The sequence below is a fragment of the Malaclemys terrapin genome, chromosome 5, assembly GCF_027887155.1.
Source record: "Malaclemys terrapin pileata isolate rMalTer1 chromosome 5, rMalTer1.hap1, whole genome shotgun sequence".
NCBI lineage: Eukaryota > Metazoa > Chordata > Testudines > Emydidae > Malaclemys > Malaclemys terrapin.
Window position 1 is genome coordinate 43,275,393 of NC_071509.1, and position 106,958 is coordinate 43,382,350.

The 106,958-nt window shown below is 43.0% G+C and overlaps 2 protein-coding genes across 2 annotated transcripts; one reads left to right on the top strand and one right to left on the bottom strand.

Annotated features, from left to right (window-relative positions):
* Positions 1 to 392: 392 nt before the first annotated feature.
* On the bottom strand, positions 393 to 40,070 carry RELL1 (RELT like 1). The gene is made up of 8 exons (XM_054030814.1): positions 39,920 to 40,070; positions 18,016 to 18,258; positions 15,125 to 15,196; positions 12,306 to 12,363; positions 9,554 to 9,793; positions 7,553 to 7,700; positions 1,333 to 1,366; positions 393 to 595 (listed from the first exon to the last, which is right to left on the bottom strand). The coding sequence occupies exons 1-6, from the start codon at positions 40,011 to 40,013 to the stop codon at positions 7,556 to 7,558; spliced, it is 852 nt and encodes a 283-aa protein (XP_053886789.1). The 5' UTR covers positions 40,014 to 40,070; the 3' UTR covers positions 393 to 595; positions 1,333 to 1,366; positions 7,553 to 7,555.
* Positions 40,071 to 88,185: 48,115 nt separating this feature from the next.
* Positions 88,186 to 100,308, top strand: LOC128838003 (uncharacterized). Its single transcript, XM_054029726.1, has 3 exons — positions 88,186 to 88,546; positions 94,893 to 95,120; positions 99,336 to 100,308. Exon 3 carries the CDS (start codon positions 99,448 to 99,450, stop codon positions 100,306 to 100,308), a length of 861 nt encoding a protein of 286 aa, XP_053885701.1. The 5' UTR covers positions 88,186 to 88,546; positions 94,893 to 95,120; positions 99,336 to 99,447.
* The last annotated feature ends 6,650 nt before the right edge of the window (positions 100,309 to 106,958 follow it).

A 106,958-nucleotide genomic window follows, 5' to 3' on the forward strand; every position in this document is an offset into this window, starting at 1 on the left:
ATGTTCCTTTATTTGGCAAAATCCTGGCTACTGTAAGGGCCCAGAGGGTCACTGGCAACAGACAGATTAAAGCAGTTTACAGGCTACTCTAACACACACCAGTGTCTGGACAACCCAGAATTTGGGAGGAGAGTCCTCAGACTGGAGAAGATAGCACAAGATATTAGTTTAATATAGTGAACAGTATGTGTGCAGGCTTTTTTCTGCATGCTCAAATGTAAGTAATTGCCATGTATTTAGATTAACAGAACTGTAAATAAATAGCAGATGCCTTACAATTAACTGGAAAAAAAAAAAAACACCCTGTATGCATACCTTTCAATTATACCGGGTTTAACAACCTGATTGTGAATGACTAAACTAGGCGCAGGAACGAACCATGAGCCCTGTCACAGAATTCAGATCTGCTTTATCCATAGTACAATGAGTAAGAATACAGATCAATATTTTGAACAGACTTTATGAAGTCAACCAGTAGAGAAGAGTTGCTTGAGTTTTAGTGCTTATTTACATTCCTTACTCTGTGTCTTTTCTTCTTGTCCTCTTCTCAGTGTGTTTTCTCTTCCTCCTTGTTGCCTTAGCGTAAATAGGTCACCTGATGATGGCAAAGACACTGGAGTCAGAAAATGGCAGTAGAGCACACACCCTAGTACAGGTTTCAGAGGGGTAGCCGTGTTAGTCTGTATCAGCCAACGAGGAGTCCTTGTGGCACCTTAGAGTAACAAATTACTTGGGCATAAGCTTTCGTGGGCTATAACCCACTTCATCTGATGCATGGAGTGAAAATACAGTAGGCAGGTATAAATATACAGCACATGAAAAGATGGGAGATGTCTTACCAAGTGGGGGGTCAGTGCTAATGAGGCCTACTGTATTTTCACTCCATGCATCTGATGAAGTGGGTTATAGCCCACAAAAGCTTATGCCCAAGTAATTTGTTAGTCTGTAAGGTGCCACAAGGAGTCCTCGTTGTTTTACAGTACAGAATCTGACAGTGCTGGTGCTAGTTAGAGTGCATTTTATTTATTATGAACATTTTCATTTATGAGTTATACTAAAAAAAGGGAAAGAGATGGATGTGGGGGTTTTCTTAAGTGAACTTGGTAGATTTACCTGTGCTAAAATTTTAATGCATATCACAGTAACTTAAGAGCTCTCAGAAAACCCAAGGCAAACAATATGTCCAAAATTTGAAAATGCCTTTTTTAATATTAATATAAAATGACATTCCTAAAATTTATCCGTGTCCTGTGCAGAGATGAGAATTTTACCAAGTGGGTAATCTATTATAAAAGACATTCAAAGAGCATATATATATATATACACACCTACCTTAATTATATCACTTCTCCATGGCGCTCTGGTGCTGGAAGTTTAAGATGACACTCATTAATGGGTGTGACAATGATTATACCTACTTATCTTTTGGATTTCTATAAATCCTGTTACAGTTGTATCTAGTTTATTTGTACTGTGATTTACAGATTTTTTTTCCCCCCCTAGTAAAAATTATTAACATTATTTGCTTGCAGCACATGGACTATTTGATCTGAATTGCACTTGTTATTCATTTAGTAAGGTTAGTACTGTCTCTAAAGTACTGTGTTATCTGTCAAACTTAAACCTGTAAACAAAGGTTATCTGAGGGTAAAAAAGTAATTTTAACTTGCTAAAGACACTTCTAAGAAAATGTCAAAGATAACAGATTCCATCATTAGTTTTAGGATGAAGCAGGCATGTATTCAATTTAAATGGCTAAACTTCAAAGGGACACTTTGAAATGGGAAGGTGCCTTTTTTGTATTCATAGAGATTGGGAAGAAGTTATACAAGGTTTGTAGGATTTTAATTAACTATGGTGTAATAGAGACTATATGGTTATGTGTTTATATTTAAGGTAACAGATGAGAATGTCCAAACATGCTAACCACAGATTTTAAACTTCTTAGAAAAAACTCCACAAGGCAACTGGAATTCAGTTGGAGGGGGAGAAGAAAAAAAGAGGACACTGACTACAGATACTGAACTGTCTATCATGTGAAGTTTTTATCTTATTTAGCTAATAGATTACAATCCAAATGCGAGGTCTGAGCTTGCTAAACTATCTGCAATATTTAGACTAGTTATGTTTGTATTCTGCTTAAAACTTTTTATTATTTTCTCTTTTCTATGCTAAGTAAACTTATACTTTCAAAATAAGTGAAGTTGGTGGAACAGACTGCTATGCTGGGGATAAACTCTGGGAAAGAGGCTGATCTCTGACTTCCAAGAAAGCAGTCAGCATTGACACTCAAGCCTAAACTGGGCAACTGCAGGGCTAACTTCAAAAAAGTGCTGAGACTACGCTGGCTACAGGCAGTTTGAGCAGAGGGAAAACTTCAAGGATATTAGGGCAACTGTTGGCATTATTGTGCAAAACTGCCCTAAAGCAAGAATGCCCCCAGCATATGGGAATCCTCAAGTGGCACAGCAATGCTGTAACAGCTCCTACACCAGCCCAAACCCTGCAGCTGATGTCAGGGCACAGGGCTGCCTCTGCCATATCCCAGTGATCTTCGGCAGCCAGAAATGTCCCCTTCATGCTGTGTGGGCAGCTGGTGCATAGCTTTTAAGATGCCTTTGCACCTCCCTGTCCTGCAACTGCATGAAGTCCTCTTTTACTGTAGCAGAGGATCAGGGTCAAAATTCTCTAGATGTGAATGTATTTCATCAACATATGTTTACTGACTGCAGTCACAAAAACTCTGAACTGGTACCAATCTCTGTTCAGTTTCAGTAAGTCAGGATATTTTCTTAGGAGATAGTAAAAGGAATATGTGGGTTACATTCCTGAAATGACTATTGCTTCAATTTTCTGAAACACAACTGTGAAATAGGATTTTGATTCAATTTATATTAGAACAGCTTTTTGCCAATATGAACAGAAAAAAAACAGGAGTCTATAACTATGTTATGGAAAAGTGTTTTAGCCATCAGTCAAGACCTGATTATGGCCTAACACGGTATTAGGCTTTTTCCCAGATGATTTGCAAAACAGTTATGTCAGACTGGCATGAACTTTACAAAAGTTTTCACTGAGTCCCTCCTCCACTACTCATATTATTTCTGTTTTCAATAGAGAGCAACCACTTAAATCCTATGGGAGATTCTACAATACAAACAGGGTTGCCTTAGATGGACATTCAAAGTTTCTAGCAAAAACTGTAACAGTATCATGCATTCCTAGAATACAGTCTATTTTTAAATTTAAAAGATACAGTACATTTTAGAGAGCAGCTTTTAGGTAATATGCAGCAATACTGTTTTATTTAACAAATGGAGTCTTAAAACTATCAAGTTGTATGCTATCAAAAAAATTAAAGAAATACAAAACATGTTTGATGTATAGTTTTGTATAGGTTTGAAATAAGACTTTTTTACGGTAACCCTCCAAATGTACTGGAACTCAATTTTTACTTAAACGTTGTGTGTCATTTTTTTGCTGCTTCATGATATATATTACAAAGCCTGGATTTCTTCTTTATTTTTTATTTAAACAAAAACTTAAAAACCCTGCATGGAGGTTAGTGTGCCCAACCTTGTCTTATCCTGGAAGACTTTATGGAGACAGGAGGACCAGTGAAACAAGAGTCAGAGTCAAGAAACAAAGATGAGAACTGAGGGTTTGGTTAGACTAGGAAAAGGAGTTAAGGTTAGTCCCTAGTGTAGTATTAAGTTATCACTGTGACGTTGTGCAGTCTATATGGTTTTATAAAAACATGATAATAAGTTAATATAATGTAACTGGGATAGTTTTATAAAGATTTGATGATAAGTGAATATAATGCAACTGGGATATGCTTCGTGCAAAAGGTCTCTTGTAAGGTATCATTACAAAGCTCATAATCTACTGAGTGTGATCATCCTATCTGTAGAAATGTACCACTCTTGTATTTAAAACTAGAAATATAAAACATAACTCTGAGGGCCTATTGTAATTATGTAAAGTGTGGGCCATTAATGATGGTTTGGAATCTTGATGACTCCCATTAACAAGGACCTGTATATGTGTGTGCTGGCAAGTGGGCAATGAAGTCTTGCAGTGACATGTGATCATGTCACCTGAACTGGAATCCATCTTTAACCTGGTGCTTTTCCAGTGAGGGGGGGTGGAAACCCAGAGGGACAAAGGGTTCCCGCCTTATGCAAAAGATATATAAGGGGGTGGAACAGAACAAAGTGGGGAAACCATCATGAGAAATCCCCTAGCTACCACCTGAGTTGGAACAAGGGCTGTACCAGGGGAAAGGATTGTGCCCAGACTAGGAAGGTGTCCAGTCTGTGAAAGAAACTTATTGAAACATCTCTGAGCGTGAGATTTTATCTGTATTCAGTTTTATTACTGTATTAGGCTTAGATTTGCGTGTTTTATTTTATTTTACTTGGTAATTCACTTTGTTCTGTCTGTTACTACTTGGAACCACTTAAATCCTATTTTCTGTATTTAATAAAATCACTTTTTACTTATTAATTAACCCAGACTATGTATTAATACCGGGGGGGGGGGGGAGGGGGGAGTATAAGCTTTATACAGGGTAAAATGGATTTATTTGGGGTTTAGACCCCATTGGGAGTTGGGCATCGGAGTGTTAAAGACAGGAACACTTCTGTAAGCGGCTTTCAGTCAAGTCTGCAGCTTTGGGGCATGTGGTTCAGACCCTGGGTCTGTGTTGGAGCAGACTGGCATGTCTAGCTCAACAAGACAGGGTGCTGGAGTCTCAAGCTGGCAGGGAAAGCAGGGACAGAAGTATTCTTGGCACATCAGCTGGCAGTTCCCAGGGGGTTTCTGTGATCCAACCCGTCACAGTCCCCTTCAGCTACCACCAGCAGGCATCTCAACAGCTGACTAATGTTACACTAGAGACCAAAGTCCTTAAATCAGGAGGAGTCCCCCATTGTGCTAAGCACCATACAAACCATTAAGAATGCCCAGTTCCTATCCCCCAGATCTCAATCTAATCCTTATAATTCCATATGGCAGGCAGGCATGTATTATTATTCCCATTTTACAGCAATGAGAACTGAGGCACAGCGTCTAAACACAGACTGGAATTTTAAAAAGATATCTACAAACTCTAAATAATAAACAAAACTCCATTTTTTCTCAACCTTAAAATATGGAGTTTTCTTGGTGTTTGGTTTTAAATATTCTCCTGTGAGAATCATAGAATATCAGGGTTGGAAGGGACCTCAGGAGGTCATCTAGTCCAAACCCCTGCTCAAAGCAGGACCAATTCCCAACTAAATCATCCCAGCCAGGGCTTTGGCAAGCCTGACCTTAAAAACCTCCAAGGAAGGAGATTCCATCACCTCCCTAGGTAACCCATTCCAGTGCTTCACCACCGTCCTAGTGAAAAAGTTTTTCCTAATATCCAACCTAAACCGCCCCAACTGCAACTTGAGACCATTACTCCTTGTTCTGTCATCAGGTACCACTGAGAACAGTCTAGATCCATCCTCTTTGTAACTCCCTTTCAGCTAGTTGAAAGCAGCTATCAAATCTCCCCTCATTCTTCTCTTCTGCAGACTAAACAATCCCAGTTCCCTCAGCCTCTCCTCATAAGTCATGTGCTCCAACCCCCTAATCATTTTTGTTGCCCTCCGCTGGACTCTTTCCAATTTTTCCAGATCCTTCTTGTAGTGTGGGGCCCAAAACTGGACACAGTACTCCAGATGAGGCCTCACCAATGTAGAATAGAGGGGAATGATCACGTCCCTCGATCTGCTGGCAATGCCCCTACTTACACAGCCCAAAATGCCGTTAGCCTTCTTGGCAACAAGGGCACACTGTTGACTCATATCCAGCTTCTCATCCACTGTAACCCCGAGGTGCTTTTCTGCAGAACTGCTTCCTAGCCATTCGGTCCCTAGTCTGTAACAGTGAATGGGATTCTTCCATCCTAAGTGCAGGACTCTGCACTTGTCCTTGTTGAACCTCCTCAGGTTTCTTTTGGCCCAATCCTCTAATTTGTCTAGGTCCCTCTGTATCCTATCCCTACCCTCCAGCATATCTACCACTCCTCCCAGTTTAGTGTCGTCTGCAAACTTGCTGAAAGTGCAGTCCACGCCATCCTCAAGATCATTAATGAAGATATTGAACAAAACCGGCCCCAGGACCGACCCTTGGGGCACTCCGCTTGAAACCGGCTGCCAACTAGACATTGAGCCGTTGATCAATACCCGTTGAGTCCGATGATCTAGCCAGCTTTCTATCCATCTTATAGTCCATTCATCCAACCTATACTACTTTAACTTGCTGGCAAGAATACTGTGGGAGACCATATCAAAAGCTTTGCTAAAGTCAAGGAATATAACACATCCACTGCTTTCCCCTTATCCACAGACCCAACTTCAACTCAATCACTGTAGTGTGTTTAAGAGCCTTCTGGAAAGTAAATAGCCTTTAAACAGAAGAGAAAGTAACTTGAAAATGTCAGTTTCACTCCCATTTAAACTCAGTTTCTAGTCCATTATTATTTGTACTACCGTAATACCCCTAGAATCCCAGATAGCTGCAGTATAAACTCACGGGGACTTGCCCTAGTAGGGTGTTTCCAAAAGTTAAATGATCTATTCCAATTTTGGGATTGGGAATATCTTGCTATATTAACTCATCATTGTTCTAAATTTAAATATAAACTTAAATGTGGCTTTAATTGGTGTTTGTATGTATTTTTTCTTTCTTTATATAGGAATTAGATACAGGGCTCCTGTCAGCTAATTTCTAAGTTATTAACTGGGGGGGGAGAGGGGAAGGGGGAGTTTTCAGGTGCCTAAGTAGCCCCTGGGATCATAGTTAAAGTTGCCTTTCCACCCCGAACAAAATCGGAAATGGTGCTCCTAACATGGTATGTGCACCATATAGAGATATCAAAGATTCCACAGTTATGGCACCATCTGATACAAGAAGCAATAACCGCAGCACTTAAACTAGAGGAAATAACAGGCATCTCAGATATTCCTGTGAGGCTGTGATCTGCAAGTCTTTTAACAACCACCATTATAAATAAGTTTGGTTCCATGCCCACTCAGTGCTTTGAGCCTCTGCTGACTGCCCAAGTATTTTCCAGTTGGTGCCAGTTGTGATATTGTTTTTTGTACTGAGGACATATTCCTCACCAACACCTGGAATGAAATCAAGTAATTTACAGAAAAAATGAGTAAATACAGATGTTCTTTTACACCTCTTCATTCTTTGGATTGTGGAAGCCACCATAAGAGATAAATGGATTTTATTTCAATTTAAACCTTAAATATAGAATATAAATAAATTATTGGGTAAGAGTCTGGTTGGTTAAGAATCTGGCGGGGTACTGTTAATCTTGACAAATTAACTAAAAGGTGGTAATAAATCTTTATAGATGTATTTTCTCTTTGTGACATTTTTAACCAATGTGTGTTTAAATATGTGGCTATTCATATTCTACCTCTCAACAAAAGAAATCAGTGAGAATATATCTGACCCTCTTACCGGATCCTACTTTCCATGTCAGTCTATAATCTTTAATACCCACCTGTTATTCTGTGCTAGTTCTCCCTCTTGCTCCTTGTCTGACAGGTGTGGCAGGCACTTCTCCATTGACACCTTCAACACCATTAACAGACATCAAGCTTTTCCGCTCTTTGGATGTAGATTTGTGCTCTACTTTTGTGACTCTAAATCTGAAACAAGCAATACAAGAACCCACTTAGGATAGGTTGGTTGGTTGGTTGTTTTTTCTCCAGAAATCAGATAATCAATCTTCAAAATCCCAATGAGGCAAGTATTATCCCAACTACATAGATGGAAAACAAGATATTTTAAAGCGGCATTCCAAGAATACAGCAGGAAGGAAGTCTAAAGTTGGGAATTCCTATCTCAGACTCTAGTGTTTGGACCATACCTACCTCTCTTGAAAAAAAGAAGATCTCTAATTTTAAGAAAAGACTACACTATTGGTTGAGCAATCATGAATAGTCCAAAAGCCAAAAAAACCAAACTAGAGGGAAAATTGCATCTTCTGTATTTGATACTTACTGTAAAGAAAGTCAAGAGAAGGAGGAAGATCTATCTGTAATTCTTGCTCTCTTTTTAGGCAATTGTGTTACTGGATCCACAGCTTTGGATTTCTACTCACACTATGAAGGGATTTTAAAAAATTCCACAGCACAAAATTCTAAAGCCACATGGCTCTGAGGCAAAGTATAATTTATTAGTGTACTTGACTAGATTAAAAAGAAACATATTAACCATATTAGCCCACACTGAAGTGAAATTCACTTAATTTTGCTCCTTAAGCATCTTCCATTTCCATCCCCTCAAAGAAAGCGTAAACACTCAGAGACATACAACGTCACAGATATCAGGGTCCACATGCAATCCAAGCACTAAACTGCAAATACTCATGTCAACATGCTATGCACATGAGTCCAGGTCTTCTGTGGTTCCTATGATGGTGGAGGAATTCATCCATAAAAAAGATCCTATATGAGGGAAAATTGGAGCTTGTAGACTTCCCCACCTAAGAGTTATCTCTATCAGGGTGTGTGTGGGAGGTGTGGGGGGTGGGGGGAGAGAGTAATATGCACACACGTGTGCTGGAACCCTAAAGCTCTAAAGACCTGAATGTTATTGAAGTATGGGGACCCATCAAGAATTTCATGACAACAGCAGGTAAGTTCAAGACGCAGGTCTTCAGGCCTCATTTCATGCCTTCTGGGAGGTGGTACAGGGGGCGGATAGGGATAGCTCAGTGGTTTGAGCATTGGCCTGCCAAACCCAGGGTTGACAGTTCAGTCCTTGATCTGGGACAAAATCAGTACCTGGTCCTGCTAGCGAAGGCAGGGGGCTGGACTCTATGACCTTTCGGGGTTCCTTCCAGCTCTATGAAATAGGTAACCTCTAACCTGAGCAAGGAGACTGACTAGGATGGGAAGCCAGAGGAGTCGTGACATGGCTAGATGAAGAAAATGGAAGAATTCTTCCATCTTGCATCTACAGATGGGTTAGATCAACCTAACAACATCACAAAGGGAATGAAAATTTTCATTGCGCAGAGCAATGTAGTTAGAATGACCTAAGTTTTAGGTGTAGACCAGGCCTTAGACTGCAAGTTCCTTTGGGCGGGGGCCATCTTTTTATTCTGCATTTGTACAGCATCTAGGATAATGGGGTCCTGGTCCATCACTAAGGCTCCAGACACTAATGGTAATACAAATTAATAATTAATCATTAAAATTCTTTAGTTTGCCAGTATGCTCATCCGAATCCCAATAAAAAAAAATTTGATCAAAAAAGAGAACTAGTGAACTGACAAAGTTTGGATTTACAGGTCAGACATCTGATGTCTAGGGAAACAACACAATGCCTCAAAAGTTAATTACAGTCTTGCAATTCCGAAAAATCCATGTGCTGGGCTGTGACAAGAATCATTACAGAAGTAGGTGATAGCAGCATGTAACTAATCCAACAGTGAGAGTCAGATGAGATAACATGTAAATAAAGCATGAAGCAAAACAAAACAGAACAGTCTTACCTTCCCACAGAAAGTACTGTAACTTCTCCTTGTCGGCTTTTTTTAGGTTCTTTAGTTTTGTTGGTTGGCTTTAAAAGGTGCCATCTTTTGTGACTACAGCGACTACAAACATCCTTCTCTACTACTCCCCCAACTGTATGCAAGTGATGGCCACGACAGTTATGTTTTGATGGAGTATCACCTGGTGACAAAGGAGAGCCTGGACTTGTAGGACTGCCTGGAGTGGTAGGAGAGACAGGGCTATTTTTAAAAACAAAAAAAATAATTAACAATGTTTAACTTTAGTTGCATATATTTGTTCTTCTTAGAAATAGAGTTTCTTTAAATTTAAATAATTGTCCCACTTTATTCTCTGATCACATACCCTAGGGTTGTATTCAGCTAGTGTTAAATTTAGATTGTTTTTTCCCCTCACAGAAGGTAGTTTTAGCTAACAAAAAGATACTTTTCCACAGCAGACTAATGTCAATGATTTATTCCAGCCTTCCCCCGCCCACTTTTACTAGAGAAGAGCACCAGCAGACACCCCCCTCCAGCAAAAGGGCAGTTTTGCAAATTCACATACACATCTTCATTTTCTCTTGTGAAAAGTCAAAGAGAAGCCAAAACCATTTAGTTGTTCAAATTTTAAGTCAACCACACACTCCTGCATCATCAGCAAAGATTATTTTGAAATTGGCCCATATTTGAAAACGGACATCTCTCAAGATTGTAAAGATATTTTCCTCAAAAAATTGCTCCAAGTAAAATAAGAGGTAAAACGAAGGAGAAGGAACAAAGTGTGTAAATAATGCATCCAGAGGGCTGATTTACACACAGTCTTTGTACTACTATAATTATATTTGTTTAGAAAATGGTATAATTAAAAGTGGAATCACCCTCTTCAGCATGGCTGCAGTTGTACCAGCCTAAAGGTGTTTATATCGGTGTTGATATAGCTAAACATATTTTATCAATACAGACACAAGCACCTTTAGAGACTGGTACAACTGCATTCACACTAAGCGTATGTCTACACTGGCAAGTTTCTGCACAATAAGTTATACCACTTTTATTAATGCATTGGAATTAAACCGCTGTTGCGTGTCCACACTGTGCTCCTTGTGACTGTGGAGCGCATCCACATTAGCAGCTCTTGCAATGGCAAAGAGAGCCGTCAGTGCATTGTGGTAGTTATTCCACTGTGCAACTGGCCACAGGATGCTTTGGGAGGGGTTTGCAATGCCTCAGGGGGCAGGCACAGCATCACATGATGTAGGTTTCCCAGTCCCATTGTTCCATGGGCATCCTATTACATTGCCAACTGCTTTTCAACTGAAAGGGGGGGGAGGGCAGAGGGTGTGACAGGGAGAGTATGTGTGTATGGAGGTGGGGAGAAGAGACACTGTGTTTTGGTGGACAGAGAGTGTGTCAGCATGCTGTTTTGTAAGTTCAGACAGCGGCAGGAAGCAACCAGGACTCAGACAGGGTGAGGGGGAAACCCCCAACATCAGCATCTGCCTTCCTCCCTGGCTGGCTCTCACACACACACACACACCCTTCTGTGTTCAACAGCACAAGCATTCCACATTAATGGCTTGCTTTGTGTCCCGGAGCAGATCAGCACAGCATACAAGGGCTGTCGGAAACGGAGCTTTAAAATGGGACGGGCGCATGTCTCCAGGGCAGCCAAGTTCAAAACAATGAGCAGAGCAGCCACTTGAGGGATTATGGGACACTTCCGGAGGCTAAATGATTGCCTTCTACGCTGTAATGTGTTTACGCTGCCAATACAGCACTGGACCCTCTGTGCTGTAAGGCTTACGACTCTTGTTGCGGTGTTTTTTTGGCAACACTGCAACTGAGGAGTTTCTGCACACCAAGTGACTTGGTGGTGTGTACACCTCGGTAGTTACACCACAGAAAGCTGCTTTACTGCGCAGAAACTTGCCAGTGGAGACAAGGCTTAAGGAGGGTTGTTCCACTTTAACTATCAAACTACAAATCAAGCCTCTAGAAAGCTACTCTCTCTTCCCCTCTCATCTTTCAGATCAGCCTCTAGCAATCTGGGTTAGTCCTCTAGCTGTTAAGTGTTGGGTTAGTTTTTCAAGCCCTAGCCTTGTTTTAAATAATTAAACAAGTGTGCAAAGGCACTATGAGTTACTGTCAATTTTCAGTCCCCAGTATGATAGATTTCTACTGTAAATCTCAATGCATACACACAGAATTGAAAGTTCCTCAGAAAAGTTTCTCTCAGAAGAGAAAGGAAATCTTAGTGAATCAGAGAAAAATAAGACAATGAAATCAAAATATTTTCTTTTCAATCAATGACTCGGGCATGTGGGAGCAAAAGAATAGAAAAAACTTGATTAGCAAGTAAAGTAATTTGTGGCAATCTGTACTTTTTCTAATAAGAGATATAGATACCTTGTTTTTATGAAATCAAATGTACATTTCCAGTTTTGATAAAAATGGACACTACATAAACTTACAGGAGTAGTGTTACAAGAATGTATGCATTTTTTATTTAAAAAAAAAAAAAAAAAAGAGTAACTGCATCTTTGAAGTAGCATCCCTGTGATTAAGCTCCCAAATGACTGCTATTGAACGTTATTCAATCTAAAACTAGAGTGAACAAACGTTCAGTTATCATAATAGCATTTAAAGGATTCAAATTTCACTGAGATTTCAGTTTTAATTAACATAGAATCATTGGCAGGGTACATCTTGACATGCAGAGGAAATATACACAGTTAAAATAGAAAGACCTTACCTTTCAGGATCACACACGCTGTTATCTGCCACCATGGCCTTTAACATATCAGCATTTGCTGTAAAAAGCATAAACAGAAATTGTTAGAAGAAATGTGTTGCTATGTCCTTGTATAATCAAAAAAGATAGTAAAAAGTAAGCAAGCTGAAGATTCTAATTTTGACCCAGAACCCACTTAGCAAAAGTGCATTAACAGCAATCTCACAGCTGAACTGAAGGGCTCTGAATTTAGTTCCATCTAGACCAGAGAAGTCTGCATTATGGAATCTCCAAAAGGAAAGATGCCAAAGGCATCAAGGTCCCTTCCAGCCTACGATTCTATGAAATGCCGATTTATTGAAATTTATGGGCGTTTATATTGAGAAGGTAAAGTTACTCTTGCTATAGAACACATATCTCAGTCCCAATACAAAGCACATATACACCTCTACCCCGATATAACATGACCCAATATAACACAAATTTGGATATAACGCGGTAAAGCTGCGCTCCGGGGGGGGGGGGGGGGGGGGGGGCGGGGGGGGGAGGGCGCCCTGTGCACTCCGGCGGATCAAAGCAAGTTCAATATAACACGGTTTCACCTATAACGCGGTAAGATTTTTTGGCTCCCAAGGACAGCATTATATCAGGGTAGAGGTGTATTACTGTCTATGTTATGAGAATGCTTGCCATTAATACCATGCATACAATCTATCAGTACTGATCACTCTGTCTAAAAAGCACTCCCAGGACACAAGTCAAAGATTAGTAGAGTTAATGAATATTTAATTATTTGGATGGATCTCAAAGGAATCATTTCAGCCACCACTAAAATAATGCTGCCTTTTGGTAAAATAAGCAACTGTGTAACAGTGCATACTAATAGTACACAACCTCAAGTAAACTACTAAGAATTATAGGCGGCTCACACATTCAAAGCCACATAATGAGGGCCAGCTATTCCCAACCTGCACAAAAAAAGTATTCCAATGATAAACAAGTGAATTCTGAATTGCCACCACATCCTCTCTTCAGGGTATTTATGAATGTACAGAAAGGCCTTCAACTGTGAAAAGCCCAAGTTTCCGGAGGAAAATCTGGTCCCATTCCCTTAGCTTCCAGGACATCCACATAGATACTAGCCTTTGCATTGCCTTTGGCATATTCCTAGAGCTGTACTGCTACTGGATCACTAGCTCAGCTATTCACTGCAGTTTGGATGCCACAAAGGAGAAGTTAATGGTCTAAGGGGCAGTCTTAACCTGTACGTAAATTTACACTACTAGAAGTGCAGTTCAATACAGAGCAGCTACTCCCTGATTAAGGTCCAACAACTCTCTAAAAACCCATGTAATCCCAACTGTGTGATGTTTCAAAGAGCAGATTCCATCAATGTTACAGAGAAGAATGCTACACAGACACCACTCTCAAGTCTGCATAGCTGCTCAGAAGCATTCTTTTCCCCTTCCAAACATTTCTTTCTTTTTCTATTGTATTGTTTAGATACAACCATCACAAAGTAAACAGCAGTCTTGCTGTCCTGTTTTCCCTACTTCGCTGAAAACCTTTGCCTCAGTCACACATGTGCAGTAATCGGAACTTGCCCCTCCATTTCAAGCCATTCAATGTGATGGTAGTATTTAAATGCTCCCAAATAGGCTTTGACATTACCATTAAGCAAACAATGCTAGTTCTTTTACCTTCTTTTAAAAATAAGGAAATTCAGCCTCTTGCAAAGACTGCAAAGTTAAAAAACATAGAAATGACACAAATAGCAAGTTTGCAGTTTTGTAGTTCTGTTGGTTCCAGGATATTAGACAAGATGGGTGAGATAATATCTTTTATCAGACCAACTTCTGTTGGTGAAAGAGACAAGTTAAAGTTCTGACATGAACCAACCTTCCAAAAGAAAAAAAATTAACTGTAGATAAGATATGGAAAGTCTCATTCTAAAAAGCAATTTCAGAACATTAAGTGTGTACAAACAAGAACATAAGAACGGCCATACTGGGTCAGACCAAAGGTCATCAAACCCAGTATCCTGTCTACCGACAGTGGCCAATGCCAGATGCCCCAGAGGGAGTGAACCTAACAGGTAATGATCAAATGATCACTTTTCTGCCATCCATCTCCACCCTCTCACAAACAAAGCCTAGGGACACCATTCCTTATCCATCCTGGCTAATAGCCATTAATGGACTTAACCTCCATGAATCTATCTAGTTCTCTTTTAAACTCTGTTATAGTCCTAGCCTTCATAACCTCCTCAGGCAAGGAGTTCCACAGGTTGATTGTGCGCTGTGTGAAGAAGAACTTCCTTTTATATGTTTTAAACCTGCTGCCCATTAATTTCATTTGATGGCCCCTAGTTCTTATATTATGGGAACAAGTAAATAACTTTTCCTTATTCACTTTCTCCACACCACTCACGATTTTATATACCTCTATCATATCCCCAGTTAGTCTCCTCTTTTCCAAGCTGAAAAGTCCTAGCCTCTTTAATCTCTCCTCATATGGGACCCGTTCCAAACCCCTAATCATTTTAGTTGCCCTTTTCTGAACTTTTTCTAATGCCAGTATATCTTTTTTGAGATGAGGAGACCACATCTGTACGCAGTATTCAAGATGTGGGCATACCATGGATTTATATAAGGGCAACAAGATATTCTCTGTCTTATTCTCTATCCCCTTTTTTAATGATTCCCAAGACAGTATAAGAGAGTATCGGAATGAAGCAAGCCCTATAATATGCTATGGAAACACTTTAAATAGCTACATAGTATCAAACTGCATCAGAGGGATTCACATCTTTAATGGAGAACGCTGATTTTAAACTGTACCTTCATTTTTCATAATGATGTTGACGATTCGCCCCACAGTATCGTTATTGTCATTTACACTTTCATTCATTTCTATGGGGGGAAAACAACAACATATAGTCAGTATTACAGCCTCCTAGAAATTATTTTTCCTATGGTAAAGTAAGAAAAACAGGAGAACATCTCACGGAATATATAAGTATTATATCACTACCATATTAAAAAAAAACAACACTTTTTATGGATTTTAGTAACAATCCTGAAGACAGTCCTGCAGCCCTATTCAGGCACGATTTTCTCACTACAGACATCAGGGCTGAGTTCTTAAGTTCCATATTTTATGTATTTCATCTAATGCCCCCTGAAAATTCAAAATTTTCATAAAACTTTGAAATATCAAAGTTTATCATCACTTTCATCCTCCTTCTCACCTCGATTTTAAGAGAGCAGAAGGAATCCAAGTCTCAGCAGAAAATGGGTTTGGAGATTAAGCTACCACATATGGAATGCCTCACATTTGACTAGTAACAAATTAACCAGTTGTTGCAGGGAAGCTTGCACTGCTATACTGTTAGCCACAACAGACTGTAGTATCTAAGACTGTAAATTCAGCGCCTTTCACTACAAATAGGAAGACAGGAGTCAAGTACTGCCAGCCCCAAGCATTCAAATATCACGAGCCAGACCCTCCCAAAATCATGAGATTATCTTAAAAATGGAAAGATTTTATAAAAATACTAAATTTTAGATTTTTTGTTTGCCTTCTAGTGTTTGAACCTTTCGGATTTGCTTTTTCAAGCTTTTCCATACAACATAGGGATAGAAATTTTTTATTAAACGAAAGCCAAGATTTTCATTTAACAGCATGACTCCAGGAGCCAGGGCTTTAAGAAAAGGCACTAAATAGAATGAGTATATAAATATACTTGTGTACAAAATCTCTGAATTGAGAACTCTTGGGGTCACAAAAAGCCTTCTCAAAGTAGTTTAAGGGGTGAAAATTGACCCTGTGACTGTGGATAACGAATATACCATTGCCTTTCACCCTCTTATAGGGCTGCCAACTTTCTAATCCCTGAAAACCAAACACCCCTCCCCCACTCCTTCCTTGAGGTCCCACCCCCCTGCCCTGCCTCTTCCTCCGAGGCTCTGACCACCACCCCAACTGTCCCCCCCCGTCACTCTCTCCCCATTCCTGCCTCTGTCACTCACTCCCTCATCCCCTGGGACTCACCTGCCACTTACAGAGCTGGGCTGGCAGGAGCTGGCGCAGAGCCTGCCCAATCGGGGCACAGTGGGGCTGGGGTGGGGAAATCAGGGCACAGTGGAGTGGGAGGGCAGTCCCTGGAGCAAGGGGCTGGGTGGGGAATTCAGGGCACAGCGGGGTCCATCCCTAGAGCAAGGGACTGGGGCAGAGGGGGAATTGGTCCCCGGAGTGAGGGGCTGGAAAATCGGGACACAACGGGGCAAGAGGGCAGACAGGTTACACACAAACCCCTGGACGGCGCCAGTACCTACTTTGGAGCCCAGTCCAGGAACCAGCCAGTTCTCTGTCAGGTTGGGGGGGCAGGGAGAGCAGCAGCTGCTAAACAGAGCCGCTCCTCCAGCAGCCGCTGTTGCTCTTCCTGCCCCCCCGGTGGCGGAGGCCACTGACCGGAGGCAGCCAAACAGAGGCTGCCAGTTTCCCTTTTCGACCGGACATTCCGGTCGAAAACTGGACATCTGGCAACCCTATGTGGCAACAAAAATATAGAGAGAGTCACTTCCTTATTCAATATTTTAATTTTATTAGAATAGGAAAGAAAGCATTATTCCTAAAGCTACTTGGTCTCTCTGCTTCACTGAGGAGCTCCTGCCTGTCTCCTGAATAGAACCCACCCTATCATTCCTACCCGACCTCCAGGTACAAAGTTAAAGAAAAATACCCACGGCTCTCACAGGACCTCCCAATAAAGACAGCAACGGGAACAACCTACCAGGCCTAAGCTTCTCTCCTCTGCTCCCAAGTCAAATAAGTAACTTCAGCTCCACATGCTACTGAATTCATGGAACCACTAACACACACTCCAAGTACTTTTTGACAAGTAAGGGGACAAGAACAAGAGTACAAAAGAACAGAAGTTAGAGAGGGAAAAAAGGAAAAGATGAGGGGGAAAAAATAATAGCAACAAATGTGCTAAGGCCTGACACCAAAGAATATAGCCAGAGCACACCAATGTTCCAGTACATCACAACAGGGGAGAAGAGAGAGGGTGGAAACCATAGTACCAGAGTATTAAATTTACTCAAATAAAATTAAAGTATCTGCACTGTTAAACACACACCAAAAAGTTATGCTTTAATAAAAGCTGGTTTATGGATATCTATCTTTAAAAGAGTTATGCACAGCACTCTATTGCTACTGACAGAGATGAAATACAAAAAAAGTGATTAGCTACTCAGATCTCAGTTTATAGTCACAAAAGCTATAAAGTATTTTGTATGCAGTGTTGTTGTAGCGTGTTTGTCCCAGGATATCAGAGACACAAGGTGGGTGAGGTAATACAACGTCTGTTGGTAAGAGAGACACTAAGAGCCCATGTCTCTTTTATCAACAGACGTTAGTCCTATAAAAGATATTACCTCACCCATCTTGTCTCCATGAAGTATTTTGGACATTTTGATCCTTCAAAAAAAGGTTTCAAAAAGTATATTTTAGAAGACTGGCATTGGGAATTGGTAGAATTTCCTAATGGAGGTCACTTGGTTAGGTTAGGAATGGCCAAAAGTAATTACCATTTGATTGTCTGTTAAGTCAACGTTCTTAAACTATTTAATAGAGGATATATATTATGGGGGGGTGGGGGGAGGGATCATTCCAGATTAGTAACATACCGCATACAAATTAACAAAAAGACATTGACATTACTTACCTATCTTTTCTTGAAGTTTTTCCTCTTCAATTTCTTGCTCGGCCTCTGTTGTACACCGATACCCTTTTTTCTGAAGCACGTGACAGATGAGGATCCCCAAAAGGCCCATGATGAAAAAGACAGGAACCAACCCATAAGCAAGATATTCTGGATGCACACCACTTCCTGTGCGATCACCGATAGCGTGCGTCGTAGTACTTTCTAAACTATGGCTTGCCAAAATATTAGGAAAACCTTGATTTCCTACGTAAAATAAATAAATGGTTATGAAGCACAGTTCTAGATAATACTTTGCACTTCCAAGCAGCTCTGACTTTAGGCTCTCAAAGGATTGGGTGAATTATGAGCCTGACCCTAAGATCACTGAAGTCAATAGGAGTCTTTCCACTGATGGATCCAGGTCCATTGATGAATTAAGCCACAAACCCCTATAACAAGTAGGTATTCTCTGTTTTACAGATGGCGAAACGAGCACCGACGAGGATAACCTGACACCACTTTAAAAATAGGACCCTTACAGTTCTTATCTTCCATAAAAAAAAAAAATTGAGATACTGGAAGGATCCATATCTTCCCTATCTGAGTGGAAACTGGATGTAGCACCAAAGATGCCAACTTTCAGCTTTCCCTGGGGGTGCTCCACCCCCCGTCCATCCCGTCCCCCAAGTCTCCACCCTCATCCTGCCCTCGCTCTGCCCCAACACTCCTGAGCATGCCCTGCCCTCGCTCCGCCTCTTCCTGCTCCTCCCCTCCCCCCCAGCACCTCCCTCCCACCGTTGAACAGCTGATCAGCGGCAGGTGGGAGGTGCAGGGGGGGGTAAGGGGAGGAGCTGATCTGAGAGGCCCACAAAACAACTGATTGGGGGGTGGCTGCTGAGTACCCACTATTTTTTATCATGGGTGCTCTAGCCCTGGAGCCCCAACACAGACCCTTGTAATGGGAAAAATATATATCACCAAATTTAGGAGAGGCAACCTGTTCTTCCCATACTGGGGTGCTACAAGACATATAAGGAGGCTTTTACAGTAGAAGTAACATCTTTTACTCTTCCTCCTCAATTTTCACCTCATACATATCAACAAGGTGAAAATTATCTTGTTTAACTGAACTTCAATACGATTACTTAAAAGTTAGTTTTTATTTCCTCCCCATAATATTGGCACACAGTTTGGACCAACCTGTAACTTTAAATGCTTCTCACTGAAAAAAGTTTACATCCATTATTTGCTTATACCAAGTGAAGATTTTATGTACAGACTTTGTCTAATCTGCTCTCTGTACCTTATGGAATACAAAATGTGCTAAATGGTTTACGAAATCAGGGTGTCATACATGCACAGCGGCTGTTAAAGTGAAAGCAATTAGTCACCTTTAATGACTTGCTACTTAAAATAATACGCACACCCCTAAACTCCATTAAGATTTGTTGATTTCTAAAAAGATTCTAGAATATAAAATCTTCTAAATCTGAAGTAAAAAAGCACAGCTTGTACCAAGAACTTGTACATTATAATGTAAGTGAAAGATCTGTTCTATACTGACATTTAAACTCTCACAAAAATTTCACTAATCAGCTGAATAAAAAAGTTTACTGGTATGGATGTAGAGGCAGATGGCCTTTCTGGAATAGGAAATACATGCAAATGTTTTAAAGACAGCAGTCAATGTTTCAGATTTTACTGCATATGGCTCATTTTGATTAAGAGACCAATTTTGGTTTTATCTGTGCAATACTATTCGAGTACTCCAAATTCTTTCTACATAGCGTCTGCTCCTGCTACTAAATCACAGGCAGATCAGTTTGTAGGTCTGCCTTACCTAAAGATATTAAATATTGCAGAGAATGTGGGAATTCTTTCCTTTCCTCTATCATCCCTCTTTTCTCCCTGTCCCATCCCCCCAAATAATTTTGAAGTTTGGAAGGAAAGTAACATGGCTAAATTAGGAAGACCCACCAACAGCCAGTGGAAAACTAAGAAAGGTGTGAGAACAACTGGGCAAGTGGATTCTCCTACCTAAAACAGCCCCAAAACAAGAGCACTCTCAAAATACCTGAGAGCCACTTATGGACTAGGCATGATGAAGGCAGCCTCTCTGCTATAGCAGGTTTCAGAGTAGCAGCCGTGTTAGTCTGTATCCGCAAAAAGAACAGGAGTATTTGTGGCACCTTAGAGACTGACAAATGTATTTGAGCATAAGCTTTCGTGCGCTACAGCATGCATGCATCCGATGAAGTGGGCTGTAGCCCACGAAAGCTTATGCTCAAATACATTTGTCAGTCTCTAAGGTGCCACAAGTACTCCTGTTCTTTCTGCTATAGCAGTTAAGTCTACAGTTACCTGTGCCAACCTTGCTAGCTTCCTTTGTACTGCTCAGATGCTTGGCTTCTATCCCATTCATCCAGTTCCTCCTTTTGTTTCACACCCACAGACACACATCTCATTTCCCTTGAATTTTGCAATATTCCTGGATTTATGGTCCTGTGACATCAGCAACAGTAGGGGTGGAAAAAGGAAATGCTGCAGCTCAGCCTTCAGAAGTGCATGACATTTTTTTAACCTAATTCTGGATGTAAATAAGTTTGAGAGAGAGGGAGCCCATGTGCATGTGTGTGTGTAAAGGAGGAGCAAGCGAAACGAAACCTTTGCAGTTTAGGTTTAGATATTTTGTAAGTAAATTTAAAAATTATTTTTTTTTAAATTAATGGAGATATACCATCTCCTAGAACTGGAAGGGACCTTGAAAGGTCATTGAGTTCAGCCCCCTGCCTTCACTAGCAGGACCAAGTACTGATTTTGCCCCAGATCCCTAAGTGGCCCCCTCAAGGATTAAACTCACAACCCTGGGTTTAGCAGGCTAATGCTCAAACCACTGAGCTATCCCTCCCCCCTATATTGCTATTTGAGTATGGACTCAAATAGCAATATAGCTTGGAATGGGACAAATATTTAAATTTGTATTCCAAATGTATTTAAAAATTTAAACGGTATACTCCGTACTATAAGGTATGTTAAAGATACATTGTTATTGCAGTAACTAAAAGCAAGTGTTTGAACAAATGGCTTGAAAAAAAGAGGATATGGGGTATGCAAGTCTATTAAAAATTGTATGAAGTTTTTGCAAAAAGTGAAAGATCTCTAGCAAGTTTTTTCTCTGCAGAAAGAAGAGCTCCCAACATTTGTGCAATTTAGATAAATGTAGTTTTCTTATTAAATTAAGTAAATGTAACTTAGATTTGAAATTCATGAACCAGGTCCTCACTATTCCCTCTTTGCTGGAGGTCTTTAACAAGAATGTTGAAGGACCTGAATAGTGATGTTACATGACAACAACCTGGAATTGCAGCTTCCCACAAAAGTGAGCAGGGAAATTCTGATAGAAAACAAGTGGTGTCCACTAAGGACTTGTCTAGAAAATTAGAAAAAGTTTTACCCATAAAAGTTCTTATGGAATACTGCTACTGACGCCATAGCTATTTCAACAGAGAGAGTGAACATTTGGCTACTTTTTTTGCAGTTTTTTCACCTCACCACCAGAAGCCACACAGATCAGTGGAACTTCTCTTGCCCATTTTAAGGACAGGGTAAGGGATTTTTTCATATTTGCAAGAACCACACTGTAGAGACAGAGGATGAGTGGAAAATAGCAAAAGAGCTAACCAGATACTGTAGGTATTCACTGACAAACTGCACAAAGTGTAACAGTGTTTTGGGGGCCTGTACTACAAGCACTGAGTGGTAGGACTAGATCATGATGCAAATCTGGGATGATCAGCAATAGCTCCAGAACTTTTGTATGTGCAAGGCCACATTCCTGGTGTTGTATGCCACACTCATCCCAGCACTAAAGTGCATAGACACCAAGACAAGAGCTGCTCCGACAGTAGAGAAATGGTTGGTAATTGTTCTCTAGAAGCTTGCAACCCCAGTTGCTATTGGTGGGTGAGCAATCAACTGGGCGTTGATGAAAGTCTACAGTGAAGGCTATTGTCATCCAGTTGTGTAAGACAATTAAACATCTCCTACTTCACAGGCTTGTCAGACTGGACGTGTCCACGAAACAATAGCTGATTTGATGAAATGGGACTTCCTCAATCAGGGTAGGGCAATAGATAGGATGCTTTTCCTAATTCTGACCCCCACCCCAAACTGCTTCTGAGGACAAACAGAAAGGGGTACTTCATGCTTATGCAAGCATTGATGGACCACCATAGAAACAAAGGCCTGCCTGGAAGGAACCTCGAGAGGTTGTCTAGTCCAGTCCCCTGCACTCATGGCAGGACTAAATATTAACTAGACCATCCCTGACAGGTGCTGGTCTAACCTGCTCTTAAAAATCTCCAAGGATGGAGATTCCACAACCTCTCCAGGCAATTTATTCCAGTGCTTAATCACCCTGACAAATAGGAAGTTTTTCCTAATGTCCAACCTACACTGCCTTTGCTGCAATTTAAGCCCATTGCTGCTTCTCCTATCCTCAGAAGTTAAGGAGAATATTTTTTCTCCTTCCTCTTTGTAACAATTTTTTATGTACTTGAAAACTTATGTCCCCTCTCAGTCGCCTCCTTTCCAAACAAACCCAAGTTTTTCAATCTTCCCTCATAGAGCATGTTTTCTAAACCTTTAACCATTTTTGTTGCTCTTCTGTAGACTTTCTCCAATTTGTCCGCATTTTTCCTGAAATGTGGCACCCAGAACTGGACACAATAGTCCAGTTGAGACCTAATCAGCACATAGTAGAGCAAAATAATTAACTCATGTCTTGCTTACACATCCCAGAATGTTTGCTTTTTTGGCAACAATATTACACTATTGACTCATTTAGCTTGTGATCCCCTACAACCCCCAGATCTCTTTCTGGAATACTCCTTCCTAGGCAGTCATTTCCCTTTTTGTATGTGTGCAATTGATTGTTCCTTCCTAAATGGAGTACTTTGCATTTGTCCTTATTGAATTTAATCCTATTTACTTCAGACCATTTCTCCTGTTTGTCCAGATTATTTTGAATTTTATTCCTATCCTTCAAAACACTTGTAACCCCCTCTGACCTGGATATCATCTGCAAATTTTATAAGTGTATTCTCTATGCCATTATCTAAATTATAGATTAAGATATTGAACAGAACAGAACCCAAAACTGATTCCTGAAGGACCCCACTCAATATGCCCTTCCAGCTTTACTGTGAACCACTGATAACTACTCTCTGGGAATAGTTTTCCAACCAGTTATGCACCCACTTTATAATAGTTCCCTCTAGATTGTATTTTCCTAGTTTGTTTATGAGGTCATGTGAGACAGTATCAAAAGCCTTACTAAAGTCAAGATATACCACTTCTCCCTTACTCTGTCAAAGAAAGCTAGTAGGTTGATTTGACAGAATTTGTTCTCGATAAATCCATGCTGATTATTACTTAGGTTGATTTTCCCGAAGTCATAATCATTCTGAGTATCACTTTATATACTGGAGATGGAGAATCACTGAGCAGTGCTTTTCCAGAGCAACATTCCTAAAAACTTCAGTTCATGAGAGGCGCAGTACATAAAAAAAAAGATTTGCTTAAAGGTGGCTGATAATGGTATTCCTTTTCTAAAGAAGTACAGCTGTTAAAAATTAAATCATTAGCAGAAGAGAAGCAAGAAGCACTTCCTTTAGATGAGAATGAAGACTTGAGTTTTCTGTATATTAGCAAGAAGGAATAAAAGCAAACATGGAGGGACTGATTGAAAGAAAAGCAGATATGCAGGTGGGGTACATACACCAAATTTTAAAATAAAGCCACAGAACATTTATTTTGGACTCTACCAATTAGTTTTTGGTTTATTTTTCTCCCCTACCCAGATGTGCTGAACTAGGGGTGCTGGGGGCGCTGCCGCACCGCCTGGCTTGAAGTGGTTTTCATTATATGCAGGGTATACATTTGAATGAATGGCTTTCAGCACCCCCACTATAAAAATTGTTCAAGCACCTCTGCCCCCACCTTCTGAAAATACTCAATTTTGAGAGTAGTCACCAATTTATTGAGGACTTCACTGTTTCTTCAAGGAAATGTGATACAGTACTTTTGTACAGAACTTTTTGGTTATACCTAGGCATGGCAGTTGAACTATATATATATATATATATATATATATATATATATATATATATATATATATATATATAGGAGCACTCTAAAAATGCAATTCCAATAAGCACCAGTGATAAAATGAGACAGCAAATGAATCATTAGACAAAACCTCCAAGCCCTCCACACCCTCACACACACCCACTGAAAAGCTAATGTTTTTGCTCCGTTTATTTAGTTTATCTGCTTTAAAAATGCACAAGTACTCTGAATGAACTGAATTAATAGTAGTTAGTTACAAAAACTTTTCATAAAATGCTAGTTTCCATTATCTACAATACTCTCTAATTAATCACAGCAGTACACTAGAAGGTCTAATCTATTTTCTGGCAGTCGAAAATGATCAGGAGCATAACACTTCTAAACTGGGGAACTGTCCTTTTTATTATAAAAATGTACCAAATACAGATATGAAAGAATCAAACATACTTAAATTGAAATAATACTATGGTGCTTTGGGGAATCTCTATATGTACAGATTATGAAGTCTGTTTGATATTGGGACTCTGTCAAACTGCAAACTGCATTTTGAATATGGGGCTTGTCTGAATTCTATCATCTTTTTATCTGCCTCACAGTGACACAGGGCTAATAATAATAATAACAGGAGTACTTGTGGCACCTTAGAGACTAACAAATTTATTTGAGCATAAGCTTTCGTGGGCTAAAACCCATGATATATATACACACACACATACACACACACAGAACATGAAACAGTAAGTGTTATCATACACACTATAATGAGAGTGATCTGTTAAGGTGAGCTATTACCAGCAGGAGAGAAAAAAAAAAAAAAAAAAAACTTTTTGTAGTGGTAATCAAAATAGCCCGTTTCTAGCAGTTGACAAGAAGGTGTGAGGAGCAGTGGGGGGGGGGGGAATAAACATGGGGAAATAGTTTTACTTTGTGTAATGACCTATCCACTCACAGTCTTTATTCAGGCCTAATTTAATGGTGTCCAGTTTGCAAATTAATTCCAATTCAGCAGTCTCTCGTTGGAGTCTGTTTTTGAAGTTTTTGTTGTTGTAATATTGCGACTTTTAGGTCTGCAATCGAGTGACCAGGGAGATTGAAGTGTTCTCCGACTGGTTTTTGAATATTATAATTCTTGACATCTGATTTATGTCCATTTATTCTTTTACGTACAGACTGACCGGTTTGGCCAATGTACATGGCAGAGGGGCATTGCTGGCACATGATGGCATATATCACATTGGTAGATGTGCAGGTGAACGAGCCTCTGATAGTATGGCTGATGTGATTAGGTCCTATGATGGTATCCCCTGAATAGATATGTGGACAGAGTTGGCAACAGGCTTTGTTGCAAGGATAGGTTCCTGGGTTTGTGTTTTTGTTGTGTGGTTGCTGGTGAGTATTTGTTTCAGGTTTGGGGGCTGTCTGTAAGCAAGGATTGGCCTGTCTCCCAAGATCTGTGAGAGTGATGGATCGTCTTTCAGGATAGGTTGTAGATCCTTGATGATGCACTGGAGAGGTTTTAGTTGGGGGCTGAAGGTTACGGCTAGTGGCGTTCTGTTACTTTCTTTGTTGGGCCTGTCCTCTAGTAGGTAACTTCTGGGTACTCTTCTGGCTCTGTCAATCTGTTTCTTCACTTCAGCAGGTGGGTATTGTATTGTAAGAATGCTTGATAGAGATCTTGTAGACGTTTGTCTCTGTCTGAGGGGTTGGAGCAAATGTGATTGTATCATAGAGCTTGGCTGTAGACAATGGATCGTGTGGTGTGGTCTGGATGAAAGCTGGAGGCATGTAGGTAAATATAGTGGTCAGTAGGTTTCTGGTATAGCGTGGTGTTTATGTGACCATCGCTTATTAGCACTGTAGTGTCCAGAAAGTGGATCTCTTGTGTGGACTGGTCCAGGCTGAGGTTGATGGTGGAGTGGGAATTGTTGAAGTCCAGGTGGAATTCCTCAAGGGCTTCTTTTCCATAGGTCCAGATGATGAAGATGTCATCAATGTAGCGCAAGTAGAGTAGGGGCGTTAGGGGACGAGAGCTGAGGAAGCGTTGCTCTAAGTCAGCCATAAAAATGTTGGCATACTGTGGGGCCATGCGGGTACCCATAGCAGTGCCGCTGATTTGAAGGTATACATTGTCTCCAAATGTGAAATAGTTATGGGTAAGGACAAAGTCAAAGTTCAGCCACCAGGTTTGCCGTGACATTATCAGGGATACTATTCCTGACAGCTTGTAGTCCATCTTTGTGTGGAATGTTGGTGTAGAGGGCTTCTACATCCATAGTGGCTAGGATGGCATTTTCAGGAAGATCACCAATGGATTGTAGTTTCCTCAGGAAGTCAGTGGTGTCTCGAAGATAGCTAGGAGAGCTGGTAGCATAGGGCCTGAGGAGGGAGTCTACATAGCCAGATAATACTGCTGTCAGGGTGCCAATGCCTGAGATGATGGGCGTCCAGGATTTCCAGGTTTATGGCTCTTGGGTAGCAGATAGAATACCCTGCTCGGGTTCTAGGGGTGTGTCTGTGCAGATTTGCTCTTGTGTTTTTTCAGGGAGTTTCTTGAGCAGATGGTGTAGTTTCTTTTGGTAACCCTCAGTGGGATCAGAGAATAATAGCTTGTAGAATGTGGTGTTGGAGAGCTGCCTAGCAGCCTCTTGTTGATATTCCGACCTATTCATGATGACAACAGCACCTCCTTTGTCAGCCTTTTTGATTATGGTGTCAGAGTTGTTTCTGAGGCTGTGGATAGCACTGTGTTCTGCACGGCTGAGGTTATGGGGCAAGTGATGCTGTTTTTCCACAATTTCAGCCCATGCACATCGGCGGAAGCACTCTATGTAGAAGTCCAGTCTGTTGTTTCGACCTTCAGGAGGAGTCTACCCAGAATCCTTCTTTTTGTAGTGTTATAGGAAGGTCTCTGTGGGTTAGTATGCTGTTCAGAGGTGTATTGGAAATATTCCTTGAGTCGGAGACGTCAAAAATAGGATTCTAGGTCACCACAGAACTGCATCATGTTCATGGGGGTGGAGGGGCAGAAGGAGAGGCCCCGAGACAGGACAGAGTCTTCTGCTGGGCTAAGAGTACAGCTGGATAGATTAACAATATTGCTGGGTGGATTAAGGGAACCACTGTTATGGCCCCTTGTGGCACGTAGTAGTAGTAGTGATAGTTTAGTGTCCTTTTTCCTTTGTAGAGAAGCAAAGTGTGTGTTGTAAATGGCTTATCTAGTTTTTGTAACGTCCAGCCACGAGGAAGTTTGTGTGGAAGGTTGTTTTTTTATGAGAGTATCGAGTTTTGAGAGCTCATTCTTAATCTTTCCCTGTTTGCTGTATAGGATGTTGATCAGGTGGTTCCGCAGTTTCTTTGACAGTGTGTGGCACAATCTGTCAGCATAGTCTGGGTGGTATGTAGATTGTAATGGATTTTTTACCTTCAGTCCTAACAATGGAGCACCTACAACCTTGATGGTCCTCTAGTCATATGAAAGCATCAATGGACAAAGTTGGCTACCAGGGCAAAACACTTTTTCCAGTCTGAACCTCAAGGGAGAGGTAACTAAGCTACAGACCACCTGGTGGGAGATCCCCATTATCTGATAAGGCTGATTGGGGTCACCTGACAAAGATGACTGGAGGTTATAAAAGAAAAGTTCTTTCAGCCTTTTTGGAGAGAAATAGAGGAGACCAGAGAGATGCCATGTTCCAGAGGTGGAGCCAAGTGCAGGAGGGAAGTTGGAGAAGGCGGCTCCTGGACTCTTTAGCAGCCACTGAGCCAAATGCCAAAGAATGCTGAACAGTGGTGAGGAAATTGAGCTAGGGAATGGCACACAGATGTTTATTGATTTGTCTGGATCTGTATGTTTCTTGTTCTGGCTGAAGAAAAGAATAATTGGTTTTGGAATCATTTGCAAAGCCCATGGTTTGCTTCCACTATCTTGTATCCCGGAAGAGGTGAACTGTGTAAGCCAGAGTGCCTACATGGTGGAACTCCGGGAAAGGGTATGCTAAGCCTCTGACGAATCTGGCACTAGTTTTGAGGCCAACGGGGGCTCAGCTCTAAATAGAGGGTGCTCAATACAGATCTGCATCTCCAGGGCGTACCAAGAAACCCAAAGCCTGAGGCAGTGCCTCGACTATGCTCAGTCAGGAAACTAAAAAAAAAAAAAAAATTCTCACAGGTGTAGAGTGTAAAGCCCAAACACAGCTGCCTGGTGAATGTCCAGCAGAGGGAGTTTTACCAGAACTGTCACAGTTACTCATCATGAAAATAATAGAGCAGCACCTCATGGGTATTTCATACCTTTTAGACACTCTATAGATATTTGTTTACATAATTGGGGTAAGCAATGGAAAAGGTAACACTCATAGTTTGTGCTGTAGAAGTAACATTTAGGTCAATGTAAGGCAGCTTATGTCGACCTCTGTCAGTGTCTACACTACAATGGTGCTCCCGACGATGTAAGTCGCCCATCACACTGACGTAATTTCACCTATGCAAGAGATGTAGCACTTAAGTCTATGTAGTTAGGGTGACACAGTGTTCATGTAGACACTGCGTTACTTGCATTGCTTGTTGGCTGTCAGCCTGCCGCGGGGCTGACATAGGGCCGGCTCTGGCTTTTTTGCCGCCCCAAGCAAAAAACACGCGGCCAGCCGGAGCAGCAAAAGGGGGGAGGGGAGGAGGAAAACAAACCTGCCCCCGGCCGGAGTGGCAAGTGGGGGGGGGGGGGGAAGAGGGACAAACCGGCTGGCCAGAGCAGCAAGGGAGGGGCGGAAACAAACCTGCCCCCGGCCAGAGCGCCGAAGGGGTGGGGTGGGGACAAACTGGCCGGCCGGAGCGACGAAGGAAAGAGAAAACAAAAAAACAAAAACAAATACCTGCGGGGCAGCAGGAGCGTGGGTACAGGGGGACTCCCGGCCCTGCAGACCCCGGGCAGCGGAGTGCGCACCCCGGCTAGCTGTGGGGGAGAGAGAGAAGGGGGGCAGCCAGGGCTTCCTTAAGCGGGGTGCTTGCCACGCGGCCCTTCCCGCTGCGCCGCCTGCCGGGAGGGCTCCGCGCCACTCCGGTCGGCAGGCAGGGAAGGACCCGGGTTTGCTGCAGGGTGCTCCCGTCCTCCGCCCCCTACAGGGCGGCGGGAGCAGCAAACCAAAAAGAAAAAAGAAAAAACCTGCAAGGGCGGCCAAAGCAGTGAAGCGAAAAAAAAAAAAAAAAGGGATTAGCTGGAATGCCGCACCTTGGAATCTGCCGCCCCAAGCACGAGCTTGCTCAGCTGGTGCCTGGAGCCGGCCCTGGGCTGACAGCTGGAGCCCCTCCCACCCGCTGTGGACAGCCTGAGATGTCAGCCGGGCTCAAAGCTGGAGCTTCCTCACCCCCAACCCTGGTGTTGACAGCCCGAGCTATGAGGCTGGCGCAGGGCTCAATTTCATAGCAGGGAGCCTACCAGCAGTGAAATTGATATTCTTGTCAGTTTCTTGGCAGCTATTATTTCACATTTCCTCTCCCGCGCAGTCTGTCACCCCCGGGACAGGGGTGCTCCAGCTGTAAGTCCTGCACTGCTGTCAGTGCCCCACAATGCTCCACTTCAGTCAGTGCAAGTGCTCCTGGTGAGGATGCACACCACTGGCAAAAGGAGGGTAGTGTGGCCACCAACAGCTGCTTTAATTGCTGCAATGGCTGTAGGTCAACCTAACTTAAATCAACCTAATTTTGTAGTGTAGACAAGCCCTTAGGATTATGAGTGAACATCAAGTTACATACTAATCAGCAAGCTCTTACAACAGGTTAACATCATCATGTTTAAAAGACACTACCTTATTAAATAGGACTCAGTTGGCATTAACTAGTGGATATGACTAGACACATCAAAAACATTAACGTTGTCAAGGGAAGGATTTGAGGAGGCAACCTCTTTGGATAGTAGTTTAACAAGAAGTGCTAAAACTAGAAAGGAAGAAAAAGGTGTGTGTGTGTGTAAGACTATTTAGTCCCTTCAAGAATACAATTAAACATATTTATAGTTCTTTTTTCTTAAGAAGGAGTTCCCCACCACCACCACTTTTACTAAGCAGCTCATTAGTAAAACACACACCAATTCATCCATATTACTTATGGAACACAAGTCAGAGAGTTTTGTTTAACTTAAGTTTCCAACCCAGCACCAAGAACAGTCTAGCTTCTGTATTAACATATCCCCCGCTTTACTGACATTCCATAAGCAGGTTACAGTATTGCAGGTCATCAACAATGGTGTTTGCTTCTTTCCCCCTGAACAACATGACCCCCCCCACCCCGAGGGAAAAAATTGGACTTGTGCCTTAGTTTTCTTCTTTGTGATGTATAAAGAGAGCCTGAAATAGGGGCCAACAAAAAGTTACCATTTGCACTCTAGAAAGTCAGATCTTATTTATCCCGGAGGACTATGGTAAATTATGAAATTATGACACCCCAGGAGTCTGAAAACTGAGATAATCAGAAATGCTTAGTGTTCAACCAAAGGTAGAAAATGTAGATTAATTCCATAATGCTGGTTCTGTGGAGGGAGGTGGAATTACACAGATACTCACATTGGCAAATTAAGCCAGAGCCAACCTTGCTTAGGTATGGACTCTATATTTTACCAAAAATCCTAGGCAAATCACTCATGTTGTAAATTATTTTTCTTTCAGAGATATGTTCTGCTTATTCGCAACCTTCTGACATCCTATAGCAGGAGTAGGCAACCTATGGCACGCGTGCCGATTTTCAGTGGCACTCTCACTGCCCAGGTCCTTGCCACCGGTCCAGGAGGCTCTGCATTTTAATTTAATTTTAAATGAAGCTTCTTAAACATTTTAAAAACCTTATTACTTTACATACAACAATAGTTTAGTTATATATTATAGATTTATAGAAAGAGACCTTCTAAAAACATTAAAATGTATTACTGGCACGTGAAACCTTAAATTAGAGTGAATAAATGAAGACTCGACACACCACTTCTGAAAGGTTGCCAACCCCTATCCTATAGTTTTCTCAAGATGTATGACGTATCAGATCTGTTAACTAGGGGTTATGTCTACACTGCAATTAAAAACCCACTGATGGCCCATGTCAGCTGACTGGGGCTTGCAGGGCGCAGGCTATGGGGCTGTTTAATTGAGGCATAGACATTTGGGCTTAGGCTGCAGCCTGAGTTCTGGGATCCTCCACATCTCAAGGTCCTAGAGTCTGGCCTCTGCTAGCATTAATATTGCCTTTATCCCTTCTGTCATCTCTCAGATACTGCTGCTCTTCTTCCACAGAACCATCATTAGCCTCCAGTCACTGTCCATTCTTTTGGCAGTTCAAGGAAAGCAGATGGGACAGAATGGTTCCCCTCCTGCAATGTCCAAAGCAGCTCTAAAGTTTGCAGTAGTTTATTGAGTGATCAAGTTTCTTTCTCACAGAACACTTTAGTATTATGAAACAGATTTCATATTTGGCACCATAACTGTGTTCTCTGTACTCTTGAGCGCCAGGCTGTCCCATCAGTGACCCACCCACCTACGTTTGTTTGAATGGAGGATTTGCAACCCTCTAATAAAATAGAATGAGAATTACTGGTCAAATTGATGTATACAGTACTTTGAAGCTGTTTAATATGGATTCAGATTCTCTCAGAATAAACCCTCTTTGCAATAAAGATCGAATCTGTTTTTGTTTTTTTAATACGGACTATACAAAACCAGAGATTAAATACTATATTTTCTTTATTTTTCCAAGTCTCTCATACTGTAACTTGATAAATCTACCACTAATGCAAGCCTGATTACTTAAAGCACTTGCCATCAGCTTGTTTTTTACTAAACATAAAATATCCTTTAAACAATGCTTTAATCTTCTTTCATTCATTGGCACAGAATTCTATTTTATGTCTGCTTTTCAAACTGTGTATAGTTTTAGTCCCATGGATCTTCTGGTGTGTCCTTTCAGGGTTCTTTGTTGCAACAATCAATATTTACAATTGATTAAGCTGAGTACACCTGAAGTAGCAGTTTGTCCCTCTGTATAGTTCAGAGATTTGTATTATCACACTGGTAATACAAGCATGGAAATAAAGTTGTTTGTTTTATTTATTTGTTTGTTTATATTATTTAAGAAAACTGCCTCTTGATAGTCTGACGTAATTAGCATTAAAACTAAAGATGATCAAACTGCAGCCTGCTGATATTCCTCATACAGTTCCCCTCCTACAGGCCTTATGAACAGTATTGATACAGGTTTCAGAGTAGCAGCCGTGTTAGTAAAACTATTTCCCCATGCTTATTCCCCCCCACCCAGTTCCTCATAGCTCCTGGTCAATTGCCGGAAATGGGCCATTTTCATTACCACTACAAACAGTTCTTTTTCTCTCCTGCTGATAAAAAGCTCACCTTAACTGATCACTCTCCTTATAGTGTGTATGGTAACATCCATTGTTTCATGTTCTCTGTGTGTGTGTGTGTATATATATATCTTCTTACTGTATTTTCCACTACATGCATCCGATGAAGTGGGCTGTAGCCCACGAAAGCTTATGCTCAAATACATTTGTCAGTCTCTAAGGTGCCACAAGTACTCCTGTTCTTTTTTTAGTATTGATACAGTTCAGCCAAATTCAGCTCCTCCTATCAGAGGAAGTACTGTTTTTCAAATGTGGCTACGAGCAACTTTTCTTGCGACCACAACAGCCTCCTGGTTGGTGATTGGGGAGGGAGAAGCAAAGCAGCAGCCCCGCCTCCTAAATGAGCCACCTTGGTGTTGGTTGCTGGGGCCACCAGCAGAGGTCAGTCCCTTGTCCTAGCTAGCTGGGAGGCTGTGAAAAGTTATATTAACAAACATACAACTATCACTTTTCACAGAAGACTTGCTAGTTAATTATATAAATTACTATGATTTGGACATGTAAATTGATTTGTTTTTCCTGAAGTTAATTACTGTAATTTTTTAGGAAAAAGTATCAGAGCAGCCATCAGCAAGAGTGGCCACAGACTAACTTAGATATCAGATGCAAAGCCTCTACCTAGTTCAGTTTCTTCCCCAAGCCCTACTTATTTCTGAATTCAGTGCAATAGTGGTTAAATTGTCTGCCCAACATTTTCAACCAGGGCTTTACTGCAGGACTCCTGTGAAAGAAAAATAGCCTCCAGCTGCTGCCTTCCAAGCAAGGTCTATGTTCTGTTAGAAGCAAGCATAACTAGCTATGCATCAGTGTATAGCCCACACATCACTGACTACTTCAAAGTCCCTAGACTGATTCTACAGATTCTAAGAAATGGATGAACATGAGCTGTGTTTCCTGTTTTTTCCAGTTCAGATATGTAGAGCCTGGTCTACAATTAAAACTTGGCAACATCGCTCAAGGGTGTGAAAAATTCATTAGGAGTACTTAAGCCAATTTATGCCCCAGTATAGACACCCTTAGGTTAATGGAAGGATTCTTCTGTCTGCCTCGCTACAGCCCCTCAAGGGGATAGATTTACTACAGCGATGGATAAACCCCTTCTGTCACTGCAGAAAGCATTTATACTATAGCAGCACTGCTGCAGAACTCCTGCTGCTGAAGCACAGCCGGAGCCTCAGTCAGCCAAACAGCCCAAGTTAGAGCTGGTGAACTACATACTCAGGTTTTTGTTCACTTCCCCCGTCAGGCTTATTTAGCCAAGAAAATATAATGCAGTTTCTTTTCTTATGTTATCGCAGATATTTAACTACAGACATCTCAGAACACAAGATTTCATCCCCTTGAAGTTGTTTATTAGAAAGACTGCTTTCAAAAACTTGGTTTGTAACCTTTTAAAACACGATAGTTATTTAAGATTCAAACTTTACTTTTGGCTGTGAGTTAACATTTTACATTTTTATTTTTCCCTCTCCTTCCTCGTGCTCAGGGGTGCCACATCATTAGTATTGATTTTAATTTATGTCCTGTGTTAGCAGTTTAAAATTAAGCACTTGGAAAACATTGCAAGTATGTAATATCCTTCCTTAATAACTTGAAAGGGAACAATAACTGGGCCATGAGAAGAAAAACAAATACTAAGACTCCCACTTAAGTAAGAGAATTTCATTTAAACTGAAGAAGTCTCAGATCTATAATGCTGACTCACCACCATTTGAAAAAAGATAGTGGCACATTTTATTGGAATCTATTTTCAGTAGAGGCTGAAAAACCATGGTGGCCTGCACATCCAGAGAACGACTATGAAACGTCAACACTGAAAGAAATGTTAAAGTCCAGTTGTGGAGAAGAGTGAACACAAACTCCAGACTGCACAGAAAGGGACAAAAAAATTGTATGTATTTATATATCTAAAAATGCACCCATCCTTTTGTCTCTCAAGTTAACAAGGTGGCATTAGGTGCCAGAACAGGTAGAAAGTGGCTCACAAATAGAGCAGTAGCAGGAATCATAGAATCATAGAATATCAGAGTTGGAAGAGACCTCAAGAGGTCATCCAGTCCAACCCCCTGCTCAAAGCAGGACCAATTCCCAGCTAAATCATCCCAGCCAGGGCTTTGTCAAGCCGGGCCTTAAAAACCTCCAAGGAAGGAGACTCCACCACTTCCCTAGGTAACGCATTCCAGTGTTTCACCACCCTCCTAGTGAAATAGTTTTTCCTGATATCCAACCTGGACCTCCCCCACTGCAAAAAACCCAGACCCCTAATTCTGCCCTCCATCCAAGCAAGAGAGCCTCCCTCAGAACGATGACACCAGTGCTCCTGCCCTGCTCCACTTTCTTGGTAACCCCAGAAACAGTTAAAAAAGGATCAAGAAGCAATCACTTGAAGGAGCTTCTCCCCTCCGAGTAAGGAAAAAACAGTGTGTGTAAAAAAAAAAAAAAAAAAAAAAAAAAGAGTGAAAGGGTACCAAAAACTTAATTCATTGACTCATGTGGTTGAAAATGAAACTTGAGGACAAGAATCAGGAAGAACCCAGGTTTTGTTATTTAACTATCATTTCTATTGTAGCAGCAGCTAGAAGCCCCATTCATTGACCAGGACCCCCTTGCACTAGGTCCTGTACAAACACAAACAAAAAGCTCAGTTGTAAGCGTTTTGGGACAGGGACTAATTATTCACAATTTTTGTAATTTAGTCTGAGCTTTTTTCTTGAACACCAGTTTACACAAAGTCTACATGCAAAACTGTACTGGATTAACAAAAGGTGGTATTTTAAACTGATTTAGCAAAACTTGTCCAAAACCCTCTTTAGACACACTGAAGATTTAAAACCAATTCATATCACTCAAGCTTTCAATGGTAAAGTTACAGATACAAGCTAAGGTGGCAAACAATTTTAAATCATTGTGTCACCACAGAGGGATTTGCACAGGCTTAATTAAAATCAGTTTAAAAACCTATTTTAGTTAAACCAGCACAGCTTCTGTACATAGACAAGCCCTGTGTTTCAACAATCTGTTTTAGGGTATGTCTACATTTAAAATGCTACAGTGGCACAGCTGCAGCAGTTCAGTGTAGACACTCATTACAGCAACAGGAGGGGTTCTCCCCTCACTGCAGTTAAACTACCTCCACCACGGACCTAGCACTGTCCACACAGGGGGTTACATTGGCATAGCTATGTCTCTCAGGAGGCGTGAATTTTTCACACCCCTTACATGTGTAGCTATGCCAACTTTAGTTTTCAGTGTAGACCAGCCCTTACACTATAGATAGGGCCCTACCAAATTCATGATCATCATGGACCATGAAATCTGGCTATTGTAGGGGAGGGGCAGGGCTGGGGGCACCCTAGCCATGGGCTCCTACTTTGGGCCAGGCTCCAGCTGCTAATCCCAGCCCAGACTGGGGCGGGACAGGACTTCCTTTTCCCTTGCAGGAGCCACTCCGGGAGCTGGGTCAGACCCACGTCTGGGAACCTCCCCCAGCTGTAGGAAGCTCCATGGTAGCTGGCTGGGACAGACAACAACCCAGGCGGAGAGGCTGCAGCCCCAGCTGTCAGCACCCCTCATCCCAATCCAGGAGGAGAGGCTGCCTGGGGAAAACCCAAACGTAGGGTAACCCGCTCCCCATACCTTGCAATCCTCACTTCATGCTGCTGGCTTTAGAGCTTGGAGCCCAGCCAGCAGCCGCTGTTCTCCAGTTGCCCAGCTCTGAAGGCAGTGCCCCCGCCAGCAGCAGTGCAGAAGTAAAGGTAGCGATCCCATGACCCCCCCTACAGTAGCCTTTCCCATGATCCCCTTTTGGGTTGGGACCCCCATGGTTACAATACCCTGAAATTTCAGATGTAAACATTTGAAACCATGAAATTGACTATTTTAAAAATCCTGTGACCGTGAAATTGTCCAAAATGGACCATGACTTTGGTAGGGCCTTAACTATAGAAGATAGTTGTCACTATCATTTCTGATACTCAACTGAAAACTGAAATTTAAGCATAGTGGTAATTCTCTGCACACTTCCCCGAGATTGACATCCAGGGGATCACAGATGTGAAGAAGTGTAGCTGAGCAGCTGTCTTTTTAGAAAAGGGGAAGGGAAGAATTTCATCATAAACCCAGAAAGGAAGTAAGTCTGACTTCCACAATCTCTTATGAGTTACCTGTCCCAATGTTTTACAAGTCCAGTTTACAGAAACAAGGTCCTGCCCATCTGATGATACTTGGCACTGATTTTTAAAAAGAATATGTTACTAAACTCTCCTCCCACTCAGGTACGCCACTCCAAAAATTCACCGGCATAATTATCTTCAAGCTCAACAGAACTAAACCTGAATAGACATTTACTGTACATACATTAAATGTCTGTACATGCTCACAATTCCAGTCTTCTGGCTAATTAAACAAATCGGTATAAATGCCAGTTTCTCTCCATGAAGCTATAGCACAAACTGCACAGCAACTACAGCATGCACAAACCTGTATTGCATATACCAACGTAGAGATGTGACAAAGGTTAATGTAAGTCTTACTCAGTAGTATTTTACATAAACATGAATGAAAACGGAGAGAAGAAAGGCTATGTTTGGGGGGGGGGGGATTCCCTCCTTTTCTTACAACCTCCTGCCCCCACAAACACCAGAAAAAAATAATTAGTTCCCTTGGCAGAAGACCTGAGTCAATACAAGTTAGTAACTCCAGAAGATGAGCCTGTTTTAATGAAAATTTGGGATTGACAGATAAGAGTCAACTTTGCCAACACCTGGATATGACGCTAAAAGTTAGTGTGTGCTCCAAGGCTTTGTCTACGCTATGATCTTTCAGACCCACAGGGTTCATCTACACTGCAGCTGGGAGCGAGCCTCAGGTAGATGGGGCTGATTTTGTTATATGCCACCCCAAGAATTCACCAGCATAACTGTCTTCAAACTCAACAGAACTAAATTTGAGTCAGGCCCAACTGCCCACCAAGGCTTGAGAGCATAGGCGGCGGGTATCATCCCCAAACAGCCAGGCGTGGCCCTGCCCCCAGGCTCCCCCTCCTGCTTCCACTCAGCACAGCTCCAGGATGGGGCTGGGCTGCCTGCCTTCCCAACACTCCGTGGCTAGGGCCCCGCCACCTACCCTCCCAACGCTCCAAGGGAGGCTAGGGGCACTAGCCTAAGACAGGGGCCTGCAGCTGTGGTAGGAGTGGCTCTGGGCTCCGTTGGGGGCGAGGGCGCGTGACGCGGAAGCGGGGAGATGGGGGCTAGCCTCCCCCAACTGGCGGTTCACGCACCGCCCATGCGTGAGAAGCTGAACCACCACATCCATATGGTTATTTTTTGCATGCTAACTTGAGCCCCACTAGTGTGAGTTGATTTACCTGGGCTGGGAGGTTTGCTCCCAACTACAGTGTAGACCAGGGGTCGGCAACCTGCGGCATGCGAGCTGATTTACTCTGGCAGGCTGCTGCTGGCCTGGGCTCCCAGCTGCTAGTCTGGGGTTCCATCCGCCGGCCACCGTAAATGTAAAATGTATTACTGGCACGCGAAACCTTAAATTACCACAAATAAATGAAGACTTGGCACACACTTCTGAAAGGCTGATGACCCCTGGTGTAGACATACCTTTAGGTGCAGCTCCTCCAGCAGAAGCCATAGTACAGTTAAAGCTAGGCTGTTTTTACCACTATATTCCCCAGCCCAGCTGCACCATTTGGGAATGATAGATCTGCAAAATCACAGTGTAAAAAGCCTTGGAGCAATACTTAATATCATACCCAGGTGTCTGCTTAGGTTAAACCTTCCCTAGTAAACTCAAAATTTCAAATTAAACAAGCCAACCCTTTGGATTTACTAACTCCATTCCACAAGACTATTCAAAAAGATAGTTAATTTAAAAGTCACACTATAAACAAGTATCTTTACCTAGAATTCTGGACACGACCTTAAAAATTAATGAATTTTTTAAAACCAAATTTACATGTCACTAATTATGCTCCAATTACTTTCTGCATTTCTTATATTGGACAATAAAAAGCAATGAAGTCAGTTTCCACTTTTAGTTTATTAGTACTGCAATGTTTGGGTTAAAATCCATGTAGAGGAATGTTGGTTTAAAAACAACAGTTTTCATTGAAATTTCTTTGTAATGTGAATTATCTACAGGGTTCTCATGAATTATAAAAATTCAATTACTAAAGTTTAAATTTTGAACCAAATTTAAGTTTGCATCTATTTGAAGGGATGCTATCATCTTCTGTTTCAGGGACCACTTTATCTTCCTCAAGCAGCAACAAGAAGCCTTTGAAGAGAAGTCATTTATCTGGAATGTATGCAATTGACTTAATTTTGGACCCAAGTTTAACACAGACATGCCAAATTCATATAGGAAATGCAAAAAACAAGCCACAAAACCTATATTTTAGAGGTTTGTTTTAGCAAAAATTGGGCAACTTGCACCATGAGGTGAACTTGAAAAGCCAAGAACTTTCTTGCTACAGCTTTGAAACATTACAGGGATCTCACTACCCCCAGCTGTGCCTCTAGTTATGGGATATTACACGAGAAGCTGTACCAAGTTGAACTCTCATTTGCGGCGGAGGGCCCGAGGGCGAGAGGAGGGAGCTCTTCCAACTATCAGAAAAGTAAGGCCGCCTAGAGAAAGGACAACTGCTCGGGGAGGAAATACCAAGACCGAGCTCTGCTTCCCCTCTTCCACCTCGGAGACTACATAATACAACTCAACTCCTCAAAAAGTGTCTGTGGCCCCAGCCTGCCGCTCTCACCTAGGGCAGATATTAGGAGACTCTGGAGGCAGCGCCTCCGCACACCGCGCTCCCAGTAACAAGCGGCTGCACTGGGCTAGCTACCCGGAAGGACCCGAGTCACCCCCAGAGCTCCAGCTACCTCTGTTCCGCCAGGGTGTGCCCAGGCAAGGCAGGTGGCGGCGAGTGAGCCGGCCCCCGAGGAAGTCGGAGCGCAGTAAGAGGGAGGAGGAAGCAAGGTAGAGGCAGAGGGGTAGAGGAGGGCGCTGCGCTAGGGGACGCCGGGGTGGGGCGGGGAGCCGGGGGAAAGTAACGAGGAGGGGCCCGGGAGATCGCTGGGCTAGGACGGGGACTGAGCGAGGCTCTGGGGCAGCCCGCGGGGGATGCCCACCCGCTCAGGGGGAAGGACGGCGGGGACAAGCGGAACGGACCCCCGGGGCCACACACACCGGGGTGCTCGGCGGGACTCAGGCGTGCAGCTCAGGGGGGCCGCAGCCGGGGGAGGCGAAAGCAGGCGCGGTGAGGGGCCCTGCGGCGGGCGGGGGAGAGTCAGGGGTCGGGAAGCGGGTGCTCCGGAGGCAGCTCGGGGGGCGGCGGCTCCAGTCCCGGCCCAACGAAACTCCTACGCGGCGCAAGGAAACAACGGAGTCACCCACCGAGGTCGGAGTGGTTCCCCTGGGCGACCGCCGCGCCCCGCATCGGGGGAGCCGGGGAGACCTCGGCTGCCACCGCCGATCCCCACGGAGCCATCCCTGATCTCAGCTGCTGCAGCTCGCGCTGCACAGCCTCCGCCTTCCAGCCCGCCCCGCCTAGGGGCCGCGCCGCGCCGCGTCGCTCCCTCGCAGCACTGAGCATGCCCGGGAGCAGCTGAGCCGCGCCTCGCCTCGCCCCGCCCCTCAGGCCTCCTCGGGCTGCTCAGGGAGCCGGCAGGGAGGGAAGGGGCAAAGCCTGGGGTAAATGACGCGGGTGGTGCAGAGAGAGGGGCCACTCCAGGGGCTTGTTCCCCTGCTGGAAGGGCGCCTCTCAGAGCGCTCCGGCCCTGGGTCGGGTCACGGGTTTATTCCCTGTGATCCAGCCTCACGCCTACATAATCTCGCTCAGAAAGCAAAAGTAGCTGCCGGCTGGGGAGTTGATATAGTGACTGTCCCAGTGCTATCACTGCAAGGAAGCAAATGTAATAAAATATAAACAGCTATATTCGTCCTGCTCTTGCCAAATGCAGATTGGAGACACAAAAGGGGGGGAAGCTGGCCGGCCGGCCTAAAGCATAAGAGGTCAGGTAAAGACAAACGTTTCCCTCTGCTCCTTGTGTGTTTCCCATATTTACACGTAGTAAGGAGTAAATGTGCAAAGATTACCCAAACATTTTGCTATAATTACCCACCACATTTAGATCCTGAGCCTTCAAGAGGATCAACAGAGAGTTCTTGGAAGTATTGAGCTCTACCTGGCTTGATTGATCTAAACAGAATATTCCTTATCCAGAGCTCTAGCCACATGTACCTGTGGAATCCCTAAAGTTTGGCCTTTTGAATAAAATTTGACATATAATTGAAAGAAATTTCATTTGCTTTTAATTAATAAAAGGCCTTTTTAAAAGATGACACTGGTTTTTAAGAAAATTGTGTTTGGCTGTAGGCATGAGGAATTTTGCCCACAAAGAAATAAGTTTCAGAATTTGTGTTAGCCCTTTACCCCTCTTGACACCATTTCATTTTTTGTTATAATTATAGTAAATAGTGGAAGTACTGGAATGAGAGTTTTATAAAAAAACACAAACATTTGGCCAAATCCTGCTTGCTTGCAGTTTATGCCAGTGCTGAATGATTCAATGCAGGCTGATAAGGGGTACGTAAAAGCCCTTCCATCAATCCACTTGAACTATACAGGGACAAAGTTGGGGTGGAGGGGAGTTTGTGTTACAAAGGCAATTACATGCTGGAGGGAGACACAAAATTATGTGTAAGAAATGCTGAAATAGGCAGTTATGAAATAACCTGCACACAGTGAGAGAAAGTTTCTCCCTGCCCACTGTTAATTATAATCTGGCATATGCTTTGAAGCATATATATATATATATTTACCATTCAATTGAGTTTTTATGTTATTGATGTATTTTAAAAACTTCTAACTGTTGTAACTCCTGCTTTTTCCATTATTTTGAGATGGTGGAGCATCACAAATGGCAAGGAGCAGGGCCAAAGAGCTGAGTGTTAGTCTGTTATGGCTTTCCTTTTTACCAGCTCCTCACAGAAAATTATTGATATACATCAGTTGGCTGAACTTCCTTCTTTGAGGTGATTGTCAAAAATAGGATTTAGAAGTATGTGGACAGTGTGGTTTTGTGGAATGGAGAGGCAAGAGAAAATGGTTTTTATCTGTGGTTTGACTCACTGTATCTTGCATATCATTTATGGGCTGTTTTTAGAGATGCTTAGAACTTGCCGCTCCTGTGCACTTCAGTGGAAGTTGTGGGTGTTTAGCACTTCTGAAAATCTGACTACTCAACTTCTCTGTACCTTCATTTCCTCCATCTGGAAAATGCAGATACACCTACCTTTGACTCTTTGGGGTCCAATCTAGACCAGTGAGGGGCTGTGTCATCCATGCCGTGTAACTGGGGTGCCTCACAATGCCTTGATGCTGTAGCTCCAACATGGACCACTCACAAGCAGCCTTTCAGCATGTAAGCCACACTCTGGCTTCCACCAATCTTAGTTCCACATGCAGGGTGACTTCAACACATCCCCCGTCCTGGAATTCCGCCCCCCTCCCCAAAGTGTGTGTTCTGTACTACACTGTGCAGCCCTCTCATGGCCAGTTTAGGTAACAAAGGTCCGTTGTCCCTGTCAGGGAACAATATACAGCAACTTGGCACCTTAAATGGAGTTACCCACACACTTTGCAACATTGTAATTTTTGTTCTTTACTCAGAATTAGTCCAAAGTGATAGGTTTTAAATGAGTATAAGAATTAGGGCATTAAAGTCAGAAATGGTTACAAGAAAAATAAAGAGAAAATGCTTCCTAGTACTAAAACTTTACAAATTAAGATTAGTTTAAGGTAAAATTCTTACCATATGCTTTCAGCTGCATTACTAACCAATCATCAAGTCAGGATCCTTCCCAAAGTCAAAAAGCTGGATTCCTTTGTCTTCTTAGGTGGAAAACAGAGATGGACAGGGAGAGAGAACTTGTGGTGTTTTTGGCCCTTGCTTTTATAGTTCAGTCACCCTTTGAAATGCAGTTCCCTGAGAGGGACCCCTAGATCAAGTTCTTTCCAGCTCAGAGCAAGGAGTCTTTTGGCAGGGGGAGGGGAGGAGAGTTCATGCTGTTGATTGCCAAAATCAGATTTGTTTGTGCCTGTCCCATTTCTTTGCAAAAGATAGGTGATGGCCTATCAGTTTTTATGACACCTGGTTGAGGCATCAACTTGCCCTTTATCTTTGAGAAACAGGTTTACCCACGCCCCAGGCTTGTCTGGCAAATACACTTCAGTCTTGATTTCAGTTTATGTTCAGAACTCTACATATAATATTACTACATATATTTTACCATGATATTGACCAGCAAATTATTAGTTTTCAAATTACACCTCTACCCCGATATAAACTGTCCTTGGGACCCAAAAAATCTTACTATGTTATAGGTGAAACCGCGTTATATTGAACTTGCTTTGATCCGCCGGAGTGCGTAGCCCCCCCCGAGCACTGCTTTACCGCGTTATATCCGAATTCATGTTATATCGGGTCGTGTTATATCAGAGTAGAGGTGTATATTTTACTAGGCATATTTTGTACAAAGATAGTGTGTAGGGTGGAAAACATGGGTGTATGCTGTCACATTACCATGATTACTTCTCTGAGTTGGTGTATGACTGTCAATAAATGTTTGTGAATTCATTGGAGGGAAAATGTATACGTGAATGTTAGTAATATTTTATTTAGGGCTGTTCCTTTGTCTTCTCTAACACAACTGTAGAATCCATTGAAGGTGTTAGGCATGCAGCTGTCATATTCATATCTGAAGACAAGAACAAATACTGAACCCTCCTGCCCAGGCCTTTAACAGGATATGTTCAAAGGACTAATTCTAGACACATGAACAGTGCTGCTCCTTGGTGGCTAATGTGATGGTGCTGGGAGTCGTGAAAATACTACTATTCTTCTACTAAGTAGGAGGAATTCGAAGGGTGTTTTTTTAATTTTACCTGGACCCTACATTAAGTAAAGAAATTAAACCCAACCCCTACTATGAGCTTTTTTTTTTTTTTAAATGTCACCTCTCACCTGGAGCTAACATACAGGATCAAGGCACCTGCCTTGTGGCAGTCCCCTCCTGAAAGCAGGGTTAATTTGCTTCTCATTTCTCCTTCAGACAGTTAGAACAAAGGCGACGTGTTTGTTTCTTTTTGATAGGCTGAGGAAAGATTCTAATCTTCTGTCTTCCAAGGGGACCCTTGGAAGCAGACTACCCATAATGCATTGCAGTCCAGTTAATTCCCTATCTCCATCCCATTCTCCAGCCCTGAGCCCTCTCCAGGGACTATGGCTTTTTGCACTGGCTGGGAAGGTCCCCTGTACACAGCTAGTTCAGGGTGCCACTTCCATCTCCTTTGAGGTAGCTTTAGGGGGCCAGAGCAGTGTAAGAGGCCTTGGCATAAAAGAGAATTTAGTATGAGTAACTATGAGTCAGTGTTGTTGCTGAAGGTAAATCCCCATGGCAGCATAGAATGGGAGAGCACTTCCACCACCATCCCCGCAGGTTTTCAGAGGGTTGGGGTTCTGTGGGTTTAAGGCATGAAGAGGAGAGCATCGAGCAACAGATTACTCTCCTCTGCCTCCAACTGTGTATACGGGCACGTTTTCTGCGCAGAAATCTGTCTGAGTTAATAAGTCAACAATAGAGTAGCCTATGCAGGTGGTATGTTGCCAGGGAATCTGAACTGGTAGAGAGATACATGGAGCCATCCAGAATTCTATGCAAACTGGCTTCAGATCAGTGGAACACAGGGTCTTCATAGTTTTTTGCCTTTTGTTTCATAATCAATTTTATTTATATAACCCTTTTGCTGATTTTTAAAGTGTTACATAAACCGGACAGGTGAAATATTATCATGTCAATCAACCATAAACACATGAAAAGACCTAGGTTTACAATTTATGATTAAAACTCTACTATCTACACAATATACATAGACATAAAATGTAAAAACTTAAATATCTTAGAAACAGTAGCCAATCAGTTGTTTTAATTGTCATATTTGAATTCAGCACATTAAAATACATAATAAATAGCACATTTTATCTCTGAAGCCGATGACTTCTCAAAAATTGTAGACCAGTGTAATTAATCCAGCCACCTGATCTCCAGCCAATCAGGATCAGCTTGGGGGTAGCTGATGTCACTGGAGAACTGGCAGTGGACACCCCCAGAACTTACAACACATTTCCGTAACCGCCATATAGTAAAATCTCATAACTCATACACACTAATGATATACATATTTTGACAGAACAAATTGGTTTCAACAGATCATGACTTTTCTTATGATATCTTACATGGCATGTTTTGTATTAAATATACCATCATTATATGATGGGGTGAATAGAGGGATTCCAGAGTGCTGCTTTGAAGTACAGAATGCCACCACATGTTATTCCTGTGCTCTACAGATTCCACCAATTTCTAGCGCATTTTTGAATAAATATGCAGGGTTATTTTTAGGTCCTGGCTATTCTAGAGACAGCCTCTCCTCCAGTGCTTTAACTTGGCAGTTGTGATCAACTGGGACATGGAATTGACACATCTTTGATTTGTTCACCTGGGGCTTGGGTCAACTGGTTCTCCATGGAAGAACTTGGTCTCTGACTTTGCTTTCCTCCTTTGATCTGACAGTCCAAATTAGCTGATATTCAGGACACGTTGTAAAATCTATCTGCTTGTGTCAAGACTTATTCCCCACTTTGGCACTTCGAATGCAGAAGGTGGGGGCCCACAAGGATTTTAAAAATTAATACTTGCCACTTCAGGCTTGTATTAAACTCCCAAGGTTGCAGCTTTTCTCTGACCTTGGCTTGATAAACACTGCCACCACACAAATGCAAAAAAAATTAATAAATTAAAAAAAAAACAAAAAAAAACACCTTTTAAAAACCCAGGAAGACACACTTGGGAATTCCTTCCTGTGGGGCACTCTCAAGCCCTTTCAGCCCCACCTCCCACGGGGAAGAGTTGAGAAAGAAAACAAAGTAAATTAGCTGTTGCCACCAGCTAATTAAACAACATATGCACAAACCTCTTATGACAACAAAAATTCAATCCTGTTCGTAAAAAAGTAAATTTTATTAAAAACAAAAAGAAAGAAAATACATCTGGAACTTAGGCTTTTGCTAGATTTAAAAAAAACACTTACAAAAATTAAACATCAAGAATAACCTTCTTGAGATCCAGCTTAAAGGTTACAAGCAAAACAAAAGCATTTGGGGTTAGCACAGAGGAGATCCACAAGCCAAAATAAAGAAATAAACCTGATTACATTTATCCAAATGATTCTTCTAGGTATGGAAAATAATTTTTCATACCTGGTTCATACCTTACACAGAATTCCTGCTTATAAATTGCTGCTCTATGTCCCTGCAGCCCAGAGAGAACAACAGAAAAAGGGAAAGTTTCTTTCCCAATTTTAAAAAGTTCTGCCTTCCTATTGGCTCTCTTGGTCAGGTTCCCACTTCCTTTTCTTTACCTGGGGGACTTTTAACCTTTTAGCGGTAAAGCAAGCAGAGAACAGCCACCAAGAGGGACTTTATAGCTAACTGGCTGGTTGGGTGTCCATAAAAAGGAGCTAACCCGCCCCCCCTCCCTCCGCTTTGTTTATCACAGCTTGTTCAGACTTTTTATTCTGGGGTGGATTGAAGGAGTTCTTTTGTGGCTAGTGAGTTCCTAGTTGAATTACAATAACTAAGGGTTCAGCTGAGTTCAACTAATTGTTTAAGTATGGTTATATAGCTATTGATTGTACAAGAACATGAAGATCACGGTAAGCACATATTTATACAAATTGTATAAACAACTAAACTAAATAAATCAGTCACTGGATACTCTAAAATGGGGAACAACTGAACAACAAAGTAGAGATATTGAACCAGTAAGGATTTTTTCCCCCAAAATTTCTGCAAAGCAGCCCATTGACAAAATCCATCATGTATACCATTGATGAATTATTATCAATGGTAATAACTACAGCTGGTTGGAGGGTGACAAGTCCATTTTGCAACAACTTTTGAGGTTTCCGGTTTTGTTTTCATTTTCAAACCGGAATATAAACAAAGCCTTTCAAACATTTTCACAAAACACAATTATGTTGCAACATTTGTTTATGGATCAAAAAGGTCAGGTTTTTCACTTTGGGTCTCTTTCTGAATCTCAGAAACCTTTCCATCAAAAATGTAGTCAAAATGTATACATCTCTGCACAACATTCTGATGAATTTATAGCATATTTTGATGAAAATACATTTACTCAAAATTGTTCCAACTAGCTTTAGTAATGGCATGACAAAGAACTTTACAATATTTTATCGTCAGTGCTCTGTGGCATGTCTGCTTTACTAGGCATTTCCCAAAAGGTATGTTTCTGATCAATATTTCTGCTGTCTATACATGCTGTTTAGTATCAGCTTGTTTCTTGGTGAGGGGATTCAGAGCCCCTTACCAAGATATTGTTAACTTGAAACAAAATTATCCTTTTCTCCGTAATATTTTTCTGTTACAAGCAATGAGTCTGAATATCTTCTGTTAAATGTTAAACCAGCTGGATATATGGATAAGCTTCCTGGTCAGATAGGTCAATATGGGGCTTCAAAAGCCTTCCCGGTCCAACATACAGGAGTTTATAATATAAAAATAGAAGCTGCTCATGGAATTCTAGGCAACTATATTGAAGAGCTCACTGTTTTACACAGGCCCAGTACTCTAGCGGCAATGAAACAGTTTCTAATCAAGGACATTATAAACCCCCACAAAAGGGGGCATAGTAATAAGCACATAGAAATCTGTAATTGAGACTGCGTGTAACATTCCAGATTGTTTGCTTGCATTAAAAGTCTGAAGTAGAATGTCTAAAATACTATATGAAAGTATTTTATAAAATTTTAATGCGAAGACGTGCAAACCAAATGATTTATGATCAGAAAGAGTATTCATTATTTGACTTTCTTGTTAAATGTAATGTAGGCATTTTACTGTTTCTCTGGCCTCCAATTTTATCTTGTGCTTTAGGCGCTCATTTAAGAGATTTTGAACTGTAGAAGTTTTAGACTATTTTATTGATTATTTACGTCTTGGTGTATGTATGACCTTTTCTGTCCTTAACTAATTGTTTTAATCTATGGTATATATTAGGAATCTCTCATTTTTCTCACTTGATTCATAGGTTTAGAGACAAATGAAAATATCTGCCTTTTCTATATAGATATTGGCAACATTGTGAATACTCATTAAATATTTAATTTTGAATATTAGTATATCTGTCTTTAGAGAAGCCTTTTAAAATATTTTAATTTCTGTATTGGATCAAAATACATTGCAAGATGTTCTATTAATTTGTTTTGATAATTATTGAGTCACGTCATTGCTGGGTTTATTTGGTGGAAGACTTATTATTATTAAAATGGCTAGTCTACTAGATTAGACTAGTAGGCTTTAGAGTATCTGTCATAACTATAAAGGGAAGGGTAACAGCCCTCCTGTGTACAATACTATAAAATCCCTCCTGGCCAGAGACACCAAAATCCTTTTACCTGTAAAGGATTAAGGAGCTCAGGTAACCTGGCTGACACCTGACTCAAAGGACCAATAAGGGGACAAAATACTTTCAAATCTTGGTGGGGGGAAGGCTTTTGTTTGTGCTCTTTGTTTTGGGGGTTGTTCACTCTTGGAACTAAGAGGGACAGGACATCAATCCATGCTCTCCAAATCTTTCTGAACAAGTCTCTCATATTTCAAACTTGTAAGTAACAGCCAGGCAAGACGTGTTAGGTTTATCTTTGTTTTCTCAACTTGTAAATGTTCCTTTTGCTAGAGGATTTACCTCTGTTTGCTTTGAACCTACGGCTACAGGGGGTTCCTCTAGGCTCTTTAAATCTGATTACCCTGTAAAGTTATTTTCCATCCTGATTTTACAGAGATGATTTTTACCTTTCTTTCTTTAATTAAAAGCCTTCTTTTTAAGAACCTGATTGATTTTTCCTTGTTTTAAGATCCAAAGGGATTGGATCTAGACTCACCAGGAATTGGTGGGGGGAAATGGGAGGGGGGGAATGATTAATTCCTCCTTGTTTTAAGATCCAAGGGGTTTGAATCGGTGTTCACCAGGGAATTGGTGGACGAGTCTCTCAAGGCTACCCAGGGAGGGAAATGTTTTGGGGGGAAGACAGAGTTTCCCAAATGACACAAACTATTTGGGTGGTGGCAGCAAAAGCAGATCTAAGCTGGTAGTTAAGCTTAGAGGTTTTTATGCAGGTCCCCACATCTGTACCATAGAGTTCAAAGTGGGGAAGGAACCTTGACAGTATCTGAAAAGGAATAAGTGACTTACCAATCCACTTTTAAAAATCAACTATAAAGCAAAAAGGGGGGAGTAGTAAGAGGAATGGGGAGGGGGCGAGAAAAGAAGGGACATTTTGCTTTTTACTGCTTCTTAATGGATAAAGCAGTCTCAAATGTTAGTCCTCTCTTTTTTCTTTGCTGGAGATCCTTGGCAGGATCATGGTCTAAACAGTTACATCCCACAAGGCTATAACTTGAGCACATAAGTTGAACAGATAGAAAAGGGGATGCTGATTCTACTATTAGTTGCACAATTAATAATTCAAATATTTCAGCTTAACAATCAACTTTTCACAAAAAGTTGATTGTTTGTACCTTTATTTGTACCTGTACAAATAAAGCTTGAAAATTAAAATAAACACAAAAAGATAATGAACCGGACCAAATCAAAATTCCCTTTCAAATTAAAATGGCATTGTTTTTCCCCACTAATTTCTTAACATTATTCATTACCTCAATCTTGATCACTGTTTTCAAGGTACCATATTAATATTCAAGAGATTCATATACATCAATAATGGCACCATCTGAGATTAAACAGCTAATCCATACTGCAAAGTATTATGATGGAGCTGGTGAAAAGAAACCCACTGTGACATATAAAGTTTGTTCTGTTTATTTTTGCCCTCCCCCCCCCATTAGTTTCTTGGAAGAATAGCTTCCAGGAAAGGAAGGAAATTACTTAGAAAATGTGTTGGGATTGCATTTGTCTTGTAAATCTTTAGAAGTGTTGAGCCAAATACACCAGCTATGTCACTTGAGAAGAACACAGGAGACCAAGGTTTAATTTTTGATCCTTTGGCAGATTGCCTGTGTGACGTCTAATTAAAATATAATCATGCAAATCATTATTGCTACCACTGTTATATAATTGAAAAGAATCTTATACAAAGTATAATACATGGCCAGAAAGGATTAAACAGCTTGCAGGCTGAATAATCCACAGCCAACCTTTAAAGTCATGTTAGGAAAATATGTGAATGGTAATTAGGGCCATTCCATGGTAAATAGGCTAGAACTTTGAAGTGCAAACCTGTATTGTTAGAGAATTGGAGGTGATACTTATTGTGTGTACCTTAAATGCTAGCCATGTAAACAGACAGTTCCTGTCTGTCACTATAGCTATGGATTCAGAGATCAAAAGGGAATGTTTAACATTTAGATGAATCTTGGGTGCAATAATGTCATTGTCTATATGTCTCTTTAAAGTTTGTGATAAACTACTTAATGGATGATGTATCTTATGTTAATCCATGTAGTTAATTACTGGTAGGTTTAGGAAACAGAAGGTTACCAAAGCCTACTGTTTATCCAGGACTGTATGGTCAAATGGCTGCTAGAAAATTGTATAAAAGACCCTTGGATCCCAAACCTTTTAATCTCAGATTTGCTTAAGCTTCATCGGGGGAAGTTTGAGTCACAAGACTGAGAGTCCAGTCCTAAACTGTAACACCCTGAATATGATATTGGGCATTGGACTATAACATATGGACTAAATTCTAAAAGAACTCTTTGCAACTACAAAGCTCACCATCTCTCCTGTGAATCTGAAGCTCAAGATTGTACTTATGTCTGTATGTATACTGACCTTTTAACCTATACTCTCTCTCTCTCATTTCTTTTTTAATAAATCTTAGTTATTTAATAAGAATTGGCTATAAGTGTGTATTTGGGAAAGGTCTGGAATATTGATTAATCTGCGAGGTAATGTGTCCGATTCTTTGGGATTGGTAGAACCTTTTTTATATGTCGAATAAGATTTTCAGTAATCCTCATCATTTTGACTTAGGTGTCTAGGTGGAGGCCTGAGGCTGAGTTACTTTAAGGGAACTGTGTTGTTGACTTCTGAGTAACCAGTGAGGTATAATAAAAGCTGCTTTGTGCTGGCTTGGTAAATCTAAGTATTGGAATATCCACCAGATTTGGGGATTGCCTGCCCCATTCTTTGCAGTTCACCCTAATTGAGTGACCTCAGGTGGCTCCCCTGGGATTCCGGTCACAGCCTGTGTGCAAGTCACTTAGTTCTCCTTGTCTCCATTCCCTGTCTATAAAATAGAGATAAATACTACTTCCTTTGTCTATTTTGTCTATTTAAATTGTAAGTTGTTTGGAGCAGGGACTGTTTCTTACTATGTGTATGTACAGCACCTAGCACAATAGGGCTCCAGTCCTAGATGGGGCCTCTAGGCACTACAATAATACAAGTAATTATAAATAATAATCAATATGATACAAGGCATACGGTCCCTGGAAGTAAAATCTGCCCTGGGTGGTTGCTGTGGTGCAAGGCACTTGCATTCTTCATACCACTGGGATGGCTTCTGTGGATTCCTGGCTGAAATTTAAAAAACAATCTCCAGAGGGGGAAAACAGTGCAATCACCACATTTCTTCCCATGCTGTGAGGAGATGCAATTTGAGAGTCTGTTGCCTTTTCAATGGAAGAAGGTACTATCTGAAACAAGCCAGAATAGCCGGGCAGTTCTGTTCTGCCTGGACTTTCCAGATGAATGTCCATATATTTAACATAACAGGTCTATCAAAGTTGGGGAGTATCAGAGGGTGAGCTAGCTCTCTCTGAAGTTCAGAACTCAATCTCTTCTCCGCCAGGTGTAACCAGCCTTCCCACATGAAGGAAATGCATCCAAAGGTAATGTGATGGGAGCATGTGATTCAGAAGCAGGTCTGATGGGGAATATAAGGGCAGCCTGAGGTTGAGGAGGGAGTCTGCTGGGAAAAGGAGGTTACTGTTCATGATGCCTAGGTAGAAGGCCTGGGAGAGATCTACAAGGAGTTGAGGGAACCTGTGGAGGAATAAACCTTAATTAAAGGATCTGAAGTCTCTGCTAGGAGGGCTACAAAGGACTGGGAGCCTGGAGGGAAGCCTATAATAAAGGGGAAGCCCTGATAAAAGACAGGAAAGAATTTTGAACCTAGAGAAAGGGCAATCTGGATGGTGAAGCCCATTATAAACTGCAAGGATTAACTGAGCCTGGGGAAGAAGGCGGGAAGATTTTTAAAAAGCATGGTATTGTGAAATGCCAGAGATAAGGACTTATTTAATGTGTGATAGAGAGGCCATTGAGGCAGCAGAAGGGCTTGAAGCAGACTGGGTAAGAGAGGTGATGCTGGTGGGCAGAGGAAAGTATTTTGAAGAATTGGTAGCCATGGTGCAATTTCGATTGGTTGAAGATACATACCCACAACTGGTCAGTTCAGTCCGTACTCTGTAAGTACACATAACCATCTGCAAGTAACACTTTCTATCATCTCCGCTTAGTTAGGAGACTCCATCCTATCTTGGTAGATGAAGAATTAACCTCAGTTATTCATGCCTTCATCACCTGTTGGCTGGACGACAGCAATGCAATGTACTTGGGCATGAAGTCTTCAGCAATTAGGGAACTCCAATTAGTACATAACACTGCAGTACATCTCTTCAGTTTCATTGACTGCTACAAGCACATGGAACCTTTCCTGCTCTTTCTACATTGGCTTCCCATAGAACTTCAAATCAAGTTCAAGGTCTCAGTCCCTATCTTCAAACCGCTGCATGGCATGGGGCCAGGTTATCTATAAGACTATTTAAAGCTCCAAGACAAAGACTATGGTTGACAACTACACTCCTCTGGTCCACACAATGGAACTCAACAATAAGAGTAAAGCTTGTCTATATAGGAGGCAGAACCTTCTCTGAGGTTGTTTGAGACTGTGGAATGAACTCCCCCATGAACTAGGAACCATGACAAATTTTACCACTTCCTGCTTCAAAAGCAAAAGGCATTTCTTTGACCTTGCCACCTCTAAATATAAACACATAGCAACAGGAGTACTTTGTTCTGGTAGGGTATGTGGGGAGAGGGATGGTATATACCCCCCCACACCCACACACGATACCAAAACAAGATATTCCACTGCACATGTTTGGTGTTTGCCTGTGCTTGCAGACCTGTGCTTCTGGGAAGAAGATGAGAACATGTGTAGTCATGGTTGTGTAATGCACTACTGGAAGGTGCTCAGATACTACAGTGATGAGCATGGTATAAGAACCTGCACAGAATAGTCCCTGCTACAGGGATGCTCAATGTTTGTTTTCAGAACTAGTCAATTCTGCAGTGCTATTAAACAGCTTGTTGTTGTCCCGTTAATGCTACAGGATGTTTTCAAATTGCAATTTAATGATGGAGCAAAAGCCTATGGGAAACCACTCAAATTAGAGGATGATATTATGACTGAATAAGGAGATCCTTTAGTATTACATGAAGTTGCTAGGCATGCGTGAGCTAGCTTGGTTTCAATGCATAGGGACAACAAGGCCTGCAAGAAACCTTGGTCTCAATTACGCTAAGGCCATGTTACACATTCTGGCCGTCTAAAGGATGGCAGAAATAGATCCCTGAGCAGAGCCCTACTTGGCTAGTGTAGCAGGGAGATCAGGGGTGTGGTAGGGGATCTTCTCTGTTTCACAGGGACCATGGCAAGCATAGCATAAAGTAGAGCATCTGTGATGTTCTAGTGAAGCAGAGTCTGGACAAAATTCTCATTGAATCCAATTGGGTGAGAATTTCACCCAATAAGTGGAATGGTAATTTGAAGTCACCTTTCTCCCCACCCCATCTATCCCTATACCAAGCTGCAAGAACAGAAAAACTCAGAATCAGACACTTAATCTTCCCACGTATTCATGATTTTTCAATGAATGATAAAATTCAGATAAAAATCTGAACTTTTGAGTAATCCTCTATCTTTCTTGTCAGGTAATTTAGCTAGAAAAGAGACTATGAGGAAGTAAGGAGAAAACAAAGTATGAGATAAAGAATAAACATTAATAATAAGCTTTAGTGTAATAGCAGTGTTGAGATAATTCAGGACTGACCTTGTCAAAATGCAGCACAGATGATGAATTTGCTCTCCCCTAGAAATGGACTGCTTTGCTTTTTTGCTGTTATCTGGTTTGTTCATGAATTGAGCATCATAAAAAGGGGCTTTACGTCCTCAGGCCACTTATATGGTAGGTATTGATGAAATCCTAATAAAAAGTGTTTATCATTAGCAACTAACGTCCTTAGCTGCAGCCATGATTAAAATGATCGATTACTTTACCTTAAGGCCTTGGACCTTTATCCACATCAAGCAATCAGACACCACATGAATCAGAGAAGTGTAGGACTGGAAGGGATCTCAATAGGTTATCTAGTACAGTCCCCTGCACTCAAGGCAGGACTAGATAACCTATTGAGATCACAGCAGGACTGCTGCACTGGGCAACACAGTATGGGGATGAGGTGAGCAGCCCTCAGTGGTGAAAGAACAGATTAAGGACTATTTAGAAAAGCTGGACATGCACAAGTCCATGGATCCAGATCTAATGCATCCAACAGTGCTGAGGGAGTTGGCTGATGTGATTGCAGAGCCATTTTCCATTATCTTTGAAAATTCGTATTGATCGGGGGAGGTCCTGGACGATTGGAAAAAGGCAAATATAGTGCCCATATTTTAAAAAGGGAAGAAAGAGAACCCGGGGAACTACAAACCGGTCAGCCTCACTTCAGTCCCCGGCAAAATCATGGAGCAGGTCCTCAAGGAATCCATTTTGAAGCACTTGGAGGAGAGGAAGGTGATCAGGAACAGTCAACATGGATTCACCAAGGGCAAGTCATGCCTGACCAACCTGATTGCCTTGTATGATGAGATAACTGGCTCTGTGGATATGGGGAAAGCGGTGGATGTGATATATCTTGACTTTAGCAAAGCTTTTGATACGGTCTCCCATGGTATTCTTGCCAGCAAGTTAAAGAAGTATGGACTGGATGAATGGACTATAAGGTGGATAGAAAGCTGTCTAGATTGTTGGGCTCAATGGACAGTGATCAATGGCTCGATGTCTAGTTGGCAGCCGGTATCATGCGGAGTGGCCCAGGGATCAGTCTTGGGGCCGGTTTTGTTCAACATCTTTATTAATTATCTGGATCAGGGGTCTCCAAACTTTGAGACGAGGGCCATATTAGATTTTTGAAGGGACTTCACGGGCCGAAGCAACTGTGAAAAAATTTAATATATGCAAAATCGTTAAAAAAAGAAATATTATTTTAGGATTAGTGAGAAGTATGGTACTGATGTTTTTCTGACAAAATTGCATTTAGCTGTGGTTCAAAGTTAGTGTTCCCTATCATCAAAATTGATTGTAAATGTTCATCAGACAAGGTCGATCTGCAGTTCGATTTCACATATTTCATCATAGAAAATGTTTTTACACACACATAAGTAGTGCCAAACACTGACATTAATCCACGGACAAAGTTTTTTACATGAGCATATTGATCACTTGGCAGGCATTTATAGAACTCTACCAGATTTCCTTCCTTATATTTGTCCTTCAACAAGTCATTGGATTGCAGGTCAATCACTTCCATTTGAAGTTCAGGTGGCAGTTTTTCGAGATCGCAATAAAGTGGGTTTTGGAAGTTCTGTATTTCTCCTGCATTCACATCAAGGTCAGAGAAACGCTCCTGGAACTGTAGTTTCAGATCAGAAATGATTTCTTGTGCAAACCTAGTTGGGAATCGTGATTCAGTTTCTTGGTTGAACTTTTCACAACATGTAAAATGAGCAAAGCAGTCCCTCATCAGTTGGGACTCGAAAAGAACTTGTTTTTGCCTGAATGCTTTCACCTGGATGTACATGTCACAGATAAGCCCGTTTTCCCCTTGTAGTCTAAGATTGAAGTCATTCATGTGCTTGGTCAAGTCTACAAAAAAAGCTAATTTCCAAAGCCATTCACTGTTTGTGAGTAAAGGAAGAGGTTGTTTTTTTTATTTAAAAACATGTCAATTTCAGTTCTAAGTTCGAAAAATCGCAACAAAATCTTTCCACAGCTAAGCCATCGAACTGAAGTGTGGTAGTGCAAATTGTGATATTCTGATTCTATTTCCACCAGAAATGCTTGGAACTGACGATGGTTAAGTCCATGCGAGCGAATGAAATTCACGGTTGAAACTACGGGTTCCATAACACATGACAAATCCAAATATTTCCCGCACAATGTTTGCTGATGAAGAATGCAATGAAGAATCATAGGCTTGGGACAGCCCACACTTTCACAAGCTGTGTAGATTTGTCCAACCAAACCTTTTTTTGAACCACACATGTTTCTACCTCCATCCATTGTAACACATGTCAGTTGTTTCTATTGCAGGTTGTGTTGAGAAAGTGACTTTTCAACTTCTTTGAAAATCTCTTCACCTGTGGTTGTTCCATGCATACTATGCACAGAAGCTAGTTCTTCCGTAACTTCAAAATTACTGCTGACCCCGCAAATAAACAGCAGCAGCTGCGAAGTATCGGAAACATCGGTTGACTCGTCAAGTGCGAGAGAAAACCACTCAAACTTCTTAGCCTTTTCATTCAGCTGGAAAATTATATTACTGCCAGTGTCCTTGATTCTGCGAACAACTGTGTTCGCTGACAGACTAATTGTCTTAAATAAATCTACTTTTTCTGGGCATATTTCTTCGGCTGCTTGAATCATACATATTTTAACTAGCTCACCATCAGTAAATGGTTTTCCTCGTTTTGCTAATAGGTGTGCCACTTGGAAGCTGGCTCTTGTTGCAGCTTTGTTCTCTGTTTTCTTCTTCTTAAATATAAACTGTTGTGATGATAAGCCACATTTCATGGATTTTAATTTATCTGAACGTAGCCTTCCCGTAAATTGAGAGTAGTTCGACAAGCGCTTCGTTTCATAATGTCTACGAATGTTGTATTCTTTTAGCACTGCAATAGTTTCATTACATATTAAACACAATGCTTTACTACCTGATTTGATAACAAAATAGTCCACACTCCATTGTTCTTTAAACACGTGACATTCAGAATCAACCTTTCTCTTCTGTCCTTCTCCTGACATAATTGCCCCAATAGCAACGGACTTAAACCCAACGAATATATGTTTGTCACTAGTATGACACGCACTGAGACAAAAACCGAGGGGAAACAACAACTCATCACACATCCAGTTCCTTCTGCCGCTACTAACCTACCTACTGTGTGCTCGTCAGCTCTGCGACCCTTGCAGGAATGCAGTGACATCATGAAGTTCCGCTGCCGCTGTAGGGTTTCCGCTGCTGGCCCCTTGCCAGCCAGAGTCTTGCTGCTGGCCTGGGTGAAGGAACCCAGGCTGGCAGCAGGCTGAGACCCCAGCTGTCAGGAGCCCGCGACGGGAACCCCAGAGCAGCGGTGGGCTGAGCCACTCAGCCTGCTGCTGCTCTGGGATTCCTGCTGCGGGCTCCTGCCAGCCGGGGTCCCGCCACCTGATGCGATGTTGGTTGGGGGAGCCAGACAAATCAAAGCCGCAGGCCGTATCCGGCCCATGGGCCGTAGTTTGGAGACCCCTGATCTAGATGATGGCATGAATTGCACCCTCATCAAGTTCGCAGGTGACACTAAGCTGGGGGGAGAGGTAGATATGCTGGAGGGTAGGGATAGGGTCCAGAGTGACCTAGACAAATTGGAGGATTGGGCCAAAAGAAATCTAATGAGGTTCAACAAGAATAAGTGCAGAGTCCTGCACTTAGGAAGGAAGACTCCCATGCACTGCTACAGGCTGGGGACCGACTGGCTAAGCATCACTTCTGCAGAAAAGGACCTGGGGATTACAGTGGATGAGAAGCTAGATATGAGTCAGCAGTGTGCCCTTGTTGCCAAGAAGGCTAAAGGAATATTGGGATGTATTAGTAGGAGCATTGCCAGCAGATCGAGGGAAGTGATTATTCCCCTCTATTCAGCACTGGTGAGGCCACACCTGGAGTATTGCATCCAGTTTTGGGCCCCCACTACAGAAGGGATGTGGACAAATTAGAGAGAGTCCAGAGGAGGGCAACAAAAATTATTAGCGGGCTGGGGCACATGACTTATGAGGAGAGGCTGAGGGAACTGGGGTTATTTAGTCTGCAGAAGAGAAGAGTGACGGGGGGATTTGATAGCAGCCTTCAACTACCTGAAGGGGGGTGCTAAAGAGGATGGAGCTTGGCTGTTCTCAGTGGTGGCAGATGACAGAACAAGAAGCAATGGTCTCGAGTTGCAGTGGGGGAGGTCTCGGTTGGATATTATGAAACACTATTTCACTAGGAGGGTGGTGAAGCACCGAAATGGGAGGGAGGTGGTGGAATCTCCATCCTTAGAGGTTTTTAAGGCCTGGCTTGACAAAGCCCTGGCTGGGATGATTTAGTTGGTGTTGGTCCTGCTTTGAGCAGGAGATTGGACTTCCAACCCTAATAGTCATAGAAACATAGAATAAGTAAATAACTAGACCATTCCTGACAGGTGTTTGTCTAACCTGCTCTTAAAAACCTCCAAGGCTGAAGATTCCACAACCTCCCCAGGCAATTTGTTCCAGTACTTAACTACCCTGATAGTTAGGAAGCTTTTCCTAATGTCCAACCTAAACCTTCCTTGCTGTAATTCAAGCCTATTGCTTCTTGTCCTAACCTCAGAGGTTAAGGAGAACAATTTTTCACCCTCATCCTTGTAATAACCTTTTATGTGCTTGAAAACAGTTATGTCCCCACTCAGTCTTCTCCTCTCCAGAGTAAAACCCAAGTTTTTCAATCTTTCCTCATAGGTCATGTTTTCTAGACCTTTCATCATTTTTATTGCTCTCCTCTGACCTTTCTCCAATTTGTCCACATCGTTCCTGAAATGTGGCACCCAGAACTGAACACAATACTCCTGCTGAGCCTAATCAGCATGGAGTAGAGTGGAAGAATTACTTCCCATATCTTGCTTACAACATTCCTACTAGTACATCCGGAATTATGTTTGTTTGTTTTGCAACAGTATTACACTGTTGACTCATTTAGCTTGTGATCCACTATAACCCCCAGAATTCTTTCCACGGTACTCCTTCCTAGGCAATCATTTCCCATTTTGTATGTGTGCAATTGAAGACTACACACTTAAAGGAGAGTCCTATTTCGTAATTTGCAGTGAATCTTTTTCTAAGGAATGACAGTGTTCATGCATGCATAGTTTGTAGAGCTCATTTTTGCGTGGTTAATAGGACACTGGCTATTCTATTTTTAAACTCTATATGGGTCGGAGCTGATATAAGATGAAAATCCAATCCTGCCAGGCCTATTTATGAGCACTACTTTGTGTGTGAAACTCTTTGAGAGAGAGAAGCCACCCCAATTGGTCTCAAAGCTGCAAACCAAGGTAAAGAGCATCATGATAAATGCAGTGAATGGTAATGCAAATCAGAAAATATATGGAGCAGAAGGAAAAACATGTTCTCTGGGAAGTCAAACATTTGGAGCCAGGGAACACTTATAAAGAGTGATATGTTTCTAAAAATAGAATGAGAGCTGCAATGGAGATGGCTGTAAATATACCCATTGCACATCATTTCATGTTGTTTGATTATAGTTCCTTTCTGATAGTATACACGTCTATTTTCCTGGTGTCACTAGAAATTAACAACAATTGACCATCATGAATGCTGGGGATTTTCTGCAGTTCTTCATTTTGTATTCTCTATGTACAGTTGTTGTGGAGCATTACCAAATTAGGTTTTCATATCAAGTCATCTTCTTACAGTAGTTCTTGAATTGCTTTTCTTACTGCAATGAAAACGTTTTTAAATAAATCAAGTGCTCGGCTGGATTATTTGATCGAGAGCTAAACAGGAAGTTCTTGACAGAGCTAGGAGGAGAGATTTCTTCAGCCTCCTATTTCATTACGGCAAAAGGAAATAATATGAGAAATATGGCACAACATTATTTTAAGAAGCATTCTGATGAGAGGAATGATACAGCTGTAGAGGGATGGGTGAAAAATGGCCTGCAGCTGCCTACACTGCCAGCCAGGATCAGCCTGAGGACACTGTAAAAATGTTGAGTTCTAGGTTTAGTGTTGCTGTCTGGAAATGAGGACAACCAGTGATATCTTAGGGTATGTCTACACTATGGGATTACTCTGAATTTACAGAATTTGATTTTTGGCAACCGATTGTATAAAGTCGAGTGCATGCGGCCACACTAAGCACATTAATTCGGCGGTGTGCATCCATGTACCGAGGCTACTGTCGACTTCCGGAGCGTTGCACTGTGGGTAGCTATCCCATAGCTATCCCATAGTTCCCGCAGTCTCCCCCACCCATTGGAATTCTGGGTTGAGAGCCCAATGACTGATGGGGCCAAAAATTTGTCACGGGTGGTTATGAGTAAATGTCGTCAGTCAATCCTCCCTCCATGAAAGCAATGGCAGACAATCATTTCACGCCCTTTTCCCTGGATTGCCTGGGCAGACACCATAGCATGGCAACTATGGAGCCCATTCAGCCTTTTTTCACTGTCACCGTATGTCTACTGGATGCTGCTGACAGACGCGGTACTGCAGCGCTACACAGCAGCATCCCCTTGCCTTTGCAAGTTAACAAAGACGGTTACCAGTCATACTGTACCGTCTGCTGCTGTCATGGGTGCTCCTGGCTTGCCTCGGTGAGGTCGGTCGGGGGTGCTTGGACAAAAATGGGAATGACTCCCCAGGTCATTCTCTTCTTTAAGTTTTGTCTAATGGAGAGTCAGTCCTGCCTAGAATATCAGGCAAGCCTACTAAAGAACCAGAGAGGCAAATGGCTGCTCCGGGTCAGAACCCCAAACATCCCACAGAAATGATGAGCTGCATGCCATTCTAGGGGGTGCCCCTACAACAACCCCACCCATTGCTTCCCTCCTCCCCCATCCCTCCCGGCCTACTTTGGCAGTTATCCCCCCCATCTGTGTGATGAAGAATGCATGAATTTGAAACAACACTGACTTTATTGCCTCTGCAAGCAGAGATCAAAGTGGGGAGGGGAGGGTGGTTGGCTTACAGCGAAGTCGAGTGAACCACCATTCTGCACTTTCTCAGCCTATAGCTGAAAATGGGAATCTGTGATAAGCACTAGGATAGAAGCACAGGCAGGACTGAATCTCCATTTGTGTGGGGGCCTTTGGTTGACACTGGTAAAATACAAAATGTCCCAGGATATGTATGTTGGGGGACAGTTCTAAACGGTTGCTTTATTTTTTTATTTGCAGCAAAATGTAGAGGTCTAAGTATCTGATTGTGAGCTCTGGGAGCAAGGGGTAGGCTGTGATAGGTGCGACCGCGCGGTGCTGCCAACTGGGAGAGCAGCCTGAGGCAGAAGCCTCCAGCTGGCATGATATTCCAGGCAGGACTGAATCTCCATTACACAAAACTTAAAGAAGAGAATGACCTGGAGTCATTCCCTTTTTTGTCCAGGCGCCCCTGACCGACCTCACCAAGGCCAGCCAGGAGCACCCACGGGACGACGATGATGGTTACCAGTCATACTGCACCGTCTGCCGTCCGCAAGGCAAGGCAAGGGGATGCTGCTGTGTAGTGCTGCAGCACCGCGTCTGCCAGCAGCATCCAGTAGACATACGGTGACAGTGAAAAAAGGCGAGAAACGATTTTTTTCCCTTTGCTTTCACAGAGGGAGGGAGGGAGGGCCTGACGACATATACCCTGAACCACCCACAACAATGTTTTTGACTCTTCAGGCATTGGGAGCTCAACCCAGAATTCAAATGGTTTTCAGAGAGTGCAGGAACTGTGGGATAGCTAGTCATCAGTCTCCCCTCCCTCCATGAGCATCCATTTGATTCTTTGGCTTTCTGGTCTGCTTGCCTCAGCTCCTTAAGTTTCACGCAGCACTATGTTGTGTCCCTGTTGTGGCCTCTGTCCATCATGGCCTTGGAGATTTTTTTCTAATGTTTTGGTGTTTCGTCTTTTGGAACGGAGTTCTGATAGAACAGATTCATCTCCCCTTAAAGAGATCAGATTCAATATCTCGTGTATGGTCCATGCTGGAGCTCTTTTTTGATTCTGGATGTGCTGATGAGCTCTGCCTGGTCACCTGTGCTGATCAGTGCTCCATACTGGGCAAACAGGAAATGAAATTCAAAAGTTCCTGGGGCTTTTCCTGTCTACCTGGCCAGTGCATCCGAGTTCAGATTGCTGTCCAGAGCGGTCACAATGGTGCACTGTGGGATAGCTCCCGGAGGCCAATACCGTCGAATTGCGGCCACACTAACCCTAATTCAAAATGGCAATGTCAATTTTGGCGCTACTCCCCTCGTCGGGGAGAAGTACAGAAATCGATTTTAAGAGCCCTTTATGTTGAAGTAAATGGCTTCGTTGTGTGGATGGGTGCAGGGTTAATTCGATTTAACGCTGCTAAATTTGAACTAAACTCATAGTGTAGACCAGGCCAAAAAGCTGGATTCTTATGCATATACAGAACTGCCAACTTTGCAAAGAATCCAGATCTGGAGAGGAGCGAGAGGGTTTGTTTGGTAATGGGGCTGGAGGTAGAGAAAGGGGTGTCACTGGATTGGGAAAAGACAGTAGTGAGGATCTCATCCTTGCTTTGCAGGGGATCTGCTCAATGCCAGAGTAGAAGCTCTGCTTCATAGAAATGTAGGGCTCGTTTCCCACATAAAATTCTCTGTTACTCACTGTCATAAACATACAGCTAAGGGTAGCATAAAATCCCTCCTTTACCTGTAAGGGGTTAAGAAGCTCAAATGTCAGATTTGTGTCCATTTATTCTTTTGCGTAGAGTCTGGCCAATATACATGGCAGAGGGGCATTGCTGGCACATGATGGTGTGGCTGCAATACCATCTGGGGCTTATTCACCTGCACATCTACCATTGTGGTATATGCCATCATATGCCAGCAATGCCCCTCTGCCATGTACATTGGCCAAATCGGACAGTCTCTACGCAAAAGAATAAATGGATGCAAATCTGACATCATAACATTCAAAAACCAGTAGGAGAACACTTCAATCTCTCTGGTCACTCAATAACAGACCTAAATTGGCAATTCTTCAACAACAACTTCAAAAAACAGACTCCAACATGAAGCTGCAGAACTGGCATTAATTTGCAAACTGGATACCATCAGATTAGGCCTGAATAAAGACTGGGAATGGTTGGGTCATTACAAAATCTAAACTTAATTTCCCCATTACTAACTTATCCCTACTGTTACTCACATCTTCTTGTCAACTGTCTGTAATGGGCCACTCTCTGTCACTTCAAAAGTTATTTTTCCTCCCTTGGTATCCTGCTGTTAATTGATTCATCTCACTAGACTGACCTCACACTTGGTAAAGCAACCCCCTTTCATGTATTTATACCTGCTCCTGTATTTTTCACTTCATGCATCTGAGGAAGTGGGCTCTACCCACCAAAGCTTACGTCCAAATAAATTGATTAGTCTCTAAGGTGCCTCATTATTTCTACATGAAATGAGCATCTAAGATTACAAAAATTGCAAGTAAAGGCAAGGAAATGCGTTAGATTATCTTTTGTTTTAGCTTGTGAATTTTCCCTATGATAAGAGGGAGTTTTATTCCTGTTTTTTTGTAACTTTGAAGCTAAGCCTAGAGGGGAATCCTCTGTGTTTTAAATATTTTTATTCATCCTGTAAAGTTAGCTTCCATCCTGATTTTGCAGGTGTGATTATTTAACTTTTTTTTTTTAAATAAAATTCTTCTTTTAAGAACCTGATTGATTTTCAGTGTCCTAAAACCCCAGGTGTTTGGTCTGTGCTCACATTGTACCAATTGGTGAGGTCATTATTCTCAAGCCTCAGCAGGAAAGGGTGTGAAGGGGCTTGGGGGAATATTTAGGGGAAACAGGGACTCCAAGAGGCCCTTTTCCTGAATCACTTGGTGGTGGCAGCAATACCGTCCAAGGACAAGGAAAGGATTTGTGCCTTGGGAAAGATTTAACCTAAGCTGGTAGAAATAAGTTTAGGGAGTCTTTCATGTGGGTCCCCACATCTGTACCCCAGAGTTCAGAGTGTGGAGGGAACCCTGACACTCACACACTCTAGGGGCACCCACCTTTATCCAGTTCCTAGGGCTCAGGCGTAACCCTGTCAATTTAGGCAACCATTCTTATCCTTCTGTGGGCTCAGGCTTAACCTTATACGCTGCGGAATTGCAGGGTCTTTTACCAGTGAAAGAGCCTTACATAGTAATATCCTAGGTAACCTCTATAACAATCACCAAAACAGAATGCACACGCTACACATACAATGCTCACCTCTCCCAATAACACAGATGAACTTTTCCCTGCTGGTCAGTCAGGATGAGGTCCATCTGAGGGACTCCAGTTTCTGCACAGTGTCATTGGCAGAGTGTTGAGGTATGGCAGCTCTGTTCTTGGGGCTGTGTCCTGGAGTTGGGTCCCAAAGAACTTCCTTTTGGACCCCTGTTTATATAGTGAAACTTGAGTCCTGCTTAGCTATACCTTAACCAATCATTATATTAAAATTTTACTAACCAATCCTAACATATTGTAACAAAATTCTCTAACCAATCATACCCTATTACCTTAATTAATTTACACCTAGCAAAATTAATTATGAAACAGACAGAAACAATCAAAGAACCAGACCGAGATCATACAGATAAACGATAGGGAAGTGGGAATCATAAAGAAAAACAATAAAGAAATGAGGATTTGACAATCACAACTATTGATACGTTATTTCTTGCCAGAGAAGAATGCTATCAAAGTTTGATAATCAAACTAAGTTTTCTTTAACCATTTTAAGATGTGTTTCTTTATCTGGTGATAGTGGGTACTATTATTAGGACAGGATCTCCTTAACAGCCTGATATTACATTGTTTTAATGTAATTTAAATGGAATGTGAAGATGTGACTTCCTGCTTCTCAGCTAATGCCTGCTGCTCTCTTAATATGGCTTCAGACAAAGGCCTTTTCCTTATAGAGCTAGATGGGATCTTGAGGGGTCATCCAGTCCAGCCTGCTGCACTGAGGCAGGACCAGATAAATCTAGCCCCTCTCTGACAGGTGTTTGTCCAACCTGTTCTTAAAAACCTCCAATGACCGGGATTCCACAGCTTTCCTTTCTAGTCTTCGTTAGTACTTAACTATCCTTATAGTCCTAATATCTAACCTATCTCTCTCTTGCTGCAGATTAAGCCCACTAGTTCTTGTCCTACCTTCAGTGGACATGGAGAACATCCTCTTTATAACAGCCCTTCGTATGTTTAGAGAGTGTTATCAGGTTTCCCCCCCCACCTCCTTTTTTTTTTTTAGCCTTTCTTCATAGGTCATAGTTTCTAAACCTTTTATATAAACCTCTTTATATAGAAGCATCTTAGAGGAAAATTATCAACAAAAGCCCTGCAAGGGAGCTGCTAAGTGCTTCACTGGAAGGGATGGCTACCAGGGAGCAAAGTGGCTTGAGTTGTTAGCTTTCTTGAGGAACAGGCGGTAGCATTTATATCTGTGAACATTCCTGGGACATAGGCATTGATACCAGTTTCCAAGCTAGGACTGTTGATAAGTTTGCATAAATTAAGTGACAGTTTTAGAAAACAAAACTAACTTTGATACAAGTTCCTCTTAAAATAGTTAATAATTCACTATTAGAATACAGGTTTCAGAGTAACAGCCGTGTTAGTCTGTATCCGCAAAAAGAAGAACAGGAGTACTTGTGGCACCTTAGAGACTAACAAATTTATTAGAGCATAAGCTTTCGTGGACTACAGCCCACTTCTTCGGATGCATATAGAATGGAACATATATTGAGGAGATATATATACACACATACAGAGAGCATAAACAGGTGGGAGTTGTCTTACCAACTCTGAGAGGCCAATTAATTAAGAGGAAAAAAAAAAAAACTTTTGAAGTGATAATCAAGCTAGCCCAGTACAGACAGTTTGATAATAGGTGTGAGAGTACTTACAAGGGGAGATAGAGTCAATGTTTGTAATGGCTCAGCCATTCCCAGTCCTTATTCAAACCAGAGTTGATTGTGTCTAGTTTGCATATCAATTCTACAAACATTGACTCTATCTCCACTTGTAAGTACTCTCACACCTATTATCAAACTGTCTGTACTGGGCTAGCTTGATTATCACTTCAAAAGTTTTTTTTCTCTTAATTAATTGGCCTCTCAGAGTTGGTAAGACAACTCCCACCTGTTTATGCTCTCTGTATGTGTGTATATATATCTCCTCAATATATGTTCCATTCTATATGCATCCGAAGAAGTGGGCTGTAGTCCACGAAAGCTTATGCTCTAATAAATTTGTTAGTCTCTAAGGTGCCACAAGTACTCCTGTTCTTCTTTTTATTAGAATACAGTGAGCTTCTTTAAAAGAATCAATCAGGATGTGTTCTCGAACAGTAGTTTATGTACTGCTATACTCTGATGTGGGGCACACAGTCTTATTTACTGTCCTGTTTGCTCTGCTGTATAACCTACCTTGCCACAGGATCAGAGGCCAAAAAAAAAAAAAAATTACATGAATAGGAAAAATATCTTGCAGTTACATTAGCAAGGTAAAGTGTTACAAAGACTGTCATCATTTGGGGCCAAACTCAGCTCTGGTATAACAACTCTGTTGAAGTTAATGGAGTTGCACCCTTGTATTCCAGCATATAATTTGCCTTTGGGACTTCTGTGGAATGGGGTGCAGTAGGGCCACAGTCACTGCTCTGACTCTTTTGAGCTCAAGAAATGGAAGCACCAGGGTTCTTGCTGCCCATGTGCAGATGCGCAAATCAGTTTCTTATATGAAGTAATAGCTATAACTGTAAGAATCATATACTTAATTGCCATTAACTCAGTACAAAAATAGGATAGAAGAAATATCTCTCTAGTAAAACTGCAAACTAGGAAATTCTTAATAGATCAGTTAACTGAAAGTATCTAAATGCTATGCAGTACTAGACAGTTTTTTGTAAGGATTGATTAACATGACCTTCATTCAGATGCCTAAAGAAGACATTTAGAAATACTCCATGAGATTAAAAGTGATGTTATGTTAACAGAGGATTTTGCATTTCCAAATATTTTCTTTTGGTGATAGTATATTAAAAAATAAAAATCCTTAATCAGTACTTTCACCTGATGTTTATAGAATCTAATCCTGTCTCAACTACAAAGGTCACACGAGCAAAGGTAAGAAGCTGTCACTGAAGTTCTCTTCACTCAAACTATTTAGACTGCAAAAGAGTCAGATCATGATTTTATGAGATTCTCCTTATCTGACATATTATGACCTTCAGGATTGCATCTAGGCTTGTCACTGCAGTGGCTGAGAGAATGTATGCAAATAGATGAGCACAGGCCCAGGCTTAGATGCCGATAACACAAAATGTCTGACTATTCAAACTGGTGGGGAGGCGGGGAATCTTGCACAAATAAGGGTTCTAGGCATTCACAAAATCATGGTAAGCTATTTGGGCTGAGGAGCCTCAACAGGGCCAAATCCTCACTAAAGATTTAATAATGACTCTGCCCTGCTCCTACAGAATGTAGAGGACTTGGCTTTGGCTACACCACCTTTCAAACACAAAACACACAGTTTGTGTCTTCTCCAAGTCTATATATAAATTAAGCCAGATATCAAGGCTGTTTCATAGGGTTGTCAACTTTCTAATAGCACTAAACCGAACACTTCTGCCGCACCCCATGCCCTGCCCCTTCCCCCCAAACCCCACCCATGCCTCACCCCTTCTCCGAGGCCCCGGCCACCGCTCGCTCCATCCACCCTCCCTCCATCGCTCGCTCTCCCCCATCCTCACTCACTTTCACCACACTGGGGGGTGGGAGGGCAGGAGGGTTCCAGCTGGGAGTGCAGGCTCTGGGGTGAGACCGGGATGAGGGCTTTGGGCTGCAGGAGGAGGTCTGGGGTGAGACCAGGATGAGGGCTTTGGGCTGCAGGAGGAGGTCTGGGGTGGGGCAAGGGGTTGGGGTGTGGGGGGGTGAGAGCTCCGGCTGGGGGTGAGGGCTCCTGGTGAGGCCAGAAATGAGGGTCTCAGAGTGCAGGAGAGGGCATCAGGCTGGGGCAGAGGGTTGGGTGCAGGGGGGTCCGTCTGGGGATGCAGGCTCTGGGGTGGGGCCAGGGATGAGGGATATGGGGTGCAGGAGGATGCTACAGGCTGGGACTGAAGGGTTTGGAGGGTGGGAGGGGATCAGGGATGGGGTTGGGGTGCAGTGGGGGGAGTGAGGGCTCTGGCTGAGGTGCAGGCTCTAGGGTGGGGCTGGGGATGAGGGGTTTGGGGTACAGATAAATCTGGGCTTGGATCAAGGGGTTCGGAGGGCGGGAGGGGCTCAGGGCTGGGGTGTGGGGGAGGAGTGAGAGCTCCGGCTGGGGGTGTGAGCTCTGGGGTGGGACTGGGGATGAGGGGTTTGGGATGCAGGAGAGTGCTCCAGGCTGATCAAGGGGTTCGGAGGGTGGGAGGGGGATCAGGGTTGGGGCTGGGGGTTGGGGCCCAGGAAGGGGTTGTGGTGCAGGCTCCGGACGGCACTCAAGCATCTCCCGGAAGCAGCGGCATGTCCCCCCTCTGGCTCCTACACAGAGGCATGGCCAGGCGGCTCTGTGCACTGCCCCATCCGCAGGCACCGCCCCCGCAGTTCCCATTGGCTGTGTTTCTCAGCCAATGGGAGCTGCAGGGGCAGTGCTTGGGGCGGGTGCAGTGTGCAGAACCCCCTGGCTGCCCCTATGCATAGGAGCCGGAGGGTGGATATTCCGGTGCTTCCCATGAGCCCTGCTGCGCAGCGCTGCCAACCGGATAGTCAACAGCCTGGTCAGTGGTGCCTGTTAGGATCCCTTTCTGACTGTGTTCAAAAACTGGACACCTGGTCACCCTACTGATTCAGCTGAGCACTGTATGGCAAGTAGGTTAAAATAGGAGCATGAATTTATTTTAGGAGCAGAAAAAGGCATCTGGTCCAATACGTTCCTGCCCTAATCCCCTGCAGTCTATCAGCTGTGGAAGTGTTGGCAGGAAAATGCACATGATCCTTGTTTATAGCACATAGGAATCTGCTGACAGTCGTTTTCAGACTTGAATCATAATGGTCACAGCCTGTTATATATTGTGGAGATCTGAGTGTGGCTAGGAAGTGGATTATCTTCTTTCCTTTGTGCATATTCACTCATTATTGCCCAGACAAGCAAATCTTATTTTGCTGACAATGTTTTTTGGTCGGCCTTTGTATGTAAGAGGTGATAGCATACCCATTGGATGACTAATAAGAAGTCTGTCTGATAACTGGTAATTAGTAGTATTTTGGATAAATGCACAACTTGTGCTTGGAACTTTGTCTGATTCAATCCTTCCTAGTGCAGTTTGGCTTTTTCCTATTACCTGACATTGGAATGATTATATGCATTGTCTAAGGGTAGATGTTTACAGGTTAACTCTCCAAGTAATAGTAATTGGTTTGCAAGAAATGCCTATGGCCTCTGCATTTCCTTTCTTTCACAGTTAAGGATCCAAGTCTAGAGAACCAATGATGTTAAGTTTCAGAGTAACAGCCGTGTTAGTCTGTATCCGCAAAAAGAAGAACAGGAGTACTTGTTGTTAGTCTCTAAGGTGCCACAAGTACTCCTGTTCTTCTTTTTAATGATGTTAAGTGCTTCACAATTGATCCAAGGGACGTTTTCTAGTATAAGAGAAAGATACATATAGTGTTAGACAATGTGCCCACTTAAGCCTGGTACTTTGTACCTTACCTCTGGACAGCCTATGAGCAACCTATATGCCATCATAACAGTTAAGGAGGATTGCGAATAGCCAAGAGGAAACACATTGACTGACTGTGTGGAACTGAAGTCATGGTTCCCAGCTGAGGACCTAATTTTATGAGCTTCTGTCAGTTGGAGGTGTCACAGATTTAGGTTACTGCTGACTAACTTTACACTTTTTTAAAAGCATGCAGCAAATTAAAGCAAAACTTAAACCCTATTGAGTTAGTTTATGGTTTGGGGGGCCGGGGCCAAGTTTATCTCTGAGAAATCTATCCTCTCCCTCCCCCCACAAAAAATCTAAGCAACCTTCCACTGTGCCCCAGCCCCCACACCACTTCCCATCAACATACCATGTTGGATATTTATTATTTGTAGGAAGGCAGCCCCTAAAGACTGCAACCAAGATTGGAACCTTATTGTGCTAGGCACTGTGCAATAAAACTCCCTCCTGGGGGTGGAAGGATGTCCTGGCATTCCATTGATGGCTATTTTTTCAGTACTTTGAGGTCATCAAATGGAAAGTAGCAGAAAAGTGAAAATTTCAGAGCAGTATTAATAATAGTAATTCTGAAATATTTTTTAGGGGCAGTTAAAAATCACCATACCAATTTTCAGCAGCTGTTTCAACTTCAGAAAATAACCAAACCCAAAGTGGTATGTTGAGGTGTGTCGGGGGAGGGTTGTTTTGTTTGTTGTTAATGGTTGGGTAATAAATTGGGACAATATTTGGTTTTCCAGGTAGCAAGGAAACATACAGCCCAGGTGTAAGTGTTTGCACTTATTATTTCTCAGGGGAGGAGGGTTTTCTCCCTATATATCAGAATCTGTTGTGAGGTGGCTGTGGTGCATTATTTTGTTTAATTTATAGTTTTAAAATATTATTTTCATTTAAATCTGATGTTTTGCCTTGTATTTTCTGTTTTGTTTTAACATAAGTGGTGGGCAGCAGGACAGCTGGAGGGGAGGAATCTCTGAAGCTAGGGAGGGGTGGCTGGACAAAAGAAAGAAGCGGGTAGGTGGGGAGGGTTGAGCCAGGCCATGCTTACAAAGGCTGCCACCATGTGTAATATCTGTAAACATCTGTTTGTGTATTTTTCAGGAATCCAATTGCACAACTACAGATAGGCAAAAGTACCATATTTTTGTGCCAACTTGATTCTGATTCAATGCTGAGCCCTACAGGCTGGGTCTCTTCAGCCTTGGGGCCAGGTAGTGTCTCATTCCCTGGGAGTAAGGGCCATCCCCTTGCCTTGAAAGGCATATTTTCTTCCAAGGTTAGCTGTCTGCCCTTCCTACTAACAATTTGTACCGCCTTGCAAGTTGTGGTAAGTATTTTTCCTCCTTTCCAGGGAAGTTTATTAACCCTTCTTCCCTTTGATGGCAGCAGGTACTTACACTCCATCACATACTCCACCCTCTTCCTTCTGCATAAGAGGAGTACAAGTGTGTTGTGTGAAAAGTCTGCATTTCGGTGAAAGGCTCCATGGTAATGCATAGAGTTAAGTCTATTGTAGGATGCTTCCGAAGACAGACCTCTTTGGGGATCATCACAGGTACAATCTATAGCCTTCTTGCTTTCTGCTTTCAGGGAACACGACCTAATTATCTGTTTTTATAGAAGACACACACCTACACTATTTTAATCTCTTCACACTTGTCAAGCTGTCTAGAGTAATTCACGACCATACGTGCCAACCTCAGGGCAGACTGTCAAGAAACAAACCCGTTGTGTGTTCTATAATTAGATTTCACCAACCAAGCATCAATTGAGAACTCCACAAGCACTATAACAGCCTTACTATGGAGTCACAGACAGTCCCCTTGGGCACTATGGTTTATCTTGCAGCCCAGGTAAGCCTGCCTCTGTGACAGATGGTCCCTTACACCAAAAATCACAACAATATTCAGGTTACTCCCAGTTGCAAAGGACCAGTCACTTACCCCAGGTCAAGTGCACCATACATCTCTCAAAAACTATGCTTGCAGCAATCCTATATTAAAACAAAATAATTATTAACTAAGAAAAGAAATGTGTTATTTGCAAGGTTAAAGCAAGGAAACAAACACACAACTGAGATACAGTCTTAGGCTCCAAAGGATGATTGTAGATGCTATAATATTTATGTGCTTTATGTGTCATTTAGGGCCAACTCAAGCTAAGCAGCTGGGGACTCCTTGCTTATGCTTAGAAATCTTTGCCCCTCAGAGCTCAAGCAGCATAGGGGTAACAATTTCTCTTTAACAGGGATTTTTATTCCCTTCCCGCAGTGTCAAGCTGTGATTGGACAAGGATTTGTGCACATACTCTCTTTAGAGCTGTGGGGAAGCAATCACATGGTCTTTAGACCACAATGGCTTGTCTGATCTCTGTAGACCTACTTTGGTTGTGGAGGAGATAACACTCAGAATCATAGACTCATAGACTTTAAGGTCAGAAGGGACCATTATGATCATCTGGTCTGACCCCCTGCATGCTGCAGGCCACAAAACCATCCCTACCCCTTCCCTGGACTCTGCTGTTGAAGTCCCCAATCCTGTGTTTTAGGGACTTCAATCGGCAGAGACCCTCCTGATAGCGATCCCTGCCCCATGCTGCGGAGGAAGGCAAAAAACCTCCAGAGGCTCAGCCAATCTACCCTGGAGGAAAATTCCTTCCCGACCCAAATATGGCGATCAGTAAGACCCCGAGCATGTAGGCAAGAGTCTCTAGCCTGACCCCTGTTAGCCATTATACTATTTACCTACCATTGCTTGGTATTCCTTGGCTACTATGTTTTACCATTAAACCATTCCCTCCATAAACTTATCTAACTTAATCTTAAAACCACACAGGTCCGTTGCCCCCACCGTTTCCCTCGGAAGGCCGTTCCAATATTTCACCCCTCTGACGGTCAGAAACCTTCGTCTAATTTCAAGCCTGAACTTCCCCACGGCCAGTTTATATCCATTCGTTCTCGTGTCCACATTAGTACTAAGCTGGAATAATTCCTCTCCCTCCCTTGTATTTATCCCTCTGATATATTTAAAGAGAGCAATCATATCCCCCCTCAGCCTTCGTTTTGTCAGACTAAACAACCCAAGCTCCTCTAGTCTCCTTTCATACGACAGGTTTTCCATTCCTCTGATCATCCTAGTCGCCCTTCTCTGCACCTGTTCCAGTTTGAGTTCATCTTTTTCAAACATGGGAGACCAGAACTGCACACAGTACTCCAAATGCGGTCTCACCAGCGCCTTATACAACGGAAGCAGGACCTCCTTATCCCTACTAGATATACCTCGCCTAATACATCCCAAGACCGCATTGGCTTTTTTCACCGCCACGTCACATTGTCGACTCATAGTCATCCTGCGGTCTACAAGGACCCCTAGGTCCTTCTCCTCTTCCGTTACTTCTAACCAATGCGTCCCCAACTTGTAACTAAAATTGTTATTAGTCATCCCCAAATGCATCACCTTACACTTTTCACTATTAAATTTCATCCTATTTCTGATACTCCAATTCACAAGCTCATTCAAGTCTCCCTGCAGAATATCCCTATCCTCCTCCGAATTTGCAACGCCTCCCACCTTCGTATCATCCGCAAACTTTATCAGCCCACTCCTGCAATCGGTTCCGAGGTCAGTTATAAATAGATTAAATAAAATGGGTCCCAAAACCGAACCTTGAGGCACTCCACTAGTAACCTCCCTCCAACCTGACAGTTCACCCTTCAATACGACCCGCTGCATTCTCCCCATTAACCAATTCCTTATCCACCTCTGGATTTTCATATCGATCCCCATGTTTTCCAGTTTAACCAATAATTCCTCATGGGGTACAGTATCAAACGCTTTACTGAAATTCAGGTATATTAGGTCCACCGCATTTCCCTTATCTAATAAGTCCGTTACTTTCTCAAAGAAGGAGATCAGATTCGTTTGGCACGATCTGCTCTTCGTAAAACCATGTTGTAATTTATCGCAATTGCCATTAACCTCAAGGTCCTCAACTAGTTTCTCTTTCAGAATTTTCTCCAGCACCTTGCACACTACAGATGTTAAACTAACAGGCCTGTAGTTACCCGGATCACTTTTTTTCCCTTTCTTGAAAATAGGAACCACATTAGCTATTCTCCAGTCTTACCGGACCACCCCCGAGTTTACAGATTCATTAAATTTTATCGCTAATGGGCCTGCTATTTCCCGTGCCAATTCCTTCAATATTCTCAGATGAAGATCGTCCGGTCCTCCCGACTTAGCCCCATTAAGGTGTTCAAGTTTTGTTTCTACCTCGGATACGGTAATCCCCCATCCTGTATGCCCCTCTGTCACGGTGCTAGTATCCCTAATACCTTCATTGGCCTCATTAAACACCGATGCAAAATATTCATTGAGATATTGCACCATGCCTAGATTATCTTTAATCTCCTCTCCGGCTATAGTCTTCAGCGGTCCCACTTCTTCTTTCTTTGCTTTCTTCCTATTTATATGGCTGTAAAATCTCTTACTATTGCTTTTAATTCCCCTCGCTAGGTCCAACTCTACATGGCCTTTGGCCTTTCTCACTCTATCTCTACATTCTCTGACTTCACTAAGGTAAGTTTCCTTACTGATCCCTCCCCTCTTCCACTCTTTGTACGCTTTCTGTTTTTTCCTAATCGCCCCTTTGAGTTGGTCGCTCATCCAGCTCGGTCTAAATCTCTTGCTTAGTAATCTTTTTCCCTTTTTTGGGATACAGGCCTCTGACAGCTCATGCATCTTTAACTTAAAGTAATCCCAGGCTTCTTCTGCCTTTAGATCCATTAATATGTTTGCCCAATCCACTTCCCTTACCAGTCCCCTTAATTTGTTAAAATTGGCCTTTTTAAAATTATAAACCCTAGTCTTTGACTTAATTCTGTTACTCCTTCCATTTAGTTTAAACCGAATTAGCTCATGATCACTGGAGCCCAAGTTGTCCCCTACTACCACTTCCTCAATGAGGTCCTCACTACGTAGCAGAATCAAATCTAAAATGGCCTCCCCCCTCGTCGGTTCAGCTACCACTTGACGAAGGAATTGATCAGCAAGCACATTTAGGAACATCTGAGCCCTATTATTGCTACTAGCGTTTGTTCCCCAATCTATATCCAGGAAGTTAAAGTCCCCCATAATTACACAGTTTCTATTAGTATTTACTTCTCTAAACACATTAAATAGTTCCTTATCCATATCCTGGGTCGATCCCGGCGGTCTATAGCACACCCCAAGCACTATCCCCGGAGAGGCTCTAGTAGTCCTTTTACCCAGTGTGAGTATTGCCCAGACGGACTCTGTGTTATCTATTCCATCAACTATTATTTCTTTACAGCTTATTTCACTATTGACATACAATGCCACCCCCCCACCTTTACCTTTGTCCTGGTCTTTCCTAAACAGTGCATACCCCTCCATACCTGTGTTCCAATCGTGACTGCCATTCCACCACGTTTCAGTTATTCCTACAATATCTGGTTTCAATTCTCGGACCAAGAGCTCCAATTCCTCCATTTTATTACCTAGGCTTCTTGCATTGGTGTATAAACACCCTAATGTATGTAGTTTAGCCTTTCTCCCATTAGTAGCACTATATGTTGCGGGCCTCTTTGTGTCCGTCCCCCCTGTCCTTCCTATGTCCAATCTCATCTCCCTGGCTATGTCTCCTCTCATTTCACTCACCTTTTCAATACTGGAATCTGGCGTGGAGATTAACTGTGCATCTCCCAACCGTCTCCCCAAACTTCCTAGTTTAAAGCTCTTTTGATAAGATGAGCCAGCCTCCCTCCCAGAAGTCTATTACCTTCCCTACTCAGGTGAAGCCCATCCCGTGAGAACAGGTGTCTGTCCCCGGAAGCCTCCCAGTGGCCATACATCCCAAAGCCCTCCTTATAGCACCACTCCCTTAGCCAACTATTTATTCTCACAATCCTATCAGCCCTTTGCTGCCCTTTCCTCGGAACAGGCAGAATCCCACTAAAGATAATCTGAGCCTCTATCTCCTTGAGCGTCTTCCCCAGCCTGGCATAATCTCCCTTGATTCTCTCTAACGAGAACCTAGCCGTGTCATTCGTTCCTACATGAAGGATTATCAAGGGGTTCTTACCTGCTCCTTTTAGGATCCTTTTCAACTGTAGGTCCACATCACGTATCTTTGCGCCTGGTAGACAGCACACCCTTCTGTTCTCCGGGTCTGCCCTGGTCACAGGCCTGTCCAATCTCCTCAGTAAAGAGTCTCCAATTACATACACCTGCCATTGCCTGGCAACAGTGCGATCTAGTAATCTAGTCTCTGATCCCTCTAGTCCTGACCTGTGTCTGTTCCTATCTTCCCTTATGCTCCCCCTTGTGCCTTCCTCTATCCTCTGGGGTCCCAGGTTTTGTGCTGTCTCCATCAACACCTCCCCTCTCTCTCTCGGACTAGCTGCTCTTCTCTTCTTCCTCACCCTCCCACCTTCAGTCACCACCTTCTGCCCCTCCACCTCGTTATCCAAACACCCAAACCTGTTCCTGAGTTCTATTCCCTCCTCACTGGCCCTCCTTTTCCTTGGCCTGCTTCTCACAGTCACATGCTTCCACCTCCCTTGTTCTCCCCCTTCCATTCCCCTCTCACCGTCCTCTATCTCTGCCTCCACCTGCACCGCAGAGCATTCCCCTTCAGCCCCCCCTTGCCTGTCCTCCATCAGCTGCTCAAACCCCCGTCTGAACTCCACCAGGGTATCTACCTGCATCTCCAACCCCTTAATCTTTTCCTCCAGTAACACTATAAGACGACACTTCATACACACATACCTGTGTTCCAGCTGCCCTGCTAGGAGTATATACATACCACAGCTTCCACATGCAGCCATCTGCATTGTGTCTCCTGCTGCTTGGCTCATGGCTGCTGCAGTCTCTGCTCTCTGCATCTGAGGGCACAGGGCACACACACCACACCGCGCCCTCCTGCCTCCCCCCTAACCTCCCCCTGCAAACTCCCACTCAAGCTCCCCTGTTAGCCGCCCTGTTTGCTGCCTCCGGTGCCGCTGCCTGGCTGGGTGGCCGCTTTTATGGGCCCCCTACTCAGCCAAGCCCCGCCCCCTAATCAGGGCTCGGCGTCCCTCCCAGCACCCTGCCCCTACAGGCCTCTACAAACACACAAGGACAACACCTCATGGTAAACTGGTATTTAGCACTTTATAGTGCTTCTCCCCTGACTGTGGGGGATTTAAAGTCTTAGGGCACGTCTTCACTGGCAATGTTAAAGCGCTACCATGGCAGTGCTTTAATGTGGCTCGTGTAGTTGTGGCATAGCGCTGCGAGAGAGAGCTCTAAAAAAACCCATCCCCACGAGGGGCATAGCTACCAGCACTGGGAGCGCGGCTCGCCACGCTGGTGCATTGTCTACACTGACACTTTATAGCGCTGAAACTCGCAGTGCTCAGGAGGGTGTTTTTTCACACCCGAGCGAGAAAGTTGCAGCGCTGTAAAGTGCCAGTGTAGACAAGCCCTTAGCAAACATTTTTATAGTTACAGAGCAAACATTTAAACGTTACCTTATAACATGGGATACTGATATTATAAGTAGGATTAATACATGCAGCATCCTACAAGCATTCCATAAAGTCTAAACACATTCTTATAACTCTAATATCTATTTTAATGATACTAACACACAGGTAAGCAAGCCAGATAGGTTTCCAGCTATGCATTTGTCAGTGTTCAGTGAGGTCTAGGGTCTTGGCATGAGCTATACCAGGTCTGTCAGCATCACAGCAGTAATACTTTAGGGTTACCATCCGTCCGTATTTCCCCGGACATGTCCGGCTTTTTCGTCTTTAAATAGCCGTCCGGGAGGAACTGGTAATAGGATAGAAAGGTCCGGGATTTCCCCTTCCCCCCATCTATGCAGAGTGCGGCACGGCTGATAGGGTGGCTGGGCCCCATTGAGCTGCTCCCATTGGCCTCCAGCAGCCAGAGCTCCTCCCCTGCTCCCCCGTCCCCCGCCTCAGCATTCTGTGGGGGAGGGGCTATGCACATGGCAGCGCGGCAGCCTTCTCCACGTGGAGCCAGTGGCTCAAGCGGCATGGTGGTAAGGGGAGTCCCGGAGGGCAGTCAGGGAGCAGGGAGAGGTTTTGATGAGTCAGGAGTTATGGGGTGGGCTGTCAGGGGGCGGGGGTGTGGAGATGGATCGGAGCAGTCGGGATAGGGAGCGGGGGGGGTTGAATGGGTTGGGGGTTCTGGGGGGGCTGTCAGGGGGCAGGGGTGTGGAGAGGGATTGGGGCAGTCGGGACAGGGAGGGTTAGATGGGTTGGGGGTTCAGGGGGGCAGTCAGGGGACAGGCAGCGGTTGGATAGGCATGGGAGTCCCGGGGATCTGGCGGGGGCGTGGATAGGAGGCAGAACAGTCAGGGGACAGGTAGGGAGTGGGGTCCTAGGGGGGCAGTTAGGGTGGGGAGGTCTCAGGAGGGGGCAGTCGGGGACAAGGACAAGGGAGGTTTAGATAGGGGGTGGGGTCCCGGGGATGGTTAGAGGCAGGGATCCTGGGAGGGGGCGATCAGGGGACAAGGAGCAGGGGGGGTTGGATGGGTTGGGGGTTCTGTAGGGGGTGGGAAGTGGGAGGGAGTGGCTAAGGGGCGGGACTACCCCCCGGAGTGCTCTCTTTTTTGAAAGTTCAAACATGGTAACCCTATAATACTTCAATTAGGGGCCTAGAAGAAACTACTCTGTAATTTCATGCAACCATTATAATTGTCTTAATTGGTTGGAGGAGACAGTTGAGCGAGTACGAGTAATAGTAAGGAGATAGGAACCTTATAAATTCCCCAACAATAGGCAATATAAGCACATTGATTTCAGTTAGTCAGCAGGGCACAAGACACTGGGATGGAAATCTGTTTTCCCACATAGCAATAGAGAGTACTGTCCCTAGGCCACCGGCCCAGGGCAACTAGTGCATTTTAATGCTTGGAAATGGAAAGAAGACTTCAAATGAAAATTCCTGCTATTCAGAACATTCCATTACCAAAGGCAAATGCAAATTTGTTAGGATGTGGCTCCTCGAAAGAGAAGTGTTGCCATAGAATTCTATTTTTAACAATTCCATGCATCCTGAAATAGTGCTGCAATCCTAACACCAGGGGTGCTGTATGAGGATATAAATAGCAGCACTTATCACTCCCAGCAGCTACCACTGCTGGTCTTTCCTGGTGTAAGGCAAAAACACAATTCCCAAAGAGAACATTGCTATGTCTGCCTTTAGTCACATGTCATTAAAAAAAAGGGAAGAAACCAGGGGTCAAAGTAAAGGAACATTAACGAGAATGCCTGTAGACCAGAGACAGACTGAGGGGGAATACCCATTGACTTTAATGGTAGCAAAGAGGGAATGCCCACATTCTCTAATGGGAAGAGAACAATACTAGGTGACCCACATTCCCTAACAAAGTTTTGGGCACATGTTTGGTGCTATTCCAGTCATGTGCAGGCTATTAAGGTTTGTGTGGCTGATTATCCAGTATATCATTCAGGTTCCTGGCTCGCTAGTTCTTCTTCTGTGCTCACCACCCCTGCAGTTGGGGTGTAAAGTATAGGAGCTAGGCAGGCAGTTTCCATTTCTTTTTTCCAGTTGCTGCCTCTGGTCTTTCTCTCAATCCCCCAAAATGACCGGAGGAACTCCCCCTATTCTTCCTGGCTTGAGTAAGCAGTGCTCCGTCCTATGCTCCCTGTCCTCTTTAATTGTGGGTGAGAGCACCTGAATGCCCATAGACTACAAGAGACAGAGGAATGCCTATAGATTACAATGGAGCCTGGAGAATGGAAATTAGGGTTAGGCTGGCACAGGAGCTACTGCACTGGTTGTTCACTACTACCACAGGATCCCCCAACATAAGGTTAACCTTCCCGTGGCTGGTTAAATTGCCATTGCTATCAGGTTCTGGTAACAGTATAGTGCAAAGTTCAGATCTGCTCCACTGTCTTCCATTTATCTTTAGAGTACCATGAACACTTAGAGCACTGTAAGGAATGTTGTTTTCTGTGTATCATTTGGCTGCCTGCAATAGATAAGGTGAGGAGCCCATTTGGAACATATAGATAAGTCTGTCCCCTTCTTCATGGTTTGTCCAGAAAAGCCCATTCCTGGAGTTGGAGTAGAGCCAGATATGTGGAAAAACATTCAGCCAAGAAGAGACCTCCTCTAGGATCTCACCCTTCCCTAGCCATTCACAAATGACTACATGTCTGTGGGAAGGGAGACTTTTTCCCAGGGAAGAATCCCCTAAAATGCTGCTCCAGCCATTTAAAATGTACAGAAAAGCAAATGAGGAAAAGTGAGGATAGACTGAGGACCTGTTAATGAAAACATGATAGAATTACAAGCATATCTTTTTTCAACTATCTACAGAAGAAAGATGTATGGTAAATGTGACTTTCAATTTAATGAAACTTTATTGGTGTGACAAGCTATACAAAGTGTTTCCAACCTGTGTTGTTTGAGACACCCTTCACATATCAGACGTAGGCAACCTCTGCCCACAGTAGGACTATATATATTCAAGGGTTTATCACAGTGTCCATTTGCATTACTTAGTAATATTCTGTAGTTGTAAAGATTGTAGACTTGATTCTCTTCTCATTTACACCAGTGCAAATTAGAATTAACCTGGGTGAAGTCAATAAAATGTGTAAAACTGAAACAATGGTGGTGAATGAGAGGTTTGGGGTTATGGCTACAAATTAAGGATTTTTGGGTGGGGGGGAAGGAGGGAGATGTCATTTTCTTGAAGAATGAATATTATTAATCATGTAAATGGAAATAAGTGATTTCTAGATATTCTCCACGTGTCATTCATGATTTTGCTAGAGGTATCTTACAATCAACAACAAACAAAAAACAACAAGTGGATGTCAAAAATCAGAAGGACGGGGGGAGGGAAGACAAAGGAATCAGTAATGCATTTACATAGGCTAACTATGTGCAGAACTAATTTTTTGAGACAGTTATTTTAATATAAGCAAACATTTTATAGGATGGTAACTTACCTCTAACAGTTTCCCCTAAAATTAAGCAATTCAGATTTCTATTTTTCACAATCTTTCCCCTCTGTCTTCGGATTTTTAGAATGTCTCTCTTCCTACACCATCCCCTTGCTTCTGTCAATCTCTCTTCCTTTTCATTGAGATAGGTATTGAAATTCTTCCTGCATCTCACATCTGTCCCTGCCATGCATCACTTTTTTTGTGGGTGAGTATTGGAGAGTACTCTATTAGTCTACTCTAGAAAATTAGATCAACCCAGCTACATCCCTCACGCGTGTGAAAAATCCTCGTGCATGGAATTAAGTGACCTAAGTCCTCATGTACATAGTGCTAGGTCACTGGATTCTTCTGTCTACCTAGGTATTGCCTATTGGGGAGGTGGATTACCTACCAGTGATGGAAGAACCCCTCTCATCGATGTAGTGAGTTTCTACTCTACACTGAAGCGCTACAGTGGTGTGGGTGCAGTACTGCAGCTATACTGCTGTAGCATTTTAAGTGTTGACTGAGGCCTGGTCTACACTGGGGGAGTCAATGTAAAATACGCAACTTCAGCTACGGGAATAGCGTAGCTGAAGTCGACATATCTTATTTCGACTTACCTCCCATCCTCACGGCGCAGGATCGACGGCCGCTGCTCCCCCATTGACTCCGCTACTGCCGCTCGCCCTGGTGGAGTTCCAGAGTTGACGGGAGTGCATTCGGGGATTGATATATCGCATCTAGACGAGACGCGATATATCGATCCCCGATAGATTGATCGCTACCCGCCGATCTGGCAGGTAGTCTGGATGTACCCATAGCTTTATAGAAACTGTAGTGCTTTTGCAAGCAAGTGGAGCTACCATTATGCTTTCAGTACTCATTCACATCTAGAGCTGGGTGGGAATTCTTTGACATTGGGGATTCATTGAAACCAAAAGTTTTTGTGGGAAATGGTTAGTCTACCCAAATTTGTCTTGACATTCTCAAAAATGAAAAAAATTAAGTTTTTCATTTCAAAATGACTTTTGGTTTTGAAATTTAATCTAATTGTATTACAATTTTTAAATATTAAGAATGGTTGAAAACAATATTTTGACCAGGATTTTTGGATTTTCAGTTTATGAAAATGTGAGAGATTTACTTTTCATCTCAATGCATGATGGAAACATTTCTGAAGTTGTGAATTTTCATGAGAGATTAAGAACTGTTTTCCATCCATCCCTACTTACACCCCTGGGTAACAGAACTTGCTTGAAGGAACCAGGTGTATGGCTAAACACTAGGGTTATATCCCTGCTGTTATTAGTATTAAAGCATTCTATGTGATCTTTAATTTCCACTTGAACTACTCCTGGAGATAAGCAGAGGAAACTTCTGCCTAATGTCCTGTAGGAAGAATAGTACTGGGTCATCAAAACACATGACTAAATATTGATCTACCATCTGACAAGAAAGGGTCTTTTTCTTTATAAAAGAAAGCGACTTCAGGGTTGAGTCATTTCTAGCACTGTTAATACTGTAATGTGTCCTAAAAAGTTTTTTCTTCAATGTCCTGCAGAGGGCATCCTTTCCTACAAAATCATGATTTGAATGCTGAAATACTGAAACCCATTGAATATGTATAGCAGAGCCCCTTCTTTGCAGATTCTATGCTACACTGTAACTATAACAAAACAAACCCCCACCTTAATCACAGGTTTATCCAAGTTTGCAGCTAGTGTGTGTATGTAATGTAGACACAGAATGCCATCACAGTATGGTCCAGGGGTAGGCAACCTATGGCACGCTTGGTACTCACACTTTCAGGGTCCTGGCCACCGGTCCGGGGGGCTCTGCATTTTAATTTAATTTTAAATGAAGCTTCTTAAACATTTTAAAAACCTTATTTACTTTACATACATCAGTAGTTTAGTTATATATTATAGACTTACAGAAAGAGACCTTCTAAAAACGTTAAAATGGATTACTGGCAAGCAAAACCTTAAATTAGAGTGAATAAATGAAGACTCGACACACCACTTTTGAAAGGTTGCTGCCCCCTGGCATGGTCTATCATGTTATAGTATTTATATGTTAATTAGAATTTAATCTGCCTCATAATTTAAAGCTACAATCACTCTAAAATTTTAAAAAGCAACAGAGGGTCCTGTGGCACCTTTAAGACTAACAGAAGTATTGGGAGCATAAGCTTCCGTGGGTAAGAACCTCACTTCTTCAGATGCAAGTAATGGAAATTTCCAGAGGCAGGTATAAATCAGTATGGAGATAACGAGGTTAGTTCAATCAGGGAGGGTGAGGTGCTCTGCTAGCAGTTGAGGTGGTGAACAGAAGAGAAACTGCTTCTGTAGTTGGATAGCCATTCACAGTCTTTGTTTAATCCTGATCTGATGGTGTCAAATTTGCAAATTTGGAGCTCAAATGGAACTGGAGCTCAGCAGTTTCTCTTTGGAGTCTGGTCCTGAAGTTTTTTTGCTGTAAGATGGCTCCCTTTACATCTGCTATTGTGTGGCCAGGGAGGTTGAAGTGTTTTCCTACAGGTTTTTGTATATTGCCATTCCTGATATCTGACTTGTGTCCATTTATCCTCTTGCATAGTGACTGTCCAGTTTGGCCAATGTATATAGCAGAGGGGCATTGCTGGCACATGATGGCATATATAACATTGGTGGACGTGCAGGTGAATGAGCCGGTGATGTTGTAGCTGATCTGGTTGGGTCCTGTGATGGTGTTGCTGGTGTAGATATGTGGGCAGAGTTGGCATCGAGGTTTGTTGCATGGGTTGGTTCCTGAGTTAGAGTTGTTATGGTGCGGTGCGTGGTTGCTGGTGAGAATATGCTTAAGGTTGGCAGGTTGTCTGTGGGCGAGGACTGGCCTGCCTCCCAAGGTCTGTGAAAGTGAGGGATCATTGTCCAGGATGGGTTGTAGATCACTGATGATGCGTTGGAGAGGTTTAAGCTGAGGACTGTAGGTGATGGCCAGTGGAGTTCTGTTGGTTTCTTTTTTGGGCCTGTCTTGTAGCAGGAGGCTCTGGGTACACGTCTGGCTCTGTTGATTTGTTTCTCTATTTCCTTGTGTGGGTATCGTAGTTTTGAGAATTCTAAAATTTTACAATTTAAATAATCCATGGCAATAAAAATTTGTCACCATCTCATTAGCTATCCCCACAAAAGTCAATAACAGTCAAGATTGCTGAAGTGCAACATTCACCAAAGCAGACAACACAGATTTACAAACAAACTCAGCAACCAACCACTTAAGTTCATCCTCCTCTCCCCACCATCTACAATACTACACATCACTTAACTACCATACTCTTGGGTCTCTATCCACAACTCATAAGACACACACCTCCTCCATCACATTCCCTGTCCAACTGTAACTAACCACATAGACACTAATTGAGATTAGTGTTGTAATACTGTTTTGAAAGGGCTAGTGTTACAGTGTTAACAGTAATAAGAATGTGGCTTATTGTGGAGATGTTGTTAGTGCTGTGGAGTGTTGCTGATGCTGCAGCAGTGTAAATGCTGCTAGTGCTGCTGTTCTTGGAATTCCGATGCCAGCTGCACCAACAGAGAGTGCAGCATGTTAATTTAGCAGATCTCCATGTTGTTCATAAGAAAGACCACAGGCTTGGTTTGATATCGAACATGGGTAGCGCGTGAACTGCCAGCTGGGGCCACACCTGGCTGTTTGGGGACGCACAGCCACCCACAGCCTATGGTACCCGCCGCCCATGGTAGCAAAGGCGCTAGACCACATTTGTTGTCGATAAAGCTCAGTACTAGCATCCCATAAGAGCTATAGTACTGACTCAATCAGGACACCAGGATCCTGTCCCCTAGACCAGCTCAAAGATGCCCCTCAGAGGACTTCTCCTTTTACACACTGATACATAATTTGTTTGTATTACACTCCAGATGCTATTAGTTATCACCCTTATCCTTGTACATTCTTCGTCACGGTTTCCGTAACATATTTTGTTTTTTACGAGACAGAATTGTTAGCCCAGTGCCTAACCCCTAACCTGGCGGACCAGGGTGTCTGTTTTGTCTGACCCCTCCCCCACAACCAATCCGGCATGGTTGAACCTACCAAGAGAAAAAGCCCCCGCCGACACAAACTCTGGGGATCATTAGAGCACGCAAGCTGTCCCGCCACGACAAGACACAGACACCAGAAGACAGTGCTTAGAATGGCAACGGCAACTCTACATAAATTTCATAGACTTTGAAAAGGCTTTTGATAGTATTCCCAGGACCAGCCTATGGCACATTCTGTGGGCATATGGAATTCCTTTCCATATAATCATCATCAGTAGCTTCTATTTCAACTTTACATGCGGTGTTGATCATAGTGAGCTCAGTTTTGAAGTCAAAACAGGAGTACGCCAGGGGTGTGTCATGTCTGCAATCCTCTTCAACATTGCCATTGACTGGGTAATGCAGTGTACAACAGAAGACATGCCAAGAGGCATTAAATGAACACTCTTCTCATCCCTTGAAGACCTGGACTTTGCAGATGATGTTGCTCTCCAGCACATACCCAACACCATATACAAGAAAAAACAACTCAACTCAATGCATTCAGCCAGCAAATTGGACTGAAAATCAACCGCAATAAGACAGCTATCATGACATTTAATATTGCCTCACCATCACCAGTACAGACAGAGGATTATGTTCTCACCAATGTAGAAATATTCACATACTTGGGCAGCACCATCAGCCAGGACAGTGGAAGAAGCCAGGACATCCAGAACAAAATCAATAAAGCCAGGAACACCTTCAGGTACTTAAATACAGTCTGGAAATCATCAAAATACAACACCAAAACCAAACTCAAGATTTATGAGAGCTGCATATTTTCAACACTACTTTATAGTGCAGAATGCTTGGGAATGAAAAAGTGTGACATGTCCAAATGGTCTTCATTCCATACAACCTGCCTCATAAAAATCCTCTGTATCTTTTGGCCCAGAACAATCTCAAACCAAGATCTATTGACACAGTGCAGCCAAGAGGATCTGAGCACCATCATTGTCAGGAGGCACTGGAGATGGATCAGTCATGTGCTTCGGATAGAAACTGATTCCATCATCAGAGTAGCAATAAGATGGACACCTGAAGGCAAGTGAAAACAGGGCCGCCCAAAAACAACATGGTGAAGAGCTGTGGAAGCCGAGCTGAAAAACCTGGGGCACAGCTGGGGAACAGTTGAAAGACTTGCCAGAAACAGACATGAGTGGAGGAACTCTGTCACTGCCCTAAACACCAGAGGCGTAATAGGAACATGATGATGATTATCCTTGTACCTGCTAGTTCGAACAAGAGACACTCATCCATTTTCCTGTCATTCCCTCCTTATCCTACGAGGCATCTACATGTTCTTGTACCATGTCGTAAGAATAAGAGACCTGTTAGATCTCTAAGAGATCTATTAATTACATGAGAGATCTGTGGTTTTGTACCATCTTCTCCGGTCAGGAATGTGCTTACTTGGTTATCTGACACCTGGTGCATTGCTATTTTGCCAAAGCCAGGCCTACTCCTGTTCATTGCCTTTGGTTCAGATTGTTACTTATGCTTCGAGCTCCAGCAAGACCTACAGAGAGCACTGTATGTTGTTTCACTCTGTTAGATATTTGGGATTACAGGGGACCAGTGTGAATAGAGGGAATAATGCTGTGGGGTTGTGATACAGTTTGTAAGATTGTAAGCTCTTCCATTATGAGGCCAAATGCATATGAAATATTTTCATTTCTGTATTTATAGGTTAAGTGTGGAAAACTGTTCTTAGTGGACAACTGTTGTGTTTCGAGTTAAGACTTGCATGTTTGCTCATGAGTGTGAAGGTTGCAAAACTAACCTTCCAATGCGTGACTGGGGTGTAGTGATGCAGCGTTGTCTTCCAGTGTCTGCAAACAGCTTGACCCAGTAGCCCTGACAGACTGATAGATTTCAAGGCCAGAAGGGACTATTGTGAGTCTGGTATGACTTTCTGTTTAACACAGGCTATAGCTAATTCCGAGAACATATCTTGATTTAAAAATTGTCAGTGATGGAGAATCCATCACAACTCTTGATAAATTATTCCAATGGTTGAAAGAGTTGGAAAACCCAGATCTAGACATTGCTTTCAAAGCATTGCCTGGGAAAAAGTAATGAAGATAAGAAATGTTAATATAAAAGGATAATGTGTAATTTGCATCTTGAGGAGTGTTCTGTATTGTGTGAGTGTAGGCACTCTGAAGGTAGCCCGCAACTATGTGAGTGGCATTTATATTCTCAAACTGGTACTGCACCTGGAAAAATACATTAAGGAGAGAACCAGGAATCACTACTAAAACTGGTGTCAGACTTTAGATACCAGGTTCTATTAACCAAAATAAACTCAGACTGTGACCTTCATTTATCTGTTCTCATCACTATCAGAATTATTACTTTGTATAAAATTACTACATAACTGTTTGTAGTCTAAATAAGTTCAGTTCTTTTGTAGTTTAGTGACTTCAGTAGAAGCTTGAGTGGTCACTGCTTTATATAATCATAGCAGACATGAAAGAGACCTTCTCTGATTTAAAAAAAAAAAAGACACCCAAACTAAAACAAGCTAATGGTTCTTAAACTGTAGCCTCCCTCTGGTTGAAATCAATAGTCCTCTGTGTGGGCAAAAGAGTCTGCCCACAGTCTGTTGCAGGATTGTAGCTAATATGTGTTGTCTTGTTTAGTCCGTACCAATATTTATTTGAAGGAAAAATTTAATGCAAATCAGACTGAATTCAATGTGTTTCACTTTTGTAATAAATAGAAACAGGTAGGAGAATGTAGACACACTTGGAATATCCCCAAAACCTTTGGGATTTAGTTCAAATTCAGGATATGCAATACTTTACCATTAACTTTTCCTCTGGTGCCAGTTTGACTTTTATATGCTTAAGAAATGTTTTGACAATCTCTCAAATTGCCATCAGGCCTCAAGAAGTTAATTCTGCCCTGGCCTCATGTAGCTCTGTGTCGCGGGGGGTCACCCTTCTCCTGCCCTGAGGGCCATAAAACAGCCTTGGGAGAGGGCTGCAGCGGGGAAAAGCCAGGCTGATTTGGGGAAGTGGCCACAGGTGGGACCACGCCCCAGTCAGGCCACAGCTGGCCCTATAAGAGGGCTGAGGGCCAGAGGCTAAGAGACACACTCTCTCATTAGCTTCTCTGAGAAAGAAGGACCTGGCTGCCTGGGAAGCTGAGAAGGGTACCTAGGGTGGAGCAGTGCTGGGGAAGGGCAGAGGGAGCTGGGAAGCTCCAGCCTAGCAAAGCCCCAGGCTGCAGGCCGAGTTAAGGGTCCACAAACAGTACTGGGGCTGCAGAGGGGCAGCCCAGAGATAAGCAGAGGCAGCAGGTCCCTTGCCAATGATGAGTGGTTTACAGACTGCAGTCTGCCCCAGGGAGCGGGGGCTAGACAATGGCTGGCAGTAGCCACTGAGGTGAGGTGGGAATAGGGGGTTCTCCTGGGAGGGGAGACCCAGAGTGCAGGGGGACTGTGGAGGGCAGAACCCCAAGAGAGGTGCACCAGGGTCTGGGAGGGACATGGGGCCAGTGGCAGGTGAGAAATCAGCCGGCAGAGGGTGCTCTTGGTTGGGAAGAGCTAATTCCCGAGATGACCAGCAGGAGGCGCCTGTCGCAACCCTGAGCCCGGCATTCAAGTCTGGCTGCTTGTCGGTCACAAGTGTACCGTGTGCAAAGACACAAGCGTGCTGGGGGAAAAAGATGTGCCGGGTGCAGTCCCCAGCTTTGCATACAGGGCACCAGTCCGGAACCTGGAAGGTGAAGGAGCAAGGAACCAATCCGACACAGATACGAGCCAAGTGTCCCCATACAAAACCAGAAGCCCACGCCTAAATCGGGAGGAGTGCCCGCGCGTTAGCCGTACAGACTGATCACCCTATCTGCCAGGGTCTTCTCCGGATTTTGCCAGCTCATGTCGTGTGTTTTTTCCCTTCTTTTGTACTTTATTTTTTCAAAACTACGTCCCACATCTCTATTATGTACTCGGTATCCATACTGCTGGTCAGTTGCGTCTGGAGTGCGGTACGTATGTTTTAAGTTCTAATGCTATTTCTAATTGATGTTTTACCCTCTCCCCCGAGTAGAGTTGTAAAAGTTTTAAGTTAGATACCATTTTAATTGATGAATTATCTTTCCCACTTGTCCCTTCCCAATCCAAGTTGTAAACCATCCCATATTAATAGTAATAAAGCAGCCACTTGGCTTTAAATCACAGCCCGTTGCATCCCGTTCCTTTCTCCTCCTCCCCCATTAAACACCCACCCGAACCTCGCTTGTCTTTGACAGCGAGTCACCACCCCGTCAGACTCTGCATAAGGCCTTTAGAATTCTGAGTTACAGCTTCCAGGTCTACTTCATGTTCTAGGTTACAGGACCCAACCTCCCATACAATTTAGTTTCTGTAAATCAGGCAAGTTAATATTTTATATAAAAGGTGACATCATTTTCACTCATGTAGCACACTAAACCTGTACACTATTTGACACTGGAGTCTCTAGTCATTGAGGGTACATCTACACTGGAATAAAAGACCTGCAGCATGGCCGCGGCTGGCCTGGGTCAGCTGACATGGGCTCATGGGGCTAAAAATTGCTGTGTAGTGTTTTGGGCTGGAACCTGAGCTATGAGACTCTCCCCCTTTGCGGGGTCCCAGAGTTTAGGCTTCCGCTCAAGCCTGAACATATACATAGATTTTTACAGCCCTGCAGCCCAAGTCAGCTGATCGAGGCTATCCAGAGTGTTTAATTGCTGTGTAGATGTACCCTAAATGAAAGTGTCTATAGAGCTAGTTGTTTAGGTGCCTAAATATACAATCTTATTTCCACTGTGATACAGCAGGGCCAGAGGGCAGCAGGAGAATTATCGATGGGAGATATATAATCCCCAGAATGATCAGAGCCTTATTCCCTGTTGACTGAGGAGAGGTTACTACAGGTTAATTAGAGCACCTGGAGCCAATTAAGACTCTGCCAGAGAACTAATAAAAACCCATGCTTCAGTCAGAGGGGAGAAGGGAGGGAGAGCTGATTGTATTTAACCAGAGGATCAGAGTACCAGGGGAAGGGAAACCCTGCTCCAGCAGAGGGACTCCCCAGGCACAGAGGACTGAGAAAAACCCTGCCCAAGCGGAGAGAAGGCAAGAAGCCCAAGAAGCTAAAGGGGTTGGGGGCCAGAGTAGAGTGTGAGCCTGGGTCCCTTCCCCACTCCCCTCTTCTCTCCCACCAGCGGAGCTGCCGACACCCAAGAATAGGGGCAAGAGGCGGCAGCCTGACCCATCACATGAAGGAAAAGCGCAGGACCCACCATAATAGTGTCTGCCATTTGTCACACCACCCAGCCAATGAAACACACATACTAATGCTTTCCAAGACTTTCAAACAAAAAAAATCAGTTCATGCAAGTTATTTATAGTGCTATCTTTGTGTCACAGGGCTGCCACTTACTGCCTCCAGAGTATCCCCTCATGGCCATGGGTGACCCTGAAGTACCCTGCCTCTGTTTTCCCCTTCCTTGGGGCTTCCTAAACTCTCCCCAGTCCAAAGGAAAGTAAACATTCCACAATTAGGTCCAATTTATTCAATCATCAGGTCCACTGGCCCTCCAGGCCCCAACCCCAGGTTCAATGTCTCTGTGTTACACTGGATTATCAACAGAAAGTCTTTCAAAATAGAACACAAACTCAGTCCTCATCCCCATTTCAGTTGAGCACGGCTGCTTTTCCCTGAGGATCTGGCTTTCTGCTTTCCACCTGGAGTTTGACCTTCTCCATAGCCCTTCATTGCTGGCACCTTCCTCCATGCTGACTCAGGGTTTTGAAGGAACCTCTTGTTCTCTGCAGACATAACCACAGCTTTCTGAACACTTTCCTCTTCCCCCTTAACTTCCAGTATAAAAGCAGCAGGACTCATTTGATTGCTCTCAGGTGGGGCTCATTCTCTAACCAGGGTTGGCTAGCCCCAGCCCTCCTGCAATTAAGGGGCTAGCCACCCCGTTACACTTTACAGTGACATTGTAAGAAAAAGAAACTAAAGTAATATTTCACTTGCAATTGAATTACCCACAGTTGTTAATTCCAAGTTCAAAGTCCTGGTGCCTTTACTTCTTAGAGGCAGTTTTCAAACACAGCAGATAAGAGAGCCTAGATGAGACACCTGCTTTTATACTTTCAATCAGAGTGACACTTGCAACCTCAACTCTTCAGACAAGAGTAAATGTACAGTATCTATAATATAATGAGTCTGCTTCTCTCTGCCCAATTCTTCAGCTGCAGATATTTTTAGGTCAAGAAAAGTAACATTCCAGTCAATGCAGCCTCAGTGTAATGAACTTTTTTTGAGCTTCCAAATTTGCAGCTTTGTGGTATACTCTAGATGCAGAACCAAGTTCCATCATGGGGGGGAAAAAAACAAATGTCCCAAAATTATAAAAATCAAAAGACTACACTTTGCCCACCTCCTAAAAGCTCACACGGTTACACATTTTATCTATATATTTCTCCGTTAATAGACACATATTAATGAGTTTTGGATCCAATGTTAAGAGATTTGATGGGTGCAAAACAAATGATGTTTCAAAGCTTAGTATTGGCATACTGGTACCTCTATTTTACAGGAATAATGTGCTTTGTATAAAGTTGATTTTCACCACCATGCCTCTCGTGTACCTATAAGACTGCAGCATTCAATGGGAGCTGCTGCATGTTCAGCACTTTTGAAAACCTGACTTTAGGTTCCTAAAGATGGATTTACGAACTTAACATTTTGGAAATCTTGTCCCTAGTAACCTGATGCATACAGCTGTAAAGCAACAAAGTGCCCAGTGCATTTAGGCTATAACGGCTTTAAACTTTTTTTCTCAAACCCCATCTGTCATGGAAGAACTTGCCTGTACTTTAGCACATGAGTAGTACACCAACAGTCATCCTCAAGAATCTAATTGCCATATAATCATGGTGTCATGTTGTTGAAATCAAGTTACCTGTTTAGCATGTCTGTTTAGGAATGAAGAAAAATCACTTAATTCAAAACAAAGTGCAATCAAATTATCTGAGAAAGGAAAGTGAACAACAATTAAATCCATATCAGAGAAAGTACTCCTGACTGACTTCTACAAAGGGATTTAGTGACAAAAATCTGTATATGTTCATAATCAAGCCATGAAACTAAAACCATTAACATTTCAAATTCTGTTGTAAAAGGTATAGGGGATACGTTATTTCCAGTGCTAAAGATCTTATTTACATTGATGCAACTGAATCATTTGAGAGAGAAAATGAAAATCAACCTCAGAAGAGCAAGGTTTCTGGTTTGAAAGCAAAGCAACATTAAGGGCAGTCAGACAGAATATTCTTGAAAAAGCACTGCATTAGTTCTAACTCTTATTGTCTATTAGACAAACATAAAGCAATTCTTCTTTGAACTTGGAAAGGAGCTGCTGTCTAGAACAAACTAGACAAACGTATTTTAACAATCACATACCAGTTCATACTTTGGAAGGAACCTGCTAATGTGTATTACAGATTTACAAAACAAAGTAAAAATTTCCAGAAAGAACCATAATGTGTCCTGAAGACAGCATCTCTTCCAGAAGAGTTCCTTGTGTCACATGGTATTCTGTGGAAGTGGAGAACAGATCACAATTCAAGCCAAGAGTATAATCATCACCAAATCCTGCAGACCTGGATAAGGAGACTAGCACTTCATTTAAGAGGCTATTCTATTGCCAGGGCTCTTGGTATTCTGTGAATTTTCCAGCGGAATCCACTCTTTGCCACGGAATTTGAGTTGCAAAACCTAAGCTCTATTCTTAAAAAAAAAAAAAAAAAATCTAGTCATTGGTGGGAAGAGTACCTTAAAAGGTGAACAAAGTGAAAATTGATGCAATGTTGGTGTCTTGAATTTTTAGACTGAATACAAGAGATCTGAAAAGCATTAACTGTCCCTTTCATGTTGACTTGTTTAACTCTGAAACCTAAAAATGTCAATTTCACTGTCAATATTTGAGCAGTAATGTCTAACTTCTTTGCTTATCCTACAACCCCAAATAGCCTCCTTTATCTCCATAGAAGCCAAAAGTCCTAACTATCCACTCTGCAGCTTGCAACATTTACAAAACAGTTCAAGAAGTCATAGCACATTGAAAACTGAAGATGTAAGGACTGTGTAAAATAACAAAATGTAATAGCTACATAAATAATACACAGGCAATTAGTCTGATTGCGGTACAGTAACTCCTCACTTAATGTTGTAGTTATGTTCCTGAAAAATGCGACTTTAAGCAAAAGGATGTTAAGCGAATCCAATTTCCCCATAAGAATTAATGTAAATGGGGGGGGGGGGGTTAGGTTCCAGAGGAAAATGTTTTTGCCAGATAAAAGGCATTATATACATTTTAAACAAGCAATTTAATACAGATATTAAACAGGCTGACACCCCCCCTATCAGCTCCCCTACGCCCACCCCCCCAGCGCCTCCCGCCTGCTGGCGGACCCTGCGGATCAGCGCCTTCCCCCTGCTCCTGCGCCTCTTGCGCGTGGCAATCAGCATTTGCGGCATTCAGGAGGCTGGGGGAAGGAGCGTGTTTTGCGGCATTCAGGAGGCTGGGGGGGCAATCAGCATGTCTTGCAGCATTCAGGAGGCTGGGGGGAGGAGCGAGGATGCGGAGCGCAGCCTCCCCCCCCCTCCAGCCTCCTGAACACCGCAAACCAGCTGATTGCCGCGGACAGGAGGCAGAGGAGGGAGGGGGGAGACTGTGTGCCAAGTCCTCACTACTCCCCCAGCCTCCTGAATGCCTCAAGACAGCTGATTGCCGTGGGCAGGAGGTGGGGGGGACAGGGGGAAGGCGCTGATCCGTGGGGTCTGCTGGCGGGCGGGAGGCGCTGGGGGGGAGGGGCGTAGGGGAGCTGATGCGGGGCTACCAGCTGTGGACAAAGCAGGCGGCTAAACAATGTTATAGGGGAGCATTGCACAATTTTAAACTAGCATGTTCTGTAATGGAGCAGGGACGTAACATCGAAACAATGTTAAACCAGAGGACGTTAAGTGGGGAGTTACTGTATTTATTCTATAGTTATTAAAAACTTCCACATTTAATTTACATTAATTTTCTGCAAAATTTCCACTCAACTACACTGTGGTGGTGCAGAATTCAGTGTCCTTGATGCAGCAGTTAGGTGCAGTTTGCCATGGAGTACATGGAATCTTGCCTATTCTCCCCAAGTGATTTCAACGTTATTCTTTTAGAGATGTTGTAAATAAGATAGCTGGGATTCTTCATCACATCATTTCAACCTGCACTGAGTGGCATGTCATTGGGAATGATTTCTTGTATAATATCTTGCTTCTAAATCCATGATATTGCTAGGAATGTATAATGTATTGATGGATTGGTCAGATAAATCCTAGCCTGCACTAGGTTATAAGTTCCTTTTGATGTAGACACCACTATGTTCATCAATCTAAGAGAGAGAGCGACAAAGAACTACAAGTTGTCAGCCTGCATCTAGCTGCTTAATAAATATCCTCTTTTGATTTGTTCTACTGAAGTCCTCTCTTGTCTATAATCTGCAGGGTCACTCATATTTTCAAATTAATGTACAAATATTAAATCAGTTCTCACAACACACCTGTCAGTTAGATAAGTACTAGCCACATCTTACAAGTTGCTGCATCTGAGATAGAGATAATAAGTGATTTGCCCAAGGTTACATTGCAAGTCAGCATCAGGGCATACCTGCTTCCAATGGAAAAATGAACAGCCTGACGCACTTCTCAACTAACCCTGGCTGGGTGGTTGGTTTTGGTTATTTGGGGGAAGGGGATCATTTGAAAAAGGAATCACATAAAATATAAATGTGGTTAATCAAAATTATATATATCCCCTGACAATAAGTGAATTCAGACCATCTTGTTCATAGCCTATTTGCACTGGGACCAAACATAGGTTCTCTTTAAAGCTCTTTATTAAATTCCTCCACTACTGTCTTTAACATCATTTTAACAACTGGAATAGTGGAATTTGTAGTAGCAATGGCTGCCCCACCAGTGAAAGCCTTGAGAGCCTGGGAAATTCCCCCCAAGCCTGAGGATAGATAGGTACATGTCAGAACAGATTTGATTTCTATCCCTACTCCTATGATCAGTGCACTAGACTATTTTGTCTCATAGACAATTCTGCCATTACCCAACTCAGTCATTCTGCATCTTCTTTGACTTTCAGAAAAGACATGTTTATGAAAAGCAGATGTATGTCACGTGGGATCATAATAGATGTGCTGTGTGACATGACCCAAGGATGTCCTGTGTCAGCTTGTCTCTGGGTCATGGATATTTTTGGAGCTTTACTGTCATTCTGTTCTTCTGACTTTTAGGGGGCATACCATGTTCTGGTACAGCAGTTTCTCAAGGAATGGCAGTCTGACCAACCACCACACAAATACACAAACTTTGGCACATTTGGCCGATTCTGCTGATAACTGGAATAGCAGTTCAGGATTGAGTTACATTGGCAGAATTGCCTATTACCCTGTAAAAAGCCTGCCTCATTAGTACTACCAGTCAGCTGCTTTGAGCCTAAATGGACTCCCTCCAAGTTAAAGGTAGTATAAAGTGTTTCTTGTCAAATGTATGTATTTTTGTAATCTAGGTGTTCCTTTTTCTTGTTTACTTACTACTCCCTTTTTTTATTGTTCATTGACTTATTGTGAAGTGCTTTTCTCTCAAAAGTAAAGAAATAATTGCCAGTGCTGGTGAGATTTAGGACCTGTTCCAGCTCCCATTAAAGTCAACTGGAATCTTTTCAGCTGATTGACTTCAATGGGAGGTGGATTAGTTCCTTAAACATACATAACAAAAAAGATATTTAATGAAATTGAGAACTTTCAAGTAAATTTCAGCCACCAATGTGTTCATTTCTAAAGCTTCTTATTATTTTTTCTTAATTACATTTGTCATGTTTACAATGTAAATGAGTCAGAGGCTCTTTTTACTTGTGCAGTAATAGGACTTAAAAAACAGCTGAGGGTGCTATGCAGAGGTCAGTGTGTGGTGCTGCTACAATTCATCATGACTGTGGGTTACAAGTTGCAGTATTGATTTGAAGTTGGTGGCAGATATAAGCAGACAGGTATACTTTAATAGGACCAGTGAAGTACTCGACTTCTAGTAGATAGTATGTAGCAGTAATTCCATGTGTCCTGAAGATGGCTGGAGTAAAATTAGCAACTGCCCACATATTTTGCAAAACAGGTCAATCTGATTTAGGACAACAGCTGTTAAAGCCGGATGGAACAAAGCCACCATCATGGCTGAATTGCATCTGTTTTTCAAGAGTCATCTACTCAGTCATCTGTGACTTAAACCAATGGTTATCTTGGCTACTGAAAACTAGAAGGGAATGCCTGGGGGCTAAATTGGAGGGAGTCATTAATGCATCCCTAAAAAAGGGAAAACTCAAGCAACACTCAAACAATCTATGATAGAGCTGTTGTTCAAGAATCCAACTGGAAATACTAGCATCATTATAAAATATTGCTTGTTTTCTAATTACCCCTTTCTGGAGTAGGTCACTGAGAAAGTGTCAAGACAACAGCATCTGCTATCTTCAAATTATTTGGATCACAACCATGGCATGCAAGTGGTGTTAATCACAGAGGTGATAATCTCAGCAGAGCAATAGACAGGTCGAACATTCTTGTTACCGCAAGTTTTCAGCACCCTTCAATACCCATCGATCATGGGATGCCGTTGACAGAACTGCAGCACCTTACAGGGGCTAATGGAATCAATTTAGAGTGATTCTGGTCATTCTGTTCAGAGAAACCCCCCAGGGTGATGCTAAATTCCATGATTTTTGTATTCAATTTCTATGTGAAGTTGCAGGGAGAGATTGTTAGCTGGAGTAGGCTACTACATAATCAGCCTTGGAGAGAGTTATTTCCTTACTCTTCCAATATCTGGCCCCTAAAAGAAAACCAGCTGGTTTATAGTCAATCTGAGTAAAATGAAGGCCATGTGTATTGGCAGGGGAAGCATTCTGAGGATCTACTGCAGTATGCAATTTTTCTCTGAGGTTAGATCATGTGTCACACGTTATCGAAGTGGTTTGCAAACTCAAGGTTTTACTGACTCTTCTCCAGTCCTTGAGGCCCAAAATGCATGTGTCTTTTTTTCCATCTGTGATTGGTCCTTTCCCTCTCAAATGTGCCCCTTCCCATAGACATCCAGCATTTGTTACCTCTACACTAGACCAGTGGTTCTCAAACTAGGGCCACCGCTTGTTCAGGGAAAGTCCCTGGTGGGCTGGGCCGGTTTGTTTACCTGCCGTATCCGCAGGTTCGCCGCTCCAGGCCAATGGGAGCTGCAGGAAGCGGTGCAGGCCGAGGGACATAGTGGCCGCCACTTCCCGCAGACCCCATTGGCCTAGAGCAGCAAACCGCGGCCACGGGGAGCTGCGATCGGCCGAACCTGCGGATGCGGCAGGTAAACAATCCGGTCCGGCCCACCAGGGGCTTTCCCTGAACAAGCGGCGGCCCTAGTTTGAGAACCACTGCACTAGACTACAGCAATCTTGAATGCTAGAACCTTTTCTAAAGTGGAGTATTTGATTCTGACAGCTATTATGGCTGTTTTTGGTGACCATGACCCTGAGCAGAACCTTTCCCATAGTCCATAAAAAGATTCACCATTGTGGCAGAGTGGCTGCCTACTGAGCATAGGGATCACTTTGCAGGCACCCTGACCCTTCCACCTCTCTCAGGCCCCTTAAGAACTCCACACAGCACTCCCACCCAGTGTGGTTTTAATAACAGAAAAGGTTCAAAAAATTCTCCAGATCCTTAATAATAAATATGGTTCAAACAATCTTCAGAAAATCCCCAGGATAAAGTCCATAACTATATCACAAAAGATCATACTCAGCCCTCATTCTTCTGCAATTTCAGTCTGCTCTAGCCCTTAAACATTGGTTTAAGAACAGTGACACTTCATCCTACCCTCAATCCACACAGCACTGCTTTTAAACAGGTTTCAGAGTAGCAGCTGTGTTAGTCTGTATCCGTAAAAAGAACAGGAGTACTTGTGGCACCTTAGAGACTAACAAATTTATTAGAGCATAAGCTTTCGTGGACTACAGCCCAGAAGTGGCTGTAAGCTTATGCTCTAATAAATTTGTTAGTCTCTAAGGTGCCACAAGTACTCCTGTTCTTTTTGCTTTTAAACAGGCAATCAGTAACATGCTCTTTTAGCATTAATACACTGTGACATTACACTCCATATTCTTTATGAAAATATGCTTATGATATGAATATGACATAACTGAGATGTACTTTATGCAAGATAGCTCATGTAAGATATCATTGGAAAGGTTATGATTTACTGAATATGATTATCCTATTTGTATGCATGTATCATTTCTGTATCTAAAGTTCGGAATATGGACTATGTAACAATTACAACTGGGTGTGTATTTGGAAGGCATCCACCAGATGACAGGCCATCAGATTTGATGGGCCATTAGGGAGGAACAATAAGACTGTGAAGATACTAATCTCTCTCCCTCCTGGGATGTGTCCTGGGACATAACTGTGACACTACCAAGGGCATGTCTTCATTAGTAGCGTTAAAGCGCTGGCCGTGGCAGCGCTGCTGCAGCAGCGCTTTAACATGGCTGGGTAGTTGTGGGATAGCACTGGGAGAGAGCTTTCCCAGCACTATAAAAAAACCCACCTCCACAAGCTCCCAGCACTGGAATAGCTCCCAGCACTGATGCACTGTCTACACTGGCACTTTAACTCGCAGTGCTCAGGGGGGTGTTTTTTCACACTCCTGAGTGAGAAAGTTGCAGCGCTGTAAAGTGCCAGTGTAGACAAGCCCTAAGTCAAGTGATCTTGTCACCTGATACTAAACATTATCTTGGACTTCTTGTAACTTTCCACTAAAAAGGGAGGGGGCTCAAGTTTGGGAAACAAAGGATTCCCGCCTTATGTAAACCTTATTTATGGGTGGGGAGGAAGGCAAAGGGGAATCTCTACTCCATGGCCTGTCTGCCCAAGAAGAAAGACTGCTAAAGATACCCAAAGGACAGGCAAGTGGGGAGTCCAGACTGAGACAGGGGTCCAGTCTGAAAAGAAATATAACTGGAACTCTAAGCTACAGAAACTTTGCAACCCGCCTAAAATAACATTTACGGTAAGAATGTAACCTGTTCCTTAAGTATATTGAACTTAGCTTGCATATTTTGTTTTATTTGCTCTGTTATCTGCTTTGTTCTGTCTGTTATCTCTTATATTTACTTAAAATTCACCTTTTGTAGTTTATAAACTTATTTCTTGTTTATAATATAACCCAGTTTGTGCAATTCATAATTGGGGTGGGGGTTAAGAGGCTGTGTATACCTTCCTCCACATTGAGTGAGGAGGCGGATTTCATAATATACCTTTGGGTCTGCACTCCAAGTGAGGTGGACACCTGAGTGCTGGGGCAAGTCCCTTTAGCTGAGTCTTCCCAGAGCTGATTTCAGTGTCTGTGTTGTTCTGCAGTTGGGTGTGGCCTGCCTGTGTGTGTGCTGGAGGAGGCTTAATAGCCTGGCTCAGCAAGACAGGTAAAAAGGGTTCCCAGGCTGGCAGAACAGGTGGGCTCAGTGGTATCTCAGCATATCAGATGGCATCTTAACAGGGGGCAACCCTTCACAGTGGCATAGTCGAGCAGGATAGTGTGCACAGTTTATTGCCCTTAAACACTGGTGGTGATTTTAGTGAGTTTTAAGTGTGGTGGCTGGAGAACAGACAAAGTGATTTTCTGTTTGCTTATTTCAGGTAAGAGAAGTAGGGACAGGAAAAACAGCAAAATGAGTGAAAGTGAAGCTACCAAAAAGTTGGAGCTCCTTCAGGCACATAAGAACATAAGAGATAGATGGAATTAAAATAGATGGAAATTGATGAGCAGAAGGCTACGCATCATAGGACCATGGCACTCAGGCAGCTAGAGGCTGACAAAGAAATGGAGGCACAAGCAACCAGACAAAAAGCAGACCATGAGAGCACCATGGAAATCCAGAAGCTAGCCTTTGAAGAGAAAGAAAAAGAGAGAAAGCATGAACTGGCTATATTGGAGTGGAAGAGACAGAACCCCACACCAGGGGGCTCCACCTCTCCAAAAATCCACAAGTGGGAGTGGTTGTGTCCAGCATATAGCAAATCTGGGGATATTGCTGAGTATTTCATCATCTTTGAGAGAATATGTATGCTCCATGCAATTTCTGGTGATCAAAAGATGACCACTTTGGTTGCAAAATTGACTGGGAGAGCTCTGGACATACTCAATAAGATGCCAATGGGTGATGCTTCCAATTATGGTAAATGTAAGGACATGGTTTTAAAACAGTTTCAGATTACACCTGACATTTATAGAGTAAAATTTAGAAGCCTTAAGAGAGGGGCTGGATTAAGTAATGTGGCTTATGTGAACCAAATGAGAGATCTACTGGATAAGTGGGTGAGGAGAAAAGGTATTACAAGCTTTGAAGGAATGTGTGATTTGGTTGCTCAGGAACAGTTCCTGAATATGTCTAGTGATGATGTAAAACAGTGTTTATGGGATAAAAAGGTGGAAACAGTTGATGAACTTGCAGCTTTTGCAAATAAATTTGAGCAATCTCAAGCACCTAGAGGAGTTAAAGTTTGGTGGGAAGCAAGGTCCACGTTTTACCCCTGGGAAGAAGGACGGTGGATGGGAGGCTGGATACTCACCTCCCCAGGTTCACTCCTCCAGTCCTCATCCCAAATCTGAAAAAGCTGAAGAGCCCAGAAGGTGCTATTATTGTAATTCCACTGAGCACCTGAGGAATAAATGCCCTGTGCTCATAGGTGGTGAGTTATATAGGTCCATGATACCCGTGCTCCACCAATATTCAGGTACGTGGGCCTGGCTCCACCAATGTTTGGGCTTATATTTTACATACATTTTGATGTGAACAATGTCTCGGTTCACAATTTTCCTCTCAGCATCAACTTGAAGGGAACACTTAACCTTATTTTCTTAAGGTAGCACAAACCTGTGTTGTGAAAACAGGCTAAATAATCAGGGTGCTTTTGTGACGCACAGGCTTCCGACAGTCTGCACACACAATTATGACAATGACGTGGGACTGCAATGCAAACCCACGTCATTTTCAGCATCGTCTAAGCAGGTGGTTGAAAAGTCTCTGTCGCGAATTCACCCACTCTGCACCATTGTATCTCTTACAAATAAGGCCCTGATCCAGCTTCATTTGAAAGCCATCCATACTTTCAAATACTTTAACTGTATGAGTGCCTAAGGGAAAAAACACACAACTTAAATTCAAGCGGTCAGTTTGGGGTATGATAGTGTTTAGCTCAATACTTGATTATTTTTACTCTTTAAAGTAAAGTATATAATTGGTTGTATACGCATACTATAAAATATAATGTATTCTCATAGAATCATAGAAGATAAGGGTTGGAAGAGACCTCAAGAGGTCATCTAGACTAACCTCCTGCTCAAAGCAGGACCAGCCCCAACTAAATCATCCCAGCCAGGGCTGGACATTGAAGCAGGTGAGTGCTGCTTCTGACTTTCCACTTTTAATTGGCCCTTGTGTGCTGTAGCTTCATTTTATCCCTGCAACAAATTCTCGATTCGTAATTCCCCAACACATGGGTGCTTAGAAGGGCCAACCTGGCCAGAGAACGTAGGAATGCCAGGAGCAGCTAATCTTGGGTAAGTTTAATTCTGTCACTCTGTTAATTTCTTTGTTTATAAAGCCACACCCTAGTCTAGGGGTGAGTTCAGACTATTTCAATGCAGGCTAAGAAACTGTGGACCCCACAGTTCCAGCAGGAGCTAGCAAGCTAAAGGATCAATGACTTTGATGAAATCCCCTTCTATGAATCATTGGCTGCTCCAGGCCTTTGGAATAATAAACCTGAGCCAGGCTTGGCAAGCTCAGACAGATATAGTGTCCTAAGTGTTACCTTGTCAAAATTTGCAAGTTGCAAATTCTGATGGATGATGGCCTCTCTCTCAGAATTCATTTTCCCTTGCCTTTGCCCATTCCCTAGTTCTTGTGATGTCAGTTTTGAATTAAATTTGACTTAACTCTACTCCTTGGAGCTGGCAATAGCCAGTGGGAATGATTCAATAGCAGTGTTACCATAAGTAGACATGAGGAAGGACTAAATAAAGTGTGCCATCATTTGTGTTGTAGGCCACAGATTTGAATTCCAGCAATCATCCACATGCACCCAAATTGCCATTGTATGTGTTTGGTATAGTGGTATTGAAAGGTGGAGGGATCAGTTGGAACAGCTTAGCAGAATTGTCACTGTGATATGGGGAGAAGGACATGTATAATTTGAGGGATGAATTATGCCTCACTTCAGTGCTGAGTTCTGTAGATTGTGTCAATAAAGGTGCACCAATGGAGTCTTCTTGCCCTGGGGACGACCAGCAGGCTGGTGGGATACGTAACAGTGGTCTCCGAGGCTTACTGAGGGGTAAGTGAAGGCAATGCGTGTGATGCTCCCCAGGGGTACTCTGGGTTGTGAGACACTTCATCACCACCTGCCCATAGCATGAAGCAGTTTTGCCTAATGCCTGCTGTAGCTCAGCTTTGACACCAACAGTCTCTAGCCACAGATAAGCCCTGAATTCCAGGGCTCCGCAGACCTCACTCTCTCTGTGCAGGCTAGTGACAGTCACCCTGCCCCCCCCCCCCCCGATCTCCTCCGCAGTATCCAGCCTGTCACTGGACACTCCCAGAAATGACCAGATAAGCTGTCTCTGAAGAGATGGTGAACACACAGCTTGTCTAGCACAACTCAGGATCAGGTCCTTTGTAACATTACAGCACTGAAATATGTTTATAGTCAAATGGTAAGTATTTTATCAAAGAATAAGTTTTAAGAGATGGTGAATAAGGATAAGTGGAAGCAACTGGTTGCATGTAAAACAAAGGGCATAACACACTTCTTAGCTTTAAAATTTAAACTTAACTCTAACAGGCTAAAATCCTTGTCTAAAAATGCTTCTCACCTAAAGCAGCCTCTCGCAGTGTCACTATGCCAAACGGCCAGGATCTAACTTTCACGAATGCAAAAAGCACTGTCCTTTTTGCTTCCTCAGAGATGGATAACAGGGTGCTATCCCTGTCCCCCCAGAGATAGTCCAGTAAACCTTTGAAGTGTGTCCTTTTGAAGTGCACCCCCACATATAAAACTCTTCTCCCCACTTGCTTGTTTTCCTGTGTGCTCCTTTCCTGTTGACTTCATAGGTATATGTTGATCTGGAATGCAAATGTAGCTCCCATTGTGTCTGGCTTACAATTCTTAATCTACATATCAACTGAGGCAATGACTAAACATCCTATGTCTGACAAAAAACTTGTTTGCCAACTCTGCTTCTAAAATGTATCTTCAGCACATATACATAACTCCTTAAATATCACCCATTCATACATCACGCGATTATAAGGATCAGTATGATGTAAGCTTCCATGGGATACCTCACAATACATTCTTTATATGTGCTAGTTGTAATGAGTTTGTCAGGCCTGATGGGAGTTGCTGTTACAGAACATTGAACCCTTTGCCAGTTGGCATTGTTCTTAAGGTCACAATGTCTCAGAAGGAATCTGTAGGAAAAGGGTGAAGGAATGATAACATTTTGTAAGTCTGGGATGGTTTATGTTGAGTAGAACAGAGACTACTCAGGTTTCAGAGTAGCAGCCGTGTTAGTCTGTACCCGCAAAAAAACCCAGGAGTACTTGTGGCACCTTAGAGACTAACAAATTTATTAGAGCACAAGCTTTCGTGGGCTACAGCCCACTTCTTCTGATGCATAGAATGGAACATATATTGAGGAGATATATATACACATACAGAGAGCAAGAAAAGATGGGAGTTGTCTTACCAACTCTGAGAGGCCAATTAAGAGAAAAAAACTTTTGAAGTGATAATCAAGATAACCCAGTACAGACAGTTTGATAGGAAGTGTGAGAATACTTGCATGGGGAGATAGATTCAATGTTTGTAATGGCTCAGCCATTCCCAGTCTCTATTCAAGCCTAAGTTGATTGTATCTAGTTTGCATATCAATTCAATCTCAGCAGTTTCTCGTTGGAGTCTGTTTTTGAAGCTTTTCTGTTGCAAAATTGCCACCCGCGGGTCTGTCATTGAGTGACCAGATAGGTTAAAGTGTTCTCCTACTGGTTTTTGAATGTTATGATTCCTGATGTCAGATTTGCGTCCATTAATTCTTTTGCATAGAGACTGTCCAGTTTGGCCAATGTACATGGCAGAGGGGCATTGCTGGCACATGATGGCATATATCACAGTGGTAGATGTGCAGGTGAACGAGCCCCTGATGGCATGGCTGATGTGATAAGGTCCTATGATGATGTCACTTGAATAGATATGTGGACAGAGTTGGCATCGGGCTTTGTTGCAAGGATAGGTTCCTGGGTCAGTGTTTTTGTTCAGTGGTGTGTGGTTGCTGGTGAGTATTTGCTTCAGGTTGGGGGGTTGTCTGTAAGCGAGGACAGGTCTGTCTCCCAAGATCTGTGAGAGTTGGTAGGGCAACTCCCACCTTTTCATATTCTCTGTATGTATATATATCTTCTTACTATATGTTCCTTTCTACGCATCTGATGAAGTGGGCTATAGCCTACAAAAGCTTATGCTCAAATAAATTTGTTAGTCTCTAAGGTGCCACACGTACTCCTGTTCTTTATTCTAACAAGATTCTCTCGTATCTTGTAGAGTATTGCTCACCCAAAATCCTTGCAGCACTTTGCAGCCAGGTTAATTGTGACCCTCCTTACATAAAACAAGCACACTATCAACGTGCCTCCTCATTTAGGGTTACCATATTTTACGTTCCCAAAGAGAGGAGATTGGGTGGGGGGAGGAGAGCTGGGGGACCTGGAGGGAGGTATAGTTGGGGGTACTGGAGTGGGTATGTGAGGGGTGCTGGAGGGGTGTGTGTATTGGGAGGGGTACCTGGAGGTGCTGAAGGGGATAGTGGCAGCAGAGGTTCTCACTGGACACCTGCACAGTGTCACTTCTTGTCATGGTGGCAGGGCGGCTGGCACAAGCCCCTCCATGGAGCCAGGGCTCTTAGAGGAAGGACCAATTGGAAAGTGCACCAATTGGGTCTTTTTCTAAGCTGCAACATCTGCTCTGCAAAAACCCTGGACTTTAACTCTTATTTCAAAAATCCACCCGGACGGAAAATGGACTACCAAAAAAGAGGTCACGTTTATGAAAACCCAGACATATAGTAACCCTATAACCTCGTTGAAGGGCTCAGTGTATTGCTTTGCACTTCAACATATACCAGAAGAATCTTTTGTCTTTATTCACAAACAGGACACCCCCCCCCTTGCAGATTTTGTAGTCTCTCAGTCCGCATGTGGCTTCGGATGCAAATGAGAATACTCTGTGAGGCATACAATAAATAGTATACAAATGACCAGACAATGAGTTAAGTATAAAGGAACATTTCCTAGGCATGTCACCTCCTGGTAACCTGTCTTAGCTCCAAGACCTTAAGAACATAATTTTCACTATAGATATGTTACTTCTTAAACATTATACATAAATATATTTTGCAATGATAATGATGGGAAGTGAGCTACTGGCGCTCGGTAGAGACCTCACATGCCACCCTTTGGTGAACTATTATGCAGATACCGATCCAAGGGATCCCTGTAAAACCCTACACACCTCCCGTGTCCTCTTCTAGTTGGCATGAAGAGGATCCTGGGTCACACATGGACAATTTTATTTTTCCAATAAGAATAAAAAAGATCAGACTTAACAGGAGCAGTACACTTGTGTGCAGGCATCAGTTGATTTTTCTAGTCTTCAATACCTATGAAAATCTGGCCCGAAGAATGTAAGCCATACCTGCAGAAGGGGAGACTCTATCCTGGGAAGCAATGATTCTGAAAAGGATTTACGAGTCAGAGTGATTAAGCAACTAAGCAGAAGTTCCCAATGCGATGCTGGGCTAATATGATCTTTGGTTGTATAGAGAAGGAATAGTGAGTAAAAGGGAGGCCATGTTACCTCAGTATATGGCATTGGTGAGACTGATACTGGAATACTATATCGTGTTCTTAAGTATTATTAGTTATTAAAAAGGATGTTGAAAAATTGGAGCAAGTGTAGAAAAGAGCCACAAAAAGGCCTTACAATGAGAGACTTAAAGAGCTCCATCTGTGTATCTTATCAAAAAGAAGATTGAAAGATGGCTTGATTATAGTGTAATACGTACCTTCACAGAGAGAAAATACCAGGTGCTGAAGGGTCAGATACATTAGGCCCAGTGCAGGGATAAGGGGTGACATTATATGGCCTGTGTTATAGATCCCTTCTGTCCTTAAAATCTATGAAATATCATGGAACTGTGATAATGTAAAGACAATTTATTAGCCAGGGCTATGAAAATAAGATATCCAATCAGGAATATAAATAAATCAGTAGTAAAATGAACATCATTTGGCCACTTGACTTCCAGGGATTATAGGACGTTTCTGGAGGCCAATCACAGTGCAGTAATGCAACACTTCGTCCACACTGACACCCAGGCGTTTCAGCCAGGGAGCATGAAGCTCTATGCTTCTCGTGGAGGTAGATTACTAGGGGTTCTCCAGCCGTGGAGTACAGGCGCTCTAAGTGCCTTGTCAGTGTGGTCACCTAAGGAATTAGGGCACCCGGGGCTGATTTAATGCGCTCTAACTTGCAAGTGTAGCCATAGGTGCCGACTCCATGGGTGCTCTGGGCTGGAGCACCCACAGGGAAAAATTAGCAGATGCTCCCACCCACCAGCAGCCAAGCTCTCCGCCCCCCCAGTGCACCATGTCCACTCTTACCCCTCCCTCCCAGCGCTTCCTGCTGCCTAATAGCTGTTTGGAGGCCCTTAGGACTTTCTGAGAGGGAGGGGGAGAAGCAGGGTCACAGTGCACTCAGGGGAGGAGGTGGAGAAGAGGCTGGGCAGGGGTGGGGACTTGAGGGAAGGGGGTGGAATGGGGGTGGGAAAGGGCAGGGACTTTGGGGAAGGAGTGAACTGAAGGCAGGGCAAGGGTGGTGCAGGGGCAGGAAAAGGTGGGGCAGGGCCAGGGTGGGGGTCGAACGCCCACTGGGCAAAGTGGAAGTCGGTGTCTGAGTGCAGCCAAGCCCTAAGCTAACGTTGTAGGTTTAAACTGGTATAGTTATACTGCCATAACGCTGTGTGTGGACACAGATCATAGAATATCAGGGTTGGAAGAGACCTCAGGAGGTCATCTAGTCGAACCCCGCAGGACCAACCCCAACTAAATCATCCCAGCCACTTGTTCAGGTATATGAGTGCCGTTTTAAGTTTAGCTTGGTTGGTTTGTAAGAGTCTTAAACTAAACCACAAAAAGCACTCTCACA

Excerpts from the sequence above, each read along its gene's own strand:
- RELL1 (XM_054030814.1), bottom strand. The coding sequence starts at position 40,013 with ATGGCTCCGTGGGGATCGGCGGTGGCAGCCGAGGTCTCCCCGGCTCCC. Across the intron at positions 12,364-15,124 it reads CATCATTATGAAAAATGAAG|CAAATGCTGATATGTTAAAG; the intron begins GTACAGTTTAAA and ends TGCTTTTTACAG. Across the intron at positions 7,701-9,553 it reads ACAGTACTTTCTGTGGGAAG|ATTTAGAGTCACAAAAGTAG; the intron begins GTAAGACTGTTC and ends TGCTTGTTTCAG.
- LOC128838003 (XM_054029726.1), top strand. The coding sequence starts at position 99,448 with ATGGAAATTGATGAGCAGAAGGCTACGCATCATAGGACCATGGCACTC.